Source organism: Homarus americanus, unplaced genomic scaffold, assembly GCF_018991925.1.
Source record: "Homarus americanus isolate GMGI-L3 unplaced genomic scaffold, GMGI_Hamer_2.0 scaffold23617, whole genome shotgun sequence".
NCBI classification, from domain to species: domain Eukaryota; kingdom Metazoa; phylum Arthropoda; class Malacostraca; order Decapoda; family Nephropidae; genus Homarus; species Homarus americanus.
The window spans coordinates 4,216,382-4,351,845 of record NW_024720711.1 but is presented as its reverse complement, the minus strand read 5'-3'; the positions used below and the strand labels follow the sequence as shown (position 1 = coordinate 4,351,845).

At 37.3% G+C, this 135,464-nt stretch overlaps 5 protein-coding genes across 12 annotated transcripts in view; 3 read left to right on the top strand and 2 right to left on the bottom strand.

Annotated features, from left to right (window-relative positions):
- Positions 1-7,953: 7,953 nt before the first annotated feature.
- On the bottom strand, positions 7,954-13,215 carry LOC121860752. The gene is made up of 4 exons (XM_042358097.1): positions 12,991-13,215; positions 9,870-9,950; positions 8,968-9,070; positions 7,954-8,166 (listed from the first exon to the last, which is right to left on the bottom strand). Exons 1-4 carry the CDS (start codon positions 13,087-13,089, stop codon positions 8,096-8,098), a joined length of 354 nt encoding a protein of 117 aa, XP_042214031.1. The 5' UTR covers positions 13,090-13,215; the 3' UTR covers positions 7,954-8,095.
- A 679-nt stretch (positions 13,216-13,894) lies between these two features.
- Positions 13,895-31,716, top strand: LOC121860751 (ER membrane protein complex subunit 10-like). Its single transcript, XM_042358096.1, has 6 exons — positions 13,895-14,052; positions 20,383-20,556; positions 24,011-24,100; positions 24,727-24,908; positions 28,769-28,859; positions 30,000-31,716. Exons 1-6 carry the CDS (start codon positions 13,972-13,974, stop codon positions 30,066-30,068), a joined length of 687 nt encoding a protein of 228 aa, XP_042214030.1. The 5' UTR covers positions 13,895-13,971; the 3' UTR covers positions 30,069-31,716.
- Positions 31,717-33,937: 2,221 nt separating this feature from the next.
- Positions 33,938-76,975, top strand: LOC121860750 (chromatin-remodeling complex ATPase chain Iswi-like). 6 transcript variants are annotated; one of them, XM_042358089.1, is made up of 22 exons: positions 33,938-34,071; positions 36,519-36,745; positions 40,416-40,463; positions 48,017-48,049; positions 48,979-49,218; positions 50,795-50,936; positions 52,471-52,577; positions 52,862-53,042; positions 53,727-53,905; positions 55,441-55,606; positions 56,462-56,676; positions 58,379-58,493; positions 60,357-60,495; positions 61,462-61,610; positions 62,315-62,424; positions 63,559-63,682; positions 67,067-67,081; positions 72,535-72,648; positions 73,030-73,245; positions 74,467-74,628; positions 74,988-75,148; positions 75,691-76,975. In XM_042358089.1, exons 1-22 carry the CDS (start codon positions 34,021-34,023, stop codon positions 75,920-75,922), a joined length of 3,126 nt encoding a protein of 1,041 aa, XP_042214023.1. In that variant the 5' UTR covers positions 33,938-34,020; the 3' UTR covers positions 75,923-76,975. The 6 variants fall into 6 exon arrangements, with proteins under 6 accessions (XP_042214023.1, XP_042214027.1, XP_042214026.1 ...); XM_042358093.1 differs by lacking the exon at positions 40,416-40,463; XM_042358092.1 differs by lacking the exon at positions 48,017-48,049.
- Positions 76,976-79,357: 2,382 nt separating this feature from the next.
- LOC121860749 (integrator complex subunit 9-like) lies at positions 79,358-105,198 on the top strand. 3 transcript variants are annotated; one of them, XM_042358086.1, is made up of 14 exons: positions 79,358-79,492; positions 83,413-83,601; positions 85,377-85,579; positions 88,957-89,158; positions 89,639-89,728; positions 90,970-91,126; positions 94,368-94,548; positions 96,930-97,062; positions 97,313-97,415; positions 97,671-97,768; positions 99,433-99,540; positions 100,794-100,979; positions 103,677-103,832; positions 104,808-105,198. In XM_042358086.1, the coding sequence occupies exons 1-14, from the start codon at positions 79,484-79,486 to the stop codon at positions 104,922-104,924; spliced, it is 1,932 nt and encodes a 643-aa protein (XP_042214020.1). In that variant the 5' UTR covers positions 79,358-79,483; the 3' UTR covers positions 104,925-105,198. The 3 variants fall into 3 exon arrangements, with proteins under 3 accessions (XP_042214020.1, XP_042214021.1, XP_042214022.1); XM_042358087.1 differs by lacking the exon at positions 79,358-79,492 and adding an exon at positions 81,096-81,337; XM_042358088.1 differs by lacking the exons at positions 79,358-79,492; positions 83,413-83,601 and having other exon boundaries at positions 85,437-85,714.
- A 2,696-nt stretch (positions 105,199-107,894) lies between these two features.
- Positions 107,895-135,464, bottom strand: part of LOC121860747 — a gene marked incomplete at its 5' end in the record, with an annotated part of 84,053 nt that continues 56,483 nt past the window's right edge. Inside the window, 2 exon segments of the mRNA XM_042358085.1 lie at positions 107,895-112,196; positions 121,568-121,703. Coding sequence (XP_042214019.1) covers positions 111,991-112,196; positions 121,568-121,703 — 342 coding nt within the window.

Below are 135,464 nucleotides of genomic sequence, written 5' to 3'. Positions count from 1 at the left end.
AGGTACAGTTCAATTACTAACTCCTCCAACCTGCACTAACACCCCAAAAAAAACTAACAATCCCCAAAATAAGAACTAAACAAACCCAGCCTTTAGCAATTCCACCCAAAATAAAAATAACCCAATTCAACCATTCACTAACCACACCCTACCATTCCTCCCAAAACAAAACCTAACTTACCAATCCCATACTAACACACTGTTGACATGGACGCCTCCATTAGCCAATAAGGTCGGGGAGGGGTGCATAGTACCTGTACAAACCCTCTCCCTCAAAGAACGGGACCAGGAATGCACATACCTGCAAAAGCCCTTCACGCAAATTTCAGAAGACCTTTATAAGCCAAAAGAAAAAAGAAAAGAAAGCAATAATAACCCAACTCAACCACTAACAAACCTACAATCCTCCCAAAATAAAACTTAATCCACCCAATCTTACTTACAATCCCTCCCTCCCCCCAAAAAAAAATAAAAAATATTAACTCAACTTAACCAACCACTAATAAACTCCTACAATCCTCCCAAACAAAACTTAATATACCTGACCTTTCTAACAAGCCCCTTCCACCCCTTAAAAAAAAAAAAAAAAAAAAATTATATATATATATATATATATATATATATATATATATATATATATATATATATATATATATATATATATATATATATATATATATATATATATATATATATATATATATATATATACTAGTTGAATTACTCGCGCCTTGCGCGGAAACTTATTTTCTATCGACCATACATGAGAGATCCTTCATTTGGGGACTACAGACCCATGAATCATGTGTTTTCACTGACCAGATCATGGAGTTCTTTATCTGCTCGTTTTGGGGATTTCTGCGAAATTGCCAAATCATATTCTTCGGCTTTGATTTTGTGCTCTGGAGCTATCCAGAAAAGAAAGTGTATAAATTATTCTCTTCTGTTACTCAATGATTGTACAGCCATGTACAAAAGTACCAAATATTCCTTCTTCATATGTTCCGCAAACTTTTCACTTTTTAATCACAGAGACTCTAAACAATATCTGGTCGATCATGACTTCCTTGTCAAGGAGCCAAATTGTCTCAACAATTTCGAATAGCGTGGATTACATGTCATAGTGATAAAGTAATCTGCTCTTCCGTAAGTGTCCGAGGCCATCGCATCTGACCTTTTTCCTTGAGAATCGAGGGACCACCAATATAGGTCGCTGGAAGCACAGTGCGACACAACGTGATTTGGATCTCCATCAGCAGCAAGCAGACTATCACGTAAATCTGAGTAATTTTCAGCACGGAGACTTTGCTGTTCTCTTCTCAAAAACTTCAATCTTTCAGTTTCTATTTCGCAGTATGCATCCACCAAGAATTGCTGGAAGAGTCGCCTTCCAAGCAAGAGGTAGTTCCCTTCTCTGCACATAATATGGAAAGAGTAAAACTGCAACTGTGTGACTTTCCGACCATTTCTCCCTTGCAAATATATGTGGTAGCCGTCTGTTCCATATGGAAAAAACAATGGATACATCAAAGGATCATAGGATCGATGTAGCTCTGAAATTCTCCTCAATCCACCTTGTTTCAACTGAAGAACAATATCTCTATTTTCTGTAGGCTCATTTGACATTAAAATTGCAACTTCAGCCCCTGTTGGTGCATTAAAACGCCGAGCATGTTCTCCCTGGGCACGCTTATTTTCCCAAATTACAATTTTCTTGTCATTTATGTTTCCTTGCCGTACTTGCTCTAGCGCAGTCTTTAGCTCCCTCACATAATGATTATTTTCATTTAACCAGGCTGTAATTCTCTCCAATATATCAGCATTCAAGTTTTGATGCTCTCCTCTTGCTCTCAGTTGATCTTCCAAAGTGTCCAAAAAGTAAACTTGAATGTATCTTGCTCTTCTATCTTCAGGAGGCATCAGTGACCCAAGTTGATGGTAAATTTGACCTTGGATTCTTACAGATGGATTCCAACCTTGGACAGATGCATCTTTGTGACCAAAGCTGGTCATGGCAAACAGAGAGTTGTACTCCCTGAGTCTTGACAAAAAGTGTTTGCTGAATTGACTTTCCCCAGTGAACAGTTCTTCAAATAACTGAGGCAGAGGTGGAAATTGATCCAGTGTAACCTTTCCATTTCCACAGCAAATTTCTTAGTGCCACACTGACAAAGTTTGGTCATTTCTCCAATTGCAGCCTTGTTACATGGGTCATTTTTGTCATACAGTAATGCAGAACGTTTAGCATTTTGAATCTCACATTGTCTTAAATTTTGAATCCTGTTTCTATCAGCAATCAAACGCTGTTGTCTCTCTTCTTCAGACTCATTTCTTCTTGCAACCATATGGCGAAATGTATCAGCAATCAAACGCTGTTGTCTCTCTTCTTCAGACTCATTTCTTCTTGCAACTATATGGCGAAATCTATCTTGCTCCTGTCTTTCTTGATGCTCACCCAAGGTTTCATTTTGCCGAGACTCTGTTTGCCTCTGTCTTTGTTTAGAAAGTCGTTCTTCCCTTGCATCACAGCTTTCAGGTTGACGACGAAGCCTCATCTTTTGTGCATGTGGAGTATTTGCATAACTGGACTTTCTTTTCCATGGCATAATGGATGTCTGAAAAAAAATAAATAAATGAAAATGTTAAAAAAGTAGAGGCATTAACTAATAATTTTTCTTGCCATAATTCTAGTGATGTTTTGTCATAGATAAAATGTCTAAATTTGCCAAATTTTTCTATAAAAGAAAGGTAATTTTTGTTGTTGTTTTACGCTTAATTAATAGAAAAAGCCCGGGATAATAGAGGTTCCAATACTCAAGTTATGGGCTTCCAAAATTTTCAATATAGGGGGGGTTTAGCCCCCATTAGGGTGTCTTAATATTATTGAAATTTGCTGATATTTTGTGAATAGGCATCATTTCTGGTCATTTACCTATGGTTTAAATTTCATTTAAATCGAAGGGAAAAAAATTTTCAGTGGGGGGTTTGTGCCCCCCGGGGACCCCCTTTGATCAAAATGAAATATACTTATCCAAGTACCCTGGGTAATGTAGTTTCAGAATATATATGGTTATGGGGGTCTATCTCCAAAACCCTAGGAGGAGTTCGTGAACAAACAGACAGAGGCTACAACTTTATATATACAGTGGGGTATGCTATAACGAACGGATCCTACTACGAATATTCCTATAACGAACGGTTTTACCTATAAAATTGAGAATGCTATAACGAACGAAACTCCTACAACGAACATTATTTATATTATTTATTTTTGTTTTCTAATTTATTGTTTTTTTATTACAAATATTAATGATATTCTTTATTTCAGGGGTTTAGATGCATATTTATGCACTTTTTTACAATTTTTACAATTTTATATTATATTTTTCAGTGTTAAGTGGTTGTATTTGGGGGCCTGGAATGGATTAATCCTATAACGAACGAATGCTATAACAAACAAGGTTCTAGAACCAATTAGATTCGTTATAGCATACCCCACTGTATATATATATATATATATATATATATATATATATATATATATATATATATATATATATATATATATATATATATATATATATATATATACATACATACATACATACATACATATATATATATATATATATATATATATATATATATATATATATATATATATATATATATATATATATATATATATATATATATATATATATATATATATATATATATATATATATATAGATGTTATAACCCTTGGCCTCTTAGGTTGTAACAAAATCACAAATTCAACTACTCTTTGTATTATAGGTCCAAGGAATAGATCCCACCAAAATCATCACCTCATTACTATGGGGTATATTGAAATTCACGGAGTAAATTTAATTACAGAATACAGTATACTGTATAAACAAACAAACAATAAAACAAATATATCAGTTATGTTCAAAAATAAACAAATACAAATTAAATCTGATCAAATAAGTGACTCAGTAAGAAAACACGCTCTTACAAAGTTTTTTTTCCTTACTTTTATTTCACTTAAGCTGCCACCATTTGTAAGAGCGTGAAATCTTACTGTAGCTTTATTTTAATTATTGTTTATTTACTCCCGTAGTTTTTTATAGTTAGCTCATTTCAAGTCACTTCATAACCTCTGACCTGTGATAGCATGGCTCGAGGGTTATGACATATGGGTACATGTAATTATGGTATCAAGCAATAGGAAGGAATAACGGTGGAATACTGCAGGTAAATAATACTCCTAACATACAAATCAAATGGTTTATTAACAGCATAAACTGGTTTATTAAAAGAAAAAAATGGTATATTAAAAGTAAAAAAAAATGGTTTATTAACATGAAGTTAGATTCCATGAACAATTCCAGTACGTAAACTCAACTACCTCGTTTAACTTACTTTGCACTGTTGCATTAGGTACAGTTTCCACTTACACCATGACTGGGTGTATATGTACAAGGACACACAAACTCTCTCACAGCACCTTAAGCACCATTATTACCCGTTGCAATGACTCCAGTTACCACAAACCTGGCTGCTCAAACAGCACCAGAAATGGTACTTTCCTTCACCACGTGGTACCTTGGCCCACAGACAATTCAGGTGGACATCTACAGGTGTCCTCGGAGGAATAACACCACCACCAAATAGCCCTACTGTGTAATGGACTCATCCATAGCAATGATGGGGGCTGGCAGCTGTTTGCTTGGCCTGTTCATGTCAACCACGTAGTCAGAGTTTGAAATCCCTCCAACCTACAGGTTCATCTAGGAGTCTAGGCCACGAGTCTTTAGCTTGGGGACGTCCTCCACACTCGTTTGGGAGATGGATGAAGGCCAGTAAACTCGGGTAAATTCGTGAACCCGAGCCTCAGGAATGCACCACCACCTATAGGGCCCCGAGAACTGGCCAGCCCACGTGGTGACATCACAAGCCAAGGAAACAACTACCAGCCCCCATCATTGTTATGGATGAGTCCATTACTCAGTAGGGCTATTTGGTGGCGGTGTTATATTTTTGTCCCCCCCCCCCCCCAAAAAAAAAACTCCTTGGGAACGCATCTCCAATTATATAATGGGAGTCAATGGGAAAATTGGTCCCATGTTATGGAAACCTTTTCAAGGATGCATCCCTTCTGTAACCTGGAGGTTACCTGTAATTTACTCTGTTTCAGTTCACTGTTAGATATTTCACTACGTTTCTTCACAATGTTTACAATCCTTAAAAACTTTTCCTAAATCTGTTACGAATTAGGATCCAGGTCAACCTATAAATAGTTTACCATGCAGAGTAGTAGGATATTCTACAGACAATATTAGGTCAACTATTCCCTCTCAGTACAGTACAGGTTGTACCTCTCTAGTCCGGCATTCTGTGGTCCTGAACGATTTTAGTTTGTCCAATAGGTAGATAGGCAGTTTTTTTTTTTTACTTATCTGAATTATTATTATTATTACAGGAGTATTAAATTTTTGCCCCTCAGGCCCCAATGTGGGTCAGTGACCTATGCCCGGGTGGGCTAATCCCCTTAAAAAAAAAAAAGCCGCGGGAAATTAAGGTTTGTTTACATCCGGCAGTTCGGCTGCTCTCTCTCTCTCTGCTTGTCTATACAGAGTACAACATTTAACCCTTCAATATATATGAGCAGTAAATAAGTGTTGCTTTCATATTCTTATGTAGAGTAATGATGATATATTTTCACATGTGCGCACTTACATACGAGCAGTCTCACTTTTTTTTTACCATTAATGGTTAGCTACTTATATTGTTCCATTTATTAACATTAAATAACATTACAGGTACTTCAAGCATCCATACTCATTTTTTACATTAATTTTACTACAGCTAAACTCAGGGTCTTATTTTCTTCAGTTTTATATGTAGAACCAATCAGTCACTGGTTTCGTAAGCTTTAACATAAACAATGCCGGCAGCCGTCTCGTCTCCTCTAATATTCCACGTATTATTAATAAATTGTATTGTTAATTTTGCACACACGTACATTAATTCAATAAAAACAAATTCAGAAACATTAATTAAAATATATATGAACAGTAAATAAGTGTTGCTTTCATATTCTTATGTAAAGTAATGACGATATGTTTTCACATGTGCGCATGCGCACTTACATATGCGATCTCTCTTTTTTCTTTACCATTATCGTTAGCTACTTCTATTGTTCCATTTATTAACATTAAATAACATTACTTAAAACAACCATATTAATTTTACTACAGCTACAACCAAGGTCTTATTTTCTTCAGTTTTATATGTAGAACCAGTCAGTCACTGGTTTTGTAATCAACGAAAACAATGCTGTGTCATTTCCTCGTGTGTTTTAATATTCTACGTATTATTAATGAATTGTATTGCTCATTTTGCACACATAAACATTAATTCAATAAAAAAGACATTCAGTAATAAATAATAATGAATCTTTTGTACATAAGAGAAATGACGCTGTTTACACGATTATGCACGTCGTCTGCACGTTGACAGGCCGTTCAAACCCGTCGAAATTCAAGTTTCCGCCGTCAACATTTTTATTTATTTTTTTTTTTTATGTTCCAATAAAATACGTTAAGAATTAAAAACTCGCGAAATTTGAGAAGCTACTATACGACATTTAACCCTTCAATATGTCTTCAAAGAGACCATGACGCAGAGAAAGTGGTGCTAGTGCTTCCAGGCATAAGCACAAGTCACTATCTATCCAGGAAAAGGGTGAATTTCCATGGTCCGGCAATTTCCATGGTCCGGCACCGGTCAGGTCCCGAGGTTGCCGGACTAGAGAGGTACAACCTGTATCTCACAATTTATGAAGCAATCTCAATAATTTATAAGTATCTGTAGTCAATCATCATTAAGATCTATAATCATGAATTTATCTTGCAATGAACAGTTAAAAAGATAACATCACATATATGTATTGTACTACAAAAATCACATATCTATTACAATAACTTACAAACCGTTCGTAAGATATTGACTTTCTTCAAATTTTTTTTTATTAGTTCCAACATTTTAAGACTTCCCAAACATTTCATAGTGATCATCAATTGTTAATCTCCTTTATAAAAATCTTCAGATTACAGTACTGTTCAGTAGACCCATTCGCGAATTTGAAATTTCAATGATTCGCGGTAACCAGATGGTGGCTAGCTTGCAAGCCTTTTCCAGCTGTGCAACGAGTCACCCCACATTCCCGCAGCGTCTCCTCTCCCTCTGTTCGCGCTCAACCATTGCCAGTATGAAATGGCCCCTAAAGCCTAGTGTCAGTGCTGGTGGAGTGAAATGTAAAAGGCACTAGTCAGTGAAGACCCTGACAAAGAAAGTTGAATAATTAGAAAAGTTAAAAGAAAGGACGAGTGCTGCCATGGCTGGTACATTTGTTTGGTATAGGTATACAGTAGTGCACTAAGATGTCGGTCATTGACCTGTGCCCGGGTGGGCTAAGACCCACCCCCCCCCTCAAAAAAAACCCTCCTTTTCAATGCTTGTTTGGCATTCATGACTATAAGGGGTACCTCTAGTAAATAATAAAAGAACAAAGTTTATTAAGTTAATTTGATACATGAATGCGAGGTGAAAAGCCGCCAGGACAAAACTGCAGTAGGGACTCGCAGAAACTTTGTCCAAGACACTTTCAATATGCGTTTATCTATTGATCATGTTAAACCCGAAACTGATCAAGTTTTGTGAAAGGTGTTTCCGAACTGGTGAATTGTGTAAAAACAAAATCATGTTGAGTGAACGCATGTTAACCAAGGAATACCTTATCCTCGCTTCCCTTGCTAATATCTTAACATTCTCCAGGTGAATGTTTCAATCACACAACCAAGTGCTTCACACATTTCCAACTATATCACTTTCATAACAATAAATATACTGTATACTGTACTGTTAATCCTGTACATATTTCATATGAATAAAAAAACAACAATGAAGATTTCTTTAGATCTTATATTTCAACCATCGAAACTATAATAAGCACTAATGGTAAGTTCCGTAAAAAAAAAATTATCACTTCTGTAAGGGGGATATTAATCTAATAGGAGAATACAGTAATAATTTCAAGAGGTAAATGCTAAGCATATTTCCAGCTATTTCCAACCACCGAGTTCATATAGTTGATGGCGTAGTTATAGTTCTCCATATCTGTAAGAGTAAAGAACATAACAATACAGTACAGTATGTTGGATGTGCTGCAAGTAAAAATAAAAAAATATGTTGAATGTATTGATTATATTAAAGAGTTGCTACATGTGCTGAATAAATTAAAATAAAGCCCTTTTTTCTAAAAAACAGTTTTTGTGATAAAGTCCAGAATGCGACGTCGAGCTTTATATCTAGGTATGTAAATGCCTAGCAATTAACTCGCCAGGCCAACAATACATAAATTTTAACCTTTTACAGTCCCTTTCCTGGTACTGTATTGCACATTGGTAGGTGGTCAAAATCAGGCTTCCTGAATTTGCTTTCACTCATTCTAACAGCCATATAAAATGTACAGTGTTGTGCTATTCTGTTCCCCTTCTCCAAAAAGACCCAAAAGATATACACTGCATATCCCTGGCCATTCTCTGAACATTGAATATAGGGTTTCCCACAAGACTTCATCACAGTTCACTGAAATCTTCTCCCACTAATTCAGTCAACAGAATCTGTACACTAATTCATTCCACACACTCCCTTCTTCCACCTTTTATGTATTCTTTGTCTTTACCTATGCCATGTAAATAATAAAATCTCCTTATTTCACTGTGACACTAGAAAGCTTACTGAAATTATTTATTACAAGACTTCCCTCTTCAATGTAATACTTCCCCTGTCACACGCACACACATATCCTCCACCACTAAAGTAAACAAAAATATTTAGCACTAAAGTAAAAAAAAATATTATGACAAAATACTTTCTATCGTCTTAAAAAGAGACAACATAATTTCAAATGCTTACCAAAATTTTCTGTATACTCTACAGGAAAGGTGATGCATTCATTGGCCAACACTTGTCTCCCTTTTGCTGTGCCGTGAATCTCAACCACACCCTCAACATTTTCCTGCACAAAAAAGTAAACAGTACTCAACAAATGATGAAAACCTTGTACATTATAATACATGAGGTTGGGTTTACACACATTTATCACTGAAGTAATATTTTCCTTTAAAATCTTTAATCATATTATCAATTAGCCTTCCTTCCCTAAAACACTGCTGACCTCATATAAAGGGTCTTGATGTGAACCAGGTACAGTAATACAGAACTATACAAGCCTTATGAAGCTATATACAGTAATGAGATTTCTAGGAACATCCAAAGCAAGTGTGGAAAATAGTCATAAAACATTGATGATAATGATGATTCCACAAGGGTTAGTGAATGTTATTCTCCATACAGACAGTATACTTTATAAATGGATCTGCTCTATAATTCTATAGGCATATTTCCTTTTTGGCTTTTAGCATTTGGCCAGTCTTGATTATGTAGTGACTGATGTATTGGTACTGTATTGTATTGTATACAGTAACAAGTAATTATTTCACAAGACATCAAGATGTGAGTAGTAGTGTACAATATGTTTCTGAAATTTGATAAAGGTAAGTACAGTACAGAATAAGGTTCTACATCACCTACTGTACAACTTTATTCTCTCATCATAAATGCCCTTGTTATATGAGGTAATTGTTGAAAAATTCCTTAGTTGAAAAGCACAATGCTCAATATTTATGCTGACGTACAGCAAGAGTGGCTTGATTGGATAATTTTTTAATACAATAAGAAAATAACAGAACCAACTGATTTTACACAGAAACCCAAGAAGTCTAAAATTATTACATGAAATGCAACTGAAAAATTACCTGTAGGGGCTGCTGGAGGACAACCTGTATGAGCACCTTATCACTTGCTGTTACATTCATTGACAGCCTTGATGAGTCAACCTGTAAACAAAATATAAATTATCATGGATGACTTTATGACTACAGTAGTTTAAATACAGTCACTATGTTCTCAAGGCTTCATAAGAATATTTGATACTAAATATAAAATTACCTCTTGTTCTTCTCTCATTTCTACGTACAGTACAGTGTATGATTTAGTATTCCCCATAAAAATGTGAAGAGGAATGAGAAGTTACAAGACCAGTGTGGTGTTTTAGGATTCATAAATGGTCAGTCTAGTGGTACTGTACACATCTATCATACAGGATTTAGGTACCAGTACACTAATGAATATCAGAATACTGTACTGTATAGGGTAATGAGAAATAACAAATTATATTGAACGAATAATGTAGAGAGTATAAACTACAAGAATCAATAAAGTGCAAATAAAAAGTAACTGTATATACACTAAATATTTTCATTCAATTACAGATTTTCTATACCATTTTGGCAAGTGAAATGTTGTTTACAAATACTGTACAATACAGTAATAACTAACAATGTACAGTATGTGATTTTAAATTTTGATTAACAGATGTCCATTATCCAGCTAAACAGTGCAATATTAAAATACATCCAGATGAGGTGCAGCAGTATTGTTTTGAGTGATCAGTGAGCGAGAATGGCTGAGAAGTCGAGCAATAAAAGAAGCATGAGAAGTGTTAAAAGGGCATAACAGGATATTATGACAGCTTAACATGCAGTGGTAATACAGTGGCAAAGCAAGTATCTCTCACGACTATGTCATGGGTTTGAGCCCTGGTCAAGGCATACGTGAAAGAGTGTTATCAGAGTGACACTACCAAACATAACAGGTTTCCTCTGGGTACTCCAGTTTCCACCTGCACTAAGTCTGGACAATAAAATTCTAAACAAAGCAGCAGAAGAATGGGCCAACAGCCTGTACAACTAATAAGCTGGTAAGTGGTAAACTGATGAATGATATAAGTACAAAAGTATAATGATAAAAAGCAGCATAGAAGTACAAACATTTCTGATAAACAGCCACATGAAGTGTGTAGCTATTAAATAAAATCACAAGAAAATACTTAAAAGTTTACCCTTTAATCTATGCATGAATGATAAAAGTACAATGATAAAAAGCAGTATAAAAGTACAAACCTTACTGACAAACAGTAATGTGATGTGAAACAGTTCGTAGCAAATCAGCGGTTACAACTAAAATAAAAGGGGAGAGCCTGGGAAATCAGGGTTTTTAAGTGGGGGAGAAAACAAGACATCTAACCTTACAAAACCTAACCTAACCCCTAGCCAGGGGCTCCCGGTAGGCCTAGCTTAAACTAACCTAAATGTTTCAGTAGTTAAACACTTTGTGGCGCGCTATGTCCGAAAGCACAATACCTTAGTTAGAAGTGGAAGGACCAGGGATACGCAAGAATTGGATAGACTGACTGTTTTTCTAGTAAAACTCGGCAATAAACTTAAAATAATCGTAGGAGCACAAATGACAACCAACCTCCACCACGGCCATTATGAGACTGAGTTAATGAAATTTAAATTGTACCCAGGATGCTTCCTTTGAAAAAAATCAAATGTGATTGGTTGAAAAAAAATTTGCGTTATGATATTGATACATAACTGGTCACGACTGGACGACGTAAGTCGATATTGCGCATGCGTGATACGCCGTTAACATCCCCATACAGATGAAGACTGAAAACTACGTAAAATAAATTAAATTGTATCGCTATTTTCCATTTCCGCCTGGTATATATGGGGTTCAAAATGCTCAGAATAGTGAGATCTAAAAGTTTCAGTAGTTTATAACTTTTGGGTGCACTATGTCCTAAAGTAAAATACCTAAAAATACCCTCATTTCTCCAGTCGATGTCGTTATAGTCAGAAATCACTCGTTTCTGCCCAACCTAACCTAATTAAACCTACCCTAACCTAACCTAATGGATGTTAATACGGAAAAATATCATCTGGACTATTACAGTAATTCTCTTGAAGACTGGCGGTTAATATATAGGACTAACCTGCCAGGGCTGCCTAGAGCCGATGCGGCCGTATCATCTCAAGTCCAGAAAATGCCTCAAATTTCACTATATCATAGTAAGCTCTTTCTGTTTAATATCCTGGGGAAGTTAGGTAAGGTTAGGTTGTTTGGTTTGGTTGGGTAGGTCTGTTCTTCATAGCCACAAATGTTAAATAGCATTTATTTAAAAAATATAATTGTGTTTACATTTTTCCACAAACTACAACAATCTCCACTATAATATAACAATGGAAATCTGGCGGTTTTATAATTGTTTTCGGTATAATACGTCTAATTATAAGATAATTTTCATCTATTACATTACCGTCACAAACGTATAATAACGGCGATAGCATATCCAAAATTTTATCTATTTTCTTCCATTAGTCTAACGCCATTATCACCTCCCACACTGTGTCTCTCCTTCATAAATCATCATGCGCATGCATTCCTGTACAAGTCACACGGCCAATCAAAAGCTTTTTTTTTTTTTTGCAACCAATTAAAATTATTTTTTATTTAATTTGCGGTATTTTCGGCCCAATCAAATTCGATTTTTATTTTGGGTCTCATATTTCGGAATTCAAATTCATTTCCGACCATGGAAGTCTGCGATGGGTGTCACTTAAATTCTTCTGGTATTGTGGTTCATAAATTCTTGAAAGAAGCTGCCCGCCTATACCCCCCAAGCGAGAATCAACGTCAGCAACCTGTAAAAATCTCAGAAACCAACGACAAACAAGAACCAGGCCAATAAGGTAAGAAACAGGTGATTCCATCATATGGTGAGAGTCAGTTAAGTCAGGTTTTTGTTTTTCTGATGTTTTTGGTGCATTTTTTTATTCGCTTAGCCATTATTTTTTTAAGAAAACGTCCCACGAAAAAAAAAACGATAAAAAACCCGGCCAATTTCCGACGGAAAGTGTGGTGCGCTTATGCAAATTTACCTTGTTTTCAATCAATTTCGCTCGCGGGTTAGTCCTACAGTACATAATTACCAAACTGGCAAACAGTATTGTAAGTGTTCTACACCCTCACCGTTTCCACTCGTGCTAACAGTATCACTGGTCGACCATTGTTCCTAGCTAGTGTGCAACCGTTCACCCGCATCCTTAGTTCTTCTGGATCTTGCGCCATGGTGTAATATAGTGTATATTTCTGGCAATCCTCAAATAATGACGTCAAGAGCACAAAGACCACTAGTGTTATCCTCCCTCGCCTCGCCTAGTTTGCCGCGTAAAGTTGTTTATAAATTCGGATTGTCGCGGATATCTTAAAGCCGTTCACGTACGAAATCTAACCTAAAAAACTTCCATTTTGAACTAAAATTGTTCTAATAACAATAATAATGTTTATTCTGCAAAATTTTTATACACTTTTACAATTATATAAGTATATTTAAAAATTGTGTTGTTCAGCCTGAATTTACACAATGTAGGTAAACATTGCACATTGGCCACATGACATTTTTCCAGCTAGTTCCAGGTATGAGGTATTAAAAAACTTTTATTGTATTACCATCGCCTGTGTTTATAAACTTTTATTATATTATTAGAAATGTTATAATTTAGATTTATCTCTGCCTTACCATAAGGAATTGTACATTCTGGTGGACCGATACAGTTTGACCAGTTTGCCGTGTTATTGTTATTTTATCAATATATGCAAGGTGGATATCCTAAATTTAAAGTACATAATTAATTGTGTTAAATATTTAATAACAGAGTTGAATTATGTCTCTTTTTAGAAAATAAAATGTTGGAGTAGAGTAACTAAACCTGAAAGAACATTGCAACACATATTTTGATGATATCCTGTTTATTTAAGATTCTTTTTACCATCCTTTGATCATTAAGTCTTCCAGAGTATTAGTATAGGTATATAATTTTTAAAAAATGATATCAACATGAGTGTAATTGTACGGTGGTAAAGGTACGGGGAATTCAACAGTGTCGGATGTTAAGTGACGCCATCCAGCACAGCCACTGGAGTGACTCTTGAGGCTTCAGTGGTCACAACATGTTAAGAACAGCATATTTATGTCGGATTATTTTCCTTAGTTTCTTGGCTGTTCTAGCTACGGGAGTGCATGGTTTTCAGGTAATATAAACATACTCTAAGAATTTCTTATTGTGTATGCGTTTGGGAAACCCTAATTTTTTGACAGAATTTAAAGTAACCCTCTGCATTAACTTCAATTCTGTAAAATCTGTAGGATTGCTGGAACTACTGTTGGTACACTTCATATATCATACCAACTCCACCTTCGTAGCTGACTGGTTGAAGACTGGGACAGGAAGCCGAAGCTGGTATAATGTAATGCGGTCCGACTAATTACCCAAATGTACCCAAATGTAGCCGCAATGAAGTCAAATAATGGTCCTACATGAATAAATCGGACTGCCAATCACTTCTCGACGAGTATTTGGTGTCACAAAGTCAAAAAAATTGGTAAACTTAATTTAATCTGAGTTAATAGATCAAGTGCATGTACCTAACCTAACCTAGCACAACACAACTCAGATTAAATTAAGTTTACCAATTTTTTTGACTTTATGACACCAAATAATAATCGAGAAGTGATTCACAGCCCGAATTACGCTTGTACGACCATCATTTGACTTCATTGCAGTTGCATTTGGGTAATTCCTCGCTCCCTCGGTACATGCACGCGATCTATTAACTCAGATTAAAGTAAGTTTTCCAATTTTTTGTGACTTTCTCACACCAAATACTAGTCGAGAAGTGATTGGCAGTCCGATTTATTCATCTAGGACCATTATTTGACTTCATTCCGGCTATATTTGGCTACATTTGGGTAATTAGTCGGACCCGGTATAATGGCATTCCTATACATGCCATAAAGTATTCACTGTCTATCCTCGTGTGTCAAAGGTCTGTCTGCTCCTCCAGTCAAAAACATCCTCTTGACCACTGCCCACATGTCAGATTCCAGATAAATATTCGGCCAGTGTAGTTGGTGAATATAAAAAAGTCAGGAAAAGTCACATTGTACTTGTATTTAAAGACCATTAACAAGTAAAGTGGTTAATATATCGGGTAAAGGCGGTCCGACTAATTACCCAAATATACCTAAATGTAGCCGCAATTAAGTCAAATAATGGTCCTAGATGAATAAATCGGACTGCCAACCACTTCTCGACTAGTATTTGGTATCACAAAGTCACAAAAAATTGGAAAACTTAATTTAAACTGAGTTAATAGATCGCGTGCTTGTACCGAGGGAGCGAGTAATTACCCAAATCAACTCAAATTTACCCAAATGTTGCAATGAAGTCAAATCATGGTCCTACATGAATAAATCGGGCTGTGAATCACTTCTCGATTATTATTTGGTGTCATGAAGTCACAAAAAATTGGTAAACTTAATTTAATCTGAGTTGTGTTAGGTGAGGTACATGCACCCGATCTATTAACTCAGATTAAATTAAGTTTACCAATTTTTTTTGACTTTGTGATACCAAATACTAGTCGAGAAGTGATTGGCAGTCCGATTTATTCATGTAGGACCATTATTTGACTTCATTGCGGCTACATTTGGGTAATTAGTCGGACCCGGTAAAGGTGTAGAAAGTGACCACCAGAAGTTGTTTGTTGATTTTCTTGATTTTTGCTACACTTATTGTTTTGATGATTTTAAGGGTATTATTTTACTTTAGGACATAGTGCACCCGAAAGTTATAAACTTCTGAAACTATTAGATCTCGCTATTCTGAGCATTTTGAACCCCATATATACCAGGCGGAAATGGATAATAGTGACACAATTGAATTTAATTGATTTACGTAGATTTGTCTTCATCTGAGATGTTATCGGCGCATCACGCATGCGCTATATTAACTGATGTCATCCAGCCACAACCAATGATTTATCGATATAACACAAATTTTTTTCGACCAATCACATTTGATTTTTTTCAAAGGAAGCATCCTAGGTACAATTTAAATTTCATTGACTCAGTCTCACAATGGCTGTGGTGGAGGTTGGTTGTCATTTGTGCTCCTATAGTTATTTTAAGTTTATTGCCAAGTTTTACGAGAAAGATGAATACTGTATTCTATCCAATTCTTACGTATCCCTGGTTCTTCCATTTCTAACTAAGGCGGACATGGTTCGCCCCAGAGTTTAAAACTACCGAAACATTTAGGTTAGTTTAAGCTAGGCCTACCGGGGTCTGGGGGCAGAGCTCCCAGCTTGAGGTTATGTTAGATGACTCGTTTTCTTTTTCTCTCCCACCCAAAAACCCCGATTTCTCAGTCTCTCCCCCGTCATTTTTTTTTTGGGGGCAAAAACGAGCAATTTACACCTAAAATGAAGGTCAGATTCATTAATAACACCCCAAAATACACTAGAAAAACATAATGGTCAACCCCAAGGGACTCGTGTCCTAAAGTAAAAATTTACCGTTCCTGTACATTACCGTTCCTGTACATAGACTTTATTTTCTTACAATATTTTCATTAGCAAGTTCTGATATGATAATCATTTATTGTGGAACCCGCCAACACAGTAAATCATTCCGCCGCCCGGGGTGCATAGTGTCGATGCGGTTGTATCATCTCGCATCCAGAAAATGCCTAAAATTTCACCATGTTATAGTAAGTTCTTTCTGTTTAATATACCAGGGGGTATGGTCCCCTGTTAAGGAAGTTAAGTAAGGTTAGGTTAGTTAGGTCTGTTTTTCGTACCCACAAATATTAAATAACGTTTATTTTTAAAATATCCAGTTTTAACAAAGTATTTCCACAAACTACAACAGTGTCCACTACAATATAACAGTGACAATCTGGTGTTTTCATATTTTTTTCAACATATTTCGCTCACTGGTTAGTCCCATACAATTACCCCACTAAACGAATCTCGTGAATATTATACTGTAGTTGCAATCGGTAATTTCAACGATTCTGAGGCACTTTTCTTCAATGACATTTCTGGCTCAAATTATGTTCAGGCAAGATATTTAACATTTTATTATGTACATTCGGGGTTAGGTTGTCATCTTGTACCCAAGATAAATCGTACTCAAAACTAGTTAACTCGCACCCACGCCAACTTGTACCGAAGATAACTTGTACCCAACTCATGTTTTGATTTTTTTGAGATGGAAGCTCAGGCTTTATGTAGTACTGTACTGCAGAATAAAAAGTAACCGCAATTAGACAACGAAAGCAGCATGTTGATAATGACACTTCTCCAGAGGCAGGTGAGAATGGTTGCAGCTAAAAAAAGTTCACAATCGGTACAGGGTAGTGATAGAATGCTGCTAAAAGGATAATGATGACATCAGAAATGAGGCCCACAAATTTGCAGAAATGTATCCCATGATTAACAACTGTAAGTAAGAACATGACGTATTATTGTTTTGTGAATTCTCAGCTTTGTTGTTCTTGATACGGACCTTCGTTTAGTATGTCCAGAAGACTGTAAAGGTAGTATCATCTATTACTAGTAGGCTCCAATCCTGGCAATAATTTACATTGGTTTTACCTAATATTTTCTTCAATCTTTTATTCTTATGTCAAGTGATGCAAGGGACTTAAAGGACTCTATTTTTTTCAATATTCATTCTACTTATACCGATACATTGTGGGTTTTGCCTTGGGTTTCTTTCCGTGATCATTGTTTTAGTCTTATCCACATTTATCTCAAGTTCTGTTGAATTTTCTATTTCATTAAAGGTTGTTGCCAGCATATCTACTTCTTGGATGTTGTTGCTTACTACAGTATATCCAGTTCATGAGTGTATATGGGCATTCTAATTTTGATCTTAAATAATTAATTTCCTTCCTGCATATGGTTGATCTCTCTCTCTCTCTCTCTTTTGTATGTACAGTTTATATATGGGTACGAACTGTCTCGTAAATTGGGTACAGTACAAGTTATCTTGTAATTGGGTATGACTTGACAGTTTCTGATGGGTACGATTTGCTTGAGCACGAGTTGTCCAGCATTGGTGAGGTCGTGTAACCAGTGGGGTTCCCCAGGGGTCAGTACTAGGCCCACTCTTGTTCATAATCTACATAAACGATCTAGATACTGGGATCAGCAGTGACATATGCAAGTTTGCGGATGACACCAAAATAGAGCGGCAGATTAATTCAGGGCAGGATGCAAATGCATTACAGGAGAATCTAAATAAACTGCAGGGGTGGTCTGAAAAATGGCAAATGAAATTCAACACCAGCAAGTGCAGCATACTTAATATTGGAAGAACAAATACTACCAATGTATACAGCCTTAACATCATCAGCCTAGAGAAGTCAACTTGTGAAAGAGACCTACGGGTACTTGTATCCTGGACCTACGGCCTAGAAAACAGTGCGTTAATGTTCGAAATAAGGCAAACAGAATTTGGGTTTTATATCTTGAAGTGTAAGTAATACGAGTGCAGAGGTCTTATTGCAACTATATATCTTGCCCTAGTCAGGCCGCACCTCGATTATGCGGTTCAGTTCTGGTGCCCTTATTATAGAATGGATATCAATTCACTAGAGTCGGTGCAGCGAAGAATGACGAAAATGATTCCGGGACTTAGAAACCTTCCATATCAGGATAGGTTAAAGAAACTAAACTTGCATTCCCTAGAAAGACGAAGAGTGCGGGGAGATATTATAGAAGTATTCAAGTGGGTGAAAGGAATCAATTAAGGTGATATAGATAAAGTTCTTATAATATCCGAGCAGGATAGGACTTGGAACAACGGATTTAAGTTGGATAAGTTTAGGTTTAGGAGGGAGATAGGAAGGAACTGGTTTACAAATAGGGTGGTGGACGAGTGGAACAAGCTTAGCAACTTTTTAGTAAGTGCTGGAACGCTGGAAAGTTTCAAAAGGAGGCTGGATATATTCATGGATGATAGAGAGTGGTAGTAACTCTCGACAGGAGCTGCCATGCACAGGCCAACCGGCCTATTGCAGACTCCTTATTTTCTTATGTTCTTATGTACTGGTATGTTTGTAGGTGGCATTACACACCCAGGATATTGAATGACTGTGGAGCCCCCAGTTAAGTTGGGTTTAGTTGGTTATGTTAGGTTTGGTTGGTTGGGATTGGATAGGTTATGTTTGGTTTAGTTTATGTAAGGTTAGATTCAAAACTGGTTTTTTTGATGGTTTTTGATGTGTTTTGAACACTTTTTACCTTAATATTTTAGAAAATCTCTAGAATCTGAGATGGGAGGGGAGCTTATCACAGAAACTTTTGATTTGTGCCAGAAATGAACGTCAAATTTGCCCATAACACATCGGAAACTACCAGAAAAATATAGTTTCAACTTCGATTTCTTATAGTGGCAGCAAGTGAAAATTTACCTTAGGTTGAGTTAGGTATTATGGGGGTATTATTTTAGTTTCTGTCATCCGGGGAATTGGTTAGGTTAGGTTAGTTTGGATATCTAATGACTGGGATGACCAAACCTAAATAAACTGACTTTTTCTTACATTCATCTGGTTGCTCCCCACCCTTTCCATACATGCAAACACATTCAGCAAATATTATTATTTTACATCATATTGTGATTTATGGTAGAAAAGATGAACCACCAAATCCTACCCATCCATCACTATTATTTTAGGTTAGGTTTCATTAGGTTTGGTTTGATACATTCATATGGATATTAAGGAGTGTCGGTCATTTGCTAAAAGGGAAGGTTTGTTATTTCGTGTTTGGGATCAGTTGCTGCAAAATGTTCTTCAACAGTAACATGCAAACAGGGCGTTATCTTGGAGCAGGCGATGGGAGGCAACATTTTTTTATTTATTTATTTTTTTTTTTAAACCTGAAACCAATTTGCTTTAGTCTTGAGGTAAGAAATAGGTTTTCTTTACAAAGATTTTTAGTTGTCTAGCTGGTTAACCTGGACCCTTGTTCTTATTTTTAACTATTACCAAGTACAGCTCCTCTCCGACTTACGACGGGGTTAGGAACCCAAATCCAGGCCGTAAGTCGAAAAGGCTTAAACAATACATAGAAAATCTAAAATGGATGTCTCTTTTTCTTCTCAGCAACACAAAACTCTCACTTTTAAGCTTACCAGCCATTTTAAAGTGAATTACAAACGAAAATTTTGTCAGTACACAGCACAATCATTGACGTTGGGACTCGAAAATACGTAATTTGACCAAATTTTGGTACGACTGAGGCAGGTCGTAAGTGCGGGTGGTTAGTATGTCGGGGAGGAACTCTATTCTCAAGGTAAGGAAGAACATTATGGATCACCTGAAGATTAATCTCTTGCTCTCTCTCTTTCTTCTTTGGTAAAAGCATGTACTTGTATGCCATTTTCATATTAGGTTTTGATTCATTTAGAGAGAGTGAAAATTTTAGATCTAAGAGCTTTCCAGTTAGTTAGATACTTGGTACTTAAGTTTTTCCCTGTAAATGACATTTCCGGTACTGTTTTTGTTTCAGGAGGATGAATTTCTGGATGGTCAGCTGACCCTGGTGGTGGAGGATGCGCTTGATGGGGGACCAAATCCTGCCTTTTCTCCACGTTCCACAATACACGTGCGCTCGGTTAAATCGGGCAATGCTCTGGTCACTCACAATCGCCAGTGGACCACAGAACTAGAAAACAAGTTGCGGGTATGTGTTATGGATGACCTGCTTGTTTTTCTAATTTGGTCTGTACCTTTGTACAGTAGTATTTTTCTCTCCAGAATTCCATGAATATATCTCTGTCAGTCATCTCACAGTTTATATATTGTGTACTGTAAAGTAAGCCCTTATTATGGAACTATTTTATAGCATGTCAGCTTTTAATTTTGACCAAAGTTTCACAGAAGAACAAGGGGTGCCTGCTCACAATGATCTAAGGACATATTTGTATATACTGTACTGCATTGTTAAATGATTTATCCTGTACTGTACCGGGCTTCACAGTCCCTTCCCCTTTAGGGATCCATTTAAACAGATGACTTTTACCCAAACATAGGCTAATATGAACATCATGTGAAAGGAGTATCAACATCAGCTTCATTACAGTAGGATCGGGATGTATAGCGACTTTATATAACGAGTTTTTTATGTCACGGCTACCAAAATAATAGAAATTTTCCTATACAGTACCTGCATATAGCGATAATTTTTTTTATTTCGCGAGGGAAACTGGCAGGAAATGTTTCAAATTTATCACGACTACCAAAATTTTCCAACATATATAGCGATAAATTTGTTTACAGTAGACTCAACTTACGTGGGGTTTTGTTCCTGGAAACTCACAAAGCCAAAAACCGTATACCGGTTAAGTAAGAAACCCTCCTAAAAATAAGAGGTGAATTTTTTTCTCTTGTGCAGAATATATGATGTCTATATTCAAATTATTTGCTATCTTGCAAGGATTCCAGCAATGCAATTTATATTCTGCTAACTTTCATCTGAGATATTTTATAAGATAAAAACTTTAAGCCTAAAACCACTTTCAATCTTGCCGGTGAGGTATTATGACAGCTGGCCCCTGCCCCTGGCCAAGGTTACCTAATGGTATTTATTTATCTGTCATGTGGGGGAGGGGTTGAGTTTTCTCTTATAAAATGTAAATTAATTGACTTAAGAGAATATAATTAACATTCCTGGAATTCCTATAAGATAGTGATTAATTTGAATATAAACATGCTATAGTTTGCAATAGACAAAACAATTTTAGTAATAATTAGTACATTTTAGTACAAAGGACTAAAATTTTTATCTCGTGTGCAAAATATATGATGTTTATATTCAAATTACTCGCTGTCTTGCAAGGATAACAGCAATGCAATTTATATTCTGCTAATTTTAGACTGTACCATTTTATGTCAAGTTTAGTCACTTTTATTAGCCTCCAGAACCTAACCCTATTTTCCCCATTGATTACAGTAATTATATATCGTGATTTCGTATATAGCGAACATCCTTGGACCCTATCTCGCGATATATCCTGACCCTGCTGTACTCTTTAGACTTTTTAATAGGGATTAGCCCACCTGGGCACTGGTCACTGACCCATATCAGGGCCTTGGGGGCCGCGAATAACATTTGCTGACTGGGGGTACATTTTTACTTGTGTACAAAGAAATGTATATTCCCTTTATGTGTTTGCCCTTTGGACAATTATTTCTTTTACCTGTATTGTATATATGTGTATGTGTGTAGACACACACACACACACACACACACACACACACACATACATACATAATTAATATGCACAGGTAAAGGAAATTACTGTCTCTAAAACGAATAGCTTCCTGTCCCAACCGCAAAAATGCCAGCAACTTTAAAACTAACCTTAGACATTCTTGGGTACTTACTACAGTACAGTACTACTTTGCTGTCACTTGGAATCGAGTATGACGATCATCCAGCTATGATACAATGATATGAGTTATTAGGGATGTCACCTAGGTTGGTGAGTTTTGAGGTGACTAAAGAGGCCGATACAGGACCGGCAGAGTCAATCACAGAAGTTGCATATGTGGGGGGCTACATCTAGTGTTGGAGGGACGGCGGCAGCATCTTTCCAGCGTTGCCGCTTGTCTGCCTCATTATGCAGTCGGGTTAACTCCGAAAGTATTGACACCTTCTTGTGTGGTGCTCCTCCAAGCGTTTCGGTGTGGAGTAATCATCTCAGGTGGGGGAGTCGATTTGGCACTTTTTCAGGCTTGTCTTAAGACTATTCTTATATCTCTTCAGTTTCCCGCCAGCATTACTTTTACTATTCGTTAGGTGACTGTAAAGTAGCTGCTCTGGCAGTCTACTGTCGTCCATGTGGGTAACATGGCCAGTCCAGCGTGGTTGTTCATGGATAATGGCAGCCTCGAATCTCCTACAGTTGGTGTCAGCAAGAATACTGGCATTTGTTCTCGTCTTCCCAGCGAACACAGAGGATGGAATGTAGACTACGTTGGTGAAAGTTTTCAAGTGCCTTGATGAGCCTCCTGTATGTAACCCATGTCTCACTGCCATATAGCAGGGTGGGGAGGACCACTGCTCGATATACATGTAACTTGGGAGATAATTTCAGCTCCCTACAGCTGAAGACACGGTTTCGGAGTCTGCCAAAGGCTTGGGATGCACATCTGATCCGATGCTGAATCTCTTCATCATTGTCTGCAGTGGTGGACAGGTGGGAGCCGAGATACCGAAAGTGAGTAACATTAGTGAGGGTAGTACCATTAAGCTGGGTGGATGGTGGAGGTGTGGCTGAACCAGGGGCAGGCTGAAAGAGAATCTTGAGTCTTATGTACATTCCCCTCAAGGCCGAAGTGTGCATACGCATCTGGTTAGGTGTTCAGGATCTCCTGTAGGTCGAGTTCAGTGTGAGCGACAATGGTGAGGTCGTCTGCATACTGAAGTTCAGTAATGGAAGCTGTCGACACCTTTGTTCTTGCCTGGAGAAGTCTTATGTTGAAAAGACCCTTCATCCGGTACTGGATGTCCATCCCGCCGGCTAAGTTTGTGCTGGCATGAGTGAGGAAGGCAGCCAAGAAAATGGAAAAGAGAGTTGGTGCCAGTACACCCTTGTTTAGTCTCTGTATGGGTGGATCCAGGGTGTCATCCGTGAATAATTGATGTCCGCATATTAAAAATTCGTAAATTTGAAGCGTATACTGTACTCTATTAATAATAATAATAAAAATATATAAATTATAATAAAAATAATATTAATAATAACAATAAATAAATACAAAAATGAAAACAAATAAATCGAGTGAGAAACGATATACAGTGTGTATGTTGTTTTGTCAGTAATAAGAAAAACAATTGAGACCCTGCAGCTGCGTGTAACTAAGGCAGAAAGTCAGATCAGTAACCTGGGACTGGTCAAAATTTTTTTGATGCCATATGGCAGCAGGGTCTACCATTAAACACGACACATTATGCTTCCAATATCTTCCCAGGTGGTAGTACCTCCCTGTTTGATAGCTGCTTATTACCTACTGTTGGTGACAGTCAAACAAGGATACTGACACATGTCAACATCAGCTAGTGACATTGTAGCAGGAATAATTTTAATTATAGATATTTTAATATAGATTACATTATATGTATGCATTTTCAGAAACTTGCAGAAAATGATGACTTGTATCGTATCCGAGTCCATCACAAAGGGTTAGAAGACAAGGGATATGTGTCAACTTTTACAAAAGCTGTGAGTATTTTTGAAGTACAATATTGTAACATGCAGTAATCTCTATTTCACTGATATTTGTCCCATCTTTGCCTCCTTTCACAAGGTCCTCTCTATCCATGAATTCCTCAGTGCACATGTTGCTCTCTCAATCTCTGCTACTCTGGTTAAATTCATTAATTTGATCCATTTGCTGACAAATCCACTCCCAGATATCTCAAACTATCAACTTCCTTCATTCTTCCACCATTTCCATTCAAACTGCCAACACAACCTGACTCACCATGTAGTTAAATAGTATATCATTACTCTCCCTATTCCATCCATGAAAATATGAACCGTTGACATAACATATGCTTGATTAAGTCCTTCTTTCAATGGGAACCAGTTTCCCCTTCCTGTCAAACTCTACCCCCATGCTATAGTCTTCCTGTAAAAACTCTGGAGAGCATTCAGCAATTTCCCATTTACCCCATACATCTCAATAGTTTCCAATTTGATTTCCACCTTCTCTGTCAAGTATTTTTCTAAGTCTATTAATGTCAGGAACAAATGTTTCCTTTTCTCAAGAAAATTTTCATGAGCAAGTATTTAATCCACACACCCTCTTCCTTTTCTTAAATGGTTTTAATGCATTAATTTTTCAGTGTCAGATATATGAGAGTGGACTCTCAGAGACTGTGAGCATGATGGTAGACAGTGCTGGGACATCAGTAGTGGGTGTAGGTCTGATCCCTCCTGTGGCAGTGTGCCGAGGAGAACCACCAGAGGTTCCACCTGTACAGCACAACACGACAGTTATCATCAGATCTCCTACTCCAGCTCCTGTGTTAGTAATGCACTTGTACAGAGAGTATTTTTTTTTTAACTGACTTTTGTGAACATTTCAAAAGTATTTGAATATAGGTTTGATTGGATTTTTCAGCGTACAGTATATCTTTCATTTTAAATCTTAAGAACATAAGAAAAAAAGGAGTATGCAATAGGCCGGTTGGCCTGTGCATGGCAGCTCCTGTCTGGAGTTACAACCACTCTCTATCATCCATGAATTTGTCTAGCCTCCTTTTAAAACTTCCCAGCATTCCAGCACTTACTACAAAGTTGCTAAGCTTGTTCCACTCATCTACCACCCTATTTATAAACCAGTTCCTTCCTATCTCCCTCCTAACCTAAACTTATCCAACTTAAGTCCGTTGCTATGAGTCCTATCCTGATTGGATATTCTAAGAACTTTATCTATATCTCCTTTATTGATTGATTGATTCCTTTCACCCACTTAAATACTTCTATCATATCTCCCTGCACTCTTCGTTTTTCTAGGGAATGCAAGTTTAGTTTCTTTAATCTATTTATTATAGGGAAGGTTTCAATGTTCCGGAATCATTTTCGTTATTCTTCGCTGCACCGACTCCAGTGAATTGATATCCATTCTATAATAAGGGCACCAGAATTGAACAGCATAATCGAGGTGCGGCCTGACTAGCGTAAGATATACAGTATAGTTGCAATATGACTTTACACTTCTAGATATATAACCTTAAGTATAGTCTGGATTTACGTGGATTTCCTTTACGAGTTTGGTCATTTACGCGGCACCTGGCCAGACCGGCAATTATTAGTTACGCGGTACATTCCATCATTTACGCGGGAAGCGGTGCGGGCAGGGTGCGCACTAGGTCGCCCAGTCAACAAAACATTACAGAGTTGTTCACCCACCACCCACCACAGCCAGCCCAAGTCAGTGATAGTGAGGATATGGACTTTGAGTGGTTTGACAAAGAGGCCCTGCAAGCCTCTGTGGTGGATAGTGATACAGGTGAGGGCCAATAATCTGCCCTCTGCCTCGGAACCAACCCCCCATCCCCGTGTGCCCAGCCATCTCTTCTACTAACGTAAGTGTTTAAAAACCTAATATTATTGATATTTCTCTTAAATATTAATTGTTTGTGCATACATCATAAAATTAAGATGTTATTTTTACTACAACGTACGTATTGTGTCGGAAAAAGGGTAGTCTGGGGTCGGCCCAGTCTCTATTTTAATTACAGTAATCCCATATGTTCTCTTATTTCGTTTACGCGTTTCTTGTTTTATGCGGACCTCCACGGGTTCAATTGACCTCGTATATCCAGACTATACTTTGTACTCTGTTTGCCTTATTTCGAACATTAACGCACTTTCTAGGCTGTAGGTCCGGGTTTACAAATACCCCTTAGTCTCTTTCACAAGTTGACTTCTCTAGGTTGATGTTGTTAAGGCAGTATACATTGACAGTATTTGTTCTTCCAATATTAAGTATGCTGCACTTGCTGGTGTTGAATTTCATTTGCCATTTTTCTGACCACTCCTGCAGTTTATTTAAATCCTTCTGTAGTGCATTTGCATCCTGCCCTGAATTAATCTGCTGCCCTATTTTGGTGTCATCCGCAAACTTGTTTATGTCACTGTTGATCTCAGTATCTAGATCGTTTATGTAGATTATGAACAAGAGTGGGCCCAGTACTGACCCCTGGGGAACCCCACTGGTTACACAGCCCCTCTCAGATTTAGCACCATCTACGCTGACCCTCTATGTTCTATCGGTGAGCCATGATTTTATCCAATTGAAAACTTTACCCTCAATACCATGAGCCTTAACTTTTCTCAGAAGCCTCTGATGCGGTACTCTGTCAGACGCTTTGCTAAATTCTAAGTAAATAACATTGTAATTTTCGTCATTATATACTACCTTGAAGACTTCCTTAAAAAAGTCAGCAGATTTGTTAGGCAAGATTTTTCCTTTGTAAACCCATGTTGAGAGTCGTAGATTAATTTGTTTTTTCTAAATGCGATTGGATGCTATTTGCTATAATTGATTCAAGAAGTTTCCCCACTACTGACATCAAACTAATCGGCCGGTAATTTGACACTGATGCTGTCTCCCTTTTTGAATATCAGTACTAAATTTGCCTGTTTCCACAAGTCTGGCACAACTCCCATGTTTAATGATTGTGTAAATAAATTTACAAGGGGTCTTACCACTTTCAAAACTCGGGGGAAAATTTCATCCGGCCCTGGGGATTTTGTCTTCTTTAATTTGTTTATTTTCTTAAGAACATCCTCTTTTCTGAGTGTTATTCTTTAATTTCTCTTCTTCATTCCCATAAATATCAGTTCCACCTCTGGCATTTCCTTGTGAATTTCTTCTGTGGAAACTGATAAGAAGTAGCTGTTTAATGCTTTGTTTATTTTCTCACTATCATAGAGCACGTCCCCTCTCTGACTTTAAATGTCCCACTTTGTCCTTGACCTTTGTCCTATATACCTGTAACAATCCCTTGGGATTCGCCTTGGATTCTCTTGTTATCCTGATTTCGTAGTCCCTCATTGCCTTCCTTACATTTTTCTTAATATTCCTAGATAGTTCATTATATCTATTTCTGAGATGCTCTCCCCTCCCTTTAATTTCTTATAAATTCCTTTTTTATTCCTATGTCATGTTTAAGTTTTTTGGTCATCCACCTTGGCTCATTCTTATTTGACCTAATTTTTCTGTATGGTATATTTTGTTCTTGTGCTTTACGTAGTATACTAGTGAATATATTATAGTCATGATCAATTGTTGTGTCATCTATGACCTCACCCCTTCCTACTGGGGACTGACGTGACTGTTCCCAGGTGACCTCACCTAGGTACCTTCTTAACCCCTGATAATCCGCCAACCGAAAGTTTGGGACTCTGACCATATTGTCATTGATTTTCGTTTCCCAATTTAGGGTGAACCTGATTTCTCTGTGATCACTGTTCCCTATTTCTTCCCCTACTGTGATATCTCTGATAATATTTTCCTTATTTGTTAATACTAGGTCTAATATATAAGTCATCTGTAGTAGGTTCTGTAATTAGTTGTTTTAAAAATTGTCCTGTACTGCATCTAGGAAGTCTTCAGATTCATAGTCACCTACAATGTTGTCCCAGTCAATATTTCTGAAGTTGAATTCCCCCATAATGCACAGGTTGTTGTAATTTGCTGCCCTACTATTTCCTGCCATATGGGCTGAGCTGCTTCTTTCCCAAGACTTGTGGGCCTGTAAATCACTCCCATAATTAGTTTTCTCTTCCTTCTGCAATTTCTACCCATACTGACTCGGTTCCTATTTCACCCTTTATTGAATTATTAATACAACATTTTACTGTATCCCTAACGAAGAGTGTTACCCCTCCCCCCTTTCTTGTCCTTGTGAAAAAGGTTGTACCCTTTTATGTGGTACTCCGATAAAAAGTTCTTGCTCACCAGATTCATCCAAGTTTCGGTGATTGCTATGACGTCTACATTCTCGGTACATACAACCGCTCTCAGCAAGTCTATTTTATTTCTAATGCTCCTACTGTTTGTATAGTATACATTTAAACCTACCCTTCCTTGGTCCTGTTTTACCCCTTGTCCTGAGTAACCAGTTTTACTCCCCAGGATATGCTTGTTTTAGTAACCACTTTTACTCCCCAGGACATGCTTGTTTTGCATGCGAGTCATTGCACAATACCTCAAGTCTGTTTATTTATCTGCTCCAATTCAACTTTATTAAGTCAATTATTTAGCATATCCTCTACATCTCCTTCAGTCTTGCCCTCTATTTTATTGACCTCTCCCTTTTATGATGTTTAACCTTCACTCGACCAAATGTTATACATAAAACTCTTCTCTTACAGACCGGACACTGCTACTTACATTGAAAAGTTGGAGGCAATGAAGAATGAAAAGGCAGAAGGAAAGGACAACCGATCCTTCCTATCTAAATATGTAAGTGTAAATTAATGTTTACCCACTGCCACTCCCACAGAGAGAGCCAGCGCAAATGACAGGCCTCCATATATGTGTGTGACTGTTTTTGCTCATTCTACCGGTACTTCATAACCATGATGATTCAAACAATGTAAAATATAATTAAAACAAAGACTAGTGAATGTAGATGCATCACAACAAAATCTCTAAAGAGGTTTAACAGTATAGTAAATGCTGTACCTTCATTATTGTACAGAATTACATACTGTATTGTGGAATTTGCTGCCTGAAGGTGGGGATATTCAGCAAATGCTTTGTTCACTTTTATGATAATCAGTGCAAGAAAAATAAAGAAAAACTTTGTTCTTGCGTATGGTTTTACAACTGGGGTAATATTAGGAGAGGCATAAAAAGCAATAGATTATTTGATTCCAAAAATTTGTAAATAACTGTAGTGGATTAGTTATTAAGATTTTTTAAGCATTATACCTGCAGGACTTTACCTAAGTAATTTTTAAGACGTATTTAGCTGACCTTGAGAATTTATAAAGAGTAGATTAATTAACCTTTAAAATACAAACCATAGCTAATTACAGTATTGGATTAGTTGATCTCAAGAACTTTTTAGTAGACTAGTTTGACCTCATGAAGTTTTAAGCATAGTAATACTGTACTGTAGAAGATTAATTCATCTATAGAATTTATAAATATTGAAGTAGATTAGTTGGCCTTTAATTATAAGCAGTAGACTAGTCAAAAACATGGAATTGTAAGTACTGTACTGTAGTTAATTAAATGATATATTTTGTAGGCTACTTGACCATGTCACACATAAGAGCTTGACTACAAAATTTATGTTGTCTTTCTTTAGTCTTTCTCTTTTTCTGTGATTTCTCTTCTCTCATATTTCCACTCAAAGAACTTCTCCAGAGAAAATTAACTTTTCTTTAGGATACACCAATCGGTTTCAGGCTGTATGTTAATAACTTATTTTCATGACTAATTTTGTTAACAGATGGAATATTTAGAGATTCGATTCCAATTTTCCACCTAAATAGTGTTGACAGGTTAGATAGGACCCAATTTATGTAGTGGTATATTGTATACCCATAAATAATTATGTTGAATACAGTTGGTGATCAGAGTTTCTCTTTTCAGTGGATGTACATTGTGCCAGTAGTGCTGATCATGGTCTTGTTCGGGGGTGGACAAGAAGGTGGACGCTGATTGAGAGAAATTCGGTTAAGACATTTATATGTTATTACTTTAAGTCTGAAATTAACGTGGATGACTCCATGTGGTGTAGGCATGTGCAGTGTTTACTATCTCAAAGAAGAACTGTAAAAATAGTTACTTTAGTCATTTTTCCATGTTGTAATTATAGAATACATTACAGTAATCCGTTTTTACTACAGTATTTGTATATACAGGTATATGTGTTGTAAAAACCAGATCTGCTTCAGTTACTTTGTAATAAATTAAAATAATATGTTGTCTTTCTGAGGAGCAAACAAAAACTATTGTACCTCTAGTAATGAGGGGAACTTTTTTAATGTGAATACAGTACATTGTTTTTCTCATGCTCAGTGTTTTACTCTTCTTGAGACATAATGGTCACATTCACCAGAGGCTCAGGTCAGGTTTGTTTTCTCCTCTTTGAAAATATAAATTAAAAGTAAGGTTTTGTGTGAGGACAAAGTAAAATGCTGGGTATTTATGGATTTAGTACAAGCTTTTCATTTGTGATTCCTGTAGTTTTTCTAAAAGTATGTTTCAAAGTCCTAGAGAAAGGTAGTAATTGGTGAAAAGAGAAAGGGAACGCCAAGGCTGGGAGGAATCTTACAATAGGAATGAGGGGATGGGTATCCTGGAAACAGTAGAGTACTGTATGTGAATAATATGAGAGCTTGGCAATCGGAGGTTTATGGTGTTATGATAGTAAGATGAATGTAGACAAAAAATTCCCAACCGTATATTATTGTAGAAAAAAACCAAGGTCTTGGAGTTTTTGGTCAACAACATAATTAATAGATCAGTGTTGTATACAGTCTAGCAGTGACAGGATTAACCCTCTCTGGGCTTAAACATGCCTTATGGAGTTTTACCCCTCCTCTAAGAGCATTGTGACCAGGTGCCTCAAGTCTAGTAAGGTTAAAAATATAGATACAAATATTACTCATTGTCCATTGTAGGTTTTTTTTTTTAAGAAAAGACTGTCATTAATAAGATTTTAATACTGTATGTATTTTACATAAATCATGTACTATTGAGCATCTTGTGCTTGTTTCATTCAAGATTGGAATAAGACCAAAACATTATTTTATACAATAACTGCCTAACTCAGTGTCATGTTTGAATTTAAACCCATGATTTAGGCCATTACAAACTACTGTACTATCATTGTCCACTAAACTAGACCCTCACTTATGAACCTCCATTTAGTAAGATCCCTGTAGACTTTTCATAAAGTTATGATGAGTATTAGAGTATTCTATATTGTAATTTATTTTTCCTATGTACAGTTATCTCCACATGAATATACCACATCTTGGGAATGTGTTAGGGCTCAGGTACGAGATGTGGCAATGCAGTGCCATAGTCAGCTGAATGAATGGATGTGGAACAGTGAAATTACCTGTTTTGTGTAGCCACACGGATGCATTCCCACATCTCGTATCTGTTCCTTCACACTCTCCCAGGCTGTGATACGTTCATGTGGAGGTAACTGTATATTTACTAACACCAACATTTCATTGCCAGCTCACCATTAATATAATATGAACTCTTGAGATAACCAATTTATATTTATTGTTGTATGACTTGCATCTTGTCATAGGTTACTGTATAGTGGTGTGTATAAAGAAGAGATTCCTTACATATTGGTTTTATTGCCCAGCTAAAGACCATTATCAAAGCTTATAACAAGATTATTTTGACACTAAACTGTATTTAATGTGCCCTACACTTAAGAAAAATAATTAACATGAAGTATACACATGAAAGTTGAGTCTGTGTTTGCTTTTCATCCCAGCCACCCTTCAGTATACAGGTAATGACTTAAGTTTGCTGGTGAAAAATGTATTGTAGTTTGTACATGAAGTACTGTAGTAGCTTAAATGTGAAGAAGTCTGGATTGGAGTAAAGTGTGTGTGTTATGTGGCCTGTCCTCCTGTATAATTAATAATTTATAGGTTTATTGGTAAGGAGGGATGATGGCTCAGGTTATTGTTCTGTATACAGTGGAGACAGAAAGTGGTACAGTGTGTGGGAGCGTTGGGGTAAATAATTATGGGGTTAGGTAGGTCAAGGTACAGAGGTAAAGGGTTAGGTAGGTCAGGATACAGAGGTGAGGGGTTAGGTAGGTCAGGGTACAGAGATGAAGGGTTGGGTAGGTAGATCAGGGTACAATTATGACGGATTAGTACATGAGGGATATTAAAGATTCAGACCAAAATACAAGAAGGAAAACATTTTAGTGGATGCCAAAAGCAATGTAATATTCTAACAATACAGGTTTCAAATACTGTACAGTCCTCTGAGGTGGTCATGACGATCCTCTGTAGTCTAAGACTCCCACCCAGGGTTTTATTAATGAATTTTTAGAACTGCATATATAATCATAATACAAAATTGTTTTGTCCTCTCTCTTCAATGCTATTCATTTGTAAATTCTACTCACATACTGTACATAAATGAAGAATTCTATTATTTGAATCATGAGTTCAATATTGAGTTAGAGAGCTAATGTAATTATGACTTTACAGTATTTCATTCTCTTCGCCACTGATCACAACCGCTTGGTCACGTCTCTGCTACCTATTGTTGGCATGTACAGTACTGACTCTAGACTGCATCTGTACTACCAACACCAGAATTGGTCAAGTTGGGTCTTGAATGAGCTCACACTCGGTGTTGTTACATCACTATCTTGCATATTGTGCCAAGAGTTCACATCTCCCACTCCAATAAAGTTTGCCCTAACAATATTTTAAACTTGTGGCTTCTTCAACCTTAAGTTGTGAACCCTAGTGGGTTGGATATTCACCAACTTCAGTTATGAACACTCGATTGAATAATGACCTGGCTCTGAGGCGTTCCAATATCTTAGGTAGCTCGGGGACCATAGTGCAGTCACCAGTTTGATGCTCCCCACCCCCCCCCCTCCCCCCTACTTTTGGACATTTTCAATCAACTGTCTCCTGCATATCTTGGGGACTCCTGGAACAATCTGCCAAAGAACGTTGTGACGGCATTGAATGTGAGCTCATTCAAGAATTGACTATCACTGGCACAGGTACAGATACGTTCTGGAACCAGTTCAGTACATGCCCAGTACTTACTTATTTGCCAACAGTGCATAATAGAGTCAGTGGCGAAGAGGATAAAGTTATATTCTGTATTCGGTATATTTTAGTTTTGGTCATCCCAGTACAGTACAGTATTTAGATATAACCTAACCTAGCGACAGAACCCAGGAACTATAACCTAACCACCTAAGATTCCCTGAATGATTGAAACTAAAATAATAGGGGTACCATATGCTGAATTCTTGTTAAATCTTTTGCCTTGTCCTGGTGTCTTCTCCCTTCTGACTCGGAATATTGTCATGCATATCTCTGTGCTTCAATAGTTAACATGCCGATCAGTGGCGAAGAGGACAAAGGAAGCCAATACACTAAACAATTTATTATATACAGTATATTAAAAAAAAAATCGTAATTCCTGCTATTCACCTTCTCTCAGACCTGTCCTCTACCTATAATACAAGTCTTACATCGGCATCTGACAACCAACACTGTTTCGGGTGTTATCTTAGAAATATGTAATGCTCATGGAGACTATCAAGCACCATGATCTCCAAAATATTGAGACGAATATAAAAACTTAATTTTGGTCCTAGTACAACTAACCATTTAATTGAGTCACATGAAGATCTAAATTATTAATAAATGTATGTTGTGGATAGTTCATGAAATTTATTTAATTTTATAAAATAATTAGCAAAATTTAAATAGTTACAGTTGACTATAGATTTAGAATTATATAGAATAACGATAATTTTGCCATAAACAATATAGTCACTAATTTGATTCTTTGTTTTTGTTTGCCGGGAAGGAGCAGCGAGGCAGCGTCTCTCCCTTCACTTACTTCATAATTTTTTCCTACATTTCCCACCAAAATGTCAGATAATGAGGATGCGGTAGAACCAATGGAAGTTGGGGAGAACTCCGTGAGTATATCCAATGTTCTTACTAGGAACTGTGAGTTGAAGGAGGGAGAGTCGACAGTGGCGCGGGAACAGTGTTTCATTACTTGTATCATCGCTGGCTTATGAATGACGTCTCTTGTTATTTTATAGGTGAAGGATAATGAATGATTGATGGCCATTGATTATTGGAGATTGTTATGCAATCGTTGATATTTGTATGGTTGTTTAAGGTTTTGACGTTTGATGAGTGATTAACTGCTGGCTGGTTTTGCATCACGTTTGGCATCTATGATTAATAAATAATTATACTCGCTTGGATATTTTTAACACAGTTAAGAAAAAAATATTTTGGGGTAGATATTCAGACCTACAGTAGGTTACCACTTAATAGTTGTGGGGATTATGATTGTTGAGATATTAATTCAGTAAAGTCTTAAGTTTACAGTTGGTTCAGCATGTGTATGGAGAATGCAGGTAGATATTCAGCATACATATACACAATGTAGGTACGGTATACAGTGCACATAGACTGCACACACATACAATTTTCATTGTACCTCGATAGTGTGGGTAAATGACTTACAAATATTTGTTACAGTATATGAATGTGTTTGTAGTTGGGCAGTGGATATTTTGTCGTGACTGGCTAAGTTCCTATTAATGCTATTTTACCATGAGTGCGCTCTGATCGGCTAATCGTCCATTACCAGCGAACGAAGCGACAACTATATTTGACCATGACTGTGGCAGTATTTGGCATTTATTTGGCCATGAATCGATTGTTGTGTAGCTAGAAGTTGTTTTATTTTGTTAATATTTTCCACAGATGTACTTCTTATTATAAAAGAGGCAATTTATGCTAGAACCTGACATAACCAACCAAAGAAACCTACCTAACCTTACCTATCTTCCTAGCCAGGGGGCAGACACCCCGTCATATTAAACAGAAAGTACTTAGCCAATCAGAGTGCACTCACGGTAAAATATTGTTAGTAGGAACTTAGCCAGTCACGGCAAAATATCCACTACGTTGTAGTTAACAGCCAGTGTTAAAAACTGTGAATAATGATCATTAGATATGAAGGAAAGTGCCAATTTTAAGTATTTTTAATTTTGATTCTTCCTAAGATCACCTGAAAATTAGCACCCTAAGCTTATTTGAATTGGCAACATTACCATTCACAGGAAAATAGCCTGACCAGCTGTTCTTGGCTGTTTTGCCTGTCCATTGTTAATGTAATAGAAGTAATGATATAATTGTATTTATTGTATTATGCACAGAAGAACATGACGTGAAGTTTATGTACAAAATAATTTTTTTTTTTTTAGATTTATACATTATCCTACTTGAGGGAAAATTATGAATAATATCCATGGAGATGACATATAATTGTGTAGCACTCTCCACCCAGTAGAACTGAGAGCTGGTGAGACTGAGCTGTGGGTCAGTTTATAGTAGAGGACATAATTGGATACTTTTATTTAATGATAATTTCTGTCAAAAACAAGACGAGTTTTTTCTGTGACACTTTTAATCCATTTTACCTATAGCTGAGATATTCTGAGTTAAAAATCAGAAAACTACTGTGCAGAACTGTACTGTACTTAAAAAATTCTAAGTGGTGGTGAGAAATGGTGAGATTTTTTGTTTAATGATAATTTCAGAAAAAAGCAATATGACACTTTTCTCGCATTTTACCAATACTGTAACTGAGATATTGAGAGTTGAAACTCAGAAACTACTAGAAAAGGTATTAATGCATTTGTTGCCACCAATCAAATTTCAGGAATTTTATCCTTGCAGTCAATAGCTTAGACAGTTGAAAGACACTTTTCTTCTATGACATTTCCTTTGCGAACGATTTAGAACCAAGATATTGAATGTGCCGGGGGGGGCGGGTCCTGTTAGGAAGTTAGGTAGGTTTGGTTGGTAATGATAACATAATTAGTAATAGAGGGTTGATAATACAATAAATACTATTATAATATGGACTGGACTGGCAAAATAGTCCAAAACAGCCTGTCAGGCTATTTTGGACATTTGGCAATATCCGGCACAGAAATACAGTACAGTACTTGAGGATTATTCCACAACTGTACCTATCACATCCAAACTTAACTAATGTAACTTGACATAACATAACCCATGAGTATGGAGTGAATAAATCCACCATCTGCACCATGAAGACTCCTGATGCAGCAATATCAAAACTGATTGATGTGTAAAAGGTAAAGTTGTGTTAAAGAGGGAATATTGTATCACAGAAAACAGGGCCACTTAGTAGGAACTTGTAGAAATATTATTGGACTAAATTAGACATAACATGGTTTCTATTTAGAAAGATAGTGTAATTTGGATTTAACATTGTGCAGTAATTAATAAGGGATTATTGTGCAGTATATTGATTTATTTTTTTGAGAAATTACTTTGTTTTTGTGAATTATTAGTTACTTTTGTGTTTATATAGAACGAGTCATCATCAGCGGAGACGACATCCTCGAGCAAAGCTGGTGGAGAATATGAGAACAAGATGGAGACAGATCGGTCCAAGAGGTTTGACTATCTCCTAAAGCAGACAGAGATCTTCTCTCACTTCATGGTTGGTGCCAGAGACAAGACTCCATCCTCCCCCCTCAAATGTAAACCTGGACGTCCAAAGAAAGCAGAAAATCGCAAGCCATCCATCACGGGCGAGTGAGTAGCTGTTGAGGGGCAGTTTGTCAAGGTGATGCTAGTATAGTACTACTGTGTTTGGCTCTAGTTTTAAGTACATCTGTACAGTAATACTAACTGATGTTAAACTAGTCATTTTTTATATTAATAGTCATACAGTCTGTACAGTACATAGATTGTACATATAGTAAACTGTTATTCTACTTCTTGACCAAAAATATGCACTTGAAATTTGGAATATTAGGTATATGGTATATATTCAACTTCAGTGGACTTACAAGTCTAAGCTTCTAACAAGAGTTGATTGTAAATGGGTTATGGGCCACTGACTGTATCATGAATTAGGGGGAGGCTGTTAGAAGTATTAGAAGGTATTTTTTATGATTGCATATTACAGATGTATTAAGGTATGGCAGAATGCTGTGTCTACCATCTGTTCACTCTTAGGTTTACTGGCTTAAGTCAAGTTCAGACCAAGACGTGTAATGTTAGTACAGTATAGGTTTTTGGTATAGTAGTATGTTATATGTTGCAAATAATAGAGGGGTATGATAAAGAATGAACAAGATGACAAGGAAACTGGTAGAACTTAAAAGGGAAATATGGTAAAAAATTTGAAAAGATAAAGAAAAACGTAAGGTTGAGTGCTATTAAAGTAATGTACAGTAATATTTTTTTTAATAAAAAGGGAGGTCAAGAGAGTGAGACTGCTAGAAAGGTGAGAGAGGCCCAGTATCATAAATATGTCAACCCAGAAGTTAATCAGATAGTAGGATACACTGAAAATAGTGATGATTGGTGAGACTGTACGCTTAGGAAAACTTAGCTTGGCGTACTGTGTTCGCCTGGCAGTACCTGGTTGTTGGGAAGAGTGCTGGCATCAGAAATAAATTTTTTGTGATGTGGTTAAGTGAGCTGATTAGATAGAGTAAGGAATGAGGATGTAGGGAGAATATTTTACACAGAAAGACTTGGTCACAAGAATTTAAAGTTTGAGTTTTGGGTGAACATATAATGATTATTGTATTTGAAAACAAAATGAACAAGAGCATGTACATGAGTATATACTCGTACAGTGAGGCGAGGTAGAGTATGAAGTACAGTAAATGGGAAAGAGTGTGAGAGCACAGTATACTGTATATATTTAGCCTGGAGGGGATGTTAATGGGGAGGAGTGTGCTGTGTTGTGTCAAGCTATGACTATGTATACAGAAGAGAGTGCATGTTACTATGTTTAATTGCAGAATTTTTGATAATGGATATAAACATTGATGTGTGTAACCCAGACTTACTTCAGGTGAGTAAACTTGTCCATGAAAATGTATTTTGTTATTTTATGAATGTAATAATTTTTAATTATTATAGGGTTCACTAATCATTTATATGATATGAAGCAGTAAATGTATATACAGTACTCTTAATTTTTTTGAACATGTGATGCTCGAATACATACATGGTATTGTTGGTAAAGTATATACAGTAAACCCTTGATAATCTGGACTAATTGGGGAAATGGTTTCTCTGGAAAATCTAAATTATCCAAATACATTATCTCAGGGATGGTTCTTGAGGCAAGTAAAACCACTTCTGGCCATTTTGTAAACATCTACAGCACTCCATGGCATCCATGTTCTAATGAATTTAAAAAAAAAGGAAACTAATTTCCTGTACTGTACATGGAATTAATATTAAAATATAAAATTATTAAAACTTTAAGAGTGAATTAGTTTACACTTTTTGAGTTTAATAAGTGAAGTTGCTGCTACTCCAGTTGCATGACTGAATGCCCAACTTTATGGACTGTAGGTTGAATAATTTTTGTTACTTAGGTGCACTTTTGCCATGCTCCATACTACTATATTTTTCTGGTGTTGAAATAGGGAACATTACACAAAATAGCAGAGTAAAGGCATCACACTATGCAACATGTACAGTACAATAGTATGTGATGTGACTGAAACAGCTGTACACAAAGCTCTGGGTAGTGAGGATCAGTTCAAGACTAAAGAGTGGCATGTTCCTCCTTAAATGAAGAGATAATAATGCACCCAACATGTTGATATAAACTAAAGCATAATACTGTACCTTTAATAACATCCAAGTACAGTGTAGATTGATAGAATCAGTCATTGTACTGTTACTCTTAACTAAATGTGCTCACATAGCATCTGACAATAAAGGTACTGTACCATGAATTATCCTTTCCAAAGGATACTCTACCATAATTTTATTTCTTAACACTTGCGATGGGGAGGTATCTAGTTGAGGTATAGTTCCCATGTAGTTTTGCTCTTGTTTTTGGATATTCATATTAATATTTTATAATTTTCTGATTTTTGTGGGTAGTCAAAATTGGGCAATACTGTATATTGTTGGAACGAACTGACGACATGAGATGCCCCCGAGTGAGAAACATCAAAGAGCCAAATACTGTACACTAAAATACAGTACAAATTAAAGTCAGAAAATGCAGTTACAGTTTAGTGATTTTAAAATTATCATAACTCTTGAAATAATAATGATTTGCATGTTTGTTTAGCTTATGACCCTCCATATGAAGCTGGTATGATAGAGGTAAATAGTTTATTATACTATTTCTTGGCAAATGCATAATAGTACATTATAGGGGTATGCATGTAAGCAGGGTGCATATGAGACTAAACAGAAAAGTTTTTCACTATAAACTAAAAAAAATATGTTGGCTTCAGTGGTGCTTTGACGTTTCTCGCAGGGGTAAACGCAGATATACTGGACAAAAGAGTTCTGATGGGCCAGACAAAATGTGAATTGCTGTATGGTATCCAAATTGCTAGTGTAATGAAGTCTGGATTATTGATGGTTTACTGTAGTACTTTATTTGTGAGAATATTTTGTCTTCAGTAAGATTTATGCTCATACATAATTATGAGGCTTGTAATGCTTATAATAGTCAGGTTTCTTCTAACATAACCAAAATTCTTGTTCTAGTTAACTGGCTATAGTAAATTTATGATAATTGCTGCTGCTGGCCCATCTACCCATATAAGATTTTATGTTTCCTATGGCGATATCTTTCATTTTTTTAATATGACTTAAAAACTCCATCATCATCATCATTTTATGGCTGTTTTCCACACTTGCACCAAATTATATTTCAAAAGTAATGTTATTAATTATTGAAGAGTCAAACCCTTTGATTTAACAGTTTTTTAAGGCAGATGATGTGTCATTAATTGAAGTGTTATTTTTCATCAAATCATTACATAAAGCATTTATGAGTGATTTACAATCAATGAAAATGTTTCATTACTATGAGGTGTTCTTATCATTAGTATTTGTAAAGTAACAACCAAATGTTCAAAAGGAACTGTGAAGTCTTCTGGGAACTGTGCGTTTAAGTCAGTATTCTTTGTTTTGTATAATATTTTGTAAAAAGTAATTAAAAATAACATTTAGAAGACATTGGAGCAAGTGTCTGTAAAAGTCAGTTTTAAGTGTCTTGTTGAAGTCAGTTTTTAGATCATGAAACATATGTGGTACAGGAAAGGCAGTTCAGTCCAGCCAAGATTAAAAGTCTTATCTAATTTTTTTCATAATTAAAAATGTCAGACATTAGTGAAATGTATTATTTATTAAGTGCTTCTATTTTTATTATTTTCAATGAACACCTGTGGCTCTACTCATGTTGGATGGACATGCCTGGCACTCTCAGCCAGCAGGGCATCTCCAACCAGCTATTGGAGCACAAAGCTCTCGCAGGGTGAGTGGGCTGAGCTTGAAAGCTGATTTATAAAGTTGCTGGAAGAATGCCCAATGCTTGGACAAAAATTCTTGCAGGGAAGCATATTCCAGAGTATTGTAGAGCTATATGTATTGTTTTTAAGTCTTTCAGGCCCTCTTCCGCTATATTGCACTGTGGCCATAACCCATCTAACTCATTTTTTGCTGTTAAACATTCTCTCAATGTTGTAATTCCCCAATTAACTTCTTGATGCCAGGCTCTCTTATCATTCATACATCCTGGATGTCCACCCGCCTCACTTTTTATGCTTTTTTCATCCTATCATTCCACCTTGGTTTTCTCCTCTCCATCCTTCCATCCATATACAGTAGAACCTCGATAAATCGAACTAATTGGGGCAGACCCAGTCCGTAAAAAGTGCATACAGTATTACCCCGCCTAACGCGGTTTCACTTAACGCGTTTTATCATATACGCGGTGCCTCGCCAGAGCTGAACTTTCACTTAACACGGATTTTTTCCACATATACGCGGTGAGTGTCCGGCTCGAGACGCTATTTTTAGATTTGCCCCACCCGCCACCCTGCCTGACTGCCTGTTTTAGCTCATAAAATTCATACAAATTACCCGGCCAGAATATAATTTACATTGCTGGAATTCTTATAATTTGGTGATCATTTTGAATATAAACATCATATATTTTGCATTAGACATACAAATTTTAGATAAAAAATTTTCTCAGAGTAACTATGTTATCTTTTGTGCAAAATATATGACATTTATATTCAAAATATTCCTGGTCTTACAAGGAATCCAGCAATGTCAATTATATTATCCTAACTTTAGTTTGAGGTATTATTTATTAAAATTTAGTGGTTATCCCACACATCTCCTTGGGACGGTTGGTGGGGGGTGGGGGGGAGGGAGGGACCGACCGACCATCTGTTACCCCGTGAAGAATTATTTTTTTTTTTATTAACTGAAGATATTTGTTTTAGCTCATAAAATTCATACAAATTACCCGGTCTGAATATAATTTACATTGCTGGAATTCTTATAATTTGATGATCATTTTGAATATAAACATCATATATTTTGCATTAGACATACAAATTTTAGATAAAAATTTTTCTCAAATTAACTATGTTATCTTTTGTGCAAAATATATGACATTTATATTCAAAATATTCCTGGTCTTACAAGGAATCCAGCAATGTCAATTGTATTATCCTAACTTTAGTTTGAGGTATTATTTATTAAAATTTAGTGGTTTTCCCCAAAAATTTCTCTGAGAGGGAAGAGCCGGCAGTGTAGTGTGAGAGGGAGGGAGTTGAGTCCATTATTTGAATGGACATTAACTTGGCGACTGTATTTCTCTATTTCTCTTAAGTATTAATTGTGTGCATGTACCATCATAAAATTAAGATGTTATTTTTACTACAACATAGGTATGTGCCTTCAAAAAGTGGAGTTTGGGGGTCGGGCCGGTTTCTATTGGAATTAATCCCATATGTTCTGTTGTTCACTTAACGCGGATTTCACTTAACGCGGGACCCTCTGGGTTCAATTGACCGCATTAAGTGGGGTACAACTGTATATTGGGGGGGTGGGTGTTGAAGATAACATTGCTTATCTGAACTGTTGAAAGAAAATCAGTTGATGTTATGTTATTAGTGCACTTCAACATCTAAGGCATTTAAGTGTATAACAAGGTTATTAAAAGAATATTACATCAACAATAAAAAAATATATATAAGAAACAGAACTCTCTGGGTTGAAAATCAAACTCTTAAGTCTGGTTGTCAGCAACTGTTTTCACTAGATTATTATTATTTACTGTAAAGTGCTATATGTAAGCATCCACAGAATTTGTCTTATTAATAAAGAGAAAACTGTATACTGTACAGTACAGTAGGCCCTTCAAATTAGCTGGGGTTAGGTTCTCAAAATGACCGCAAATCGCCAAATCTGCGAATAACATTTGCTGACGGGTGTACATTTTTACTTGTGTACAAAGAAATGTATATTCCCTTTGTGTTTGCCCTTTGGACAATTATTTCTTTTACCTGTAGTATTGTATATATGTGTGTGTGCGTACGTGCGCGCCACACAAAACACATACAAATAAATAATAATGGGAAAATCCTCTCACAAGTAATTAGAAACAAAATTTAGTATTAACATTGTTGAGTCAACCCTCAAGTCTACTCCGTACATTATCAATAACAAAGCCGCAAAAATGCCAGAAACTTTAAAACTACCCGCAGACATTCTTGGGTTCATCCAGGGTGTCATCCGCAAATCTGGGTGTGCTGTACTATAAAGATAAAAATAAGAACAAATAAGTGTAGGAGTACAGTCTATTGTTTGTGGAGGATGAGTGTTTATCTGGGAGCAGCTGGCAGAAGGTAGGGGGGTAGCAAGGGTGGGTACTCCTTCCCCCTCTCTTCCCCAAGATTCCTTTGACACTTCTTTATGCATTTTTACCATAATTCTCATATAATTTAGGATCATTTGGTGCCAGGTTGATAAATTATTATGCTGTATGAATCAGCTTTCCTGAAAAAGAATCCCACACTGAACTGAGTCATTTGTTTACAAAGAGCAAACAACTGATTGGCTTACCACAATGTCTGTCTTCAACACTTAGTAAATTATAGTATTTCCATGCTAATGTGGCCCATAAGCCATGCCCTTTAAGCTATTAATAGCTGATTGGTTCATAGAAAATTCAAACTAAATGTGATCACAATTGGTAAACAGACCTCTCATTATCTAAAATAATGTTAAATAATTATCTGAACTATCAAAATGCAAATGATTTATAACATTAGCACTTCAGAGAGGATGTTAGAAACTTTTAAATATTTATTATAAAAGGTCAATATAAATATGCGTTTGTACACATGCAGTCCGGGGGATGTAAAACGCTCAGGGGAACCAATCGGTTATATATAGCTCTAGACAAGGGGCGGGGCTTTTGGGCCAGGTTAAAGTGGAAAGGGTATAGTACAGTATAGTCGTGTATTTATCATCACTTAATAAATACTATTTTAGTGTATTTATCATTCATTAATAAGTAATATTGTAGTGCAGAGTATTATTCATCTGCATATACCCTGGTTTATTCATTAATCATTTATCTAAGTGTACCAGTAGCCAAATTGAGCCATCATATAACACTCAAAGGTAGTAAATAACGTCTTGAGGAAGGTATCTTCATATCAAATACTATACAGTGTGTTATTGTGACCCCTGTTGTAAGCTGGTCTACTGAAAACTCTCACACGAATGCATCTTGAGTAAATAACCTTCTGATACAGCTAATCCTTTTAGTTTCAAGTCATATTACAAATTTGATACAGAATTGTATTTTTCTCTATTACTGAAGATGTTATATTAATCATGATAAACCATAAGAGGCCAATCATAGGAGAATACTGAATCAATAAATAAACAAACTTGGTAAATGCGACAACACCTGATCAGCCCCAACCTGCTTACATACTCAAGTGTCTTAGTTCTCAGTAGGCCTATAGCAAATCTGATTAGACCACTGTACAGTAGTCACTAAGTATGAATCATTTCATAAGAATTTTATTTATTAATCTTCCCCATTTCATAAAACATGGATTTTTTTTTCTGGTGACTAGAGCATCTCAAAGTGAAAAAAGCAAATTCCGATATACTGTACTGTATTGAAGTCCGATTTATTGCGGTTTTACTGTATGTATATACTGTATATACAGCAAACCCTTGATATTCGTGGGGGTTAGGTGCCAAGGAATGGCGAGAATTGGCAAAACCACGAATAGCAACTTATACTGCAGTGCCTCGGTGCACTACTGTATACCTATACCAAATAACTGACCAGCCGAGGCAGCACTCATCTCTTGTTTTAACTTATCTAATAATTCAACTTTCTTTGCCAGGGTCATTTCTAACTTCTGCCTTTTACATTTCACTCCAATAGCATGTCTTTTAGGGGCCATTTCACACAGAAACACTAAAGTGGGGTGACTTGTGCTGCGGGGAAAGGCTTGCAGGCTAGTCACCAACTGCTTTTCGCGAATTGCAAACCCGCGAATGGCAAGGGTCACTACAATATAACTGTATCAGCAGAGCAGACCTTGGTCTTCTCACTGTCCCAACACCTTTAATTTTCATATCCCATCTTAATTTCTGTATTTCTTTTTCTCTGCAATCAATTCATCCCACACAATGTTCTCAAATGTATTATATCTGTTGCATCTAATATACTCCTTCTTGCCTCCAGAGCCCATACTGTACACCTTCCATACATCCATAATATTTTTCTTTTAACATTTCTCATTTCACCCATTACAGTAATTTCTCTCCTGCCACTCATTTATGTGCTTTATCTTCATTGTTCATTTGTTGACATATTCACTATTAGATATCCCTAATACCATTCTCCTTTTCCTTCATTTAAATTAACATTAATGGTTCCTCTCTTCCTACCTTCTTCTCTAATTTAAATTAATTGTTGATCTTGTTTAAATATACACTTCCATCTCATTCACTAGCAAATGAAATTTTTCTTCAGAATTGCCCACCAGAGCAGCATCATATGCAAATAACAGCTACCCTGTACAGTATTTGTAAAAAATTAGTGTTGAAATTTTTTTAAAGTCACTTAATTTAATTTCATAAGACTTATGGCTGGTAAACTGTCAAAGTTCACAGTACAAATGCTCCTCTGAGATCTTTTCCTAAAATTGCCTGTGGGTGAGAGAGGAAATACCTCTCTTGTAGACTATTTCCATCCTTGATGCTGTTCCTTGCATCAGGAGCCAGGCACTCGATTTGCTTTGTACAAGAGTATTATGAACAGGAGATTTGCACTGTGATCCTCAGTTACACATTTTATAATTCATCAAGAGATTACCAGTGGACCTCACAGAACCTTAAGTTTCTTATCAAGTTACACTGTGACCTCTTGTATGGTGGGAACACTTGTAGAATTGTGACGTGGCTTTTGTTAAATTCTTGGTTGGATATTGTTACATATTGACGTAGTGTTTTGTGTCAAGTGCTTGGGTTGACAATTGTCAACGTGTTTTGTGTCAATTTTATTATGAAGTGTAATTTTAAAATACTGGAGTGGTGTTTTGTGCTATGTTCTTGGGGTCAGATTCTACATGTACTCTGGTGCTTATGATAACTGGGAAGGTCTACAGTTCAGTACTTTTATGTGAACTATTGGGTTCGCTGTGGAAATATGTATTTTCTTTCACTATGGGGGAAGAAAATATGGAAACACTAAGACAAAAGAAGTTTGTCTCTTAACCCCAATTCCTTTATGATAATTGAGAAACACGCATTCAAAATCAGTTTTAATTTTGTATATGTAGCATATTATGTCGTGCTTTCTTGCATCTTTGTAGTGAATGAGTCATTAAGCATGAAAAATACTCTTGGCATCAGCAGTACGAATAATTATATTTTTGGATCCCCAGTTATGAATCCTGCAGCAATGTCGTATATTTCTCAATAACATTATTTTCCCACATTTTGCACATTGATACTAATTAAGTTATATGCAATAAATGCATTCTTATGCAATCTCCAATCATAAATATTAGATAACTAGCAATTCAAAGCATATCTGTCAATTCTTCCTCATAGAGTACAGGTATTACCAGATCACATGCCTCATATCATGCAAGTTAGCTCGGGACATTTTTGCTGTTGACTGTACACGTGTTGGTTTATATAGTGTGTGTTGGAAAGCTCCATGATTTTGTGTATACCGTGAGGAATTGTCTTTATCGGGTAGTGCAGTGAATAAAAGCTGAGGAGATAATTTTTTTATATACAGTACAGTACTATACAGTATGTATACACACACCAAGTGTAGGTTACTGTATGTATACCTACACTAGGTGTGTGTGTGTGTGTGTATTGTAAATTTCTTGAAATGTAAATCTGTTGTGCCTTTAGTGAAAATGGGATCATGTCTAGGGTCCAAAATATCACTTCCCAAATAATTTTAATTTTCACATACAGTATAACCAAACCTTCCTCAAAAAGAACAAATAGAATTTTAACACGGAAATGTGACATTAAACAAACAGTAAACAATTTACTAAATGCACACACCCTGGAACAAAATATTGAGGGAGGATGGGAGGCAGGGAAAGGGAATGGAGAGGTTAGGTCTGGACTTATAAGTGCTATATCAGTAATTCAATAATAATAATAATAATAATTCCTCATTGACTTGGACTTTTTTTATGAATTATTTATATAAAGAGGAATTATTAGATTCACTGCAGATTTTTTAGGGTCGTGAATCACCTATTAGTAGAGTTCAGTGTTCAGTAATTTTGATTCTTTATAGGTACTTGGGTAATTTATTGTGTTTTGATGTGAATACTGTAGAGCCACCACCACCACCACAATACCTACCATCACCATTCACCACACCACACCATTCACCACACCACCCACAATTGTCTAATCCTAACCAATTAATAGGAGTTATGGGGTTTCAACATAATACAGTACAATATGTCATACATTAATTTTTTTTTATACAGTACACATTTGTACACTACTGTAGTTTGGTTTTGATCTATTGTTGTGTATGTGTTTGTTTATTGATATATTTACTCTTCGTTAATGATAATAAACATTAAAGTTTAAAAAAGAAATTAGGATAGGACTATGTTGATAGATCAATTTTATTTTGAACATTGACTATTGTGTGGTGTGGTAAGGGGTTGAGAAACATAGAGACATACATAGAGGGGCTGTAAGGATTATTTTTTCTGTAAGGTGTTGGAATTTCTTTGTGAATGCTAAAAGGAGATTGGAATGCATCTTTCATATTCAGATGCAGTAACTTGAATGTGCTATGAGGACAAACATATTTTTGTTAACCCTTTGAGCAATGAGATTCAGATGCCTCACAGTGCCCAGAATAGTGAGTTTTGGCAATAGTGTAGAAAAAGTTTAGTAATGTGGTCGAAGCTAATATAATACTGTGAAAATAATAATTAAAATCAAATAAAATGCACTACTAAAAAGTTGGCTTCAAGCTTGTGTGATGATGAAAGTGAGGCATCATATGAGCACTCATTAAGAAACAAGTTTTGTTTATACAGGTATTTGTTAAATATCCTAGTAATCTTGATGTTAGATTCTAAAGTGTTAACAGCATAATAAAAAAAATCTTAAAAATACAAATAAATTGATTTGGATGACAGGTTTCTTAACTTCATTTTTTGTATCATGATGCAAATAAAATTAAAGTTTGGAATGGAGCTGCTGCATCAGTTTCTACTTTTGTAATACTGTATGTATATTGTATATTCATATTGGGCTGAAAACTGAACCCACTTACTTAAACTTCTTTATTATCAAAGACTAGAAGGGGAAAGTTTTATCATTACCGTACTTCACTCATCACAAATTTGTTTAATCCAAAAATTTTCTGCTTATTTTAATATCTGAACTGAGAAGAGAAGGCATCCTTAAACTGTGAATGTACTCACTTCTCACAGGCAAAAATCAGGTGTTATTATTTTTTTCACTTTCTCTTTCTAGCCGCGTGAAGAAGTTAACGTCTGCAGCCGCTGAGTAAGTCACCTTACCTTTTCTTTATCTGCAAGCAGGTAGAAAAGAATTGTTATCGTAGTCAACTCCTAATTGGTGTTTCCTTCTTCTCTGGCTGATTGAAGGTCCTTGTCCAGGAGCATGTTTATGCCTGGTGGTGGAAATCTCTCTTTTTGTAATGGTTGTAGAACGTAGATGTTGAAAGAGGAGGACATTCTAGCATCATTTGTGGCAGGGATCAGTGACGTTGGTGAAGCTCCTCATAACCATGGTCAAGTGTCACAATAATTTGACTAATCAGATGAGTATCCTGTGTTTCTACATGGAAGTACTCATCAACACCTAGTGATAATTGGCAACGGGAGCTAAACATATAAGTTTGCTTGGTGTTGAATAAGTAGATTGAACGGAGAAATGTTCTGTAAGGTAAAAGAATTTGGTGTAGACTGTATTCTGTTGCATTTCTTGTATGGTATTTTTGTCTCCTTGGTTAAGCATGTCTCACAGCTACAAGATCTTGGGCAAGGTTTCAGTCACAGTAATTATTTTACTGCTGATTACTTCCTCCTTGGAACATTGTTTGCTTAATTTCCTTTTTTGTCTTCAGTTCTGCTCATCATCTGTGACCCATAAATTCCTGTTTTTATCTTCTTTATAGCACTGTAGTGAAGTAAAGACTGGGATTTCTAGGTCATTGATGGTGAATGGAATTCTTCTGCTATTACACTGATTAGTACATTCAATATTAATTAATGTAATACATGTACTAAGATAGGAAGGTTATTGATTGCAGAAGTGTTGCAGCGATGTCTTGGGACACCTTGGGCAGCTTTGTATAATATCTCAGAACTATCTGAAATTTGAATTTCAAGATGATGTGCTCTTCAGTATTTTATTAGCTGAACTTTCAAATATTGCTGCAAAACTTACCTTGCACCTCTGTTCTTTCTTAGCCATCGTCACCGCATGACAGAACAGGAAGAGGATGAGGAACTGCTTGCCGAATCTAATAAATCCTCCAAGATAATCACCCGTTTTGAGGAGAGCCCAAGCTACATTATCAATGGTGAGATGAGGGACTACCAGATCCGAGGCCTCAACTGGATGATTGACTTGTATGAAAATGGAATTAACGGTATTCTTGCAGATGAGATGGGTCTTGGCAAAACACTTCAAACTATCTCCCTGCTTGGGTAAGTATACATTTTGTCATGGACCTATAGTAAAAGATGGGCTCCTCTAGCAGTTTTTTTATTGATTAATATGAGAAGGGAGTTTTGGATTAAAATGAGATTTGGCCTGCAGATTTACAGTTGATACTATTGTAATCAGCATTTTATATTTTTTTTTGCTTAATTCTTTCATTCGGGTGGTAGAAAGTTCATCTCATAAGTGGATGGTCACAGGTTTGATTCCCACCTTGTTTGGAGGATTGGATTACTTCCTTGTACTGTACATTAGCCTTTGTGTACTGGACAGTAAAGAAGTACTGTACATAATTTGGTGCACTTGCAGATAGTGGAACAGCCCTCTGGTAGAGTAGCATCCTATCAAAGTGAGAGGTAACCTAATGGTTGAATTATAAGAATTAGATCAGTACCTGTGACCACCCAGCATCATAGCAGGGAAAGACATGTATGCCTTAAAAATAAAATAAATTAACAGGTATGGAACATGTTAAACTTAAAGGTAAGTATTTTCAAACCGCCTTTGCTGATAATTTAATATTTGTTATACGTACGGTACTGTGATTTTCAATGCCAAAACTGCTTTTTGTTGGTTTCTTCTCTTTCCATTTTTTTTTGAGAAATTTGTAGCCAAAACATTTCAGTTATTCCTTTGTTAATGATTGGGGGTCAGTAACATGTTTGTTTCAGCAATATCTATTTTTTTTTGTCCCCTTTACTAAAGATCAAAGGTCGGGGATCAGTTGCTTAGTGTCCAGTGTGTTTATTGTATTTTCAGAGATACTGTAGGTACTGTAATTCTCCCTTTTTATAATACATATTCATTACAAGTAGAAGTATACAGACTGGTTAGTATTTACAACAGTATCAGTTTATAGGGCAGAAATTATTTATTTTTTTTTACTGATAGTAATTCATTTCTTAGTTATGTGAGTACAGCTGAGAATAATTTACATTGCCATTAAGGTGGCTTTCATCTTTTTTTATGAATTGATTAAAGAAATCATGATAGTTTATGCTAATAGCTTACATACCAATTCACTAATGTATACTGGTTGCTACAACAGAGTGACTCAAACAACCCCCTTCGTGATCTGCTGTCTGAACATGCCCCCTTACTGACACCAAGGGCTAGAAACATAATTTACTCCTTTGTATCTAAAATTTATGAATGTCAGACTTTTTGGAAAAGTTTTCCATAAATCTTAAACTTTATTTCTTACTTTTTTCTGTCTCTTTCCTCCTTTTTTCTCTTTCTTCCTTCTCTCAAAAGCCCCATCTTCCTTCTCAGTTGTCTAAATTTGGATACCTTTTTTGTGCGTCAGATTCCTGGACGCTTAGAGATTTTTCAGGTCTTTCTGACACCTTCCCCCCTCCCCCCATTGTATGTATTATTAACCCTTAGGCTCCGGGTGACATTTCAGAACGTCCAATTAGCGCTCCCCGGGTGACGTTCCAGATCGTCAGGGGGGTGATTTTTTTATTGATTTGTCCCCGCGGGGTGGGGGGGGGGGGTACTGTCAGCAACACCCTAACCCGGGGCTTAAGGGTTAATCACAGTATTTTTACACCTCTCATACAGGTACATGAAGCATTTCCGCAACATTCCTGGACCACACATGGTTATTGTTCCTAAGTCAACGCTCCGTAATTGGGAGAATGAGTTCAAGAGGTGGTGTCCTTCCCTGCGTGCTGTATGTCTCATTGGTGACCAAGAAACTAGGGTCAGTTGCATCTCTTATTTTTCTTTATAAAACTTTTCTATAGTAAAACTTAACCATTGAACAGGTCACAGGAAGTCATCGAAAACCATTATCATTGCACATCTCAGTATGTTCATCAATGCTAGTGTCCTTTTCTTCCCTCTTTTTTTCTTTTCCAGACTTGCAAGCATTTTCTTATTATGCTGCAGAGAGGTTAAACCAACAGCAAATATACCTTTGCCTTCACATGCTGTCATCCATTAACTGTAAATGCTGTGACATTTCCTTATATCACACAGTGTCATGCTATCCTTTCATTCAAGTGCACTGCTGCTTTTTGTACATCCTTCACTCCACCCTTCCATCTCCTTCCTAGTCTACCTCTCTTCCCTCTACCAAACTCCTTAGCAATCTTTCACTTTACATTTTCTTTCAATCTCCAAATCATCTTCGCAAACCATGTTGGACTCTTTGTAACAACCTTCTGTTATTTCCACATCTGTAGTTAATTTATATCATTCTTATTCTCTGCATCCTTTTCAACCCACATGTTCTTAACCTTGTGATTGCTAAGGGTTCCCCAAACCTTAATAAATTGGCTTGGCATTAGCCAAAATAAAATCCTTACAGTCATTCACAGCACTCATAAGGTTAAGCAGGTCGCTGCTGTCTTATCAGATTTGTTAATTCCTCATGTATTTACCTATGTAGTAATGTTGGCTCAGTTATTCCTCTGTACAGTACAACACTGGTCTTGCTTCCTTTGAGTCAGTACTATCTCATTGTTTCATTTACTGATACATTTTCTGTTGTCTCTACATATAGACTACAACAAGTCTCTGACTCCCTTCTCTTTTTCTTATAAATAATTTATTTTTGTTCATGTTCAGTACAAGTATCGGCTTTCTCCCAGTGCACCAATTTGCAGATTCATTCAATAATTCATTAATAATTTTAACTTCTTAATTGTCAAGTTGGGCTGTATCATCCACATACAAATACTAACTACCGTTGAGTACCTGTCATCCTGTCTCATACTTTATTCTCTCATCTGTATCACTTTTATCTCTTTGATACTTTCAGTGCAGTTAATTGGATCTTCCCAAAATGTGTTCTGTTCGTCCTCCCATGTCTCACTACCTGGGACACTTGCACTCACAATAACCAATCTCTTATGCAAAAGTTTTAGTTTGATCCTTAATATTCTCTGATTGAGCCCCTGTATTCTATCTCACAACTACATATTTCATATTTCATCAGCACCTCCACACCTTTCCCTTTAACACATTCAGTGGTGAACCTTTGTATATATAATTTACACACTTCACTATGATGCCAGATGGGAAATCCTTGATGTTTGGGAGGTTAATCCAGAAGTTTTGAGCTGTTTGTGTTTGGTCTGCAATCCAGAAGTTTTTAATCTGAACTTTTTGACTATACAGTACATGAGTTGGCTGATTTAGTCTTAGTTATAAAATGCCATTTCATGATATATTATTCTTTTTTCCTTTAGTAATTATAACGTTACTACTTGTAATTCACAATTATTTTACAGTCTACGTTCATCCGTGAGGTGATGATGCCAGGGGAATGGGATGTTTGCATTACCTCCTATGAGATGTGCATTCGTGAGAAGTCTGTGTTTAAGAAATTCAATTGGAGGTATGTTCACATAGATTGAAGAGCTCGCCATTTTGTTTCATGTTGCATTCAGTGAATTTTTTGTAGATTCAGTATTATTCATCAGTATACTTCAGTACTTTCTTTTCTAAGATAGATACAAGCACTTGGTTAGTTGTATGCTTGTCAGCACTGTGTAGGAATTGCAGCAGCTAAGTGGATACAGCTCTTGCCATACCAGGTTTATTAAACCAAAAAGTTCAAACCCAGATTTGGTGCAAGAGGCCAAAAGCTTAAAGGATTAATAAATATTATTATGTATTCAGGTACATGGTCATAGATGAGGCTCACCGTATCAAGAATGAGAAGAGCAAACTTTCTGAGATTGTGCGTGAGTTCCGGACCACCAATCGCCTCTTGTTGACAGGAACTCCCTTACAGAATAACCTTCATGAACTGTGGTCACTGCTCAATTTCTTACTTCCTGAAGTCTTTAGTTCCTCTGAGGTGAGTCTAGTTGAATTTAATTTTATTTGACAAATTAATACTCATCTACTGCTTTTAACTTTTCCCCCTTGTTAGTGAGAATTTAGTTTTAGATTGTCTCTTAGTCAGAACAGAAAAACATAAGGCATAGTAATGGAAACATTAAATATGGAGAATAGAAGAAGTGCCTGCAACAAGTAATCATTATTGACATTTTAGGAAAGTACTGAGTTACCATAGGAATATATCTTGTCAATTTACCATTATAAGTTGAATCATCATAATTTGGAACTTTGATACTGAGGGCTTTACTGTACATTGTAAAGGTGAGGCCACAACACGCCACGGTGTAGTAGAAAACATGATGAACAGTGATAAAGATCAGTTTCATTAATTACAAATCGGTGATTTTCTAGTGAAAGTTATAAAATCAAATTGCTGAACATAAGCAACCAGAAACACATGACTAAATAATGACTCACTAGACTGCGTGAGAGGGGAGCTGGCTGCCTCATGCACATTTGTTTGTGCCTCAGTAGTTTCCACAATTTTCAAATGTAGGTAAGACATTTGAAATTACTGTACAATAAAATATTAATATTTAATATTTTATTGCCTCCCATATTTTGTTGAAAGCATGGATATAAGATATGTGAATAATTAGGGATTACTGTTCCGTATATTTGAATTTGCCATCTTTTACAGGATTTTGACTCATGGTTTAACACCAATAACTGCTTGGGTGATTCCTCCTTGGTTGAACGTCTGCATGCTGTACTGAGGCCCTTTTTACTGCGTAGGCTTAAATCTGATGTAGAAAAGCGTCTCTTGCCTAAGAAGGAGACAAAGGTTTACATCCAGCTGTCTAAGATGCAGCGTGACTGGTAAGTGTAACAAATCCCGCATTGATTTTACATGTATTAAGTTGTGTTTCCACTTTACTAAAAGGCAAGTTCTCTGAAAACCATGTCATTAATGGTATCAGATCTGGGGAACCTTTCTTCCTCATGAACTGAAACTTGCTCGTACATTCAAGTTGTTATTACCAAGAGTTCCTGCCCTGTCATTGCTGCTTTGATTGCTACCTTAAATCATCTCCAGTAACCATGTTTAATCTCCTCTTCTTTATATTACTAGTCATGATGTATAGTATTAACTCGACCCACTGGACTAAAATTGGGGCTACCCAAGTCTGAAAAAAGCAAATCTGGGTGAGATCTGGATGTAACCCTGCTTATCTGAACTGTTTCAAGAAAATCAGACATAAGTCGGGTCATCAGCATCTGTTTTCTCTGATTTAATTTTCTTACTATTATGTGTTTTATGTAAGTACTGGAAATCACAGAATTTGCAGAAAAGTTATTTCACTGTACCGCACTTGTGTGTCTCGCAAAAAAAAGAAAAACTGGGAGATGAGGGTGTATCTGGGAGCAGCAGGCAGAGGTAACCTGAGTGGATGACTCCCCCAGGACCCTTTATCATGTTTTTATGCAATTTCACCATAATTACCATATTATTTAGGTTTTCATTTGGTGCAGGGTTTACTGTATATAACATTATCATAAAATAATAAAATTTAAAAAAAAAAAATATATATATATATATATATATAAATAAATAAATAAATAAAAGATTCCCACACTCAATCCCCTAGATGAGTCATTGCATTGTCTTAAATTTATTTTTTACAAGTGCTAACAGCTGATCGTTCTCACTCTCCATATTAACAGCACTTAAATAATATTGTAGTGTATTATGCATCTGCATATTTCCTCATCAATTGTTTAAGTGCACAAGTAGCCAAATCAAGCCATCATGTTTCACTCAAAGAAAACAATGTTGTTAGGAATGTATATCCATATCAAATACTATACAGTATGTTATAATGACCCTTGTGTAAGGTGATTTGCTGACAGCTCTCTCCAGCAATGCATCCTGAGTGAATACCTTCCAATACAACTTCTCAGTAATTTTGGCGCCGACACGACAACCCATATCACCTTTCATATCAAAATTGCACCGCCTTAGATCCGCCACTAATTTGATATCTTTATTTAATATAATTTAAATACAATTACTGTACTGTATATTATATGGTCAGTGTGTCTGTGTAAAAATGAAAATATGAAGCCGGGCCTGTGGCTTCAAAAGCTGAAGCCAGTGCTATGCCTCTGGCTTTGAAGCTGAAGTCTTCAGAAAATTTTAAAGCCAAAGCCCAGTCCAAAAAGCATGGCTTCCAGAAGTTGAAGCTGGCATCTCTCCCATGCCTGATGTTGTTTGCTACCAGACACCTACACTTTAGGGATAATGCTACTAGTCCATCACTTATGTTACTCTGTCCAAGAAACCCATTACAGTATTACATTCACAGCTTTTTAACTTGTGAATTTAAATTTATCTGACACCTTTCTTCTTTAAGGTACACAAAGATCTTAATGAAGGACATTGACATTGTGAATGGTGCTGGTCGCACAGAGAAGATGCGTCTGCAGAACATTCTCATGCAGTTGCGCAAGTGCTGTAACCACCCTTATCTTTTTGATGGAGCAGAGCCTGGCCCACCATACACAACTGATTACCATTTGGTGAGCTTTCCCCTTTGTTCTGGGTACCATCTGTATCTATAGTAAATGTTAAATGCTCTGCCTTACTCTTACTTAATGTTAAGAAAATAATGAGTTCAGAAAAGTAAATTATGGCTCAAAATTTATTTTTATCTTACTTATTGTAGTGTTTTATTTTTATTGTGAATTCTCACTTTCAAATTATGATAATTATAGCTGAATCCTTTAAAGACACAGAAAGGAAAGAGAAATAAGCTTCTCTGGCTTATGGACATATTTTAAGAAGGCTAATGCTAGTGTGTTCTTTAAGAATAAGCCTTTATGTGTTTTGAGAGAAAAAATAATTTACTGTATATATAATTTTGAGCTTAAGATGAAAACTGTTGGTATGTTTTTATTCTTATAGCAGTAAAGGTGGACAGGATTTTTGGGAATGGGACTAATTAATCTCTCCATCAGTCATACTAAATGAGTTATTTTTTATTTCTTGCAAAATTAGAGAACAATAAGACAGTGATATATATGAGACAACTTGGCTAAATATGATGACTGACAGCCATGAAGTTAAGGATTTGATTGTAATACAATACTTCTGGTTTAATACTTATGCTTTTTGTGCAATGTGGTAGTGCTGTACCATACAATACTATACTGTATAGAGGCGGAGATAAGAACCTAAGGAAGAGTTTGTGCTCTCCTTACTTTTGGGTAGCTAGCACCACTAGTGAGAAATGGATTATAAGGGTGGAAAAAAGTATATATATATATATAGATTAGAAAGTGATAGGAAATGGCTCTGTTTTATTTCTTTTATGCAGTATGCTATTTGCTACTCAACATAAAGTTTGCCCAGTATTGTATTGTGTGTATTTCTAGGTGGAGAATGCTGGCAAAATGGTTGTACTTGACAAGCTTCTTCCCAAGCTGAAGGAAATGGGATCGCGTGTGCTGCTGTTTTCCCAGATGACACGTATGTTAGATATCTTGGAAGACTACTGTGTCTGGCGGAAGCATTTATATTGTCGCATTGATGGTCAGACGGCACATGAAGATCGACAGAGACAGATTGACGAGTTTAATATGCCTGAGTCGTGAGTATTATTCTCTTACAGTAAACTGATAAAAAGAATTGAACAAGAAAGTTAAGATAACAAATTAAAGAAGGGATATACTGCAAACATTAGAGGAATTAAAAGAAAGGCAGAAAAACTATTTTGAACAACATATGAGAGAGACAGATTTGTCTTGTTTGGGATGTGGGTTGAATTGACAGCATTTAATGAAAAGGAAAGAACCATTAGTAAGGAGAGGAGAAGCTGAGATAGCTCTATGTAAGATTAAGAATGTTAAGGCTTTGGAATGCTAAAGATGGGAGGAGGAAGAGAAATTATAGGATAGGCATTATAGAAGGAAGAGAAACAGAAGAATGGCAGAGAACCTGTGGAGTTTCCTTGTGCAGTATAAAGGAAAAGTTCATAAAATATTGGAAAAGTTCATGATGCCAAGAATCTCAAGGAAAGCATATGGTGGGTTTATTGTAAAATGTTGCAAAAACGGTGACTGTTTTATGGGAAAATCAGTGTCGGTTCTGGAGATGAAGAGATTCTGTGGATCAAGCATTTGCATTAAGGAATGTGAGTAAAAAAAAATTGGAAGGGAGGAATAATATTTATTTGTCAGTCACAAATATAGAAAAATCTTATGATAGAGTTGAATGAAAAGCAAGTGTGGGGACAAATAGCATATTGTTGAAATTTGTTCATTGCCAAAGTAGATCTGTGTGAAAACTGTGTCATATCACCATGGTTTTTCAAGTAAGTTTGTAAATTGGAACACATAAAAAAATTGGATGTGAATAAATTGCCATTTGTAGATGATAATGCCTTGGTGTGCAATTCAGAAAAGGTTACAGATGTAGTGAAAGAGTTTGGATGAATGCATACTTGGAGGAAGTTAATGATGAATGAACTAAAGAAGCAAAGAAAAAAGTAAGTAGGGAAGGAGAAGAGAGAGATATAAATGCTATTGAAGTGGAGGAAGTGAGGTTTTTCAGATGGGTGAAGAATTTAGGATATTAGAGGATAAGAAATTAATTGGTACAGTAATGATAAGAGTGCTGTGTCAGAGGAAAGTTAGAGAAATATAGAAGAACTGTTGGGCTGACTTTACTATATGAGTGTGGAACATGGATGATGGATGCAAGAGGAAGAAGCAGCTTAGAAGTGAACAGAAGTGATATGCTTGAGAGCAATATTTGGGGTGACATGCTGCACCCCAATTAGATGGAAATGTGGAAATAAAGCAAGTGTCAGACAGAGTTGACCAGGGTTTACGAAGGTAATATTGGTGCATGGAGAAAATGGGATATGAAAGTTAGGTGAATGGTTGAAGAGCAATGTGTATTGTGGTTAGTAGGGATTATACAGTACAGTATATCAGTTAGGAGTGAATGGGGTGTGATAGTTGAGTTGATACTGTTCTTGAGTTCAGTGTTGGCCACTTCCCCCTTGAGTACTGAGGACTTAACATAGAGTGTGATGTATCCACACTGTTCCAAACAGGCCACCAGGACTGTGGTACCTCGGATTCATCTTGAAGAGTGAGTGAATGATGGAAAAGAACCTGTGAGGAAAGAAAATAAAAGCTCAGGTGATAATATTGATCTTAAATTTTGATTGATTCTACCTTTCATACCTGAGTCTTTAGTGGCTTTAAGTCACTGGATTAAGAAACATTTTTATTTTGAGTGTTAAGTGTGAAGTGATTTACTGTAATTAATTTTTCCACCAACAGAGAAAAGTTCCTGTTCATGTTGTCAACCCGTGCTGGAGGTCTTGGTATTAACTTAGCCACTGCAGACATTGTCATCCTTTTTGACTCTGACTGGAACCCACAAATGGATTTACAGGTACTTTTGTTTTACTTCATGTAACCATTATTGTAAGACAAAACAGTTTAAAATTTTACACCTCTGGTGTGTGGAAAGCACAATGTTACCCTTGTCTGTCCACCCATCTGTCTGGAATATGTAGCTATGTATATAAATGTAATTAATCTTGGTGTCGAATGGATTAACTTAAGACTTGGAAGATAGTCTGATGGTTATGTATAGTGTGCATATTGTCTTCTAGTTTGATAGATATCAACATCATTGCTGAAGGTCAAATTTCAAAACTTAGTCTGCTGCATAATGCTTTTATCATTACAGATATTTTAATAAGACCTCTTAAGGGTATGTCATGACGAGCCAAAGAGCTGATCTCTGGCTTCCAGTCTTATGTTACTAGTCTAGGTCACAGATGATTAGAAGTAATTAACGTAACAAGTCTTCAAGTGTCAATTCCGTTGATCTTTAAACTTCGAAGACATTGTAACCAGCATGTTCTACTATACAGAGGAACCTATTGTCTGGGTGTTATGCTTTGATAAACGTCTAGGTCGCAGCTTTACTTCAAGTCAAAGAATAAAACTTTATCCATGTAACTAATACAGTGTTAAAATTTTGATGAGTTTGACATCAACAAGAAGGTCAAAGATCAGAATGTTGTTTAAAAGAATACTCTTGATAGTTATTTTAATGATCTGCACTTGAATATATATCATCACTATACAAGGTGTAGACCACCAGATTTGTAAGGGTTATGTCTTTGTTGAAGGTCCAGAACATATCCATACTACAGTACAGTGGTCCCTCGGTTAACGAACACAATTAGTTCCAGAAGGGTGTTCGTTAACTGAATCCATTGTTTCAATGGGATATTGGGTAATTGGTTCCAGCTCACCGAAAAGTACTTACAAAGTAAAAAAAAAAAAATGCAGTAAAGTACACTTGCTTTGAGGTGTGTATGTAGAAGGCTCCTGGTTGATGATGATGGGAATTAGAAGTGGGGGTGGAGGAGAAGGGAGAAGAGAAGGAAGTGGGGATGGAGGAGAAATCACCTTTCAGGGGACCCATGCTTGATGCCGTCATTTCACCCCAAAATTTTTAAGTTCATTAGGTGTAATTCAAGAATATTTTCTTTAAATCAACACTGCACTGTGCTATATATTATCAAGATGTTAAATAAATTTCAAAATGTCCGATAATTGTACTGTAAAGACGTAAAAATACCCTTTGTTCAAGAGACCAACAAGCAAGATGTTTCCTCCACTGAACAGAGACACAAACTGATGCCTTGGTGGGTGAGTGAAGTGGCTGATGGGTGCACCAAAAACTAGTTCCCTGTACTGCAATTATGTTAAATAAGTGTTAAAATGACTAATAATTTTAATATAAAACTTGGAAAAATATTGAATAGCACAACTTTCTTGATATTTACTGCAATGGAAACGAATGTAAAGCCCTAGAACCGATTACTGTATTGGCGGACTAATCTACCAGCCGATGAGCAAGCCAAAACATGTTGACATGTTTTCGTAAGAATTTCGTTAATCAAATATTTTTTCGTTAACCAAATTGAAGATTCTTATGGAAAGTAATTCGTTAACCGAGGCGTTCGTTAACCAAGGGACCACTGTATTGAAATTTTAGATAATTTTAATTTAGACAGAGTGCAGGACACTAAATGTACTGAAGTTGTTTTAGCAGAGTTGTGCCCCTTTCACTAAATTGTTGTTAATGGGGGCAGCTGTGTTAACATTAGTATTGGAAAAATGTTACTTGTCCTAAATATAAATCATTCACCGCTTTAGTTAATTTTTTCTGCACTTCAGGCAGTTTATCATGTGCTGGAAGGATTAAATTTAATAAATAATCACTATTTTTTTCCAGGCTATGGACAGAGCTCATCGTATTGGTCAGAAGAAGCAGGTGAAGGTGTTCCGTTTCATCCAGGAGAACTCAATGGAGGAGAAACTTGTTGAGCGTGCAGAAGTGAAGCTCCGCCTAGACAAGATGGTTATTCAACAAGGTAAGGGAAGAAAACTTTGTGAAAGTGTTGATGAGAAATTGAAACATTAGGCAAGTTGGTTGTGTAAGTTTTCAACAGTCACCCCGCTGATGTTATGAATTGGTCAAAAGATCAAGTAGAGTATTAATTAATTGGTAATACTGACCAAACAACAATTAATAAAAATCTGTAATTCTACATCTATTTATGTGATACTTAAATAATAACTTGGTATTAGGATTTATTATAGATTTACTTAAACAAACCCACAGCCTACCCTTGGGACAGTTAGCCTTGGGGGCATGGGGCTGGTAACTCCCCATTGAGTTTGCATGCTAAGCAGCCCTTGGAACTTTTCCTTGCTTCTTTCCTTTTTGATAAGTGGGTTCTGATGTACTGGATCCAGCAAACTTGGCCTGATTTATAAATAAGAGTTTGATCTTAAAAATACACTTTGTAACAGAACCAGGAGTGATCTGGATCCCACCTACTTCTTGGGGATGTTCTTTGAGGTTGACTTGAAGAACAAGGTTGTTGCTGTAAATCTGGTGTATTGCATTGTCAGATGGGGTACAATTTGTGTACAAGAAAGAACTCCTCAGCATTGTGACTAATCACACTCATGTGTTAGGGCAAACCATGACCTGAAGTCTTTCATTAGATAGACAGTTGTTACATGGGGTGTAATTGATCTGTGGGTTATATACTTCCTCTTACTATGGATCTAAGGGTTTACTCGGAAAAAATTCAGAAAAATCTGAGTGTTCATATTCTTGGGACTCCTCTTGGGCATTATTATAAAGTGAGCTTTAATGATGAAACCCCATTTTTTTCACAATTTAAAGCTTACCCCCTGTTATTATGGGATTATGTCCAGTTGACTCTTAACTTTCTTTTGATTTCAATATCGTATTTATTTGGTAGAATTTGAAATTTATCTTCGTCATTGCTTGTTAAATTAATGGCACTTTTTATTTTTGTAAACAGGTCGTTTGATGGATAACAAGAGTAATGCATTGGCTAAGGATGAGATGTTGGCTATGATTAGACATGGCGCCAATGAAGTGTTCAAGGGCAAAGATGATGAGTTCACTGATGAAGACATTGATGCTATCATTGGCAGGGGAGAAGAGAGGGTGAGTGGGACCTACAGTTGTAATTGTAATACTGTATAAGTGTAAACCTCATCTACTAGTTCCTAAAATTGATGAAAAGTAAATTTAACATACTAGAATTTATAGGAACAAATATTGTACTGTATTTAAATATGACTAAGGTTATAAAATCAGAATGTTTAATTGGGAAAGATTGGCAAATAGGTTGTAATTTTTGGTCAATTCTTATTGTAATTTTTGATAAATGTTAAATGTTTAAGTTGGTAAATGAAAATTCAGTGTGGTGTTATCATCATTATCATCAACAACATTTAATGGGTGTTTTCCATGCTTCCGTGAGTTAATCACAGTTACCTGATGGCAGGTTTCCATGCTGCAAGGGCTCTTGCAGTCTCTTGTCAGGTTCTTTAATCTAATTTCTTACAATCTCTCCCCATATCATTCTTGGCCTACCCTGGTTCTCTTTCCCTCCACATTAAGGCTTATACACCTCTTAAACCAATTGGTCTCATCCATTCTTTCCACACGTCCAAACCATCTCAGCCTGCCTCCACTTACAACTTTGCCAATACGTACTCTTAACGCCCAACTGCCCCCTTAGTGCTGAATGGTGCCTCCTGTCTTTCAGTGTTACATTACACATTCACTTCACCAATTGCATTTCAGCTTGTTCCAGTCTACTTGATAGATGATGATAAAAAATATGGATTTTTGTGTGTTCACAGACAGAGGAATTGAATAAAAAGCTGGAGGCTCTTGGGGAGTCATCACTTCGTCAGTTTACACTTGATGTCCCTACCAACTCTGTCTACCAGTTCGAGGGAGAAGATTACAGGTATGTTTACTTGTAGGATTGAGCAACAAAGTATTTCATTGATTAGATATTTTTAGATGAATCTGCAAACAGTAATTTATGATCTTGTTTTTAGTGCATTAGAGTTATCTTCAGGAGCAGATTAAGTCACAACTGCTGTTACTTCTGATCACAAGTACATACACCTTTTGCAGGCATTGTATGATAAAATTCGGATTTCAATACATTTAGCACTGAACAATTTTCAACAATAAAAAAAAACTGTATATGCATGTTGAAATTTGGAAGCAAGATGAAAAAGTAAAAGAAATGACATGGTTGAGAGCAGTATTTTATGTGATTAAGACACAAAGAAATATGACTACATAAATTAGACAGATGTGGTAAAGAGTGTTAGAATGAGAACTTACCAGGGTTAACTTAGATGGTATGGACATACTAAGAGAATGGGAGGTGAAAGATTGGTAAAAAGAACTTATAATTCAGTGATAGATGGTAGGAGGAGGGAGGGGAGAAGACCAAGGAGGAGATTAGAGGGATGGCACAAAGGAAGTACAATACTAGAAGTGAGTAAGATGGACACTGTAGCTATAGTGTATGTGAAGGATTGGAGAGCGTAGTGTCAAGTATTTATTAGTACGGTATATCACAGCAGTTTGGTCTTGAAACCTGCCACAGCATCATAGCAGTTGTCAGTAGAAGGCTTGTAAGATTTGGAATAAAAATATCAGAGGGCAAGAATTAAGAAGCAAAGTGATAATATTTGTGTCTAGGTGTATTGTCTCCTTAGATACAGATCAGATTTTAATTTTATATTGATCCCTATGCCTTGGAAATTTCTTCATCAAAGTTATCTATGGTGCATTTACTTGTGGTTCTGCATTTCTATCAATGTTTCATTTATAACCTTTTATACCTGTGAATAGTCTCTCACAAAGTCTTATTTCTTAGATTTTTATTATATATTTTCAATTTTCTATTCTAATATTAGTTATAGGGTTGTCCAATGTAACTCATCACACACTTTAGTCAGATTGGATATCAATTCTTTAATCGGCATCATTCATTATGGATTCTGTCACTATTGCCAAAAGTTGGATGTGGTATCCCATTTTCTTCCTAAAACCACATTTAATCTCTCATTTACATTTTCAGGAACAAACAGAAGGCAATTGTTGGTATGTGGATTGAACCCCCTAAACGAGAGAGGAAGGCCAATTATGCTGTGGATGCCTATTTCAGGGAAGCACTTAGAGTGTCAGAGCCAAAGGCACCCAAGGTAAGTAAGTGTTGATTACTATGAGGTGTAGAACTGGGAGACTTAAGAGGTGGAGTTGGTCATCAAGTGCACCATTATCATTTAATGTATGAATGTTGTATGCATTTTTTTAAGAGGAGTAAAGCAAATTTGAAAATAGAAAACAGAAAGTTTTAAAATGTACTTGCTCATGACATGTTCATATAGCTTGTTTGTTAATGATCTCCAATAGTCATGAGGTGGTTACTCTATTTTCTTCAATATATTCCGTGTAAGTTTATTTACTCTTTTTTTCTGAGGATGTCTGGCGTTACTCGAGTCATTTTTTTAGTACTTTTTAGTTTACATTGTCTTGTGTTATCACCCCCAAAAAAGCTAAAATATATGTGAAATGTGTGGGAGAATTGCTGTGTTACATTTCTCTGTGGACTGAGTGTTGCATTGCTTATGTGAGGGAGTTGTTAGTTATGAATTTAGTGTCTTTGTTATATGTGTATCTATCAGTTTGTATTTATTAGTATCTCTTGCTCTACTTTGAAAGCTCCTACAAAATCTCCTTCATGCACTTAGCAGTTTTGGTATACTGTATTTCATCCAATCTTCTATAATTATAGCTCCTTATATGTGCTCTATAACATTCCACTTCAAATCTGGTCCTTTTATGTATGTTCATTCGACTGCCTTCATTCATACATTGTTTTCAGTTTCATTGGATTACAGTATTCTACATCTGTTCATCCCTCATAAAAACTCCAATTATTTTCTCTACTGTACATTGTTTACAATATTGTTACATGCTGTTTCCCCATTTTTCCATTCACTCCAGAAATTCTTTATTTGCTCCCCCAAAAAATATCAATTTCAACCACATGCACTTAGCCTATCATTCTGTTGTGCTCTCTTGTTTAAATAGCCTGCAATAGTGTGATAATATAGTGCTCTTTCCACTCTTTTATGAGTTAATTTGTGTCCCAGGTGATGTAGTATATAAAATTCTGACAAGTACAGTATACAGTGTCATCGCCAATGAAATCCCCGAATATGCCAGCTGATACTAATCCCTTGGTTGGTAATATCTCCTTTTGTCCGTTTGTTAGTGTGGGTGTGGTGCCAGCAGGCCGTAGCAATATACACACACCTCAGTATTTCTTGCTGCAAATTTTCATTATTAAAACATTTTTATTGTAAGATTTACTGTAGCATCATATTGTAATGCTACATTTAATTATTATAGGAAAAAGAAAACAAAAATAGTTGAGAATGTAGAAGTTATTTAATAATTTTCCATTTTTCTGTCTTGTTGGATGATATAAAATGCTCCATGAGTTGACTGATAGCATTTGTGATGGTGGTGGTTCTGCAGTTGAAGCCTGAAGCGTGCGTTCGTATGTTTGTGTGTGGTTGCAGCAGGCTGTTATGACGTAAACACCTGCCTTTCAGCATGTTTTAATTGTTAATACTGTACATTTTTATTTTAACCGCCAGTTACTCTTGAAACAAGCACATTGCCTCCTCCACTTATTACCATCTCCTTTATCACCACCACCACCACCACCAATACAGCTGCTTTTTCTACTCCCTTTGTTGATGGAGATGGATTCACCTCATCCAAAACGGAACCATATAATATCCTCTACCTCTCACCTACCTCACTTAACCGCTGCCTATCATTCCAGGGGTTGATGATGTTATTACAAAAAGTAATATTGTTAATTTAGATAAATAAATACAGTACTGTAAATTTGTTTACCAGTACCCAGTACTGTGCATCTCACAATCAGTGACACTAACCCTACTGTAAGAACTGCAACCATAGTGTTCTCTTTACAATCCACTGGATCCTGGGGTGCATATAAATTTTTGGGTGCACTGTACACTCACTACAGAAAATATCTGCAAGGTGGGGTCCAATTGATGTTAAAATGAACACTGCAAATCCTGTTGTTTCAGTAGGTTGTCAAAATTCTTCATCCATTGTCATGTTTTCTGGCCAAAAAGTTTTGCAGATAATTTTTGTACCAAGTGTACATACACATTACCATACTATATATAGTTACAGTACATTACTTCTAGTTGTATTAAAAACATTATTGAATCATTAGAATATTCCTCCCATCTCATTCTTTATCTATTCTTTTGATATTACTGGACCATTTAGATCATTTGTTACTCGTCTTAAAACTAATATGAATTTTCACACATTTGCTTACACTGCTTCATTACCTCTTCTGTCCCAATTTTATTTTTATTTTTCTTACTTCCTCTGGCTTCCGATTTTTATTTTTTTATTTAATTTTTTTTTTTTAGAATTTATCACCCACATATTTCATAATTGGCTGATATGCATCTTTCTTTCATCTCCCGGCTCTCCTTCCACCACACTTCTTCCTTGTCCACCACACACATCATCCTTGTTTCCTCACTTTCACATATGCCTCAACATATTTATCAAGTAGTTATTGAGTCCTTTATTTTTGTTTTGATAAGTTGCCTTTTCTTGCTTCATGTTTTCCTGCTCTGATGTGATTCATGTCGAGGATGTTTTCTCTTTTCTGTCCCACATGATAATTAGATATTCTTTAATTTAAGCTTTGGCTCTTTGGTAGTCCCCAGATACTTTTCAGTCATGGCAGCGACACCGGTGTTTCCTATAAAATTATTCGGTGTCAAGATATTGAAGGTTTTTTTGGGTCAGCATTATTTGCCATAAAATATATTTTCTACGTTAATGAGTATTATGTTGATTTAAGTTTCTTGTAAATTTGTAAATTTCACTTATCTTGTTCCTGTTCAGTAAAGTAAATGATTCAGCACCATTGGCATTAGTAACCAAGCTATTGTAATGTTAGAGATAAAAACATAAGACATCAGAGACAGAAGGTTCAACTCATTTAACAAGAACTGTACATAGGAAAAATCACTCAAGTTGTTAGCCTTGCTTGAGCACCTTTCAGTGAGAAGATTGAACCTAGATATTAGTAATTGAAATTGTTGTATATATAATATTAATGAGTAGTCAAACTTTTTAGAAACAAAGGGAATCATTGTTTTAACCATGACTAAGCTAATGCATTACTCTGGACATTTGACTCATTAGACATGAGCTGAATCATATGACTTGGCAAAATGAGGGGAGCATTATCATCTATGATGGAAACTGAGTTGATCACTGTCATATCGATGCCCCAGATCAAATATTTTTTTATCATCAGGCTTAGCCTCTACCCCTCTTCCCACATCCCCCTGTGAATCCACAAGAGTGGGTAAATTGTGTTGCTTTTATTATTTATTGTCGAGTAATCAATGGGAGTATTTAATAGATATTCAATTTTTGAAGATTATATTATAGTAAATCAAATTGTCAAAAGCTCCCATAATTTAATAGTATAAAACTTTCCTCTTCAGCCCAATTGGAGAGGAGTAAGTAGGCCACCTGGAGCTTTTACTTATTTGCTTTTTTGTTCTTTGGCTTTAAAGGAAGTATAGAGCATGTTTTGGGGCTTGAAGAGAACACTTGAGTAGTGAGATTTCAGAAGAGTCATCATTATCTTTGGACGACATAAAAATGCACAAGTTTGTGTGAAATATATACCGGTATGCAATGAGAAGTGATCAATGATGGAGAGGGAAATGTGTCATGATTAAACTTGAATATCAGGAATAGATATTCGATATATACCTCACTTCTTGACAGCATGAGAAATGACAGTATTTTTTTATCAATGTCCCTATAGCTCATAACTTTAAATGATCAGGAAGACAAAATGTAATAAGGATTACAGTTGTAATGACCCGTAATGAATTATAACATGATAATTGAAACTTTTATTCTTAAGATATACAACCAATTGGCCTTAAAGATGAGAAGGATGGTAAGATGTTTGTTCTAATGTTCTCATAAAAGCTGTTGCTACAGAAATGAATATGTTTCTCGTACAGCCTGACTTATATGATTGAATATGTTATGTATGCTACTTCTTTATTACAAGAAAAACTATGTTACATATTTCATTATGAAGTATATGGATTGTGGTACAAATGCCACATATACTGTACTCCCAGATATGACTCCTGTGCCCCCCCCCCCCCAGATTTGACCATTTCTGAACATACTGTGTAACAAAATCTGACTTGGATTTTTTATTCTATACTGTACCTGTATATCTTGGTATTAAGGAGTCATTATAGACACCATAATCAGAGAAGACTTTCAGAGGAGTTAACTTGTTATGTGAAAGATAATGACAACTCTGAAGTTATTAACCATGCTTGTTGAGCCGCTGAGAAACACATTATCCCTGACACCAGAGAGAAGTTTTTGGGTGAAATAAACAATCAATGGTACATCTTACCCAAGCACTTGATGGAGATTAACAGTGACTTTGTCTGCACTACCTGTGGAAGCAACTGTTTTAAAATAAGCATCAGTCTCACTAATATTGTAAATTGAAGGCCTGCTCATATCACAGATGCAGGAAGTAGCTGTTTAGGTGTATGTGAGCATTAAGGTATAAGGCTCTATAGTATTTTGTTGTAGCTTTTATTTTAACTCTGCTTACTTCCCTTGGTTAGCACTGTATATCTGAGTCATCTTTTATGTTTAAGATATCCACATTTTTCGGTTTACTAAATTATGATATACAATACAATACAGTACAGTATTCAGTTTATACATTGAGGAACAGTTTTCTCCTCCATAAAGCTACTCCTCATTATTTAGGAGGTGTTTTAACCTCTTTGTTATGCCTTGTACAGTAAAAGGTGTCAGAATTTACATGTGGTGCAAACAATTTTTTTTTTTTTTTTTTTATGTAATGTGGGAGAAGGTGAATACAGTTTATCGCACTCCAGTCAATACATGCCCGTATGTTAGTATTAAACTTATTTCAGGTCAGTTACTTAAAAAATGTGTCAGGGATCAAAATAAGACTTGAATTGCAATTTCATATCATAAATGTCTTGACTGAAATTGACTGTCAGCATTTTCCGATCTATTTTTACCTGACTCGTGCCCCTTTTCCAACATGGGAAATTTGGTCAGGGTCATAACATTACCACCAGATAGTCAAGTTTCTTTCTCCAGTATATATAATAGTTGTTTAAATTCACTACAAAAGGTTTTCACACTAAATTAAACACTTTAAATGTTTATGACATGAGCCCTTTAGCCAGGCAGCTCTTGAAATACATAATATTTGCCAAGGTTGATCTGAGCAAGTTTTGGGTAAATTTATCACTTTTCCCTCCCCGTCACACACAAAGTAGGACATCAGATGCAACAGGAGATCTATTACAAGTGTCTGTCCAATCATCGCACTTCTTATCAAGGTTACTGTCTGCTATCTTCGATTTCTGGGTCAATTCATCATATTGGAAGTCAATCCTCAGCTGCCTGCTATTGGGAGTGGACGTTTCAGATTTTCTTTTTGCTACAAATGGCAAAGTGAAGAGGCAAGGAAATAATGTCACATGCCCCTGATAACGAAAACTGACGAACTAAATACTAGAATATGGAAGGAATTGGTTGTATGGGGAAATAAGGTTAGCTCAGTACATGGTGTGTGGAACCTAAATGTGCATATGACAAATACTACTTTTTGGAATAACACGTACTGTCTCACCAAGTAGATAGTTTCACCTCAAAGCTAAGGAAATGAAAATTGTAATTGAACTTTTCAGGTGTATTTTGTTGAATACATATTAAAGTCAGATATTTCAAAACTGGATGGGCTAAGTTAAAACATCAGTGATAAGTGTCCACACATACACTTGGAAATACTCTATAATGCTCAGTACTACAATATCCTATCTCTATAACATTTAATGCCACAATATCCTGACCACTGGGGTCTGTTATACACACCTTCTGTGACCTATATTCTGTGATTCTTTTTGCAGTACCATTCACAGGGTGATTATGGTGGGTACACAATAAACTAGTCACTGTCAAAAAAAAATCAATTCTCACACACACACACCAATTTTCCATGGCTCTTATATACAGTACATTTAAAAGTCCATAGTGTCCTCAATGTTCTGTCAAGGGAAATGGGACAGTTTGCTAGCTGTACAGGAAGTTAAAAGTGTTGAATTTGATTGTTTACCACACAAAACCTCTATTGGATTATTGGTGATGCTTAAACCTCTGTTGTGCTAATGACAGTGCTTGGAGATTTTCATATTACTTATTTTACCCTTATGAGTCACCTAGCTATTTAATATTTTATTCAAGGTGCTCTTGGAGATCTACATAAGTTTATTTTGAAACTAATTGGTATAAATTATTGAGAATCTCAACATTGAGTTTGATAAATTAGTTTTTAATAACAAGTGTGAAGTTAACTGTTTCTAAATGTTTCCTCACATCTCCCAAGATATACCTGTTGTAACACTATTATGAACTGTAGAGAAGTAGTATTACCTTCTTTATTCCTAATAAGACTATACTATACCTAAAAATTGTCTTCAAAAATATATCCTGAACTTGGTACCCTAGATTCCCTAATTTTAATTTTGTTGGATCTGATCATGATGGTATTGATTAGCATGTTGCCCATGACACCATGTGATTGAAATTTTCATTAGTTAAGCATTATAATTTAGTATGGTTTATAGTTACAGGTAGTACTGTAGTGACTTGTTCTTTAAGTAAAAGATTGAAAACATGGGTAATATGGACGTCTGTTGAGAGTGTGTGCAGAGGGTGTCAGAGAAAATTTATTCGAAACAAGTAGAACATAGTGTTTGGTAGGTGATTGAACATTAGTGCTGGGATTCATTAGAGTAAGAAAGGTACCTGTGACGAGGTGAAGAACTCGTGTGGGAATGTGCACAAACTGTAAGGAGAAAAATATGGTAATAATGGTAAAAAAAAATATGGTGGTAAGTGAAGTAGTAGGAAAAGTGTGTGATAACAATGGTAAAAGTGTGTGAAAACAATGGTAATAGTGTGTGATAACAGTGGTAAGAGTGTGTGATAATGGTAGGAGTGTGTGAACAATGGTGGGACTGTGTGGTAACAGTGGTAGGAATGTGTGGTAATGATGTTAGGAATGTGTGATAATGGTGGGAGTGTGTGGTAACAATGGTAGGAATGTGTGGTAATGATGGTATGAGTGTGATAACAGTGGTGGCAAGAACACTAGGGGAGGCTGTGCATGTGTCCTGCTCTGAGGATATAAAGGCAAGTGGGATGATCAAATTGGTGACAGTCAAGGTCCCCACGAACTGTCAGCCCTAACTAAAATTCCTTTAACTGTTAGTGTTCCCATCAGTGTAATTTTACCCATGCTTCCCAAAATAAAGTGTTGGTGGATAATTCTTATTTAAGTGAAAAAAAAAGGTATTGTGCTTCCTATGTGTTTGAAGGCTAACATATATTATTTTTATTTAGAATGTGAAAGAAAAATGTGGGGCTAATTTCCTCTTATTTTGAAGTGTGTGAATGATTTGTTTTAATTTTTTGGAAAGCTGTTTTAACCTCCATGAACTAACCATTTTATACTAAAACCCATATTTTGTGGAAATAATACTGTGTCCAAATTTTTAGTACAAAACATTCAGTTGTGCTGATTTGATTTTTTATATTGACTGTTTTTAAGTTTCATTTGTATAATCAGAGTTTCTTGCTAGAACAATTACAGTACAGTAATTTAAACAATGCTTGTAATTTTCATCAGTGGCAGACAACCCTGTGGAAGCACCGATAAAAGGCTAATATGATTCGCCTCATAATACTGTACAGTATTGTATTCCAAAATTACATCAATAGGTCGACTGTATTATCTTACACTTTAATTTCTGTTTGATATCGAACTAAATTTTTGTATTTATTCCATCCTAATTTGTGCCTTCATACTTAGTTGAAAGCAATCAAGGTAAAATCAGACTAGATTGAATGTTCTGCTAAAGTATTTGATGGTCTCAGTCCTGGCAGAGACCTTGGGTTGTAATACACATATCCTGTACAGTATATATTTTTTTATATATGGCTTGTTAGTAAACAAAATGGAAGGAATGAAATAAATATTTATAGTCCTTGGCACACATTCAATTTTAACATATGCAGATGAATTAGATATAAAATCTTGCAAGTTAAATCATGCAAGACTGAGTATTTTGTACTACACACTTGACAAAGTAATGCGAGCTTGTCCTGGATATTTTTGATTAATGTGATAGCTTTACTGTGGTTATTGAAGTGCATGCTCAGTTAACACAAAGGTAAAGACTTACAATCATAACATCAAATACTGTATATAATTATATATTAGTTTTTGTAGGTTATTTAGTACTACATTACTGTATATACAGTATTAATTCTAAGTATTTATTCATGTGTTTGTGAACAAAATATATTTAAAGATTACTGTAGTTGTAATTGGAAAATTAGTCAAGTACTGTATTTAAATTTTTTTATAAAATTCTTGCCAATTTAACTGTAACTTCATGTTTGCTTTCTTTAATGGTCAATAAATGAGGATATAGAAGTACAGGGAATGCCAAAATATTTTAATTCAAAGATTTTTCTGGGATGATACACAAGGAATTTATTAATTAATAAAACAACAAATCAGTTTTCCTCAGGTTCAGAATCTTTTATTTATATTACCAGTGATGTGTTTGAAATGTTGTGAACATGAGAGTAAGGAAATTGTTTTGTATAATAATGAAGTAACTGTACTTTACACTGATTAAAAAATTCCCTGTACAGGGTATGTACTGTATATTATAGGTTTTTGTAATGAAATTTCAGACCAGATATATGTTCAGAAACAATTTCATTCAACTGGCCTTTTTATGCCTAAAATTTCTAATAAATTATACAATATCAGTGGAGAGAATTTTAATTAACAATCTCTATGATGCTGCAGGCACCCCGGCCACCCAAGCAACCAGTGGTTCAGGACTTCCAGTTTTTCCCGCCCAGACTGTTTGAACTGCTAGACAAGGAAATTTACTTCTACCGCAAGACTGTGAGCTACAAGGTGGGTTGATGGGTTGTTTGATGTAGCAGAGATATAATAACTCAAAAGGGTCTTTGTTTGTGAATGGTAGCTCAACACTGCCTTCATTAGTTCATTTTGATGAACATGTATCATGGGATCATTTGGTTTGCTGAAATATTTTAAGGTGATATTCACACCTTGATGATGACTCACTTGGGTGCATTATATTCATGAAACGGGTGCAACAAGGGGAAGCTATTGAGAATTTGTCATTGTTCCATTATCAACATAAATTTATTTTTGTCACTTCATAATGTATAATCTTCTTAGATATAAATAGATAAAAGAACTGAATTCCTTGCTTTCATTTTTTTTATCCAAGATAATTTAATGTTCTAGATATACCAATTTGTGCTGTAGGTCCCCAAGAATCCAGAGTTTATGGCTGAAGCTGCCCGCATCCAGAAAGAGGAACAGCAGAAGATCGATGAAGCAGAGCCAGTGACGGAAGAGGAGATGGAGGAGCGGGACAGTCTTCTCACACAAGGTTTTCTCAATTGGAGTAAGAGAGACTTCAATCAGTTCATCAAAGCCAATGAAAAGTTTGGTCGAGACGATATTGAAAACATTGCTAAGGTTTGTGTGATGTGGAGCTGCAGTCGTTTTCTCTTTATTTTCTTTATATGAATTAGTATTGTTTATGCAAGAGGTCAACTTTTGAGTAACACAAACTTTTGTGTTGTTTGGTAATTCTAAAGTATTGCTCACAAGTCGATGTGCCCAATGAACTCAGTGTATGATTGTATGAGAATGAGCTTAGATGAGAGGGAAGCAGAAGGTATGGAATGAATAGTAAATAATTTTAAATTGAAGTTTTGCTTGATTGCTAATAAGTTTTTATAAAATGTACAGTATATGGGACTGGCCCTTTTATTTAATGTTTTGGACATGGAAATAGTTGAGTGATTTTTCTTGTGATAAATTGCCTGTGTTCATGACAATTTGAACAAGTCTGTTTTAGAAGTTAGAAAGAATAAATAAAGATAGGAGAATGTTATTTTCGTGCTTAACCCCTACGCCCCGAGCTAGGGTGCCGCTGGCCGTATCCCCCACATCGGGTAAATCGAGAAAAATTTATTTTTCAAAAAATAATTTTTAACCTTTTTAAATGATAAAACAATAAAAAATAAGAAAGAAAAAACTATATATTGACCCTCTAGAAACTTCCTGGGGCTACAGAGGCAAGGGAGATATGGGGACAGAGTTGTTTTGATGGCTAGCGCCAGTGGTCACTATGCACTTAGCGGCCATTTTCTGCTTGCCTTTGTGTCCAGGATGGCTATTAATGCATATATTTACTGATCATAATACTTATTTTCAATAAATAATTCATTTAGAATATTTTATTTGCATTACTTTTCATAAAAAGTGCTCGGCGACACACAGTCTGTCGCCATTATTTTCCAGTAATACTACACTACAATACAACTACACGACTTTTAGCAATACAGTATTACGTTGATACAACGTGATAAAATGGACAAACGACTCTCCATGGCGACAAGCTGATGCATACTAGCCGCACTGAGCCCACCCACGCTACCCTGTGTGTGGCATGATCACCAAATAGTCATTCTGGAACCTAATAACCCGCGCTGGGCATTCAAACTGCCGCGAAAAGGCGCGCGTTCCGGAACGTCAACCGGGGTGTAGGGGTTAAAAAAAATTCTGAATAGTAAAAAAAAAAGTTAATGATTAGAGAAATGGACACTTATTACCAAGAGCAAACATATAATTTGAAAGCATTATTTCATTGTATTCACTATTTATTGAGTAAGGTCTAAAAATGTCTTGCAGGAAGTTGAGGGTAAAACTCCTGATGAGGTGATGGAATACTCGGCAGTCTTCTGGGAACGTTGTTCAGAGCTTCAAGACTGTGATCGCATTCTGGCACAAATTGAGAGGGGCGAGGCAAAAATTCAGCGTAGGGCATCAATTAAAAAAGCTTTGGATGCTAAGGTGAGGAAATTTTAATTATCTTTAAATTAAGATATGTTTTTCAGATTTGATTTGCTTTCAAGCAGTGACATCGCTGTTTTACTTTCTATATGCCATTTTCTACCAAAGTTTGGTGTCTATCCAGGCAAGAAAGTTTAACCTAAGTTTTGACCTTGCTAGTACAATATGTACTGCCCCTATCAAAGTATTTGATATAACTTCTGGCAAATTTATTGTTTAACTGGTTATGAGTCCATGTCATAGCTTGTGAAACTTAAAAGCTATTACAGAATGTCACTTGATGCAGTTTTGTTGCTAAGATAATAATAGGAGAAGTTACATTTACTGTTCTCAAATAAATTGCGGACTCCATTTTACAGATGGCACGTTACAGAGCTCCATTCCATCAGCTCCGTATCTCATATGGAACTAACAAAGGAAAGAATTACACTGAAGAGGAGGACCGTTTCCTTGTGTGTATGCTACACAAACTGGGCTTCGATAAAGAGAATGTATATGAGGAGTTGAGAGCGGCTGTCAGGTGAGACAAGCAATCCTTTGTCAGTGTTAATTTGTTAAATTGATTTATATTTAGTACAGTATTTTATTACCTTGTGTTGTCTCTTCATGGTGGAGTGGGTTGTTCACATTCTCCTCAGGACACCACTCGAGGCACATCCATCTTTTTTACTTTCTCACCCTTCATAATTAATCAACCACCTGTCATTGTTAACTAAAAGGGGTAGAACAAGTTCAAGAGTATCACAGTATACAAGAAAAAGAAGGGCAATGATTCACATATTCCCTGCTGCTCCTGCACAGGGATATTTAGAATTGGTCTGCACCTGTGTCTTTATATTTATGCTCAACTTTTGAGCGATTATCAAAAGAAGAACAATCGTGGGTAAGGTATAGAGCATCAGTGACAGTTCTTCCTCAGTTGTGCTTCCGTGGTCAACCAACGCTTGCCTTTGTATTTCTAGGGTTAAGTTCCTGTATTGAATGTAAATTTATTTTGTAAATAGTTACACTGGTTGAAAACATGTTGTATCCAGTCTGATTTTCTCATGTTTATTTTCTCAGGTCTGCACCCCAATTCCGTTTTGATTGGTTCATCAAAAGTCGTACAGCATTGGAACTCCAGCGTCGGTGCAATACATTAATTACTCTCATTGAACGTGAAAATCAAGAACTAGAAGAAAAAGAGCGTGCTGAGAGAAAGAAGGGAAGGCCCAGAGGATTGTACATCAAGTCAGGAAAACGGGCTGGAGGTACTCAAGATGGCCGTGGTAGACGAAAGAAGAAGGCTGAATGAATGTGAATTTTCTTTTCTTTGTGTTTGACCATTTAAAATGGGATGATTTAGTGAATCTTTATAGGCCTGAGCAGTTGGGAAAATAGATTAAAAAAGGAAGCTAAATTATTAGATTTATTTTTTACTACTGCCACCTAAAGGATATGAAATTACTGCTCGAGTACAGTATTTTAAAGTGGAAATTTCATAACGACCAAGTACTCGTATAACTTAAACATCTTATCAACCACTACTTAATGCTGTTCTAAAAATGGGTGTTTTATAGTAGCATGTTTTGACAAAGTTTTGATAATGTATGTATTGTCTTCTGTACAATATTATTATCCATGAAATGGGTAGTTGAAAAAGCCAAATGTTTGTATCACCGCTATCTTCATGTAGGATGGATGGTTGTTGCCTAGTAATATCTACTGCTCAAATGGTTGACAGTTCACTTCACAAAGTACTGTATATATTTTCTGGCAAAGGTTTTTATGGAATTATACCTTCATTTAAATTATTAGTGAAATCTCTTACAATCCTCTCATTGAAGGTACCTAGAGAGGAATTGTTTTCATGTATGTGTAATATTTGGTGCCACTGCAAAGATCCTCATCCAAGTGGAAATGGTTTTGTTCACCAGTTGTTACTTGGCATGATCCTTGTATATCAAGTTTGTATTTCTCGACCATCTTGTTTGCTCAGGTATGAAGTTTAATAGGTATCCTCTTAAGTGTGAGTGAATATTAGCAACTTGTCATTTTCTTTTAATAAGAATAATTAAGTAAAGAGTTTTTCATTTGTTACAGTTTATTATCTTCATGTGCTGTTCTTATCAGTAACATTCCACACAATGGATTTTGTGATTTGAAAACATTCAACAGTTGCATGGCCCCTTGGTGATGATTTTCTAAATCCTGAGGTGTTTAGATATTACAGCATGAACATGTGAAACAGTGCACAATATTCATGGTAATAATTGTATGTCCAGGATGTCTGTAATAATGTTTTAGATAAAGTACAATAATAATGTATAATGCTTAGAATTGTTTTTTAATAAACTTGTATAAAATATATGAAATATGACTTAATTTTACCTTTGCAAAATTTTTTGTTAAGCCTTCCACTGTAGTTATTATAACTCAGGCTGTTATGCTCTATGCAAATAAATGTAGATGAAAGGAGAAAAAAAAATTTTGTGCCATGAACAAGTGACTGATGTGCACAGTTCAGTAGTTAACTCTTGAAATGTGATTTGCTGATGTATGACACAATTCGGATGGCCATAAATCTGTCATTTGCTCTTGTTTAACAGAACTTGAGAGAACTTCAAGTATGAAACCTATTACAGTATCAGCTGAGGCAAAAAAGTACTGTACACACTGTATTCACCAAACAACCAAAATGAAAAAAAATCTTATGATTTTGTGAATTTGTACACAATTCCACTTTTTGTGTGTTCCTGAGAATACTGTAAAGAAACGAGTTATTGGTATGCAATGTAGCAAGTATCAGGCAGCAGGGTGTGAGGGGAAAATGGTGATACAGTAGAGTCGGGAAATAAACAATTTTTTTATATCGCGACAACCAAAATTATCGACAATTTCCAGTATATAGCAATAAACTCATTTATTTCGCGAGGGACATCGAGCAGGAAATATTTCAAATTTAATGCCATGGCAAACAAATGCGTTATTTGCTTTCCTGAGGCACCACTGTGGCTGTTCACTCACGCATTCCCGCCCGCCCCAGTTGCTCGCACTATCGTTCTGAGTGAGTGATGAGTAAGCAGCCGACTGTTGCAGATTACGACTTCTAAGGTGAGTGTAAATGGGTTGCTAGTGAAGTGAAGATAATGGAAAGCTTAATGGAAAAGATTTAATACTATAACTAATATTTTTGGTTTGTTTGTTTATGTAGGTGTGAGATTGTCAAGTGAGGGTGGCAGTATGGCGTCTGCTGCCGAGTCTGGTGTTCCTGGGACGGTGCATCAGCTGCCGAGTCTGGTGCTCCTTGATATTGAAACAGTCTGGTGTTCCCGAGTCCAGTGTTCATTGGTGCTTTAGTTAGTAAGAAAATAAACTCGTTAATTCGGGTTTAGTCACTTTTATTGGCCTCCAGAACCTATCCCTCTTTTCCCCATTGATTACATACGAGTATATCGCAATTTAGTATATGGCGAACTTCCTTGGACCCTATCTTGCGATATATCCCGACCCTACTGTAATGGCAAAACCTATTAACAATAACAGATCTCTATTTATCACTCAGTCAACACCTTGTGATGATTATTACTACCAGCCAACATAATAATTACCACAACCAATCAACACTAATGATACTGTAGTGGATTTCTCCCCTACAAACGCTGTTTGTCGCTGCGTAGCCGACCCCACGAATTCCACAGTGTGTGCCTCGTGGTCTAGGTCAACCAGCACCGCCATACATCACGGAGCGGGGGTCAACTACTAAGCCACTCCTACCCCCCGCTATTTAAGACCTGACCTCGTGGTGACCTGTCTCTTTCTACCTACACCAACCAGCCAGCAACACCTCCTCCTCCTCCCTGGTGGTCCTCGCTCCCGCTGGCGAGCATGGCGACCCACAAGCTGTTCCTCCTCTGAGCATCCTCACCAACCAGCTCTCTCTACATCACGCTTGTAACCATGCTGCCTTCCCAGCACCAAGCTGCATTGTACATCCAATACAACATGTATAAAGAGAGCACATTGTGAGTTTCCTTTCTCCATCCCATCCTGAGTGTGAACCAAACACCTGAACCCCACAATACTTACCCCACAAACAACTAATAATGTACAGTACTAAATAAAGTTACCACTACTGTACCAACCAACAATTAGAATAACTGCTGAAGTACCACCAATCAACACTTGTAATAGTAACTAATAATGAAACTAGATACTGCACCACTTCAATTCAACACTTGCAATAGCCACCACGACTCACTACCAGCCTCCACTTACAATAGCCACCACTACCAACCTGCACTTACAATAACCACCATTACCAGCCTGCACTTACAATAACCACTTCTACAAACCAACATTCAGTAAGTTTCATTACTAGACAAAACTTATGAAAGCAACCCATCAAACTGTTTCTGATGACAAACCATTCCCTAGCACATTTACCATACAACATAATGACAATAGAATGAAAATACTCTGTAATATGCAATAACATAATATGCACAACATTGGAACCTATTAAATACCCTTTGTGAACTCTAATCTGTAATCATTTTTACACTATCGCTGACAGTCATAATGTATGGGATGCACAATAAACTAGCCGTTGTCCGCATTTCAAATTTTTAGTATAATTTGATGAAGTTGAATTATTTATAAAATGTAAATTTATTAAACAAAATAAATACCTGAAATATAAAAAACTCATTTCATCATTTAATATTAAAAACTAATTTCGTCTCCCGTTAGAAATATGATGTTTACTAATGGTCAAGCTTAAAACAGCAGCGGCTGATGGGTGAATGAGGACGTAATGCTTAACTGACTACAACGTGTTGGTGCCGATGAAGTTGTAATATCCTTGGGTATAACAATGAAGCTGGTAAGCTGATCTACTGTGTGTTGTAGATAAATATTAAGTTTAAGCTAAATAGACTAAGGAATGTTTGAATATAGAAGCCAGGCAATACTGCTGTTAGCCCAGCCCGGCGCGGGTTACCGTCAGTATTAAAGAAAGGTAGCCAACAATTAGTACCTATTACTCTAATATGGAACATCCCTGAGTTATTATTACGGTAAAGGTGTAGAAGAGGGTGACCTCCAGAAGGAATTGTCCGAATTGGTTGAATTTTTTTCTAAACACTTCTATCATGATATTGAACACAAAAATTTTGACAATGCATAGAACCTAATAGAACCTGACCTAACATACCCATAGGTTGGGTATGTTAGGTCAGGTTCTGTGCATTATCGTGTTAATTTATGTGTTAAACTACTTACCTTAATATTGAGGTTGATATACATCAGCAATGGTGAGGAGGATTACATGGAAGCGCTCATCATCATTTAGGAAACGTCTCTTGAAGAGGGATTCAGCGAGGTAAACAACAAAAATAGAGCTGTTATTGGCTAAGTTCCTGCTATCGCTATTTGGTAAATATTCGTCCACTGGCTATCCTCAGGTTTTGGTACGAGTATAGGTTTTTTTTTTCGGTGTGTTTTACTCAAATCTGACATTCATTTCTTTTGCAATTTAGCGGTTTTAGCAAAAAATTCGCATTTTAATTTTTAACAAACTGTGGTATTTGTTAACTTTAGTCCTATAATTCTTTACGATAAATCTGGCAACATATGTGAAATCTACAGAAAATTCTAAGACAATTTTCTTCCATATTATTTCCATTGCAAATGCATAATAAAGAAGATATGGCGCTCAAAAGTTTTGGTTAGGAAATTAACCTCGACATATCGCCATTGTCAGGTGACCCGCTGTCATCTTCAGAAATCCAGTTGCGCATGTGCCGGACAGCTCTACTCAACCACCCACTTCATTTCCGGCCAATTAAATTCGTTTTGTTTGAATTACCCATCGTCCACTATCAAAGATTTTCAGTTGCAGTGTGGCTGCTTTGTGTAACAGGTGTAATTTTCTTTATTTTGACTTGCTGGCCTGTTTTAATCAGCAAGAGGATATATTTTTACAGTTTTTACGTTTTCACAGTAGTGTACAGTATACTACTGACTTGTGTGTTGTGACCTAAGTGCTCCAAACCCTGTGTTTTTTGCCCAAAACAAAAACAGTGGCGTTTTACTAGTTCATATGTCATTCATAAAACAAAAACAAAAAAGACGTTTTTGTGCGTATGAAATGTGTGACCGCAAGGGCTCTTTTATCGAAGGAACACATGTTAGGATGGGTTAGGTTAGGATGCATATTTTAGTTTTTCTTATGTGTTTTGCTGTGTTTTGAATGAATTTGGCCTTCAAAACTGGCACAAATCACTCGTTTTTGAGTTTCCCCCCCACCCTCATTATTGTTGGGGATAGGGGGGATCATAACTCAAAAAAAAAATTGTGACAGTTTTGAAGGTCAAATTCATTCAAAAAACAGCAAAACACATAGGAAAAATATATTTTTGAGTCCTTAGAAGATGAAAAGATTACAAATAACATCTACCAAACCTGCTAATTTGCACAAAATTGAAGGTCAAATTTGAGTAAAACACACCAAATATACACCAAATAACCCTATTCTTATACCAAAGGAACCAACCAACCAACCTATCTAACCTATCCTAACCTAACTCCACCCTACTTTACCTAGCCTAACCTTACCTACAAGGGGGAGGAGGTGACAACTGACTCGAAAGTGAAGAGTATAACCTCAGCTAAACATTGCGGGAACCTGCTGACAGCCAACTGATGAATATTAACCCGCCATTTTACTGTGAGTATGCTCTGATTGGCTAATTAAAATAAAAACGACAATGCACAGAACCTATTATTACATAATATTCGGCCAATCAGCGTGAGTGCTGATGTGACGTAATACTTGTGCACCAATCAGTGCAAGTCTCAATTTGTGGGCAGTTGGAACATGGCGTCTGTGTGAGAAGGATGTGCATTGGCTGACTGGCATGTTATTCAGCGCATTTTGGACAATGAAGCAGCAGCCATTTTCATTTTTAGGGCTCATGGTGTTCATGTTTCATCTGTAAAGTGTCTGAGATGTAATTCAAGTGTGTGTGTGCGTGCGTGTGCATAGAATGGTTGCTCGGAAACGTTCCTGTGTATGAAACGATCATTTTGTAAACACTCAAAATGACATTAGTGAGATGCTGTGGAAGGAAGTAGATTAGTATTTAGGATGAATAAAGTTGCCAAAATAATGTGAAAATTGCAATTCCTTGTCTTAATTTGTAATTTTCTTGAGGTAAGAAAGAAGTTGCATTTGATAGAAAGCTATTTAAAGATGGTTGGTGTACTTATGCAAGCATCCTAAGGTATTACCCATGATTGTAGCACTAATGAACCTTGTAGCATTGCCAAATTTAGGGATTATAATTTTTTAAGCTTATGGACAAGTGATATTTTGTACACCTTGCATTTCTCAAAGAACTCCATTGATTATTTGGCAAACCATAAAAGATTTTACAAAATCTGATTCTAGACATCGTCTGCTCTTCAAAAAAGCTTAATTTATTTATTTCGTTCATGAAATCTTGAGAAATCCACTGGTCTTTAAACTTGACAATATCTGATTTTCATATCTAATGTTGTAATGTAAAGACTTGTGATGCAGAGGAGTAACCTGTGGTGTTGCAAATGGTTATTCAATTCAGGGGGTTCCCCAAATTTCCGGATTCTTACTTCGTGGTCTTCTATTATTCGCAGATGACACCCTGGATGTACCCAAGAATGTCTGTGGGTAGTTTTAAAGTTGCCGGCATTTTCGCGGCTGGGACAGGGAGCCATACGTTCTGGAGACAGTAATTTCCTTTACCTGTATTGTAAATATGTGTGTTTGTGTACACACACACACACACACACACACACACACACACACACAAAACACATACAAATAAAAAATAATTGGAAAATACTCTCACAAATAATCAGAAACAAATTTATTAAAAATGTGAGTCTGCCCTCAAGTCCATGCTTTATTACTTCAATAATAAGGCATGGACTTGAGGGTAGACTCACATTTTTAATAAACTTGTTTCTGATTATTTGTGAGAGCATTTTCCAATTATTATTTATTTGTATGTGTTTTGTGTGTGTGTGTCTACACACACACACACACACACACACACACTTATATACAATACAGGTAAAAGAAATGATTGTCCTAAAGGCAAACACATAAAGGGAATATACATATCTTTGTACACAAGTAAAAATGTCCCCCGAATTTGGGTGGTCTCCTGTACTCGAAAATATGCTGATTAACATTCATTGGAATGAATCGCTGACATGAAGGTACCTGTCAGTGTCTTAAAAGTTTAGATGATACAGTATAGTAATGCAGTACTGTACTGTAGTTTCCTTTTTTATTGTAATTTGTGCATTATTTGTTAATTATCAGAAAAAATATTTGTTTGGTATCTTCTACCAATAAATACAGTAGTAATATTTGTATTTTATAGGGAGTTTATTTTTTTTTAAGTTGAGGGAGTGGTTAAGGTTAGTTGCTCGTGTTTTTGGTTTGGTTTCGTTACTATTTATGTAAAGAAGAATGTGACATTAGAGGCACAGTACAGTGCAAGTATTATGTGTGGTTTATAAGTCCATACAAGACAGATAATGTATCTTTTTCATTGGGTTTTAAACCTTTTTGTTATTCTTTTATGAAAGTTTTTTGTTAATTTTGTTATTTTACTCAAAAAGCATCATAGCTAATGTTAATGACTGTTGTAATATAGCATTACTGTATCTGGAAGACCTGATTTATGTATGTAGTATTTTAATACAACTAACAAATTATATAAAGAATTAATACTGTATATTCCAATCTGTCAGTACTGCCTAAGTGGGCATCCCAACAAGCCATGCAATGTTGTGACATTCAAAAGCTGCACACTGATGCTGGACTGTGGCTTGGACATGTCCAGTGTGAGTCACTTCCTCCCACTACCGCTTGTGGCATCACAGAGGCTCAGCAACCTCAGCACCTGGGTGCCACGTGATGCTGACTCACAGCTTGAAGGGGTAAGAAATTGATACCTGGTGAAAGTGTATTAATATTCTCCAAATTTTGCCACCATACAGTACAGTACATAAATATTCCTTAATTTTTCTGTTATTTACCTTTTTTCTGGGAGATGAAGAAAGCACCTTGCTGCCAGTTTATGTTTTAACAAAGAACAATACTTAACCCTTAAACTGCAACATGCATCATGTGATGACATGAGTTTTGTACCAAAATTACCATTCATAAAGTGTTTCACTTGTCCCAGTAAGCCTCCTCATGCTATCCACACCTCAGTTGTCTTTCATTCATAATGGATGGTGCATGTTCCTTGCTATTAGTGGCAGTCTGCCTCCCACCACCCCCAGATCCTCCCTCCATGCCCTAGTCTCTCAGCCCCCACACTTTTACTGAAGCATTTTATCATGGGAAAATAAATCTGGATATCTTAAATTTTATAAGATTATGATAGTTACTTTCCTTTTACCTGTTGTAATCACTGATGAAGATTCTGTTTACGGGTTAAGTTTTCAAACCCAAATGGTCTTTTCTCCTTTTATTTAAAAAATAAGCTACCTGTATTGTACAATAACTAGGATATCACCGTAATTAATGCTATGAGCTATGAGAGTTAATAAAGGATGAAGCATAAGTGGTAACGAGCCTCGTGAACACACATTTGACATGGGCGAGAGACTGGTACAAACTGGCAGAAGCCGGCTACTTAATTGCTGACCCTTGCATTCAAGGTGTGGGACGAACAGTGGAAAAACACTGTTACATGTATAGTTATGACTACTCACTGTTCATAGGCTAGTTACCGTGGGAGATGGAATTATATAAACAATGTATGTAGCCCACATTTATATAGTATTACTGTCTGTTGATAAGGGCTAGTACAGTATGTTTTAAGAGTCTTTTTTCATGTTTTTTACACCCACACACACACACATTGGTATCCTGGTTTGCCTGTAGTAAAAAAGTGGAATGGTTAAAACTGGATCAATTATTACCTAGTTCTTTTTAGGTGTAATGTTAAGAGAAGTGTACCAGTATTAGTTTCCATAGGAGAACTACTGTAGTAGAGTATGGTTGTGAAGTTCTACCTGAATATTTGTGTGGTGAATTTTTCTTAAAATTTCAGAGATGAAAACCATTGGTTGCTGGAAATTAATGTGAAGGAATGAATATAGGATCTTGTTTATTAAGTTTTTTAAATTTAAAAACATCCTACTATAAAATATGCATAAAATTTGCCTGATGGCGACTGGGTTACCACAGCACCAGGTAATCATGGCTAATACACACAAGTGTGAAAAATGGCCATAAAATGGTGATGATGAAGAATGTTATATCAACTTTTCCAGTGTTCATCTTCACAGTACAGTCACTACACTAAAACATTAAATACTTGTAGGAATAAGAAGTAGTTTAAAAAAAGAGTTGTAGGGAGAGTTGAGGTAAGATACCAAAGGATTATTTACAAAAGAGATTACTGGGTATATGTTAGGAAGTAATATGTTCTGTGCCACATATATGAGTGTAGAATTTGAAGGAGGATCAGCTCGAACCTCCTTTTAATGTTTTGAGAAATTATGTATAGAATATTTGTAAACACATTTCAAGTAGTTTTATGCAATTTTAAATAGCATGCGGTGGTGTGTAATACTGGTACTGTATTGTAACTAAAATGTATTCAACTACCCTGTATACTGTACATGTACTAGACATTTAAAAAAAAAATAAGTATAATGTACTGTACTTTAAGATTAAAGTCTTTTAAATATTTTTCCAGGAACTGAAAGAATGTATGAACAGAATATTTGTGGACTCTCCCCCTGAGTTTGTGCCCCCAACGTCAGGCTTGGTGGACTTCTCGGAGGTAGATGCCATAATGGTGTCAAATTACCATAGTATGCTGGCACTACCTTTCATCACTAATGGCACTGGTTTCAAGGGTGTTGTGTTCATGACTGAACCAACCATGCAAATAGGAAGGTGTGTTCATTGTACCTGTACTGTACTGTGAACTTTTACAGTCTATAGGTTGTCAACAAGTGACCTTTAAGATACATCAACTGAAAACCCACTACCAGTGTTTGTCATGGACAGGGGGCTAGACATGTTCAAGTGGTAGGTTATGATGTCTCGTGGATTAAAGTATACATTTTGTAAATAAGCTTCTTGCCCAACAAATCAGGTTCACATCAGGGCTTCAAACATTTTGCTTGCTACATACAGGTGGACCTTGATTTATGAATGAAAACTCCATTTTTTTCTACTAGTACCACCAGTAAGCTTAATTATTTCACTATTCTCTAACACTCACAATGTTATTAGGTCTACAGATTAACTTTCAATGTGTCTCCATTCTCTTACAATCACCATATAACTTACTGGTACTCCTCAGACTCACTGAAGACATGTAGCCTTGTCTCCACCAGCTTAAAGTCACTCGGTCACTTGCCTGATTATCCAATTTCTTCTCATTTATTTTCATGCAAAATGTGGACATTTACATTAAAGAAAATTGTTCTGTGCGTATTCTTCATTTTTTTTATGCTAATTATGCACAATAAATGTGTAGAGTTGTAAGAGACAGTGTTTATTATTATCCAATAATAAACACTCATTTACAATCATTGTTTAAACCAAAAAACTTATTCCCTTGCATTTGTGTTATTTTAAGATTTGTTCCCCCCATAGGAATGTATGTCAGCTTTTATATGGAAGTCTATGGAAAATATGCTTCATTGTATGAAAAATATGCTTAATTTTTTGAAAGGAATGGTTTCTTAGGAACAGAACTTTTTCATAAAGTGGGGAATATCTTTAAGACAGCCAGCTAGGCTTCAGGATAATCCATCCAAAACCCAAGATAAAATCATCCCTTACCTTACCTTGAAGCACTTGTTAATAACTAAGTGAAAGATGATTTGACCCTTATACTGTAATTACTTTTCATGAGCCAACCCAACAACGTCTCCTGTTAGATAATTATTGTCTATGGCTCGACTGGTGGATCATCACTGGTGGCTTCCTTGATTGACTATGCAACTTATTTTTGCTGTTTACATTTGTCCTTTTAAAGAATTAAAACATTTTAAGCAGATCTAGCCTTACATTATTGAAGCATCATTTTAATGGTTCAGATCCCATGATGCCATCTTGAAGTTATCTGTAACACTGTAGGAGAGGAGCTTGATCTTTCTTTAATAGCCTTACTTGGTGTCTTGAAGAACTTGAAACTAGATTATGCAGTACTAGGAGGCATTTGGTGGTTGGGATTTAGTGATGAATTTAATTGTCTTTATTCATTGGGCCCTATCCATTGCACCAGTATATCTCTGTTGTTTCATGAGACATGTGTTTCCTAGAAGTGCTATTGGCAGGTAGCTAAAAATCTGTTATGATTGTGACATGAGACGTTGAACCCTCTCTGACTGTAGAAGCATCAATGGGCCAGAAGTTCAAAGTAATATTCTGTTCTTCAATTTTGGTTTGCTGAGGAAGAATCATTTTTACAGAAGTTTGGCAGTGTAACTTACTTTTGGAACTTATCAAGCCTTCTGGTGATGGTGAGCACTGGCAGATGGGTTACATTGAGGTCACTTATCTCCTTCCCAGGCATCTTCCTTGGGCTACAAAATGAAATTTCATTCTTCAGTCCTCCCCTTTTTAATTGTACTGTAGTTTATGTTAATAATGTTTCACAAGTGCTATGTTTCACTGTCATAGGGACCTCCTATCTGAGAGGGTGGCTAAGAAAAATAAGCCTCTAGGTGACCATCTCTACAGACTGTATCTCCATTGTCCTCTTTATAGTACTCCATATTGTCTCGGTTTTCTCCTCAATGTATTGTTCCACCTTTCTGTTTCTTGATGTAGGTTGTTTCTCTTTACCATCAATAATAGAAAATACAGAATTAGAATTTTGAAAACATTATTATTATTATTATTTATTTATTTTATTTTATTTTTTCATTGTCAGTCTCTAGATTATTGGCACATCACAATTCTTCTCCTTTCCCAATATTGGCAGGAATTTGTTTATTTTTTATATATAGTACTACAGTCTGTGCTATTGTAAATCCATCTTTGGTGAATGAAAAAAATAATGTTTTCCATGAATAAGAATTTTAATTGAAGCACTAACAAACATACTCATTGCATCACAGGGTGTTGAAAATATGAAGTTCTCTCTGGGAGATGAGGTGGTGGTGATGTGTCACTGTAATAAACCCTGGGAGACTAACATGCCTCAGGCATCTGAAAACATTTTACAGGTTGCCCAAATTTGCCAGTACTGTATTAGAAATGTTGAGATTAGAGGAGATATAGATGCATTGCCAGGATTCTAGTGGTAATTGTAGACTCATGCGCCATAGTTTTGATGCACCCTCTATCCCTACTCCTGGCTCGAGGGAAGTTGTAGTCAGTGCTGCAAACCGAACGATCCCTCTTGTATAGTGATGGTAAATAAAGTGCTGTGAAGTCACTAAAAAAATCTGCATCATGCATTATTCTCTCAAATATTACATCATGAACTTCTATTCATACAATCCAGCAAAGCTCCAAGCTACCACATTGCACCACTGAATGATGGGTGGGGAGGAAGTGAGAGGGGGGGATGGGGGGTTCAGTATGAAGCCAAGGCTACGACTTCCATCGAATCAGGAGTACGGGTAGAGGGTGTATCGAAACTATGGCGCGTGAGTGTACACTGGAACATTCATAATACTCAATGTGTTATAATTTTATAAGTCCCACAATACCTAATAGTACCGTAATTTTGTCTTTATTTTAAAAATATTTTGTATTTATCACAACGAGTATTGGCTGATGATGCAGAGTAATTGGTAGTGAAGGCAGTTGATATAAATGGTCTTTAAGGTGCATTACCATCATCCCTCACCTTAGCTTTTCCATATACAGTATATACTGTAGTACCAGTAGATCCACAGATAATGTATCTGCAGTCACAATACAGGGTATTCCTAACAGTGTTCCTTGTCTGACAAATTTTGTAAATGTGTCTACATTAGGTTTTGGAAGTGAAAATTGTATGGATTTATGTATTTCTTAAAATGAAATTAACTGGGATTTTATAATAGGGCTTTATTTTTCTTTATCAGCCAATGCTGAAGATGATGATGATGATCATCATCATCATCACCATAATTTTATGGCATTTTATGGTACAGTATTGTAATTATAATTTTGTTTTGATCTTATGTCATTTTTACCACTCATTTTAACTGGTATTATATGTTTACTGTATTAATACAAGCATCTAACACTCAATGAGAATCATAAACCTTTGGTTAAAAGCAACTCATATGCCATTTCTGAAATGTTGTTCATTAATGCTTCAGGTTATTCATGGAGGAGCTTGTGGAATATATAGAGCGGACACCAAAGGCCAGACATGCCTACCGCTGGAAACATTACTTGCGCTCCCTCCCAACTCCACTCTCTGATGCCAAGGCACCTAAGACATGGCAGCCAGCATATTCCTTGAAGGCTATAAGTGCTGCCCTTTCCCATGTTCAAATTCTTGCATATAATGAGAAAGTTGTGAGTATTTTTCAGTTAACAGCTGTTGATTGTGAATATTTATAGCAAGGTTTTTATCATATTAACCCTTAGGCCCCGGGTGATGTTCCAGAACGTCCAAGTAGCGCGCCCCAGGTGACGTTCCAGAACGTCCACCTATTTTCCTGCCATTTTTTTTATTTTAATATTTTTTATTTATTTATTTATTTTTTTATTAATTTTTGGAAAAGTAGATTTTTTTCTTGATTTATCTCAGCGGAGAGGGAACTGCCAACAGCACCCTAACTCGGGGCTCAAGGGTTAAGTTTAGGTTTTGACCTTACTTTGTGATGCTAAGTTTCTTGGGAACCTGGATATTAATCAATTTGCGGATGGTGTTTTCAGGTTAAGGGGACTTGAAGTAACTCAGAAATTTTAATACCATAAGAATTATGAGAAATATTAAAAATAAGTTGGAGCTGAAAAAGTTTAATCATTTTTTAATTATGTGATGATTTTCAGGATATATGTGGAGCACTGAAGGTGACAGCAGTGAGTTCTGGATTCTGCTTAGGCAGTTGCAACTGGCTCATATGTTCAGAACATGAAAAGGTTTGATACATTTAGATGTTGTGTACAATTTATAAATGTAATACTGTACTGTACTGTACTGTATTGATATATGACGTAAAAGGTTTCTTGTACATATGATAGTTACCGTATATTTCGGTGGATAAGACAACACTTGAATCATTAAAAAACCACCCTAAAACCAGGGGCCATCTTATAGGCCTGATACATAATTCAAAGTACAAAAAAGTGACCTAAAAATTCCATACAAATTACCTTAATGATGTGGGTCAGCGAAGGTAGCTGGGGTTATCAATCTTGTAATAACTGTTGTAGTGTTTATTTCACACTAAAATCCATAAACCAATATGGTGTTAAACCAATGAAAGCATTGTAAAAAACAAAAACAAAACATACATTTGAAATCCATCAAATTCACTAGCTTCATTGTCTGAAGCAAAGAGCTCGTCATACACATCCTGAGTCATTGTTTATGTTGTCGTCGTAGGAGTCCCAATCTGAATCTGGTCGTTGGCTTCGGCTTCGTCGTCAGTGTCCCACAACAAATCATCCTCTATACCATCCATTGCATTCGAGATACCACACTTTTTGAAAGATATTGTTACAGTCTCTACTTTCATGTTATCCCATGCTTTGATCACAACCTCACACAGCACATCAAGTGATGCAACATGCATAGCCCCACTTTTTGTAAAGGATTTTTCATCATCCATCATCCAATTATTCCATTCTTCACACACATTATCTTTAAATGGTTTATTCAGGCAAATGTCCAGTGGTTGCCGTATCACTACCGAAGATAGTCTACTCATGGTATTTACCTTATTGGTATGCCACTCTGACAACATAATTCAAATGATTTACTGTTAATACATTAAATATTCAAAGTATTTCATACATTAAACATATCACCATAATGGTGGTTTGGTAGTCATTGACCTAAACTTTACCATAAGTGGTTTGGTAGTCTGGGAAATTGTCTTATACCACAGATATGAGCTAAAACCGTGAAATTTGGGCTTCGTCTGATCCCAAGGTTGCCTAAACCGCCATAATACAGTATACGGTAACTGGGATTTTTCATAGCAGATTTATTTCAATGTTTTTCTTTGATTAAGTAACTTCATTCAAAGAAAACTGCTAAATTTTATTTGAGCCCCATTCCCTCAAAAATTTATTTAAAGAGAAATTATTTTTTTTTTATCCTATATAATTATAAATTATCCAAATTTTTAAGTTACCTAAGTACATTGTATTTCCAGCTTGCTTATCTCAGTGGCTCCTCAACATTGACAACCCATCCTCGTCCCATTGACCAGAGCTCCCTAAAGAACGCTGATGTGCTCATCATGACTGCACTCAACCACACCCCAATGTACAATCCTGATTCAATGTTGGGAGAGTTTTGTGTGGCAGTTGGTGAGAATTATTTATACAGTACTGTACATTTGCTGTAGGCAGGAGAGAGTGATGTAAGCAAGGTTCAGAAATCAGCTTAAACCAGAGTGTAGAAAATGTTGAAAGAGAACTGCAATTAAGTCAAACCAGAAAGCCCTCTCATTTTACCAAGTCACAGACAAAGACACGTATAAGTGCATCAGATTTGACACTTGAAGATGAGTTTTGTAAAGTCATACCAAAACAAAACAGAGGCCCTTAATGAATTGTTTTCCTCATCATTCACTCCTTTTCTAGGGGGTCTGCTGTCTCTTGTGTGTAGGGCAAAAGAGTTAGCAGTATTACCACATTATATAATCAGAAAAGGTTGACCAAAATTTAGTGTGTGGTTGTGATACAAGATTTTCTCTGGCCTGCTGCGAGTTGTGTATGTTGAATAACACACCTAAAAACTTTTACTCGCAGAATCAGTATTTAAATTGAAAATACAGCTTTAATAAAAAATAATTATGTTGAACATTTAATGGTATCAGCAGGAAGGTGTACAAGTTATGTGAACAGTAATCCATGGTTGATATGCTGTATATTCTTAGGTTCCTAGAAACAATGCACAAGCAATTTTTTATTATCTCAGTAAAAAATTAATAGGAAAAAGGTGCACAGTTAGCTGTAGCCAGAGGAAATAACCTTTAATAGAAACATACATGGGATACAGCAATGTATCATAAAGTACTGTATGCCATTTTTGCATTTTCTCACACTCAGTAAAACATTATCAACATAGATGAAAAAATCGACCTACATAGTAGAACAAACTTATGTTGTCGGCTGAACTTAAGGCCCTCGAAGGCCAGGGTCTTGGGAGGGCATTGTGTCAGTTTGGAGTAGATGGACATGCTGAAGCTCATGGGCAAGGGAATGGGACCAGGAGCTGTGGGAGGAAGATGAATAGGGTCTGGTGGATGACTACTGTCGAGAAAACTTGGTGATGGAGGATGTTGAGAGCTTGAGGTGTAGACCCTGAGGCCTTATTTTTGGGAATTTGGAGGACTTCATAACTGGTCTAAGTCAGAAGCTGGTTTTTTTTTTACTTGTGATTCCTAAAGACTTTCAAGACACTAATAACAGGTGGGAGATTGAAGGCAAAAGCAGATCCACTAGTGAATACAAGGAATGGGTACCGTATGCTGAAATTTGAACATTAAAAAAATCTGCCCAAAGTTAGGGGGTCGTCTAAAAGGGACTCTTAAATATTGTGGTTTAGACCATTCAAATTAAGATTACCGGTATATTAAATAATAAAAATGTATATAAACCTGTCTAAATACCGTAAAAGAGATTTAGAATAAACACAGCTATCATCACACACCCCTCCCCACGCCCCCCCCCCCATTTGCCAGTGAGGAGCCGTGGAGGTGGTCAGTAATGCATACCGGTATCGGTATATTTACTCATAATAATATTTATCTCCTATAAATAATTGATTTAAATTTTATTTTTTTCCAAAGAATATTCAGTAAATGAGTGCATTAATTCTTGAAACTATCGACGGTTAATTACAGACGCTCAAGTGACGTCACTAGTGTTTACACTACACCAGCTGGTAATATTTGATGCCATTACTTGAAGTGAATTGGCCTTATTTTAAGTAACTAACTATAAATAAATACAAAAATTAAAAAAAAAGATCAAAACTGAGAAATAATATACTGTATGTATGTTGTGTTGTCAAAGTAAGAGGAACAATTGTGTAAGTACGTAATATTTTTTCACTCAAATCCTAATGAAACACTACTGGAGAACATTCCTTTGTCGCAAAACAGTTTATAAATTAAAGAAAATAATTACAGTGTGTTTAATATATTACAGTATATTATAAATAAATAAATAAAACAAATAATTCGGTAAATCTATTTAAAGTAAATGGAAAATAAGCAAACATGTTATTTACCAAGACCCTTCCGTCTGGCTCAGGGTGAGATGGAGGGGAGATAAAGAAGGCTATTTATAGCCCATCAGAAGTGACCAGTACCCTAATGCACCATAAATAATTCATTGAACATTCATTTTTTGTACATAGTATATTCAGTATATATATATATATATATATATATATATATATATATATATATATATATATATATATATATATATATATATATATATATATATATATATATATATATATATATATATATATATATATATATATATATATATATATATATATATATATTTGTGTAATAAATGTATGTAGTAAGTACATACTGGTAACCTTTTTCACTCAAATCCTAATGAAACACCACAATTAGAATACGGTGGTTGCTGTTGAACCACATGTTGTATAAATAGTCACACCACCGAGACGAGGGAACACTCCCACACGCTTCAGTGACGTCACTAGTGTTTACACTACACCAGCGGGTATAATTTGATGACATTACTTGAAGTGAATTGGCCTTATTTTAAAAAATCAAGGATGGTTGGTAAAGGACTACTGAGTCAGTGGGTAAGTGTCACATTTGGGGTACTGGTCTTATACAGCAAATAGAGCTCAAAAGCTACTTTTTAAATGGAAATTTGGGGGGGGCGTCTTATGCACCCCGCCGCCTTATAGGCCGTGATATCGGTAATCCATTTCCTGCAAGTGATCAGTCCCATGAGTAAACAGTAAAATTGCTAAGTGCTTGCTGAAGGTTGCTCAAGTGTTTTAAAGTGTATATTAACCAGTAGTATGCATAAATTGATCTATTTTTTTCCCTCTTTATCATTCACATCATATCATAATTACTATGTTTTGGTCATAAGAGATTCATAAGTATAATTGGTATGTATGATTAGCTGGTTGTGAGCAATTTATTGATGTATTTTATTGTAAATAGTTCATGATATGTGAAATTGATTCTTTTGTTCAAGAGTAAAGGGTTATTTTATTTTGGCATTAAAACTTATGACATTAAGAAGCACCATTTAGTTTTATGAAAATTTCCAACTTTCAGTCAATGTGTGTGTGTGTGCCTGAATGATTTATGTACACTGTACTGAACATACTTTTTTCTATATACAGTACATGCTGAACTGTTTACCTGCATTGCCTATATACATGTTGAACTGTATACATGCATTGTCTGTATACTGTACATGTCAAATCAATAGTAAACTTGTATGATAATTTTATTGATATCTCACTGTCTATTAAAATGAATATTTCAATCAGATCATAGAACCCTGATCTTGTATACTAAATAAGTCTTTTTTTCAGCCCAAACTGTTCGAAATGGTGGTAATGCTCTTGTTCCATGTTATCCAAGTGGAGTTGTCTACGATCTTTTTGAGTGTTTGTCTAACCATCTTGACAACATTGGCTTATCGCTCATACCAATGTATTTTGTTTCACCTAAGGCTGAGAACTCATTAGCTTACTCAAACATCTTTTCTGAATGGTAAGTTGTCACACTGAGGGAAGAAAATTGGTTGGGCATAAGAGAAATTTCCTAACCCAGCCCAACCCATGCCAACCCAACCTAGTGGAATGATGGAGTATAGGAATATTTTTTATACCAATCAACTATCTGTATCTTATTCTTTCTTTTCTCTCTCTTTTGGACATACCTGTAGTATTATTTTAGTTGAAAATATACAACACAATGTGTATTAACAGTTACTGGGCAAAAATTTCACACATTACATTTCAGAAGGTGTTACCTATACATAGTTAGCAGTACTGTATTAGTATAGAAAATGTTAAATGGAGCACGTCGTACAGTGAGCATGTACATCACGGTTGGTGTCACTGTAGTCAATGATAACAGAACTGTAATAAAGAAGAACTTAAGGGTTACAATTCCATTACACTATATAAATGAAAATTATTATAATATGAACCATAACCAAACAAACCCAGCCTAACAATAACCAAACCCAGCACTTCAGCATTTTCCACTTATGTGAAAACACTACAAAAAGTGGAAAAAATAAATTAACTGGATTTTTTGTAGATAAATCAAAACATGGAGCAATTTTATTTAATGTTTCTTTTTTTTTTCATATCAGCTTTTCGTTAATCAGGAACCGCCTGTAGTCGAAACCATGAATCTTCATTATGTGAATGGTGAGGGAAAGGCATAATGTGATCATGTTGCAGCTGCTTGGGTTTGATAAACCAAACCTTGGATATTTTATTGCTAAATGTATCAGTTATTTCTCAAGAGTCAGGCATATTTTAATGGAAGGGCAGTGATTATGAGAGAATAAAATTAGCATGAGAGGGGATAGCAAATTAAGGAGTTAAATAGGAGTGATGGTCCTGGATTCTAACTGGTAGCAGTAAGCCTGGGGGTGGTGTGTGCTGCATGAGTTTACCACCTTGTCATGCCTCTATATCAGACGTACTAAATAAAATTTTCCCATTGAAATAATTATGGTTTGCAGCAATACAAATTTAAATCTGTATTACTGATGCAGATATGATTGTAACTGTATTTTTAAAGATTCTCTTACAATTTACTGTACAGTACAGTATGTTATAAATGATGCAAGAGTTAAATTACTTTTGAAACATTTCAGTATTGATAGTTAATATTTTAGAGCAGGGGTTCTCAACCAGGGGGGAATTTCCCCCCTCAGGTTTTCAGGGTGGGGGGGAAAACTGATACTAATATGGAAAAAATAAAGGATTTTCAGTATTATATGCATATTATTTGGAATGCACTTTTTGAGGCAGACAATCTTGGAAAGGAGGGGGGAATGACATTCTGACATATGGTGAAAGGGGTGCATGGGGCAAACAAGGTTGAGAACCACTGTTTTAGAGGCTGTATGAATTCTACTTCTGGAGTTAATAATGATAATAATAATAATAATACAGTGGTCCCTCGGATAACGAGCGCCTCGGTTAACGAGATTTCAGTAAACAAATTACCTTTCATAAGATTCTTAACTTCGGTTAACGAGCAATCCCTCGATTAACGAGTTTCTTACGAGCCGATCTGAACATGTTTTCGCTTGCATTTGGCGGTCCACCAGCTGTAGTATTAGTCCGCCAATACAGTAATCGGTTCTAGGGCTTAAATTCCTTACCATTTTAGCAAATGTCAAGAAGTTTATACTATTCAATAATTTTAAAAGTTTAATATTAAATTTTTTAGTCATTTTAACAATTTTTGAACATAAGTGAAGGTAATGAAACTAGTTTTATGCGCGCCATCCAGCCTCTCAACACACCATTCAGGCGTCAGTCTTTGTGTCTTTTCAGTGGAGGTAACATCTTGCTTGAGATTCTCTTCAACTAAATGCTTTTTTCTGTGTTTGCAAGCAAATTATTGGTCATTTTGAAATTTATTTTACATATTGACAATATATAATGCAGTGAGGTGTTGATTTAAAGAAAATAATCATGAATTACACCAAGAGAACTAAAATTTTATGGGTGAAATGGCACCATGGGGTGACTTCTCTTCCACCCCAATGCCTTCTCTTCTCCCTTCTCCTTCACCCCCATTCTAATTCCCATCATCATCATCATCATCATCCAGGAGCCTTCTACATACACACCTCAAAGTAAGTGTACTTTTCTACATTTTTTGTTGAATTTAGGCAATTTTCGGTGAGCTGGAACCAATTACCCAAAAACCCATTGAAACAATGGTTTCGGTTAACGAGCAACCTTCTAGAATGGATTGTGCTCGTTAACCGAGGGACCACTGTAATAATAATAATAATGATAATAATAATAATAATAATAATAATAATAATAATAATAATAATAATATGGATTCAGCCATTTACTTAATGAGAAATACTGTTACTTTATTTTGACTTGCAGGTTATCATCTAGTAAAGAAGGGAAAGTGTATAGCCTGGATGACCCATTCCCACACGCTCACCTCACACGTCATGGCAGACTCAAACCATTTAAGAGTTTACATGCAGAGGGCTTTAGTAGTGAATATAGACAGGTGAAAAATTAAAGGTTTCTTCATGAATATTCTCATACAATAATGGTAATTCATCACCTTTCAGTTGTGCCCAGTCAGGGTCAATAATAATTCTTGGTATACATGTGAAGTACAGTACTGTATTCCTAAGATTCTCAAAATTTTGTATAAATAGGTTTGTGCAGTAATCATTTAATTTGTTAAATGTATACCTGCACTTGATAATATTGCCCTATATTTTTGTTATTAAAATTTTATTCTTGTTTGATAGCCATGCATAGTATTTTGTGGACATCCAAGTCTACGCTTTGGTGATGCTGTCCACTTCATAGATATGTGGGGGAACAACCCTCAGAATGCTATCCTTTTTACAGGTAACTAATTTGTTGTGGAATTGAACATAGATTCTTGAAAGAGTAATCCAGGGAAGTGGAAATATTAATGAATAGGAAAAAACGTAGTGAAAATTTTTGAAATCATTGGACAGTGTTTACAAGGTGAGGACTTGTGAAGGATGGGGATTATAAAGAAGAACCATAGAGTTACTTGTAAAAGATGGAAGTTTTGATAATATGGAAAGACATATCAAGGGACATATTTCATTAGTGGGGATATTATCTACTTTTCAGAACCTGAGTTTGAATTCGTTGAGGCCCTTGCACCTTACCAGCCTCTGGTTATGCGTCCAGTGTACTGCCCTATTGACACCAGTCTTGACTTCACTCAGGTACAGTACTGTGTTTCTTGTGCTTTTGTAATTATTATATTTATATTTGTTAGTTGTGTTGACATGAAGGTACAGTACAGTACTCCCTCTTTATCGACGGATTTTTTATCGACGGTTTCGATTATCGACGGATTATTTAGCCGGATTTTTATTTTGAAATGTGCTTGATATAATACATTCACGGAAATGTAATATTTTTGCTAAAATGACGTATGTATTACAGTGGAAAGTGGGATCAAATCGTGACGAAAACAATGACTTGCGCTTTCTTTCGTTCAAAAGATGTTACCGTAATCACTTTTCGAATGGTTTAGTTAAAAAACTGTTGTATTGTATTACAATAATATCCTAATTGACTTGAATAAATATTACGATACCATATTTCTGAATATTTTCATTAAAATCCATCAAAATCATTTTCCTTGTCATCGTCTGCAGCACCAAACAGCTTCTCCCAGTCCTCTCCTTGAACAGGGCTAGAGGCTACGTGTTTTTCGAATCGTTTTCAGTTAAAAAATTATTACATCACACGTATATTTTACCTAAACTGCGCCTGAATGAATATATTCTCGGAAATAAATAGTAGTTTTGCTGAAACGTGATGTATTTCAATGTAAAATAGGATAAAATACATGACGAAAACAAAAGACTTTACCTAACCTTCCAATGTTCTTGAGATGTTACTCGTTTTTTTAATAGTTTTCGGTTAAAATTCTGTTATATTACAATGATATTCTATTCATACTGTGCTTGATATAATACATTCACGGAAATGTAATATTTTTGTTGAAATGACGTATGTATTACAGTGGAAAGTGGGATCAAATCGTGACGAAAACAATGACTTGCGCTTTCTTTCGTTCAAAAGATGTTACCGTAATCACTTTTCGAATGGTTTAGTTAAAAAACTGTTGTATTACAATAATATTCCCTCCTAATTGACTTGAATAAATACTTGAATGGAAATATACAATATTTTTGTTGAAACTACCCCCGTTTCAGTGTAAAGTGTTGTAATAATGAATGGTAAACAATTTGCCTTGGGCATCCGGATTTTTGGACTTTTACTGTACTGTACACTGTTTTGTTTACTGTAAGGACCGATGTTCACTTCAATATATGAAATCGTAAGTTTGCTAGTATTTTTGTCCACTTATTATATTATTATTTATACACTATTATTTAAGGTTATGTGTAAAGGAAACGCATTAATGCTTAAAGGTACATTTATTCAACATATGCTAATAATAGTTAGAAAAATTACGTAACCATCACGGTATCGACGGTTTCTTTATCGACGGCCGTTTACAGAACGTAACCCCCGTCGATAAAGAGGGAGTACTGTACTCTGTTCTATTTATTAATGTGATCATGAGAAACTCAATCTAGATTTAGATTAGTCACTGCATTGTGAAGACAGTTTTCAGGTGGGGTTTCTGCTTTAGTATAGTACTATATATACAGTACACAATCACATATAATTTTTCATCTGATAGTCCTCTCAATGTCGGTATATATGTGTGGAAACACACTCAAAAGATTGAGATAAAGTTGGTTTGGCTTGTTTAGGGTAATAAGTTTGTCTTTGGTAGCTTGTTAACTTGCAGTTTGGTATGGTTCAGAGATCGCCTTCCACTTTGATCAGTGTGTTTTAAATTTTTCAGGCAAGAAAACTTATTAATGAACTAAAACCTGCAAAGATGGTTGTACCAGAGGTGTACCTGAAGCCTCCAGCAAATGCACCACACAGGACAGATCTTATTCTGAACCTTGTAAGTAGTTTTACTCACAGTAGTGCTTCTCAGTTTGAGTTGCGTACTTGTGAATTTTATTCTTTGTAATTAATGGGTATACAGCTTTCATTCTTAACTGTGTCAGTCAGTGAATGGTTAAGTTTCAGCTTTGAAAGGATCATTTGCGAGTTAAAATGCCAGATTTAAGGAATTTGCAATGTGTGATGTTTTTGTAGTGTTAAGGATAGAATGTGGTCGGCTTTTATACACATCAACACAAGTATGATAGCCATGCAGACCACCACATGCATAATGTTTTATTTTGGTAAATAGCCATTACTGGTAGAGAAGTAATTAACTTCTTTAATTCTTCCATAATGTACATGAAGAGTATCTCCTGATAGCAAGTTTATGGAGATAAGAACAGTCAGTAGTGTTGGTATTTTACACCTCAGAATATAGTAGCTAAGAGACATTAAGTGGTAACACCCATAACTCACCAATATGTCAAGGGTTCGATCCTTGGCCCGGACACACGTGAGAAGGGCGTTATCCAGTGTGACCCTACCAAACACCACAGGTTTCCCAGTCCCCGGTTTCCTCCTGTATTAACTCTGGATAAACCGCCCAAGTGGCTAGTAAGCTGATAAGTGGCGAATATGAAAAAAAATAAAATACCACAGAAACCCCACTGTAAGAGAAGATAAAACACAAAAGCGAGAGCCCTGTATATATTTACTGTAACCTACGGTCCTCTTCAGCAGTGTGACAAGAACAATTGTAGAGGGAGGGCCATAGGTTACTCTCGCTTTTCTGTGTTTGATCGCCTCCTACAGTGGAATTTCAGTGTGATAATATTTGTGGTATTAAACAATATATTTAATTATTTATTGAGAAGTTAAGAATGATACAGTAATAAGGTTTACTGAAGACCATTTATTTCATTCTGTATCACACATTTTCATTAAGTACATAATTTTTTTCTCAGTTAATTAATAAAGTATTGCATAGAATACATTAAATTTTAAAATTAAATTCTTTATGTAATAAAATTCATGATTTGAAGTCCGAAGTTGTGATGATACTGTGGTCTCTGTTCCAATGTCCATAACCTCTATAAATGGCCTTGCTGGCCACCCACAAATTCAGTAATTCTTGCTGTCATAGAAGAATAAACCCCCTAGTTAGTATTCCGTAAAGTAATGAACTGTAATGCTCTTGACTTTATTATGACAGGTTGTTTATAGTATATTAGTCATGTGAGAAGAAAACACTTGAATCTTCATTCTCAGGAGGAGACGCCATTGACATACAGTGAATGTCAGTTACTGAGTTTGGGGATACACCGCCGGATGGAGAGTATGAGTCTCACCCAAGAACTAGCACTCTCACTGAACCCCAGCACCATACGACCAGGACTTAACACAGCAACCATTACTGCAGCGCTCCATGTGCAGGATAACAAATACGTTTTGAAGGTACTGGTCAGTTTTCTTTAATATCACTAACTTATGTTTATGTATTCATATACAGTACTGTACTGTACTTTTGTCCATATAATTGGAACTAGCAGATTGAATATTCATGATTATTTATATAGTGGATTCACAATAATTTGTGGGTTAGGTACCAGAAGACATTGTGAATTATCATATCGTGAATTGTAGTTTAACTGATTTAAAAAGAAATATTTAGTTAAGTTTTGGAGTCTCCAAAATATGCTCAAATGTTCCAAAACTGCTTTAATAAACACTAAGCATCATACATGATACATAAAAAAATACAGTAATACATAAATAGTGTACAAAAAGTAGTTCTACAATACATAAACAGCTCCTTCCCTTCTCATAATCGTCCTCTGGTTTACACCAATAGGCCAACATTGAGACAGGAAGCATGACACTGGATGGGAGTGGGCTGGCTGGCGTCAATATGAGGCAAGGGAAAGTCCAATGTCGCTTAGCTAAGCTTAATTTTCTTACACCGAAACCCAGATTTTTTTTTTTTTTTACTAGATTTAACTTGATAACACATTGATTCATTTGAAAACACTTTGCAATTAAAATTCAGACACTTACAGTCGAGTATTTACATACACCAAGTAAAATTTACCTCCTGAATATTGGTGAGGGTGAAGGTGAACTGATACAGCACGTACTAGGTCCTGCTGAGGATGCAGAGAACTTACAAGGCACTTGGACATCTTGGTGTAGTGGAAAGAGAGAGTGGCAGGAGCTGTTGATGGGACAACATAACAAAGAGAGAGCATGGGTTGTGGGAGGGAGGGCAGTGGGAGGCTGAGGCAGGGTTTCCATCTTGCATTTTGCAGCCAATACCAAATCCACCCTTATCATTACTAAATTGAGTGTTTCATTACCCCTTTTTCTTTTCTTTTTTTAATTCATAGAAATGAAGACGATAAAGGAAATAATGATGGTTTAATTTATGTGATACGTCTGGGGTGTAATGAATCTATTGACACAGAATCACTGGGAGTTTAGTCGTACAGGGCAGCCAAGGCATCCCCTCCAGCCTTCCCCTCTGATGTACTGTGTGATCAAACAGTTCAACAGGGAATTTATAAAAAAAATTTTTTTGTGATTTCCAGGTCCTTAAAGCACATTAGCATTACCAAACCATATTTTTTTTTTACCAAATAGGTTTTTCATTGCTAAACGGGAACTTGCCCACCAAGCATGCTAACCCAGAGATTCAAACACTGCAGCAATCATCCTTTGGCTGCAAATTATGAATAGCTGACTGCAAAAAAAAAGAGGTAGTAATTGAGGTATCCGCAAATTTATGTACAGTAGCTAAAACAACTATCTGAGCAGGTGAGGGTCGATATGCTCCGAAATTTTACGTGTGACTAGTGACAGCCCTCATACCAAAATTTATCGTCCATGGTCTCATATTGTTTCCCACAAAGTATGCACAGATAGTTGTTTTAGCTACTGTACATGTATGTAAAAATGCATTTCACTAATTATTGTGACTCCACTGTATTTATAAATTTTTTTTGAATGGTAAGAGGATTAGTTGGAAAATAATAAGAGATTGAGAGACTTGTGTCCTTTGGTAATTGTAATTTTAAAGGATTTTGTTGTGCTGCAGTATGATACATAGTAGTACTCGGTGTAAGTAGTTGTGTATGAATGACTAGAGATCATAGTGCTGAGTGTCTTGTGTTTGATGTTGGGGTGATTTATAAAATGACGTGGACACACCAGATAAAGTTCTTGGGGCTTTGTTTTGGAAGGAGAATTCCATAGCTGAATCTGTGTAGGAAGACAGCTAGAAAGAAGGAATGATAGTGAGTGAGGGAGAGTCAGTGTTGCTCTTGATTCTTGCCAGTTTGTGCTGCATTAGCGAAAAGCTTACAATAATGGGTGAAAAGGAATATGGTTGTTGAAATTTCCTGAGTAAGCTGGAAGAGTATGTCTTTGTACTATATGAGCCAGTGATATAAAGAATTTCTTCCTTTATGTTGAAATTGTCTAATTTAAGTAGGATTTAGGTCTAGTAAATCTTGTGATGCAGTTTAAAAATATATCCTCTCCCAGGTGATGTGGTACTACTGGCTCAAGCATTAACTGAAATTTATAGAACTTTTAACTTAAGAAGTGAAAATAAAGGATATTAGGGGAACAAGTAATATTACCTAACCATTTTATGATAAGCTGGTCACCCACCAAAATTACTGTGGGTACAGTGTTTACTGTCTTTCATTTTGGACTTATATAAGTATTGTTCAAAGAAAATTATTCTCCTCTTTTGTCATCTGAATTGTGGTTCATGTTGGCTGCTTCCTTGCCCACACTTATACAGTATTAAGAATTGCATATGCATTCATATGAGTGAGAGCAGAAGTAAGCTGTATCATGATAGGTAAACCTTATTGAAAATGTGGAAAAATTAATTGTAAAAGATTTTTATTTAAAATAGGTAAGTTACTGATTATATGGTAGATTATGCAGATATAACCTTTTTTTATAGTTTATGCTGAAGTTCAGCACACAGGTGATTTTTTTTTTTTACATTCTCTGCATGTGCTTACAGTGTATTGTTTTTGTGTTTTACTTCTTTTATGATTTTTATCAAGAATTAGTGGGTTTTCTGGTTAATATTTTATAGATTTTCTTTGTGAACAGAAAGCTGATGAATTTTTATTTCAGCCTGTAGAAGACAGTGATGAAGAAACCCCTAACAAATTACCACGCTGTTATCCATATGGCAACTTGAATGTAGATGACTTGGTGCAGCGCCTGGCCCAGGCAGGACTTACCGATGCCAGAGTAGAGGAACTGCATGGAGTATACATCATAACATTGGTTGGTGGCAGTATTTGAAATGGAATCTCTGCATATTTATTTAAAACATCTATTGTTTTACTTCATGTAGGTGGAAAGGGAGTAAGAACTGGCAGGGAGAGAGACAGTTGAAGTTTTTCTTTTTTTTTATGAAGAAACTTTTTTACTTACATTTTGATGAACCTAGATGACATTCTGTTTTTAATATTTTTTTTTTTATTATTGAAAAATCGTTGATAGTAATAAAGTACTATACCTTGGTTAAAGGATACAGTAATCTCCAGTTAGATTTTATTAATTTCAGATCTTTAAAGTTATGAGTCATAGCAACTTTTATTGGTACAGTACAGCACATTATCAAGGAGTGTTTGGCTTGAATCACATATCAGATGAATACTTGAAGACTTGTCTACAATTGATGGGCTGGGTTATTTAATGAAAAAACATAAACTACAGGGAGTAATTTGCATTCTCAAATGCTTTAACCTGAAACATTTACAGTAATCCCTATAATTTTTGAGGTTATGTCTATGGCTACCACATAAAAGTATGATTATTTTATACAGTACTAATATGTAGGGAAAAAAGGAAGTAACTTTCAAATTAACCAGACAGCAACTAACTTCTCCTATGAATGATCAGATAAGTAGTAATACCTGTATCTCCATTAGCCGGAATCCCTCAAACCTGGAACACTCCGATAGCCGGAATTGAAATTTTACCTGACAATTTTTCCCAAAGCCGGCTTTGGGAAAAAATTTCCAAGGGGCACATTTTCTGGAAAATTCAGAGAAAAATTTTCCAGTACCTGTAAAATGCCAGGGATTGGGGGAATTTTTCCCAGGTTTGAGTGATTGGAGGAGTTTTAGTGTCTCACTTGGTTGAATTTTTACAAGTTGGTGGGAATATTGATAATTTTTTTTTTTTTTAGATATTCTGTAATGTAATTGATTCACTAGGTTTCATAGGAATTAGTGTTTGCATTTATAATTTCAGGCCAATGAGGATGTGATAATCAAAATCAGTGATGCCTCAACACACATCATATCTGGTAATGGCAAACTCCGGGAGAAGCTGAGAGACATCTTGCTCGAGTGTCTTGGCAGTTTCTGAAGACTTGGCTCCTCTTCTCTAACAATCCACGCACACATTATAATTTACTTAAGAATCTTCAAGTGTTGGTAGATAAGTACAAGACTTTCTTTTATGTTATTAAATTTCAGATTGCACATCAAGCTTCTGTATAGTAATTCAAGTTAGTTAAATTTGAATTGATTAAACTTTGTCGTGAAAATTTTTGTTTGGATTTATTAATTAAAAGTAAGAAATTTGTGGTTCCATGGAAACTGTTTTATAAGTCAGAGATAATTATATTTTTCCATAATTATATTTTCCTTTATTGGCTCCTGTTTTGAATACTGTACACACATAATGACTGATGTGTATGAATGAAGGAAAAGTGTGTTATAGAGGAGTGGATCCACATATTCAGGCCTCCACAGGTTAAGAATAGCTTTATGATAATGATATCACCTTTGGAAGGGTTAGGACGCAGTAATGAATCTTGAGTAAATCCAACCATCCTCAGCAGCAAATATTTGATTGGTGAGGTGACTTAAACACACATCACAGTGTGGTTTATTTTCTTGTTTACATGAATTTATGACTGAAAGAGGGGGGAAGATCAAGGAGGATGAAAGCAAAAGTTAAAGAAGGTGAATTTAGAAAGAGCCCTGTTTTGTATTGAAGTAATTTGAATAAAATTTTGAATTAAGTATTAATTAGATTGAATAAGTTAATTGGGATATACAGTACAGTTATCACAAATAAGCAATAGGGAACAATTGATTATTTTTGTGAATGGCACAATTAAGTCGGGCACACTTAGATTTCTGACCTACATCTCTTACCCACATCTCTTACCCTCATGATACTCGAGACTAGAGCTTAGACACAACAGTTCCCATCTAATTGGCTTGCAGCTTCTGGATTGTCACCTTGATCTTTGTCGCCTTGTGTTATTCCTTATAGAAAAAGAACATAAAGTAGAATCAAACTTAAATGCTGCAGTTGATGTTGCTGGATCAAGCAGGTAACAACCATCATATTAGCCATCAGCAATCCATGATTTTGAGGGATTTGAGGAAGAAACAGAGTTGGACAAGGAGATTGTGTCCATTGGTCAGTCAATGGGACTCGAAGTGGAGGAGGATGATGTTGAAGAGCTTGTGATGTCTCATGAGCAGGAACTTTCTCCTGAAGATTTGAAACAAATGGATGAGATGTTAGAAACAGACAGTGGTGTGGAGAAAAATGAAAGTGATGACCATATGTCTTCTTCAGACTTAAAGGATGTTGTTCACTACTGGAAGATGTTTAGGAAACTGGCTTCAAGGCACCCTGATGTGGAAACAACAGAACCGATATTGTGTGCCGTAGAGGACAAAGTGGTCTTCAAGGACCAGCTAATGATCAGGAGAAATGCCACACAGCTAACACTTGACAGCTTCTTCTCTAAAAGGCAGCGTGAGAAAGATGCTTCCCCTCAGTGTTCCTCTTCAAAAAGGAGGGAGGATTTTCATGTTAGAGAATCCGTCAGTCCAGAGGTTCCTGACATTATTATGAAAGGTGACTCATCTTCCAAGAATTATTAAAATGCTTCTCCCTTCTCCTCGTCCACCCCCCACTTCTAATTCCCATCATCATCATTAACCAGCAACATTCTACATACACACCTCAAAATAAGTGTACTTTACTGTATTTTGTTTATACTTTGTATGTACTTTTCTGTGAGCTAGAACCAATTACCAAATATCCCATTGAAATAATGGATTCGGCTAACGAACGACTCTGTGGAACGAATTGTGTTCGTTAACCGAGGGACGTGTGTGAGTGTTTGTGCATGTGTGTGCGTGCTTGTAAACATGCAGTAAGATATACAATGCAAGTCAAAAATTATGTGTAGAAACTGGCACTCTGAGGTTAACTTGTAAATGCTTACGTGTGCGCACAATATACCATCAGCATATAGAGATTTATGTACAGTTAACTCAAAAAGTTTGTTTCTTTGCAAATTTGGGTGTTTCAGACAAGGCTACAAGTGTAGTGTCATTTTCTCAGCAAATTTGGGTGTTTTGGGCACCCACGATTATATAAAGCCTTAGTGTTATTTTACTGTAAAATTTGGGTATTTCAGATAGCCAAGGTCTTGGTATCATTATCCTTGGCAAATTTGGGTGTTTCAAGCCTTGGTGTCATCTACTTGGCAAATTTGGGTGTATCAGGCACCCTAGACTATAACTTTGATGTCATGTCAGCAAATTTGGGTGTTTCAGGCCTTGGTGTCTTTTATTTGGCAAATTTGGGTGTTTCAGGCACCCAAGACTATATAGCCTTAGTGTCATTTATTTGTCAAATTTGGGTGTTTCAGGCACCCAAGACTAACTTTTCACAGCAAATTTGCGAGTTCAGTAATATAAACCAACTGTAAATTAATCCATTTATTTTTATAAATCTTACAGGTGCTTGTAGCACTATTTTTGGGTAACAAAAATGACAAGTGCCTTCTAATACAAATATATATCGACACAAAAATTTTAATATATATGTATACAGTGTATATAAGGGTGTGTGTATAAGTATGTATGAGTGTGTATGTGTGTATAAGTATGTATGTATGTGTGTGTGCATAAGTCTGTATGTATGTATGTGTGTATAAGTATGTATGTATGTGTGGGTATATGTATGTATGTATGTATGTGTGTGTGTGTGTGTGTATAAGTATGTATGTATGTGTATATATGTATGTGTGTGTACATGTATGTATGTGTATAAGTATGTATGTATGTATGTGTGTATAAGTATATGTGTGTGCATGTATAAGTATGTGTGTGTGTATAAGTATGTATGTCATGTAGATCCACAATGAAAACGTGGATAAGATAAATCTTGATAAAATCACACAGAGCAATGTTGTGAAAATGACTTTTTTTCAGGAATAAATAGGTAATGTGGGGCGTTAAGGGTGGGGTGAGTAGGTAGGTATAGTGGGGGGTATTTAAAAGGGGAGTGAGGTAGTTACAGTGGGGTGTTTAAGGTGGGGTGAGAGGAAAGAAAGTATATAATGGAATATTTTGGGTTGGATGAGATGTACATTTAGTGGGGTGTTTTGGGTGAGGTGAGGGATGTATAATGGGGTGTTTAGAACATGCATAAGGAGAGATTGGGGTGTTTTGGTTGAATCAAGAGGGTAAGTGTGGTGTGAAGTGGGATGCTTATATGTTAGTTGAATGATATAGTCAGGTGATGATGGTGGAGTGAGGGTATAGTGGGACATTTAAGGCAAGTTAATTTATATAATGGGGTGTTTAGGACACGGTGGATAGAGTGAGTTTATGAGTATAATAAATGTTCGAGTTAGATGTTTAGGGCATCTTAATTGGTGGATTGATGTATTTACAGCAGAAAGAGGGTAGTGTAAGACTGTGGAGTAATGGTAAGGAAAAGGCTATTAAAAAAAAAAAATAAATAAAATATGTTAGTCGATACCTACAAAGAACAGCAAAAGCAGATTATAAATTAATTTTGTTTTGACAGTACATACAAACATGTTGACTTGTACAGTTGGGGACTTTTTTGGCAGAATTCTTAGGACCGTCAGTCTACCTTCTATGTGAACCTTGAGAATATCTACTCATGAATCGAAAGCCTCGGAGTTATTCAACAGGATGTGAGGTGCACAGTGTAGCCTAGGGCCAGAATATTTTAAAGCAGCTTGTTATAAATTTACTCAATGCATGGTCCAGCAACGTTGATGTTTTACATACTTCTTTGTTTACCTATGCTCTCATAAACTAGCTGATGTAGCATGTCGCTTATCACATTATACAACCTGTGATTGACCTTGGCCATGCCCACATGCTGATTAGGTGTATAATGTGATAAGTTCCTTTGCTACATACACCAATTAATCTATGAGAGCATATACTGTATAAACAAAGAAGCTTTTTAAGTATCAATGTTGCTGGATGGACCATGTAATTAGTAAAATTATAACAAGCTACTTTAAAATATTCTAGTCCTAGGATACTGTGTGCATCTCACGACTCCTCAAATAACTTGTTGGATTTGGATTCACACGTTGATATTCACAGGGTTCACACTTACGAAGATAGTGGACTGAGGCTGCTTAGGGTATCAGCCGAAAAGTCCCCAACTGTCCGTACATTGCACACATATCCACTTATTTTTGTATTGTGACACACATCTACAGTACTAATTTCCCCCATTAACGTCATTTCAGTCAAAGTCGTTTCATTATAACATTGTTGAAAAAAAAAATATATATATTTATACGAAAATGAGGAATGTACAACAATTTTAAAACTTCAGTATGAAGATACTCAGTGCCTGATTGTGATAACAGCTGGCTGTGTAAACGACCAGCGTGGGCACCATATTTGTTATTGTTCGGTGGTTGGTTGATGCTCTTCCAACATTGACGTAAAATCCAATTATAAATTTATTTGAGCCCTAGAACAATGAGTGCTAAACATGCACTGTGCACCACTACGGGTTGTGGTCACAGAAAGAAGTTAAATGAGATGTGGCAGAGAGATTTGAAGGAGGACAGTGAGCTGTGGGCATTCAGTTTGCAGCCTACAACTGTAGGTAAGAATAATTTGTGGAAATGCAGAAAATATTGAATTGTGTACCAAAGTGTTATTCCATTATTTGCTACAAAGTTAACTCGTAATAGAAGTGGCATAATGGAAAATATGGAAAGAATGCTGAACATCTGAATCAAGGATCAACTTCAACAACGTTTCATGTTCGTTGCTCTCCACACAGGCGAAAGTTCCAAGCTTATTTGAAACATTAAAACAAGGTGATAATGCTGAAAGTGAAACATTTTTAGCAAGTCTTGAGAAAATTTTGACTGGAAATGTACACAAGGAACATAACCCCTTTTTATACATTGTGTCTATGGTAAAATCATTTTCACTTAAAGTCGTGATTTTCAGGAACCTAACAACGATGTTAATGGGGGGAATTGGGTATAATTGTATCTTTTCCACTGCATGTAAATATTAAGAAATGTACAACACTTATAAAAAATTTGCTTCACCAATGTCATCATCTTCTGTATTAGTTAACAGTAGCTACCACATGGGTTTCTATTAAAAAAAAAATTGTGGCAGATATATTTCTTCAGTGATGGGCACTGCTGGGTTTCTACTATCAAAATGCTTGAGAAGCAATTCACACAATTAAGGACTAAATTAGTCACTAAACAAAATTTCTCCAATTACAATATTTTTACACACTGAATTCTTATATGGCAAGTGATTCTTGAAAGCTGGGTGGTAACTAGCTATCAAACAGGATTTGGGCTTCTTTAGTCTCATGACAACTGCTCAGTACTGTACTGTTCTTAGGTACCCAGGGAGAGCTGTGGCTCTTATTGACTATAGTTTAACCTGGAGAAGCTTGTTGAGGGAGATGAGAATTGATCTATTAGAAGGATCCATTGGCCTTGTTCATTCTAGACTAAGGTTTACAAAATGTATTAGAGTTTTACAATTAATATAAAAACAATGTGAGAGTCTACACTACTCCGCAAGACTATTGTAATACATAATTTCTTTTTTACACAATTCACCTGACACACAAAATATTTCTTTGTTTAATGTACAAAAACTCAATTAATTTGAAATGAGTTTTTGTTAGGAGTATTAACTGACACAACGATGACTCGTACCTTTTTTTTACATTCGGAACAGTAATTCCAAAGAGGAATCCCGAACATCGAGCTACTTTTAAGTACTGTACCCAATTTGCTGGATTACCTAAAAGTAAACCAATGTTTGGAATTCCTCTTTGTTATTACTGTACTACCCCAAATGTTGTAAAAAAAAAAAAAGGGGACGGGGGCATCAATGAGATGGTGAGTGAGGTTGTAACGACCCCTTTCCTTATAATGCAGGTGTACTAAAAGTCTTTTGGTGTGAGCAACTCCACAGACCAATCATCAACTAGACCAGGAGCTGTGTACAGGTATTTCACCAAGCTGCCTTGGGATTTTTCTTCTGAAGTTGACATTGGCTTATCAATAAATTCTTTCTGCTTACAAGCCTACCATCTGGTAAACTTATTTTAATGCAGATAAAATGTAACATGTACAGTAATACACTTCCTTCTAAAACATCTTTCTTCACATATTATGTCAATGCCATGGGGTGCTGGTACAAGGTCCCTGGGATATCCATGCAAATATTTCCACTCTTGTACAGTAACATCCAAATGGTTAAAATCTGTTTGACAAAAATTTTTCTGTGAATGCTGATGATTATGTTTCTATATATGAAAGGGTACATCCTTTGGCACTTAATTTAGCACTGTACTTGATATATTAATATCATTGCAAAAATAAGCAGCAATAAATATTTTGAGATTTGCTTTGCAAAAGATTACTATTACTGTGTGTCATTTTGTGCTCAAGAGGAGATAACTGAGGTTTATCTGACTAATGTAAGGTACTAGTCCATGGACACCCTTGCTTATCCAGCAAAAGACCCGTCACTCTTACCTGAGAGGTGTAGCCAATCTTCTTAATTACTATATATCTCTTGGATTATCTTAAAAATATTTTCAACACTTTTCATTATGCACAAACACTGCAGCACTGAACATTACTTATACATATGACTAGTGAATCTCTGGTTGGATATGTCAGAAATGTCAACAAGCAATTTATGGGAATATAAATGAAGGCTTCCAGTTACAGTATTTCTGGAAATCCTCATTATAAGCAAAAAAATTACTTTTGACTTACCCTAATTTTTTTCTTGCTGTCTTCTGTAATATGACCACCTAACACTGATACAGTGCATCTCACTAGTAACTATATTAATCTTTACTCACCTCAGTTGGGATGATGCAATTATTAAAGAATTTCATGACTTTTTGCTCATTCATGTGGAATTCCACTGGTTGGTTCATCATTCACTCACTTTAAATTTAAACACAGAACTTTCTTGCCCAAAAATTACTTCATGGCATGAAGTACAGTATATTTTTTATAACACAAGAAAAAATTCCTTAACAGAAATCTTTAGTACCTTACCACTTCTTCAGGAAAACTTTAATAGTGAGTTTATTTCCTTTATCAAAAGAGAATTTAGTACCTGTTCACCTCTTCAGGAGACTCTGGCTCAATGAGAGGTGTGGCCTCTGGACCCATTGAGGCAGAAGAGGAGATACAAGAGAGAGTGACCTCTCTAGGTGTAGTAGGGTCACGGGGTCCTACCCTGGGGCTGTCAGTCTCTTCCAGGGATACACTTGTTACTGCATCTATCTCTATCTCTGTTGGATTTGTCTCTGGCACTGTATTAACAACACGAGTTAATATTCTGGGAATTTTTCTTTATTTTTTATGTTTTTCTTTATCTTTTATGTTTGTGGATATTTTTGCCTTAGATTTAAAAGGACAGTACAGTATGTACTGCTATCTGCACATCAATGGCAAATAATTCCTACTTTAGAAATTGTGCATACTTTACATATGTACATGCAAAATTTGTAAAGTAGGAATTATTTGTTCTTGATAGTTTAAAATGAATGCAGTGGCTATTCTTATAGTGTATATTTATAGTCTGTTCGCTCAGACCTTGCAACCGAGGCCTCAAGTCAGTTTTGTAGCAAGGGAGCCGATTGGCTGGCAAAAAGACACGGGAAAAGTCAGTACAGTTCTTTAGTATTTAATAAACTGTATTGTACGGGGTATTTATATTCTGATATTTTAAGGAATAATGACTATTCTGTGTTAATCTCTGATAATTTTCACACTTTGGAAAAGCTATAATTAGCTTGTGAAATATTCTGGTAACATAAATACTGCACAGTATCTTCAAGAAAACTAGAAAAAAAATTAACAAATTTCAGTGACATTCTCCACCACAATGTTTCACATCACAGGGCGAGGATTTTATGTCTTGGAACTTGTTCATCATGTTCATGTTTTCTTAGATATTTATGTTAACAAAAGCATTTCACAAGCTAATTTTCACTTCCCCAAATCTGGAAATTCTCAGAAATCAACTCAGAATTGTTATCCTTAAAATTTTTTATCCTTAAAATACAGTCATTCTTCTATAATATGTGTTTTCATAACATGAATTGGTTATGACATGTCAATGTATTAGAGAACTTTTTTACAACACTGATGTGAATTGGGTATAACGCGACTGAGTAAACAGAAGTTGGAATAAGTGATTATGCAACTGCCTCAACTTAGTGTCACACAGGCAGCTGGTGGATGCTCCTAGTTGCTGTCCACTGCAGCAATTTGTCAATGAAAAATCCATTTAGTAATGAGTGGAATTTGTTTGGTATTACCCCTGAATAAATTCACAGTTAACATGTGTGATGATTTCACTGCCCTTTATGACTGAATTATTACTAATTCAGTGTAAACAACTTAACTACAGTTAAACTGTATATAGTTAAGCTATCAGGTTAATTGCTGTTTTCTTTTATATAGAAATGTTTTACTGTACTGTATGCTAAAAAATTGGTATATAAACACTCAATTTGGTAATGAATCTCAACGTTTCTGGTAATGACAGGAAAATCAGATGTGACGACCCAAGTTACGTTACCCCACGTGCCTCAGTCTTTGTTCAGCCTGCATATGTATCACCTGTTATCACCGACTGTGCTTTACCACATACCTGTACCTGTATTATTTGTCTCTCAAACATTTTTATAAATTTATTTACATTTCTTATGGTTAGAAATGTTTTGTTTAAAAAGGTTTTATCATTAAAAGCTGTAAGCGAGTCACTCCATTAATTTCATAATTATCATTCCTTATGGCTACATTTTCTTTCACTTAGCAATGTAGACTGATAAGCTGTAACATGCATTTTCCCCCCATTTTCATGTTTTTATTCTATTAATGAATGATATCCAAGTAAAACACATTTACTATAAAAACACACAAAAACTAACAATAATATAACAAATTGTAAAGAAAATGTCAGTCGTGTTGGTGTTCTCAAACCTACTACCCCCGAACTCCTTAATTTCAATAGAATCAATAGTTACTATAATGTCAGTTTTCTAAAATGTGATGTTCCTCTGGAACATAACTACCTAGTACGATGTTATAGGAGAACTGACTGTATCAGAATATAAATTTATAGATTAAATACCTGTACTGTAGTGACTTTTCTCTTGTCTGTCTGTCAGCCAATCAGTTGCCTTGCTACAAACTGACCCTTGGTTTCAGTTGCAAGGTTTGAGTGAACAGATTATAGTATGTGTAACATTTGTAATACAGTGGACACTAAGTGGGTTTTAAAGTTAAGGCAAAATAACATCTAGGTTGCAGTGCTTTTATGAGTGGTTGTATCCATATAAATGTGAAAATCTTATTACTGTACAGTTACTTTGGTCACACAAAAGTAAAAGACGTATTTTTAATCATAGGGATAAAACTGTGGATGCTGTAGGGCCTTTACCAACACTATTTTATCCTGGGATTCAAAACAATGATCCCAGGAAGTAAAACTACTGTTACTAACTTGTTACTCGTAAATTAAATTTCCCTGATTAGATGGCTGGTAATATTACAGGTAATTTAGCAACATAAAATTTCCTATAAGGAAATACAAATACCATTAAGAGCAATGTGCTAACACAAATCTCCATGGTAAATAGAATTGCAATATCTGTACTATATTAGAGGTTATTTACCAATACCAAAGTTCATCATGAGAAGTAAAGCTGCCAACATCAGAGGAGGTCATCAAGTCTGGTAATGCTGGAGAAAATCACCAGGATTTTGCACGTGACCATTTTCCATTAAATACCGATTATTAAAGCCTTTGACTTCTGGGAGATGAAAGCATTGGCCTAACTGGTAAACATTATAATTAACTCATCTGGATACTGAGAGAGAGAGAGAGAGAGAGAGAGAGATGGAAGAAAGCAGGCAGCTAGATACTCTGGCAGAAAGCCAAATAAATACCTAACAAACCTGTTATAGCCAATTAAGTTACAAATGAGCCTGGCAGACCACTAATTCAGTTAGGCAATAGGTTGGGTAGAATCAATGTAATGACTCAGGAGTCTGGCAGACAGCCAATCAAAGTGACATGTGCCTGAGACAAAGTATTATCAGCAAGCATAACAGTCAAGTAACAAATAAGTCTAGCAGAATCAACTAATAAGGTTGGCAGTCAAGTAACTAACAAGCCTGGCAGACTAGTAACTAACAAGCCTGGCAAAGTAGTAACTAACAAGACTGGCAGACTAATAACTAATAGTCCTGGCAGACAAGTAACTAATAATCCTGCCAGACTAGTAAGTAACTAACAAGCCTGGCAGACTAGTAACTAACAAGCCTGGCAGGCTAGTAACTAATAATCCTGGCAGACAAGTAAGTAACTAACAAGCCTAGCAGATTAGTAACTAACAAGCCCGGCAGATTAGTAAGTAACTAACAAGCCTTGCAGACTAGTAACTAACAAGCTTGGCAGACTAGTAACTAACAGGCCTTGCAGACTAGTAACTAACAATCCTGGCAGACTAGTAACTAATAAGCCTGACAGACTAGTAACCAACAAGCCTAGCAGACTATAAACTAATAAGCCTGACAGACTAATAACTAATAAGCCTAGCAGACTAGTAACTAATAAGCCTAGCAGACTAGTAACTAATAAGCCTAGCAGACTAGTAATTAATAAGCCTGGTAGACTAGTAACAAATAAGCCTGGCAGACTAGTAACTAATAAGGCTAGCAGACTAGTAATTAATAAGCCTGGTAGATTAGTAACAAATAAGCCTAGCAGACTAGTAACTAATAAGCCTGACAGACTAGTAACTAATAAGCCTGGCAGACTAGTAACTACGGTAATAAGCCTGGCAGACTAGTAACACAAAACAAGCCGGCAGACTAGTAATAAAGCCTGGCAGACTAGTAACCTCGTAATAAGCCTGGCAGACTAAGTAACCCTACGGTAATAAGCCTGGCAGACTAGTAACTACGGTAATAAACTGGCAGACGTAACTCTATCCTGGCAGACTAGTAACTACGGTAATAAGCCTGGCAGACTAGTAACTTACGGTAATAAGCCTGGCAGACTAGTAACTACGTAATAAGCCTGGCAGACTAGTAACTACGTAATAAGCCTGGCAGACTAGTAACTCGGTAATAAGCCTGGCAGACTAGTAACTACGGTAATAAGCCTGGCAGACTAGTAACTACGGTAATAAGCCTGGACTAGTAACTAGTAACTACGGTAATAAGCCCTGGCAGATTAGTAACTACAGTAATATCCTGGCAGACTAGTAACTACATTAATAAACTGGCAGACTGGTAACTTCTCTGATGTATAAGCCTGGCAGACTAGTAACTACGGTAATAAGCCTGGCAGACTAGTAACTACGGTAATAAGCCTGGCAGACTAGTAACTACGGTAATAAGCCTGGCAGACTAGTAACTACGGTAATAAGCCTGGCAGATTAGTAACTACGGTGATATCCTGGCAGACTAGTAACTACGGTAATAAGCCTGGCAGACTGGTAAACCGACTCTCATTTCTGACAGATCCCAAGTAAAGAAGGTTGGCAGATACGAACTAAGTAGGCTGGCAGACCCTTTAAATATATTAATTAGCATCCTTGCCCCTAACTATGCAATTATCATGCCAACCAATTAGACAATACTGTACAATTTTAAATACAGTATCTAATAAGCCAGACAGACTATGTAATTAATAACCCAATTAACCTGGCATACCCTAAATTAAAAAAAACAAACAAATATAGTAATGAGTCTGGTAGACTTCCAATTATGTGATTAATAAACAAGACAGACCACCGATACAAACAACTAGGATACATTAAAATGTTGTATTAATACTGTAATTCAATAAAGGGTGAAATAGGAACCGAGTCTGTGTGGGTAGAAATCACGGAAGGAAGAGAAAAACTAATTATGGGAGTGATTTACAGGCCCCCCAAGTCTTGGCAAAGAAGCAGCTCAGCCCATATGGCAGGAAATGAGTAGGGCAGCAAAATATAACAACCTATGCATTATGGGGGATTTCAACTTCAGAAATATTGACTGGGACAACATTGTAGGCGACTATGAATCTGAAGACTTCCTAGACACAGTACAGGACAATTTTTTGAAACGACTAATTACAGAACCTACTAGAGGTGACAATATATTAGACCTAGTATTAACAAATAAAGAAAATATTATCAGAGATATCACAGAAGGGGAAGAACTAGGTAACAGTGATCACAGAGAAATGAGGTTCACCCTAAATTGGGAAACGAAAAACAATGACAATATGGTCAGAGTCCCAAACTTTCGGTTGGCAGATTATCAGGGGTTAAGAAGGTACCTAGGTGAGGTCACCTGGGAACAGTCACGTCAGTCCCCAGTAGGAAGGGATGAGGTCATAGATGACACAACAATTGATCATGACTATAATATATTCACTAATATACTACATAAAACACAAGAACAAAATATACCATACAGAAAAATTAGGTCAAATAAGAATGAGCCAAGGTGGATGACCAGAAAACTTAAACATGACATAGGAATAAAGAAAGGAATATACTGTATAAGAAATTAAAGGGAGGGGAGGAGCAGCTCAGAAATAGGTATAATGAACTATCTAGGAATGTTAAGAAAAATGTAAGGAAAGCAAAGAGAGACTATGAAATCAAAATAGCAAGAGAATCCAAGGCGAATCCCAAGGGATTTTTCCAGGTATATAGGACAAAGGTCAAGGACAAAGTTGGGCCTTTAAAGTCAGGGAGAGGAGAAGTGATAAATGGAAGTGAAGAAATAAGCAAAGCATTGAACAGCTACTTCTTATCAGTTTTCACAGAAGAAATTTGCTTTGAAATTCCAGAGGTGGAACTGATACTTAAGGGAAAGGAAGAAGAGAAATAAAGAATATCACTATCAGAAAAGAGGATGTTCTTAAGAAGATAAATAAACTGAAGAAAACAAAATCCCCAGGGCTGGATGAAATTTTCCCTTGTGTCTTGAAAGAGTGTAGGGAACAGATTAGCGGACCCCTCGTAAACTTATTTACAAAATCATTAGACACTGGAGTTGTGCCAGACTTGTGGAAACAGGCATATGTAGTACCCATATTCAAAAAGGGAGACAGAGCGTCAGCGTCAAATTACCGGCCGATCAGTTTGACGTCAGTAGTGGGGAAATTTCTTGAATCAATTATAGCAGATAGCATCCGATCGCATCTAGAGAAAAGCAAATTAATCTACGACTCTCAACATGGGTTTACAAAGGGAAAATCTTGTCTAACAAATCTGCTAACGTTTTTTAGGAAAGTCTTCGAGGTAGTAGATAATGACGAAAATTACGATGTTATTTACTTAGACTTTAGCAAAGCATTTGACAGAGTACGCATCAGAGGCTTCTGAGAAAAATTAAGGCTCATGGTGTCGAGGGGAAAGTTTTAAATTGGATAAAATCATGGCTCACCGCATAGAACGCAGAGGGTCAGGTAGATGGTGTTAAATCTGAGTGGGGCCGTGTAACCAGTGGGGTTCCCCAGGGGTCAGTACTAGGCCCACTCTTGTTCATAATCTACATAAAAGATCTAGATACTGGGATCAGCAGTGACATAAGCAAGTTTGCGGATGACACCAAAAATAGAGGCTGACTTAAATTAATTCAGGGCAGGATGCAAATGCATTACAGGAGGATCTAAATAAACTGCAGGGGTGGTCTGAAAAATGGCAAATGAAATTCAACACCAGCAAGTGCAGCGTACTTAATATTGGAAGAACAAATACTTATAATGTATACAGCCTTAACAACATCAACCTAGAGAAGTCAACTTGTGAAAGAGACCTAGGGGTACTTGTAAGCCCGGACATACGACCTAGAAAACAGTGCGTTAATGTTCGAAATAAGGCAAACAGAGTATTGGGTTTTATATCTAGAAGTGTAAGTAACAAGAGTGCAGAGGTCTTATTGCAACTATATCTTGCTATAGTCAGGCCGCACCTCGATTATGCGGTTCAGTTCTGGTGCCCCTATTATAGAATGGATATAAATTCACTAGAGTCGGTGCAGCGAAGAATGACAAAAATGATTCCGGGACTTAGAAACCTTCCATATCAGGATAGGTTAAAGAAACTTAACTTGCATTCCCTAGAAAGACGAAGAGTGCGGGGAGATATGATAGAAGTATTTAAGTGGGTGAAAGGAATCAATAAAGGGGATATAGATAAAGTTCTTATAATATCCGAGCAGGATAGGACTCGGAGCAACGGATTCAAGTTGGATAAGTTTAGGTTTAGGAGGGAGATAGGAAGAAACTGGTTCACAAATAAGTGGTAGACGAGTGGAACAAGCTTAGCAACTTTGTAGTAAGTGCGGGAACTCTGGAAAGTTTCAAAAGGAGGCTAGATAGATTCATGGATGATAGAGAGTGGTAGTAACTCTCGACAGGAGCTGCCATGCACAGGCCAACCGGCCTATTGCAGACTCCTTATTTTCTTATGTTCTTATGTTCTTAACTACTGTGCTGTACTGGGTAACCTTGGCAGGCTCCAATTAAGTAAAGATCATGCCAATGAGCTTAGCAAATCCTCAATTATTAACAAGACTGAAAGAACTTCAGTTAAGTATTTAATAAGCTAAGATCCTCAACTTTGTAGTTCACAAACATGGCCGATCCCAACTATATTTTTGATAACTTAAGTAGCCTGGCAGACCCTACATTGTGAAATTAATAAGTGTGGCAAACCCTAAGGAATTAATGGGCCATCTAGAATGACAGCCTTTTAATCAGTAGTAGATTTTCACAAAGTCATCCAGAGCAAAAGCTCTCATCATGGGAGATTTTTAATTACAAGATGATAAACTGGCTGAATCTTACCACAAAAAGTGAGGGAGAAGACTTCCTTGACCACGCAACACAACCATGGAGAATACTAGCTCATGAGGAACAAACTACAGAGAATTAATGGGGAGGGGGGGGGGGCCATTGTTAAAATGGAAACAGACAGATGAATTACTGCAAGACTTCTTGGAAATCCTTGAGATAACTGTAAGAGAATGTACACTCTGGAAAACAAGCAAGAGAGTAAATAACACCAGATGGACGACTCATAAGTTCAGGAAAGCCTGCAAAGAAAATACCAGCTGTGAAAGAAAGACTGGCTCACAACACATCATACGGATTATGTAGTACTGCATATGAAAGAGCCCTAAATGTTGTATTAGCCCCTTAGTGTTTATATAAATGTGGGATAGTACATTAAGCTTATATAATCATATCACCCCCTGTAACTTTACACTGGCTATGAGGTGACATGCTCACATCACGTGAGGGGTAGGTTCCACCCTTGAGGTGTGGCCCTTAAATGTTAGGTCAGCTAATAGAAGCCGGCTAGCGAGTCAGATCACTCCCAGTCTCACATCAATCGGACGTATTTAGCAGAGCTACTATAAGATAGCCTCCGGCCTCATTTAACACTCATAGCTACATTGATTAAGTTACGGTGATATACACTTGGAATTATATAACAAATATTCCCCTAGTAAATTAGGAAAAGACAGTTGGGTTTCTCTACTAAAAACCCTATATACTTTTACATGTTCCAGCCCCATTAACTCATCAAGAATCAACGGTTAAGGGAGGGAACGATGTGACCAATCAAGAAATTAGATCAGCCAAACGGCACTTCGAGAAGAAATTAGTCCAAAATATTACAAAAGATCCCAAGTCTCTTTATGCATAAACCAAGAGCAAAACGAAAACCAAGGCCATCTAATAGTCGAAAACAATGTGGCCCTGGAGGATGACAGATAGAAAGCATGTGCCCTAAATGATTATTTTGTATCAGTTTTCACACAAGAGACAATGGATAACATGTCAGTACTCAGGAGTTGTATACCTCAGGTGTGTATAATGAATTAAGAGAGAGACAGCACAATTACAGACGATATCATCAAAATGAAAATCAGCTAGCTTGAAAGAATTCAAAGCCCCTGTAGTGGACAGAGCACACACCAAGGTGGCAAACAGAATTTGCAATCCACTAAGACATCTTTGGATCAAGGAAAGGCACCTCGGGACTGGAAATCAACTACCCTGTACTGTACTGTAGTGTCACCCCAGTATACTGTACAAGAAAGATAGAAAAAGTGAAGCAAAAAACTACAGGCTGATCAGCCTAACATCCCATATATGCAAACTAACGAGAAAATTCTCAGGGACGCCATCATCCAACACCTATTTGAACTCGGTCTTATCAACGCATCACAACATTACTTGGTTTCATGGAGATGAAATCATATCAAACAAACTTACTCATTTTCTTTGAAATGATAACAGACTGTGTGGGCCAAGGTTTACCAGTAGATGTGTTGTACAGTACACTGATTTTTCTAAGGTGTTTGACGGTCCCACATGCATGGCTAGCCTATAAGATACAGGTACAGTACCTGGCATCATAGGCAAATTTTTTAAGTGTATTAACAAACGGCTCAAAGACAGGCAACAGGTAAAAAGGGAGGTTAGCTACACAAAAAGGCAGTTGAGCTAAGGTTGAATGATAGACAGACAAGACATCTGGACAAGAAGGTAGACTTTTAGACAGGAAGACTACATTCAGACATCTAAACAGACTGATATATTAACCGCCGAGTCTCTGAAGGTAAACGTCAGAATGTAAACAAGTGAACATACCAGGACTGTGGGTGAGGAACTGAACGTGGGTCTTGCCATTCCTTGAGGGTGTGGGAGCGAAGGGCGGTGCAGATGGCAGCAGGAAGTTGGTGGTGGGGGAGCGCGCCCGGTCATCAACCTTACCACCGTCCATGTCCTGGAAAAAAGTTCTATAAACATCGACTATGAACGTAGGTAATTTAAGGAACACAAGAGAGAATGTAAAAGTTAGTCTTCTGTTTAAGTTCTCAAGCCATATTTGACCTGATGATGATGATGATCATGCCAAGATGTTGACAACAGCCTCTGGTGAAGAAAACTTGAAAGGAAATTAGACATTAAATATTAGGTTCACAGTTGACACTCAAGAATCTCAAACCTTATGTAAGAAACATTAAACAAAGATCTTTTTAAAACAAATCAAGTGGAAATATCTGAGATCTGAGAATCTTGAGAATATCTGAGAATCTCTGAGAATCTTGAGAATATCTGGGAATCTCTGAAAATCTTGAGAATATCTGGGAATCTCTGAGAATCTTGAGAATATCTGAGAATAAGAATATCTGGGAATCTCTTGAGAACCTTAAGAATCTCTGAGAATCTTGAGAATATCTGGGAATCTCTGAGAATCTTGAGAATATCTGAGAATATTAAGAATATCTGGGAATCTCTTGAGAACCTTAAGAATCTCTGAGAATCTTGAAAATATCTGGGAATCTCTTAGGAACCTTAAGAATCTCTGAGAATCTTGAAAATATCTGGGAATCTCTTGAGAATCTTGAGAATATCTGAGAATATTAAGAATATCTGGGAATCTCTAGGAACCTTAAGAATCTCTGAGAATCTTGAAAATATCTGGGAATCTCTTGAGAACCTTAGAATCTCTGAGAATCTTGAAAATATCTGGGAATCTCTTGAGAATCTTGAGAATATATGGGAATCTGAGTATTTATGACAACCTCTGAGCATCAACACCCAACACACGAGGAACGCCCCACCAACACATTATATATTTTAGCCGTATCATAATTTCTGGCTGTGCTTACTCAGCCGGAACAGAAGACCCGCCCACCAGGACCTCACTGATGGATGTGTCTCCCGTGTAAGGGATCTTTGTTTATATCACGTGGGGTTAGTTCAGGTTAGGTGGGGATAGGAGGGAGTAAGAGGTGAGGAAAGGAGGAGGATGGATAGATAGATAGAGGAGGAGGAGGAGGAGGAGAAAGGAGGAGGAGAAAGAGGAGGAGGAGAGAAAGAGGAGGAGAGGAGGAGAAAGGGAGGAGGAGAAAAGGAGGAGGAGGAGGAGGAGGAGGGGAAGAAGGAGGGAGGAGAGAAAGAGGAGGAGAAAAAGGAGGAGGAGGGAGGAAGATAAAGAGGAGGAGGGGAGAGGAGGAGGGGAAGAAAGAGGAGGAAGGAAGAAGGAGGAGGATGAGGAAAAGGAGAGAAAGGAGGAGGAGGGAGAAAAGAGGGGAGGAAGAGGAAGAGGAGGAAGAAAGGGAGGAGGGAAGAAAGAGGAGGAGGAGGGGGAAGAGAAAGAGGAGGAAAAGGAACATAAGAAACATAAGAATGGAGAAAACTGCAGGCCTATTGGCTGCAGTTCCCGTTTACCTATTGCTCATATGAGCATCCAACCTATGTTTGAAGCAATTCAGCGTATTCGAGTTAATGATGATATTTGGTAACTTGTTCCATTCATCCACTAATCTGTTTCCAAACCAGTGTTTACCTATTTCACGCCTAAATCTAAATTTGTCCAATTTAAAACCATTGTTACAAGTTCGTTCCTGGTTGGATAATTTGAGTACCTTTGTAATGTCCCCTTTGTTTAGCCCTGCCTTCCACTTATACACCTCTATCAGGTCGCCCCTCGCTCTACGTCTCTCAAGGGAGTGCAGATTAAGATGCCTTAACCTGTCTCTATACTCAAGGTTCCTAATGCCCGGGATTAGTCTTGTCATTCTCCTCTGAATTCTTTCCAAGGATTCTATATCCATTCTGTAATACGGTGACCAGAACTGAACTGCATAATCCAGGTGTGGTCTCACAAGAGCAAGATACAGTTTTAGGATGACCTCGCTAGTCTTGTAACTAACACTCCTTTGTATGAACTCAAGTACTTTATTAGCCTTGTTACGAGCAAAAACACATTGTTTACTTGGCTTAAGGTTCCTACTTATCATTACTCCTAAATCTCTCTCGCAGTCGGATTTCTCTATGGCATCGTTGTTCATCTGGTATCTGGTTTCCCTGTTTACATTTCCTATACTGAGTACTTTACATTTGTCGATGTTGAATGTCATCTGCCATTTTTCAGACCATTCGAAAAATTTGTTTAGATCCTCCTGTAGTTTTGCCGAGTCCTCGTCAGATTTGATAACACGTCCTATTTTAGTATCATCAGGGGGAGAGGAGGAGAAGGGGAGAAAAAGAGGAGGAGGAAGGAAGAGGAGGAGGAAGGAAGAGGAGGAGGAAGGAAGAGGAGGAGGAAGGAAGAGGAGGAGGAAGGAAGAGGAGGAGGAAGGAGGGGAGAAAGGAGGAGGAAGAAAGGAGGAGGGAGAAGGAGGAGGAAGAGAAAGGAGGAAGAGGAAGTGGAGGGAGAAAGAAAGAGGAAAGAACAGGAGAGAGAGAGAGGAGGAGAGAGAAAAAGGAGGACAGAAAAAAGGAGAAAAGAAGAGGAGGAGAGAAAAGGGGGGGGAGAAAAAGGAGGAAGAAAAGGAGGAGTAAAGAGAAAAGAAGGAGGAAGAGGAGCAAGAAATGTCGGAGGAGAGGGGGAGTAGAGGAAATGAGAGGGAGGGGGAGGAATAGGAAGAGCAGAGACTTAATTTAAACGAAGAAAACACAAAAAATATAAGATAAATTACATTTATTAACAATATTTTACAAAAAATCAGGCTGGGGATGGGGGGGAGGAGGGGGTGCTAGTAATGAATCACGTGACCCACCCAAGAAGACCATTAGCGGAGGAGAAACCATTAGTCTGTGACGTCATTAATGGAGGCAGCGGTACACCACCATCATTCTCTACATAATGACATGGTGTAAGTGGGTCTTCCCAGGCCTAACGGAGCTCAGGAGTAGTGCGGATATAGTATACTTTAAGTTAACTTTTTTCTCGATTTGTCCATTAAAACGCCCTGATGCCAGCTGACAGCTCTCGACACATCCATTAATGCACATTGACATATTCAAGAAGCTTTGAAAATGGCCTGGCATCTCCCTGACACAAACTAACAAGGCTGTATAACTCCTTGACACTCACGGCGGTATTTACAGTCACTACACATTACCACAATTTGATACCCTTTGTCACAACATTTCCCTTGACATGGATTGACATAGCTTGGCAAAGCTTGACACTGCATATTTTTGTCACTCCTTGACAAAATATCTCTTGGCACTCCTTGACACATGTTATACCTTGACAAAACATGATATCCCTTGACATAACTTGACACTCCTTAGCACTTGGTATCACTTTACACAGCTTGACACGATATTCCCCGACACCCTTCGATATAATAAATATCCCTTAACAACTTTACACAACATAATATCCATTGACATACCATGGCACTTCTTGACACATGACATCCCTTGACAACCTATTAAACTGCGTCCGAACAACCATTTAAAACTCTTAGGCACCTTCGACACGTCCGTTCATGTGTCTTGGCACCCAATGGCATCATTACCACACCTTGACACTTACTTCTACTCCTTGGCACTCCTTATTGCCCCTTGACACCCATTACTACTCATAAGCACTCCATTACAACTTCATGGCATCCCCTTGACACAACCGGAAACTGCTTTAAAATGCCTTGACACCTTAATTACACCCCTGACAGGTAGTGACTTGACACCTGTATCCCCCCCCCCCCACATTATACCATGGTGCTCTCTCTCTCTCTCTCTCTCTCTCTCTCTCTCTCTCTCTCTCTCTCTCTCTCTCTCTCTCTCTCTCTTTTTTCCTTTTTCTCATTCACCCGCTTTCTCTCTTATATTCTTCCTCCTCCCAATCACTCTCCCTGTTGTATAATTATTCCCTTACTTTCTCTCCCTCCCATTTTATCTCTTCCTCTCCCTTTTTTTTCTACCTATTTGTATTATTCTCCCCCCATCCCATTCACCCACTTAAGTGATTCTTCCTCTCCTTTATTTTCATTCTCCTTCCCATTATCCCCCTCTTCCTGTTATTCGTCCCCTCTCTAATAACACACACCGAAAAATAGAAGAAAAAAGAAATGCGACCAGAGACAATGCGGTAATAAGATCGCCAGTGCTCTTACATACTGACGGTACCCTGCTGAAGCGTATATTGGTTCCTCTCTGTCTGTCTTTCTCTCTCTCTCATTCTGTGTGTGTGTGTGTGTGTGTGTGTGTGTGTGTGTGTGTGTGTATTTTGGTCTGAGCTGATCACCACCAGTCGCTTAAGTGTCGATGATGAAGCCAAACTAGAAAAAATTAATTAATAAGTGGCTTTCACCATTCCTCCCTCCCTTGTATTTATCACCTCTCTCCTTCCCACTATCATCACATTTCTATTTCTCGACCTTACATCAGCATTTTCACTTCTTCTGTCTATAGTATTCCTCTCTTATTTACCTCCTACTTTATCACACTCTGTAAAGCATCTCTCATTACTCACATACATTATGACCAAGTTACCAACAGAGTGTCGTTAATGTGTAGCTTACAGTTTGTTCCCTAGCACACACACACACACACACTATTGGACATGTGATTAGTGTAGGATACAGTATAATACGCAATATAAGTAAGACTTGCAGCAATAAGGAACCATCATCATCAGACTACACAAAACTAAACACAAGACCAAGTGTGGTAGAGGCAGTGGCCATGTTGTACACATAACTCTGGTGCTGTACTGTGTGCGTCACTCTTGCTGTGCTGTACTAGATATTATTAACGCCAAGGTGCCACACATATATACTGTACTGCTGCATCGTCTACAAAATAATACAAGAACTAATTTCGAGAGAGAGAGTCTTTTGCGGGGTAGTGACTTCCCCTCAATCACCCGGCAGTGTGTCGCTCGTATACGACCACACAGATTATTTTACGAGCCCCGTCTCAGTGTCCCCATTCTTAAAACAAAATTCTCCCTTAAATGTGGACAACAGAGCACTTACAATTATGGCAGTTTTAAATAAATGTTGACGCAATTTTGCTAGACAACTCTGTGTGTGTGTGTGTGTGTGTCGTTGTGTGGTGATGACACCCTACAACACCAGAGTGGCCTACTGTTGTATGGTGATGACACGTCAGGGTGACAGGTGAGGTCACAGAAGGTTGGGTGATGTACGTTAAGAGTGGGGTCACTACCCTGTTGGACCCCAGCCAGCACTGTCACCACCACCACCACCTCCCCCAGTCAACACTGTCTCCACCACCACCTCCCCCAGCCATCTGTCACCACCACCACCTCCCTCAGCCATCACCACCACCTCCCCCAGTCTGTCTCCACCACCACTCTCCCACCAGCCTCTGTCTGCCATGTCACCACCACCACCTCCCCACATCTGTCTCCACCACCACCTGTCTCCCACCACCTCCCCAGTCCAGTCAACAACACAGTGTCCCACAACCATGTCCCACCACATCACTCCCCACCCCCTCCCCTCACCATCATCATGTGTCACCATCTCACACCACCACCTGTCATCAACACCGTCTCCACCACCACCTCCCCCCAGCACTGTCTCCACCACCACTCCAGAGCCATCTGTCACCACCACAACCTCCCTCAGCCATGTCACCATGTCTCCACCACCACCTCCCCAGCCAACAACCTACCTCCCACCACCACCTCCACCAGCCTGTCACCACAGTCAACACTGTCTCCACCACCACCTCCCCAGTCAGCCATCCTTCCCACCACCACCTCCCTCAGCCATCACTGTCTCCCACCACCCCCAGCCAACCTGTCTCCACCACCTCCCCCAGTCATCTGTCACCCCACCACCTCCCCAGCCATCTGTCTCCCACCACCTCCCCCAGCCAACACTGTCTCTCCACCTCCCCAAACACTGTCAACACCTGTCTCTACCACCATCTGTCACTCCCACACCAACAAAACACTGTCTCACCACTCACCTCCCCCATCTGTCAGCCATCTGTCTCCACCACCACCTCCCCAGCCAACACTGTCTCACCACCACCTCCCCCAGTCAACACTGTCTCCACCACCACCTCCCCAGCCCATCTGTCACCCACCACCACCTCCCCACCAACCTGTCTCCACCACCCTCCCCCAGCCATCTGTCTCCCACCACCACCTCCCTCAGCCATCACTGTCTCCACCACCTCCCAGCCAACTGTCTCACCACCACCTCCCCAATCTGTAGACCACTCTCTCAGCCATCACTGTCTCCCCCACCACCTCCCCAGTCTCCAACCACCGTGCACCACCACCTCCCCAGAAGTAAGTCACACACACCTATCACACACAATACAGGAGTGTATGACACAATAAGTACCGGTACAGCATCACACCTGTATCACCACTCTGGTCGTCGTCAGTGATACGAAGATGAGTCTTCGGGCGTGGCAGTGTTTTGATGCCTGAACAAAAGACTTGACGACAAACACACAAACATGAGGGAAGAGGACACACACACACACACACACACACACACACACACACACAACACACACACACACACAAGAGACACACACACACACAGGGAAGACACACAAACATAGGAAGAGGACACACACACACACACACACACACACACACACGAGGACACACACACACACACACACACACACACACACACACAGGGAAGAGGACACACACACACACACACACACACACACACACACACACACACACACGAGGAAGAGGACACACACACACACAAGGAAGACACACAAACATGGGAAGAGGACACACACACACACACACACACACACACACAGGGAAGACACACACACACACACACACACACACACACACACACACATGAGGGACACACACACACACACACACACACACACACACAGGGAAGAGAACACACACACACACCACACAAACATTAGGGAAGAGGACACACACACACACACACACACACGAGGGAAGAGGACACACACACACACACACACACACACACACATGAGGACAGGACACACACACACACACACACACACACACACACACACACACACACACACACACACACACACACACACACACACACACACAGAGGAAGAGGACACACACACACACACACACGAGGGAAGAGGACACACACACACACACACACACGGGGAGGGACACACACACACACACACACAGGGAACACACACACACACAGGGAGGGACACACACACACACACACAGGGGAAGGGACACACACACACACACACACACACACAGGGAAGAGACACACACACACACACACAGGGACAGGGACACACACACACACACACACACGAGGAAGGACACACACACACACACACACACGAGGAAAGAGGACACACACACACACACACACAGGGAAGAGGACACACACACACACACACACAGACACACACACACACACACAGAAGGGACACACACACACACACACACAGGGAGGGTTACACACACACACACACACACACAGGGAGAGGACACACACACACACACACACACACACACACAGAGGACACACACACACACACACACACACACACACACACGAGAAAGGACACACACACACACACACACACACAGGACACACACACACACACACACACACGACACACACACACACACACAGAGGGACACACACACACACACACACGAGGGAGGGACACACACGAGGGAAGAGAACACACACACACACACACACACACAAACATTAGGGACACAGACACACACACACACACACACACACACACACACACACACACACACACACACACACACACACACACACAAGCCACAACTCAGGAGAGACAGAAAATGCCCTAATTATCTAACTAATTTGACACGTTGTTGTTACTCCCGCCTCCTGAGTTAGGTTAAAACACAATTTTTACACCGAGACGGAGACGGAGACGGGCGGACGGACGGAATGAGACGGAGACGGACGGGTGGAACAAAAGAATTACAAAGGGCTGGATCACACAACGCTACGCCAAGCTGACTAAAGATTCGCCTGCCCACATAGACGCTGCTCGTTGATCGCTTGTACTGGCAATGTGTTTAAAAATCCAGGACAGAATCCCCTCCATCCCTTTCCGTGGGTCAGACTGGGTCACATGTATCATGGGTGTAGGTCATCGTTTACACTCCAGTACAGTGAGAACTTTGTAAGAGAAGAATTTAATAAGTTTACAAAGTGTGTGAGAGAAGAGTAGGAGGAGGGAAGAAGGGAGGGAGGAGGAGTGAAGAAGGAGGAGGGGTAGTGATTAAAGAGAACTTTCCCCATACAAATTTCCTCTAAAACAAGGAGTAAAAGTAAGGAAAATAAAAGAGGCAAACTTCCCCAAAGACGGTGTGGAAGAAGGGAGAGGGAAAATAGGGGAATATTAGGAAATTTCCCTAGATATTTTCCCTTTGTCAGGAGAAAAAGGGACTTTCCCCAGATAATTTCTCATCGACAGTAAAATCGTGAAAAAAAATGAGTGTCTCCTTATTTGTCAGGGAGGAGGGAAGGAAGGGGGAGGTGAGGGAAGGAAGGGGGAGGTGAGGGTTGGGGTGGGAGGTGGGAGGCAAGGAAGGGGGAGGTGAGGCAAGGAAGGGGGAGGTGAGGGAAGGAAGGAGGTGGAGGGAAGGAAGGGGAGGGGAGGGAAGGAAGGGGAGGTGAGGGGAAGGAAGGGGAGGTGAGGGAAGGAAGGGGGAGGGGGAGAGAAGGAAGGGGAGGTGGAGGGAAGGAAGGTGGTGGGAGGGAAGGGGAGGGGGAGGTGGAGGGAAGGGAGGGGGAGGTGAGGGGAAGGGAGGGGGAGGTGAGGGAAGGAAGGGGGAGGTGAGGGAAGGAAGGGGGAGGGGTGAGGGAAGGAAGGGTGGTGGAGGGGAAGGAAGGGGGAGGTGGGAGGGGCGGAGGGGAGGTGAGGGAAGGGAGGGGGGAGGTGAGGAAGGAAGGGGGAGGTGAGGGGCTGAAGGGGAGGTGAGAGGAAGGAAGGGAGGTGAGGGAAGGAAGGGGAGGTGGAGGAAGGAAGGGGAGGAGGGAAGGAAGGGGAGGTGAGGGAAGAAGGGGTGGGTGAGGGGAAGGGAGGGGAGGAAGGAGGGGAGGGAAGGAAGGGAAAGCAAGTGAGGGAGGGAAGGAAGGGGAAAGTAAGGGAGGGAGGGGAGGGAGGGGAGGGAGGAGGAGAGGGGGGGAGGTTAAGGAGGGGGAGGCAAAGGATGGAGGGAAGGATTGGAGGGAGGTAAGGGAGGGAAGGAAGGAGGGGGGGGGGGGCTGGGGAAGGAGGGGGGGCTGGGGAGGAGGTCGATTAGGGGGCTGGGGAAGAGGGCTGGGAGGAGGCGGGCTCGGGGTTAGGGGGGGTTGGGAAGGAGGGGCTGGGGAGGAGGCGGAGCAAGAGGGGCTGGGAAGGAGGGGCTAAGGAGGGGGGGTTGGGAAGGAGGGGGGGGCTGGGGATGAGGCGGCCTGGGATTAGGGGCTGGGAAGGAGGGGCTGGGGAGTGGAGGCGGCTGGGGAAGGAGGGGCTGGGGAGGAGGCGGCTGGGAGGACTTAGGTGAATCTCCTTTGTACATTTTTTCCCTGCACAGATAGGAAGCAGAATGTCCCTGGTTGTATGACTTTTTCCCAACTTTTTATGAAGTGGGGGCCTTGTGTGTGTGTGTGTGTGTGTGTGTGTGTGTGTGTGTGTGTGTGTGTGTGTGTGTGTGTGTGCAGGAGAGAGAGAGAGAGAGAGAGAGAGAGAGACCTGCCTGCTGGCTATGATAAGGTCACCACTACTACAAGACATACTGGGCCACACGTCACATACTGGGCCACGTCACTCACATACTGGGCACACATCATCACCTCACCCATTGGGCCACACGTCACCATGGCATTGGGCCAGACACACTCAGTTTACACGTCACTCACATACTGGGCCACACGTCACCTCACATACTACACACGTCACCACATACTGGGCCACACGTCACCACATACTGGGCCACACGTCACCACCCATTGGGCCACACCACCCCATTGGGCCACACGTCACCTCACATACTGGGCCACACGTCACCACATACTGGGCCACACAAAACACCACTCCATTGGGCCACACGTCACCACATACCACACGTCACTCACATATTGGGCCACGTCACCCTTCACATACTGGGCCACACCGTCACCTCACCTATTGGGCCATTAATGTCACCTCACCTATTGGGCCATGTCACTCCTATATTGGGCCACACGTCACCATATCACGTAACACGTCACCACATACGACTTGTTAAAATAATAAAAAATGAGGTTTATGTTTGTTAACGACTGCCAAATAAATACGACGATAAAGGAAGGATGATGATAATGGTGATGATGACGATAATGGTGATGACGGTACGGTGATGATGATGACGATAATGGTGATGATGATGACGATAATGGTGAAGATGACGATAATGGTGAAGATGATGATGACGGTAATGGTGAAAATGATGACGATAATGGTGAAGATGATGTTAATGGTGGTGATGACGATAATGGTGATGAAGATGACGGTAATGGTAAAGATGATGACGATAATGGTGAAGATGATGACGATAATGGTGGTGATGATGAGGACGATAATGGTGATGATGATAATGGTGAAAATGATGATGACGATAATGGTGAAAATGATGATGACGATAATGGTGAAGATGATGACGATAATGGTGAAGACGATGACGATAATGGTGATGATGAAGGGGTGTATGGCATTAAGCTACTCCAAAATTTTGTCGCCCAACTTATCAAACTGACTCTCCCTCACCCCTCTTTCTCTTACCATCCACCCCCCTTCCTCCCTCACCTTCCCTTCCTTCTTCACTCCCATCTATCTAGCCATCTCCTTCCCCCTCACCATCCACCCATTCCTCCCACACTCCCATCTCACCCACCATCTCCTTCCCTCCCTCCCCCATCACAACAACAACCACCGCCAGACCCAAAGAGAACGTTCCCGTGACTCGACCCTCAACAATGACGTCTCTAAATGACATAATGGAGCATTGGCCTCTTTCTCCGCTAAAAGCCCTCGTCTAGATTCTCAAAGACCCGTACGTACGATAAACTTTCCCTCCCAAGGCCTGACGTACGATCACTTTTTACCAACTCATACAAAATGTTTAAAAAAAAAACAATTACTTATTACACCTTTTTTATGAATAGATACATTACTTAAATTCACTTACGCCTTATTGGATGTTCACTATGTCTTTTAACTTAAGTCAGTCCGTTACATGTGTTTTGGTCTACTATCGTACAAGGCTGTGGGAAATGGCCTTCAGCAATTATTATTGGACTGCTGGAATTAACACCCTCCCCTCTCTCTCCGGCAAAAATAACGAGTTAAATTTTTATAAGCGAGAGGAAATTTTATTTGGGTAACTCATTGATTTGTCTTCTCGATTTTTTTCTTCGTTTAAATCTTAAGTAATTTGTTTTTATTTCTACTTCATTTAATAAATTACTCTTATTTTTCTATTATATTATCACCATCCCTATTCTTATTCTTGTGATTAATATTAACATTGTAATTATTAATACTATCATTACCATTACCTTTACTAATAGCATTAATCCGATCAGCTATTACTTCCAATAATGTCAGGATTACAATAAATATTTTCTTATCATACAAAGACTCATAAGAAACTGAAAATTTAACTGAACTTATCTTCCATCGTGGGTGAGAGAGATCGTAAAATGAAACACAAAAATTTATCAGGTCTACTTGTGTGTGTGTGTGTGTGTCAGGTAGAGTGACGCTGGACATACTGAACATGAATCATTAATATTAAATGCTAATCACGTGAGTATATTGCCCCGACATGCAACTGATGAGCGGTTGAATCATGAACGCGTGTTGAAATAATTGCAATACATCAAAATATGGTGTTAGCTTTATTTTCCCGCGCAAATAAAAGAATAATTGGCCTTATTTTTTTAACCTCGCCAATTAGTTTGTTTATCATTACCGCCTGGCTCTGTGACGTCACTCGCGTCTACGCCTGACTGGTTACAGAAGGGTAACGTCTCAATCAATCACCATCGAGAGGCGTAAACATCGGCACTTGATTGGCTGCTTACGATAAACGTTCCAGCTAATCACGATGGGAGAGATTTCTATAAGAACCTTCCTCAAATATACGATTAAGTTCAACACATCTGACCAATACGATTATTCATCCTTCACCTCAAGTACTATTTCTCTTTTAAGATTAACCGAAAAAAAACCCCAAACTTGAGTTCATCACTAAGATAATTTTTAGCAAATATTTTTTTTATCAAACAAGGTACATATTTAAGATTTGGTTAGGTTTGTTTTAGTTTAGTTAAGACATCTCCACCTGTTCATGACACACACAACACCACACAGCCACCTATCAGAGCTAACAGCCTCCTCACCTTCCGCTAACAGCCATCTCTGGGCCAGTATTGAGGGGGAACATCGTCTCAACTATCAACTGAGTCCAATTCCAATGTACGCAGGCAGGTAGAGCTTCAAAATTAGTCAACGCATAAAAAAATAAAAAATAATTAATACATAAAAATAAATAAAAATAAAAACTAAGATAATTAAGTCAACATTAAAATCAAATAAGAGTTCTGTGTTATGATGGTATTAATTACTGTAATTCAATTGTGAACGTTACATCCAGAATTAATGTGTTTGTTTATCTGTTGGAGCGAAACACGTGAGCAATATTAAATTTAACTAAACTCATTGAAAACTTGAGGGGGTTTACAGCTTACTCTCTTTCATGTAGACTGTAGAGGATATCAACAACTAATTTACCTGATCAAAGGAAGTCAGAATCAGAGGTATGCCTGAGGATAATGTGTTTGTTTACCTGTGAACATTGTTTTACATACACGCGTGAGGGCAGTGTTGGGGTGAGAGGGCAGTGTTGGGGTGAGAGGGCAGTGTTGGGGTGAGAGGGTAGTGTTGGGGTGAGAGGGCAGTGTTGGGGTGAGAGGGCAGTGTTGGGGTGAGAGGGCAGTGTTGGGGGGTGAGAGGGCAGTGTTGGGGTGAGAGGGCAGTGTTGGGGTAGGGTAGTGTTGGGGTGAGAGGGCAGTGTTGGGGTGAGAGGGTAGTGTTGGGGGTGAGAGGGTAGTGTTGGGGTGAGAAACAGTGTTGGGGTGAGAGGGTGGTGTTGAGAGGGCAGTGTTGGGGTGAGAGGGCAGTGTTGGGGGGTGAAAGGGTAGTGTTGGGGTGAGAGGGTAGTGTTGGGGTGAGAGGGCAGTGTTAGGGTGAGAGGGTAATGTTGGGCTGAGAGGGTAGTGTTGGGGTGAGAGGGCAGTGTCAGGGTGAGAGGGCAATGTCAAGGTGAGAGGGGGTAGTGTTGGGGTAAGAGGGCAGTGTCAGGGGTGAGAGGGCAATGTCAGGGGTGAGAGGGCAATGTCAGGTGAGAGGGCAATGTCAGGGTAGTGTTAGTGAGAGGGCAGTGTTAGGGTGAGAGGGTAGTGTCAGGGTGAAGGGGCAGTGTCAGGGTGAGAGGGCGGTGAGAGGGTAGTGTCAGGTGAGAGCGTAGTGTTAGGTGAGAGGGTAGTGTCAGGGTGAAGGGGCAGTGTCAGTGAAGGCAGGTCAGGGTGAGAGGGCAGTGTTAGGGTGAGAGAGCAGTGTTGGGGTGAGAGGGTAGTGTTGGGGTGAGAGGGCAATGTCAGGGTGAGAGGGCAGTGTCAGGGTGAGAGGGCGGCGAGAGGGTAGTGTTGGGGTGAGAGGGCAATGTCAGGGTGAGTCGGCATTGTCAACC

What these genes read in the sequence shown, in the direction of transcription:
- LOC121860750 (XM_042358089.1), top strand. Translation starts at nt 34,021, where the DNA reads ATGTCAGATAATGAGGATGCGGTAGAACCAATGGAAGTTGGGGAGAAC. An exon ending in GAGCACAAAGCTCTCGCAGG is followed by an intron (nt 40,464 to 48,016) that starts GTGAGTGGGCTG and finishes TTCTCTTTCTAG; the next exon opens with CCGCGTGAAGAAGTTAACGT. An exon ending in ACCCACAAATGGATTTACAG is followed by an intron (nt 58,494 to 60,356) that starts GTACTTTTGTTT and finishes ATTTTTTTCCAG; the next exon opens with GCTATGGACAGAGCTCATCG.
- LOC121860752 (XM_042358097.1), bottom strand. Translation starts at nt 13,089, where the DNA reads ATGGCGCAAGATCCAGAAGAACTAAGGATGCGGGTGAACGGTTGCACA. An exon ending in TGTTAGCACGAGTGGAAACG is followed by an intron (nt 9,951 to 12,990) that starts GTGAGGGTGTAG and finishes TTTTGTTTACAG; the next exon opens with GTTGACTCATCAAGGCTGTC. An exon ending in AGAGTATACAGAAAATTTTG is followed by an intron (nt 8,167 to 8,967) that starts GTAAGCATTTGA and finishes TTACTCTTACAG; the next exon opens with ATATGGAGAACTATAACTAC.
- LOC121860749 (XM_042358086.1), top strand. An exon ending in TTAGTAGTGAATATAGACAG is followed by an intron (nt 97,063 to 97,312) that starts GTGAAAAATTAA and finishes CTTGTTTGATAG; the next exon opens with CCATGCATAGTATTTTGTGG. An exon ending in GAGTATACATCATAACATTG is followed by an intron (nt 103,833 to 104,807) that starts GTTGGTGGCAGT and finishes TTATAATTTCAG; the next exon opens with GCCAATGAGGATGTGATAAT.
- LOC121860751 (XM_042358096.1), top strand. Translation starts at nt 13,972, where the DNA reads ATGTTAAGAACAGCATATTTATGTCGGATTATTTTCCTTAGTTTCTTG. An exon ending in CGGGAGTGCATGGTTTTCAG is followed by an intron (nt 14,053 to 20,382) that starts GTAATATAAACA and finishes TTTTTGTTTCAG; the next exon opens with GAGGATGAATTTCTGGATGG. An exon ending in TGTCAACTTTTACAAAAGCT is followed by an intron (nt 24,101 to 24,726) that starts GTGAGTATTTTT and finishes TTAATTTTTCAG; the next exon opens with TGTCAGATATATGAGAGTGG.